At 40.6% G+C, this 121,825-nt stretch overlaps 7 protein-coding genes across 23 annotated transcripts; 3 read left to right on the top strand and 4 right to left on the bottom strand.

The window, feature by feature from the left end:
* Positions 1 to 2,863: 2,863 nt before the first annotated feature.
* Positions 2,864 to 5,581, bottom strand: NPY4R2 (neuropeptide Y receptor Y4-2). The gene has a single exon (XM_061358874.1). It carries the CDS (start codon positions 5,463 to 5,465, stop codon positions 4,332 to 4,334), a length of 1,134 nt encoding a protein of 377 aa, XP_061214858.1. The 5' UTR covers positions 5,466 to 5,581; the 3' UTR covers positions 2,864 to 4,331.
* A 10,631-nt stretch (positions 5,582 to 16,212) lies between these two features.
* Positions 16,213 to 18,707, bottom strand: LOC133215011 (beta-microseminoprotein-like). Its single transcript, XM_061358613.1, has 4 exons — positions 18,702 to 18,707; positions 18,439 to 18,526; positions 17,622 to 17,724; positions 16,213 to 16,491 (listed from the first exon to the last, which is right to left on the bottom strand). The coding sequence occupies exons 1-4, from the start codon at positions 18,705 to 18,707 to the stop codon at positions 16,362 to 16,364; spliced, it is 327 nt and encodes a 108-aa protein (XP_061214597.1). The 3' UTR covers positions 16,213 to 16,361.
* A 5,993-nt stretch (positions 18,708 to 24,700) lies between these two features.
* On the top strand, positions 24,701 to 25,057 carry LOC133215104 (elongin-B-like). The gene is given in 1 exon segment (XM_061358869.1): positions 24,701 to 25,057. A coding segment is annotated over 1 exon segment (348 nt). The 5' UTR covers positions 24,701 to 24,709.
* A 4,916-nt stretch (positions 25,058 to 29,973) lies between these two features.
* Positions 29,974 to 38,462, bottom strand: LOC133215073 (beta-microseminoprotein-like). 2 transcript variants are annotated; one of them, XM_061358807.1, is made up of 5 exons: positions 38,445 to 38,462; positions 33,705 to 33,771; positions 32,297 to 32,405; positions 30,955 to 31,060; positions 29,974 to 30,256 (listed from the first exon to the last, which is right to left on the bottom strand). In XM_061358807.1, exons 2-5 carry the CDS (start codon positions 33,705 to 33,707, stop codon positions 30,127 to 30,129), a joined length of 348 nt encoding a protein of 115 aa, XP_061214791.1. In that variant the 5' UTR covers positions 33,708 to 33,771; positions 38,445 to 38,462; the 3' UTR covers positions 29,974 to 30,126. The 2 variants fall into 2 exon arrangements, with proteins under 2 accessions (XP_061214791.1, XP_061214790.1); XM_061358806.1 differs by lacking the exon at positions 38,445 to 38,462 and having other exon boundaries at positions 33,705 to 34,516.
* A 1,416-nt stretch (positions 38,463 to 39,878) lies between these two features.
* On the bottom strand, positions 39,879 to 45,015 carry LOC133215074 (beta-microseminoprotein-like). 2 transcript variants are annotated; one of them, XM_061358808.1, is made up of 4 exons: positions 44,862 to 45,015; positions 41,713 to 41,812; positions 41,101 to 41,203; positions 39,879 to 40,255 (listed from the first exon to the last, which is right to left on the bottom strand). In XM_061358808.1, the coding sequence occupies exons 1-4, from the start codon at positions 44,862 to 44,864 to the stop codon at positions 40,126 to 40,128; spliced, it is 336 nt and encodes a 111-aa protein (XP_061214792.1). In that variant the 5' UTR covers positions 44,865 to 45,015; the 3' UTR covers positions 39,879 to 40,125. The 2 variants fall into 2 exon arrangements, with proteins under 2 accessions (XP_061214792.1, XP_061214793.1); XM_061358809.1 differs by having other exon boundaries at positions 41,713 to 41,809; positions 44,862 to 44,923.
* Positions 45,016 to 54,030: 9,015 nt separating this feature from the next.
* Positions 54,031 to 91,468, top strand: LOC133215068 (WASH complex subunit 2A-like). 4 transcript variants are annotated; one of them, XM_061358785.1, is made up of 31 exons: positions 54,031 to 54,116; positions 54,211 to 54,324; positions 54,677 to 54,841; positions 56,453 to 56,518; positions 57,195 to 57,368; positions 58,044 to 58,137; positions 58,552 to 58,610; positions 59,419 to 59,466; positions 60,703 to 60,807; positions 61,336 to 61,423; positions 62,447 to 62,515; positions 62,881 to 62,990; positions 64,973 to 65,042; positions 65,826 to 65,882; positions 67,684 to 67,848; positions 68,511 to 68,644; positions 70,119 to 70,208; positions 70,726 to 70,830; positions 73,175 to 73,291; positions 73,408 to 73,571; positions 73,909 to 74,020; positions 74,907 to 75,092; positions 76,140 to 76,322; positions 78,250 to 78,378; positions 78,578 to 78,673; positions 79,839 to 79,955; positions 81,610 to 81,672; positions 82,342 to 82,545; positions 86,544 to 87,155; positions 87,735 to 87,909; positions 90,988 to 91,468. In XM_061358785.1, the coding sequence occupies exons 1-31, from the start codon at positions 54,072 to 54,074 to the stop codon at positions 91,122 to 91,124; spliced, it is 4,053 nt and encodes a 1,350-aa protein (XP_061214769.1). In that variant the 5' UTR covers positions 54,031 to 54,071; the 3' UTR covers positions 91,125 to 91,468. The 4 variants fall into 4 exon arrangements, with proteins under 4 accessions (XP_061214769.1, XP_061214768.1, XP_061214766.1 ...); XM_061358784.1 differs by lacking the exon at positions 81,610 to 81,672 and having other exon boundaries at positions 74,907 to 75,002; XM_061358782.1 differs by lacking the exon at positions 81,610 to 81,672.
* A 2,126-nt stretch (positions 91,469 to 93,594) lies between these two features.
* On the top strand, positions 93,595 to 121,420 carry ZFAND4 (zinc finger AN1-type containing 4). 12 transcript variants are annotated; one of them, XM_061358792.1, is made up of 11 exons: positions 94,160 to 94,265; positions 95,022 to 95,323; positions 103,585 to 103,660; positions 103,751 to 103,818; positions 104,371 to 104,557; positions 107,737 to 107,884; positions 108,799 to 109,980; positions 110,613 to 110,667; positions 113,338 to 113,455; positions 120,677 to 120,817; positions 121,025 to 121,420. In XM_061358792.1, exons 2-10 carry the CDS (start codon positions 95,140 to 95,142, stop codon positions 120,780 to 120,782), a joined length of 2,124 nt encoding a protein of 707 aa, XP_061214776.1. In that variant the 5' UTR covers positions 94,160 to 94,265; positions 95,022 to 95,139; the 3' UTR covers positions 120,783 to 120,817; positions 121,025 to 121,420. The 12 variants fall into 12 exon arrangements, 9 of the variants coding, with proteins under 9 accessions (XP_061214771.1, XP_061214776.1, XP_061214775.1 ...); XM_061358787.1 differs by lacking the exons at positions 94,160 to 94,265; positions 120,677 to 120,817; positions 121,025 to 121,420 and adding exons at positions 93,595 to 94,048; positions 115,995 to 116,902; XM_061358791.1 differs by having other exon boundaries at positions 120,677 to 121,420.
* The last annotated feature ends 405 nt before the right edge of the window (positions 121,421 to 121,825 follow it).

Genomic DNA, 121,825 nt, shown 5'->3' with positions numbered 1-121,825 from the left:
GTGAGAAGACACCCAGGTCAAAGTAAAAGAATTTCTTAAAGGGTCCTTAGCTTATGATGTTTCGTTACAATAAGCTCTTAAACTGTCACACTTCATATATGTGTGTATGCTGCATTTGCAAATAGCAAAAGTATAGTGCAGATGCTGACTGACTGCTGTCACAACATCATTATGAACAAATGTTGATGGTTAAATCACATTTACGACATGCAACAACATGGCAGACAGGTAGCAGATACTACTATTGCACTCCTTCCTTGTGCATGTAAATGTAATAAACATAACCTGGTTATATCACAATCTGTGGTCATCTCTACTACCTTGGTTTACTTTCTGCAAAGGCAGGTAACCCAGGTCAGAGAAATTTACCAATTCTTTTAACCCAGTCAAAGTATTTCTGAGGTTTAATAAAATTTTAATTTTCAGTTTTCATCTCTGCAGTGTCTGTTATTTTCTGGTTGGGATTCCAGGACAATATGCCTTGTAGGACCCAGTTTGCTCTGTATTTCGAAAGTCTGTGAAGATGAGCTGGGTCCTAGCATCAGAATATTCCCATATCCCTTGTTTACTTACCCTGTCCTTTCCTCCTTGGTTGGCTATGCTGCACCTCTGTCTGCTCTTAGGAACAATGCATCAAGCTATTAATCCTTAATATATCAATGGCTCTTATACTGTTTAATTTGTTTTCTCTTGATAAATACTAGTTGAGTGATAAATCTTATGTACTTTATACTGTGAAAACTATTATGGCATTTTAGAGAAGTGGGCACAGAGAAATGAAGTAGCAGAGGCAATATATAATTTTATTGTTAGACTCCCTATAGCATTCCACTTATCACAGCAATCAGACATTTTCTTGCTCTGAAAAACTTGTTGTCCTCTTACAATATGTCGCAACAAGCAGGATTATAAAAAGTTTTAATTAAAAAAAATGTCAGGGTAAAATCTTAGAATTGTATATACTCATTATTTGCACAACTTCTGTGTATTTCCCTAACATTGCTTTTGTAACTCAGCAGCAGAGCTTCATAAAAAGCATACTCAAAAGCATCACTGTATACAACAAACACAACAAAATGTTTGATCCTTCCTAAATGCAAATCTTAATTTGTTATTTGCAAATTGATAAGATGTATGCAAGTTATTTCTGTTCTGTTTCTCCCTGCTGGGACCAAAGGCATAGCTCCCCTTGGTGGCATTTAAGCCTCAAAGGGACAAATAAAATGGAGGCACAATTGCATCCAGCCTTGTGCTTTTGCCTTCAAAGAGAACAAGGAAGTTTTGCTACAGCAGTCATTAAAAGCTAGCAGCATAATATCCTCTACTGCATTTGTGCACAACTCCATAAGACTTGATGTCCACACAGAATGAAAAAGTGGTAAAGGCACCTTTCCTTTACAGCTGTTTATGCCAGCCCCATGCTTAGTGTGTAAATAAAGATAGGGTTTACACACGGCAGATAGTTAGTCCTTTGGATGTTATATATGGGGTTTTTTTCAGGGTTTACTCTAGAGTTTATTTAGTTATCTACAGAATTCTAGAGGTTGAAAATGAGGTACCTCAGGATCGTATATAAGCAGATGGTTAGGCAGCAACTGATTGGGAGTTCTGAAAATCTGCATTTTTGCAGTTAGATGTATGAATGTGATTTGGTAGCTTTTATTGTTTAAATCCTTTAGTTTATTCAGTCCAAAGTCTGTTAGCAATAAACAGTACTTGACTGCAAACTGGATACTTCCCTTAATAGCTAGAGAAAGATACATTCATTTCTGTCTGTCTGAACTACTGTGAAGTTGGATCTGCTTGCTTTACATATTTACTTGTGATCATGGATACAAATAGCCACATGAATTATAGCTAAAGAAAGTCAGATCCCTCCTATATTCCTACCTTTTGCAGGAAGAACTGGGACCAATGCCAATACATAGCTCTAGTGGCAGGTCTCTGATATGCTGCAAGTGCTCTATCAAAAAGGTTTCACTTAGAAAGTGAAGTACAGATTCTAAAGCTTATTGTGTTTATAGTTAAGACACTGGTGCTTGAAAATCTATATATTTAAGCTCATAAATCAGATACTCTTCTGTGTTCATGTTTAGCAGAGTATTCTTACAATAGCTTGCCACACATCTTGAATGTTGGAATTATAACACATGCAGGACATAGGCAGGATTACTAAAGGCTGATTGCACGAAATAGTTCTTAAATACAAAACCAGTACAAAGTTCAAGCAGTATTTAAGCCCTCAAATAATACAGTACAGTTTGGGTATAAATCAAGCTGATGAGGAGGAGTTACTGTACTACTCAGCATTGCAGGTTTGTACCAGCTCTGGTTTCAGCTACAGTAGCAAATTTCAAGCTGCATATAAAATAAAATGAGAGTCCTTTTGTTCTAAGTCTCGATGTCCAGTCTTGAAATAATGTTGTATACCAACACAGCAAAGGAAATTACTGCCCATCATCATTCTGCAAGTAACAAAGAAAAAAAGAAAGCAGAAGTCCATTTGAAAGAGACAGAAGTATTTTGCCAGGTGTTTGAGGAAGATACAACATGTAATCACGTGAATTCTCTTACAGAGAGATACAGGTTCTGCACAGAATTAGAAAGGTGGCTGAATCAAAACAACTTCTGCCTTAAAACTCTGCACACAAGAATTCAAGTCCAAACTTGAAGTTTTGCCACTGATTTCTGTGCATCCAGTTTGTGGCAATGATTAAGTCCTATCTGCCAGCTGCGGGTAGGGTCTCATACTTGTTGATAGCTCTTGCTACCTTGTAGCACAAGGAAACACACTTGTTTTCAGATACTCTGTCCAGCACTCATATTGCATGGGGAAAATTTTTTCCTCTCGTAACTGTTACTGATTTGTCTAATCAGAGAACATTCAGCTAAGGGATTTCTAGCTGTCTACATAACTATACATTGGATAGCTTCAACTCAATGCAAATCTATTGATTAGAAGGAGTAACAACTGCTTATCGTAACATCCTGGTTTCTCAATAGTCGCTGAGCAAAGTCTCTGGCTCCAGAGGTTAAACTGAGGTTATGGTTTGTAGGTTTTGTGGACAAAGAGTAAAAACACCACATGTGAAGAAACATGACTCTCACTTTAGTGACAATAATTGACAATACTACCTATTTACATGTAGCTTGGCTTCAACCTGACCCGGATTCCACTTGTGTATTTTCATTGATCTCCTACTGATTAGTTGGAATTTCAGCTCCGTCTCTGTTGCTGATGCCAGCAAGTGGGACTGGTATCTGACATCTGGCTTTATTTCAACAGGAAATCGAAAGCCTCCATGCATATGCATATTTCTTTGGAAGTGTACCTGCTTTGAAAATGCATGGCTTCTACACACGTTTTCAAGTCCATCTTGACCTTCTGAATGAGATACTTTGCAATTAAAGTATCAAGGAGCTACTGAAGCAGAAGTGACATCTTGCTACCAAGATCTGGAACAAATCCAGAAATCCTGCCACCTTGCAAAGTCATTATACGCAGTTTTAGCAGAGCTTTGTGACTGACAAGAAGCATCAATTGCAAAGTCAAGCAGACTCATTTCCATGTAGTTCTACAACTGTTTTTCATTGCTTAAATATAGCACTCAGCATCACCTAAATGCATTTTAAGAGTTTAATCCATTGAGTAACATTTTCATTTTTCACCATCCCTCAATAAATAAGTAGCCTTTACATACCAGGGTCATTGTTCTGTGTCCCTACTTGCAAAGGAAATGGCTATTATTTAGCCAATTTGACAGAGAGAGAAGTTTCTTATGAACACCTAGTTGCTGATGTGAGCTAGATCTGCTGAAAGATTACTGATACCTAACAAATGGGCTGTGAGAATCGGTAAAGTACAAAAATCTATACATTTACAAGTCTCTGTTCCACTGCTGTCAGCCGTGCATAAAAATCTAATACTGAAAAACTGGGAGAGTCTTCTCTAACACAGGTTTTGGCTGCCTGCAGTGCTGAAACTGGAAGTTTGGGTTTCTACTGCAACCATGGTAGAGATGTAATCTTAGCTGGTGAAGCCCATGTCAGACTATATGCAGCCACAGCTTAGTCACTGATCTCTTAGAGCAGTTACATATACATCAGACCAGTATCCTCAATGTCTTTACCATCTTAATGACATGAACAACTTGTGTACCATAGGAGCTACTGTATACATTCATGACCTTCCTTTGCCTGTTCTTTCAAAAATCAGGCAGTAACGGGTTCCTCTTCGCATCTCAGCTATGATATCATGAGTTGCTTTTTATACCTGCAGGTAATAATTGGTGTGTTGTGACAGGGCACCCTTCTGAAATGTTTACTAGGCGCTAGATAGAATTATGCCTGCAGTTTAACGTCAGTGAGCCCTTGGAAATTTCAGTCTGCATGGTGGATAAAGGTAAATGATCATATTCTTCTATTGATGCAGTTACTGAATTACGCTGGCAGCTCAGAATCAATGACTTCACTTCTTTTTTGAAGTTGCTATTTAGGAAACCATAGATAACAGGGTTGACACAGGTGGAAGCCATAGCTACCAGGTGGCACAATGAGAAAATTAGATTGTGGTGGCAAGGTGAAATGATCTTGTAATTCCAGTCCACGATGGTGTTGAAAACATGCAGTGGTAGCCAGCAAACAGCAAATGCAGCAACCATGGATGCTAACAAAATATTTATCCTTCTCAGCTGAACTGCTCGGTTGCTATATTCACTTTTCTCAAACATGTCCTTTCTCTTCTGTAGACGTAAGTAGATGCGCAGGTAGCAAAGTATAATGAAGAACAGTGGTATGCAGTATTGCAAGAGGAGTAAAGTGGTAGTGTAGATAAGTCTCTGTTGCTCAGAAGGCCATGAGTCAATGCAGATAGCCTTGTCAGTGGAAAAATTCAGGATGTGCGAGAGCTGCTCATACAAATCGTTAGACAAGACAGACGTGGTCAGAAAGGGCAGGGACATGAGACATGCCAAAGTCCAAATTACTCCAATTCCTAAATAAGCTTGGGAGATACTTGGCCTCCAGCCAGTTGGGTTTATGATGAGCTGGTGCCTTTCCAGAGCAATAAGGACAAGGGAAAGAATTGACACTGTCACAGATGTGCACTGAATGAAAGAGGTCATTTTGCACATGACTTCCCCAAATATCCAATAGTCCATCATGGTGTAAACAACGGTGAAAGGCAGGCAGACAAGACACATAAACAAGTCTGAAATTATTAAGTTGGAAATTAGGATGTTGGTGACATTGGCCTTTTCCTTCTGCCTGGCGATGACAGCAATCAGGCAGATGTTTCCCACAATGCCTAGGACAGTCTCCAGGCTGTAAGAGGTGGCCAGAAAGACAGTAAGGTCAGTGATGTTCCTGCACTGATTAGAAATGTGCACAGGGAAGCTTCGATTTGAGCTTGAGTTCTTACTGTTCAGGAAAGGAAAGCCCTCATTAACAGCCCTTGTCTTATTCATCCTGAACCCCAAAATACTTATTCTAAAAAAGATGATAATTGAAAAGAATCTGGATCTTCCGTAGCCAGTCCAAAAAATGTTTTCTCTGTTCTGTTTGGCTGTGGAAAATCTGGGTTTATCTGCAAAGGAAAAGAAAAAAGATTGCTTAGTTATGCAATTAGACATGAGTTAAAAGGGGGTGAGGGGAGACAGGGAAAAACACACCAGGGATTCTTTATATATTCTGCTACTTCCATTTATATAGTTCATTAGATCATAAAATGGAAGCCTTTGCTTCTGTGCAACTCTACTGAATTATGACTGGGTTTACTCCTTGTAAGGTTGTTCCATGGATTTAAAAACACCATAAATTCATCATTTAATTCAGTGCAGTCCCTTGAACCTCTACATGCAGTAAAGTGGTGATTGAGGAAACCTGGATTAAAACAAATTTAGGAAAAACAATTGGTGTTTGCAAGTTTCTTATTCAGAACTGATCAGAAGACATATTGTGGGGCTGCATCTACCCTGAGCTGAGTTAAACATCAATGTGAAAAGGCATATTAGGTGCATAAAGCCAACATTAAAATGCCTTATGTGAGTTAATCTGTGAAATGCATTTGTGATTGCAGTCAGAACCCACGTTTGCTTGAGGCAATCACCATCCAAAAGTTCAGGCTCATATCCTCAGGAGGGATAACGTGGGACAATTTAATGAAGTCTGAAATAATTCAGAATCATTTCAGCATTCTTCAGCTTCTGCACAGCTGTGATAGGTCATGGGAACTGCAGTCCAAATTTCCTGCTTCCCAATCCTGGATGAACTCTAGTGCCCATGAAGCACTAATGTCTCCCTCTGGGTGTCTAATATGGCCATCACAAGGTTTATCAGAAATATAATGCAGCTTCCTGATTTTGGCTCTAAGAGTGGATGATTTTGACAACATCTCTTAGTTCCTTGTGAGAAGCTTCTTATTGCTTCTCCCTCATCATAGTTTTGGGTTTTTTAACCAACAGAATTCAAGTGTTGTAATAGCACGTGCCATCTCTTTTTCTTGCACAGGCAGATGGGTCTGCTTCTTAACCACTGCTGCAAGCCCTGAGCTGGGACTTTCAATGGGGTGTTAAGGAGCTAAACCTATAGAGTTAACTGAGGCTGCACACTTTGAGAAAACTCAGCCACAAGAATGGCTGGACTCTGCCAAATACCTCCTGGGCTGCTCTCATTATCTGCCATAGACTGCTTTATAATCCTGACCCTGGAGTCCAAACGGTCTATGTCCAGGAATCAAAGGGAAAAAAAGGTCTGACTCTGCTGGGAATTCTCCTCAGAACAGAGGCAGTTTCGTGCTGTACAAAGGTTTGTAATGTGAAAAGTAAATAAATACTTTGGCAAAACACGATTTACCCATTCCATGACCCTTTCCTCAGCAATAAAATGCCACTCAAATAAGTTTGTGGAGTTGTGAAAAACTTCTGAGCTTCGTAAAACAAGTGGTCAAGATATGAATGCATAAATAAAATGTTATAGTGAGCTTATCACTTTGTTTTAGTACCATTTATTGCTGAGCAAGTGCATGTGTAAAGGTAACAAGTACTGTACAAAAAAGCACTCCCCATCCTACACTTTTCTGTTTGCTTGACTTTCTTGTAATGTATTTTATTGTATGCTTCTAGAGGTGTTTCCTGTTAGAGACTAACAAAGGCAATAGTATACAGTAAATAAAAAGATATTTTGGGACTCTTGTTCTGCTTGATCAGCAAAAAATTAGAACAGCGAATTCTTTTGTTGTTTGTTAAACCTCTTGATTTATCTATCTGTATCGCTGTATCTGAAACAGTCAGGATAGTCACATGAGTAAAATATAATGACCTTCCTTCCTCTTGGTCTTTTCTTTCCTCAGTAGTTTAAATCTTAATTAAAGAAGGCAAAGGAGAATTTCCATATTGTAGATGTAGGTATGACTCTGTCCTATGACTCTGAATTTTGTCTTTTTATTCAACCTGTGTGAACAGATTGATTTTTTTTCATGTAACTAAAAGACCAACAATGATGATGTATGGATTGCATTGCTACATATGAGGAGGGTATGTTGGTCTGTTTTGGTGTGAAAATTGGTATAGAATAAAAAACCATCAACCAGCCCCTTAGCTTTTAGTGATTGCTGGCCAGTGGAGATGTTGGAAACAAAACAGAGCAAAGGGATACGTATCCCCCACTATTATTTGGTACTAGTCAAAGAAGCTCTGTCTTGGCATTTGGACAGGACAAACAGACTCCACTGTAAATAAACACACCAGATTTTACTACAGTCTAATCCTAGTGTCCTTAGATACAGTATCCTGAACAACAAACACATGGTTCTCTTTTTGTTGCTTGAAAAATATGTGATGAGTTATTATGAACATCTGTGCCACACAAAATAAACCCTGTCAAGGGTCCCAGTCACTTTTGAACATGCTGAGGTGTCAGTGAGGTGAACTATAAAGTTGTAGCAAAACAGAAAAGAAGTGGAGCCACCAGAAAAGCAGAAACCAGATCACACAGCTTTAAGGGGCACATTCCCAAGAAGAATGCCGAAGGCAGAGCATGTCTGTGTGTTTGTGGGAGATGGCAAACACCATGGGGATAAAAAGCATCTCTGAAGGCTCAGCAATGCATTTTGTTGGGTTAAGAGCTTACTCTTTTATCACCTTGCATTACATGGTGTCCTCCACAAGGTACCTGTCAAGCACTTCCCAGACATTCATGCTTCTGATACTGCCCAAAAGCAAGTAAGGAAGTGTCACCCTCTTATCACAGATAAGAGGACTGAGAGAGAGGTGAGGCATGAGTTTTCCAGTGTTTCAAGGGAACCTGTGATGCACTATGCAGTACATAAAAATGCCTGCCAACTTGATGTCTTGGGAAAAGTCAGAGCCTATGTCACCTAGGTCCATAGTTCTCTGTATCTCTTATTCGAGCAGCCATAATATAAAAAGTAGTTATAGAAAAATAGAAAAATAAATGCTGCAACGATCTTATACTTATGTACCCTACTATGGTATCCTGGGATGGTAGATTCTCAAGGTGAGTTGCTGCCAAAAGCTATGGTATCCCCAGGTGTTTGAGGCCAATCAATTTGGTCTAAATTAAGAGCCAGTCATAAGCAATGTGTAAACATACTCTGTTTAGACATTTGAATCGAAAGTTAGCTTGTATACTGAATCACCAATGCAATGGGAACAAAGGCGTTAGTCACCTCACTGTGTCGAAGGTTTGTCAATTATCCAGTAAAATATAGCAGAAACTTTATTGGCTAAAAAACCCCAGACTTCTATCTCCAGAAAGTGAAGCAATACTTCCTTGGCCTGTAGGAGTAAGAAGCATGCTTCCTAAATCAGTTTGCTGAGGGAGTGCAGGGAAAAGTTGGATTATTTTTGATTGCTTGTTTGTTTTTTAAAGAGGGAAGTGTACTCCTGTTCAGAACCCCTGATGAACTTTAGGGAAGAGATCAGTAACAAAAGCTAAGATGCTCAAAATACAAGGGTGTTATTCTCTGATGCAGGATGAGATCATTTATCTAAAAAGCAAGTGTCATTAAAGTCTGAAGCAAATTAACAGGATACAGAAGTAAAAAGGAAGGAACTTTCAGGTTTCTTTTTAGTGTAAGTTAAATTCCCCACTCAAATCTTTTATACACATTTATAATTCTGCTGTCTGTGTTAAAAACAAGGAAGAAGAGTAGGCAAGGTTTGAAGGGTTTGTTTTGCTGAAGAGCACAGCCTTCTGAACTGACAAATATAACTCAGGTTGTCTGAAAAAAAAGGACAGACCATCGCTAGGCAGCTTGAAAGCTTTGTCCCAGGGGTTTATCCTGCATTTCCTAGGAAAGTTCCTCGAAGTAAAGGGAATTTGAAGAGATGGATCTGTGAAGAAAATGAAACACCCAGTGGGTTTCAATGAGACTGCTAAACAATGTAGCCCCAAGCTGTTAATGCATGACTGTCCTTTTGAAAGACCTCTGGATTCAAGACATCCTATGAAAACCTTTGTTTAAAAATGCAGGATAAAGCAAGAGACTACTACTGATGCTGTGCTCTATGTACTCACTGGGAAAGGGTGTATCATTGTTGCAAAGCTAACCATGGTCATCCCCTCCCTGTAGCAGAAAACCAGTCTCTACATCTGTCTGTGATGGTCAATGTGTATCAATTTTCACATCAGATGTAAGTCTAAGAAAAAAAAGTTCAGTTTTTGGCTTCATTATCTGGTACTTAGAAGCAGTTGCTTAACTGGCTTAGAACTTGACTGTTTGCCCAAGCCATGTTTGCTGCTCTCAGTCCGTAAGAATTCCTGAGAGAAGTGATTCCTAAAGACATGAAGTGATTGTGTTTCTTACTTAAACAGTTATAGCAATTATCTGGAGTAAAGCAGCTGTTGTCTTCCTCTTAGAAACTAGAAACTAAGTAGCAGTGGAAAGGTTTAACAGAACTCTGAAATTCATATTGCAGATGTTAATTGAGGTGATGGTGACTAACAGTGGTATCTCCTTTTCACTGGCAGTGATGCTCTGTCAGTAAAATAGATTTGCCCTGTTTAGCCTTATATCCTAGAGAAAGGTTATAAATCATCTGGCTGTCATCACAGGTTTCCAGGAAGGCAACACTGAACTAGAAGAGGAATCCTGCCACCAAGTATGCACAGGCATCCTACAGCAATTTAAAATGCATAAAGGATTTTGTACAACGAAGTTTAATGGTGGACTCTCCATCTTTGTTTAACTCTGTGTTACAAAAATATTGTAAGCAACTACCTTAGGTCACTGAAAAAGATATATATGTTAAAAATTTCTAAAACCTGCATAATTTAGGGTATAGACTGACTTGTGTGTATCAGCATGTTACAAGTCTGTAATATTGGGAGATGGTATATATGCCTAGGAAAGGGAATATTTTCCCACCCTCTCACAGCTTCATATTTTCAGAGTGAAACCTTTTAGAGGTTATGAACTTATGAGATTTGATACTGCAGAAAGCAGGGGAACTTTACAAGAGCACCTACTCCAACTTTTTATTTCCTGGTCAAATTCCTAATAACCTTACTAAAGACACAGAGCCAGTTCACAAGGATAAAATGTGACTGGTAAAGGTAAAATGGTCAGCAGACTAGAGAATGGTACTTAGTCCCTTATTCCTTAAGAGTAAAGGCCATTGTGACTTATCCTGTACTCAAAAAAAACCCCATTATATTTTTACAAAGGTGACCTTATTAAGGAGATGGTGAATCCTTAAATCATTGTAAAGGGCACCTTAGGAGACAGCCAGTTAGGATATCTAGAGAGCAACATGGCATGTACTGCCAGAAACTATATGGGTTGCGTGAGGAACAAGAAATCTCAGGAACTAGGAGATAAGAAGTGTTTCCCGGTGACCCATAGTAACCAGGAAGGCTTACTGTCACACTGCAAGGTGGCAAGGAGCACACCTGAACCCCAAAGATCCCCAAGAAGCTCCTTCTTGCACCCTGAAAGGTTGCAAAGCTCAGCTTAGTAGATACAAGAGTTGGACCTTTCATAACAAGTCAGACTGGATCCATTTGTCAAACATAGTCTCCTGCTTTTTCTTTTTTTACAATCAGAAGTGATAACTTTGATAAAGATACCAGAACATTTATCAGTCTGAAGTAGATAATTTAGAGAATACTTACCTGTTATTGACTGAGAAAATCACTGCTGCTGCTGCATATTTCTATCTTGGAAGAAAGAAGGAGTGTTGTAGCAGCAAAGTAAGGTCTTCTGTGTCCTATCAGTCCAGAGAAGAAGCTCTCCTCACTGTTTCTGTAGGTAATTTGGATGGCATCTCTCTCCCTCCCTCTCTCTCCAGCCCTCCTTCCTTCCCTCCCTTCAGCTTACCCAATGAATTCTGCTTTATGATTACGGTCTGACTTTGAAGTTCTGGCTCCCTCTGCTGTTACATAAATGTAGGAATTCTACAGACACTTTAGAGGAATAGCGACTTCAGCAAAGATCTATGAAGTTATCTGAAGCACGTCATGCACTTGTGCTGAACACAAGTATGTACTCGATTGGAAGCTTGTAAACCAAAGGGACATCATACAGGAACAGAGCCTAAACCTGTTCTTCATGCTGAGCCAAGATTTCTGTAGGGCTCAAAGAGAATTTTACCTCGTAAGTATGAAAAGGTTTCCAGTAATTGGTTTTCCCAATTTTTCCATTCCATCACAGGCTGATACTGAAATTTTATTTTAGAATGATCCAGGCTACAATTCCTGAAATTGTGAAGTGGAAGAGGTACACTGTTATCCAGGCAAGTAACTCAGAAATGCAAGAGCACTGAGGCAAGGTGGAAATAGGGGAAAAGAAAGAATTGCAGAAATGCCAGTTTTCTTTGCTTTTTCCCAGGTCTTCCTCATGAAAAACCAAGGCGGAAATCAGGATTGCAAATTTTTCTCAAGAACTGGGAAAATACACAAACAGACTATTTCCAAAGGCTGTAAAAAATAACCTAATCTCAATTTTTACTTAAAGTGGGTTTTAAGCTATGGTCTACTTATCTAGCCCAGTGGCTAATGCTGTTATGGGGCCCTTCTAAAGGTATGATGAGTAGTTGTAGTAAACGGGTGTTTTCATTTGTGGGCATGTAGTATGTCAATAGAAATCAAACATGTCAATATCAAAATAAGTGCTAGCTCTTATCAATTAAACTTACCAGCTCTTATCAACTAAACTAACTGTGAGAATAATTTTTCATTTGTACTGTATTCTTTCTTTCTTTTATTTTTTCTGATACCAGCTCTTACTCTGCTCATCTACTTCAAGATCTCAGTTGACATCTTTCATCATTAGAGAAATAAGCTAAGCAGGAGCAGGATTATTTAAGGTCTTTCTAGGCTATTTTGGCATATTTTTTTGTCTCACAATGCCGAGAAGCATAAAACAGAATCTGTGTAATGAATGGTATAAGCTGGATTGTTGTCCTTAGCTGCTGATTCTTTCTTCAGGAATGCTTGAGCTGCATCTTATTTTGTATTACTCATTTTTTGCAGCCTCCTTTTCAGGAGATTTACCAGCTGGTTTGAACCAGCATCCCATATCTCAGCATTTCCTTTTCACCCAGGCACCTCAGAAGGAGATGACTTTTCTGATCTGGTTAGGGAAGAGGACATGAAGTCTGTGCTCCAGCTGAGAAAGCATCAGCCCACATAGGTCTTGAGCCTCTTGCCAGCTCCTTAGGAAGCTCCTACTTATCTTATTGGAGCCAGAAATGCTAAAATTATTTACTTAGCTGGCCTGTTCACTTCTGTTTCTTCCTTAATTTATTTATCATATGTTTATTTGTTCTGCTGTTAAAAGCATTAAAGAAATGGGAGGAAGACCGCTAGGAAACAGAAAGTTCTTTTACTGAGGGCTATTTCGATTTGCAAATCTGTTCTTGTCCCTCTCAGCTTGCAGTATTCTTTAGCCTGTCTTATCTCCACACCTTCCAAACATCTAAAGATATGCCGTGTCACTTTTATTCTCACAATACAGTCATTTGAGCAGAGCCTGCAAACTAGGAAATTAGCATCTACTCTCTTCTTAAAGTCAACAGAGAATAGGTGTAGCACTGTTCCTGAAAGACTGCTCCAGGCTCTGCTGCCCACGGATCAGGAAATGGTCCCTAACCACCAATATTTTGCTATGGCATCTGGGAATTTCTTCTTGACAGATTTTTAGGATGAACAACTGTAGTAAGGTTCTGGCCACTTTTTGATGAGGTGAATGGGGCCGCATTAGAGTCTTATTGCACACAAATTCTTTCCACATTGTGTCCAAACTGCAGGGTGAAAATGCTCACTGTTAAAAGCTAATGTGGGAACAGTATCTGGGTCATTCCAACACTGCCCTACTTGGTGTAGCTGGGACTTGAATGCACACAGCAGTCACTGAGTGTAAGCTAGGAGATGTTGCAGAGTTGGAGCTGCAGCTGACATGCAGTAGCTGTCTAGACTGTAGCATAGAGGGGAAAAAAATGTAGCTAGTTTGGTGTGAGAACAGCAGCATCAAGACAAAGATGTAGATGCTGTTTCCTCATAGAGGTGGGTCTTGTAGGCTTGGTGCAGCACCTTGCTGAAAGGGATGCTGGCACCCAAGCTGGTTGGTTTGAATCTGGCCATGTTTAATTTCACTACACAGTGAAGAGTACTGAGCATGTATCTGTGGAGAGTTGCTGTGAGGATCCTGACCCATTAAGGCTCATGCAAAATGCACAAGCAGTACTCGTAAGAGGGTGCATAAAGATTGAAATCTATCTATATGCAGGATACTTGCTGCTGGGAAGCAATGTGGAAGTATCGTATTCCCAGCTATTGCTAGTCACACGCTGGTCAGACTGGTTGTTTCTGTTCGTATCAGTAGTCTTGCATTGATTCTACCAACCAAAGGACCATCTCCTGTTTGCTGTTGGTAAGGAATGAAGAAACTGTAGCTGACATGCATCTGTCCTACTACCCACAGAGCAGTGAGAAGACTTGCTCCCACTCTGCCTACAACATGTGCTGCTCTTACGGGAAGGCACAGGGGAACAGTCTTTATCACATATTTATTACATATTACATGTCTATGTTTATTACATAAGACAGTTGGACTCCATGGAGACTATGTGTTTCAAGGGGGCACAGGTACACAGAGAAATAGTCTTCCCGGCTCTGGGCAAATAACTCCTTCCTGCAAGTTGTTATGGTGACAGTAAAGCCTCGACTAACAAACATTAATTGGGGGCAACTAACAATTTCCCTGGGAGGGCCAGGATTGTCACAGTAGTGGGATTACAGCTGCACTTTGGATGCTTTGAGGGGCTCCTTCAGTGTCTTGTCAGAACTTCAACCGCATCAGCCTTCATGGATGGAGCCTTGATCCTCTGTCTCTTTCTTTCCTCTGAACACGGAATTTCAAAGGCCAATTCTCCTACAGTACATTTAGCAAATCTAATTGTGTTCCAGCATCTGGAGTCCTGCTCTGTCTGGCACCGTTAAACAGTGAGTAAACAGCATCCACAAAGAATAGTACTAGGTACTTAATGCTGAAAGCATACGAATAAAATGTACCATGGAAGAGTACATAGTCCGAGTGTGTGCTAAGCTTATCAGGTCTACATGGCATCCCTGTAAGCATTTTGCACAAGTTTGATTTGGCTTTATTTTGTCAGAATCTCTAACTCTCTCTGAATTACAATGAGTATTTTAACCATTTTCAGCCTTCTCCAGTTTTCTCATTACCCTGTTTCCATGGAGTGAGCTATGAAATGGAGGTATCTTCCCAGGGATTTTTCTGAACTGCTTAAATGACGTTCAAGCCTTCAGAAAAGTAGCCCTGATACTCAGGGCCCCCTAGGCAGGCCCTTATAAATGCCTCTGGCACTTAGGAAGTTGATAGCATGATCCCTTATATCTATATCTACATCTAATCTGTATCAATCTCCTCATATATACATATAACTGGGTGAAATCATCTGATCCACCCTCAATAAGCAGAAAAGTGAGGGTCTGCTACTCACAGGTGGGAAGGGCTATAGTCAACTGCCATGATGCCCACTCCATTGCTCTTAAGAAGTCACAGGAGAATACTGTCAAACTGAGCTGCTATTAGTTAGTTGTAACTAATCCTGAGGGCCAAAAGTTTAAGAAACTACAGTTGTATTTCTAACTTCACCTGCTTCCTGGAATCACCTTAATGACTTTCTGGTAGTGCCTGGAGCTGTGGATGTTTTTCTCTTAACCACTGGTAAGCTGTTTTCCTTAGTATGTGCAGGTTTTCTACTTGTATGCTCTCAGCACTGCACTGGAAAACAGACCTTTTGACTGGATTTTTCTAAAATAGGTATTAAAGAAAAGTTGTTACCATCAGCTGAAATATTTCATTGTAATACACTTCAGCAAAGTAGAGGAAAGGCAGAAGAAGAAAACACCTGTGATTCCAGTGCTGAATAAACTGAACACACTCAAATGATTCATTTGGGCCTTTTAAGCTGTACTGTACTCTTGTTATAATTGCTCTTAATATTGTCTAGATATGTTTATAGGATATTTCTCATATAAACCATTTTCATGGACTTTGCACCAGGCACAGTATAGTACCTGAGGTCTATTGGCTAAACATGTTTAATAGTCTAGGTTTTCTGTACAAACAGCTTTCATGGGGTTGTTTGTCAGTGGACTTCGATCCAAATAAGTTTATTACAGGAAATTCTACCCTGATATGGAAGACTACAGAGCTATTTATATAGCATTACTTTGCAGTAGGTTGGACTCAGGCATGGGCTTACCTTTTTTGTAATATACCAGTCATCTCTTGGAGAAAATGTTCCCTTGTTTGCACTAACAGATTGATCTACACAAGGCACCAGAGGAGGAGGAGGGAGCTTTCAAAGGGCTGTTTTCTGGTCTGTTTTATCCTATTCTACCAGTATACATATCTGTGGGGGAATGTCAATGAGCATAATAGCATAATGAATCAGTTTGTCTGGCAACAATTTCTATAATACCTGATACTCTAAAAGCTAGATAATTTCTAAATCAATAATTACATCTACAAACATTTACAGACACTGTGAATTATTCTGTTTTCAACAAGACCAAACAGTGACTCCATAGACGGAAAAGCAGTGATTTCATATGTGTGAAAATTTATTTAACTCTGGATCCCAACAGGAAAAAAGTCATAAAGTTATCTGTGGTAAAGCTTGGTTAGAAATGTGTATGTTATAAGACAAACCACCTAGTGTCAGAAATGAGAGAGATGTGGTATAATTAGAGCTGTGAAAGGCACAAGGCAAACTCCTGAAACCATGTTGCTTTGCTGCTTTCTTCTGAAGGAGAGATCCAGAGCACATTCAACTTCTGGGGTAGGTGCAGAAGAGGAAAAACACATCGTGGTCTTAACCAATTCCATTGTAGACTTTGCAGCTTATGTCAGGATTAGTCTTCTTCACCACTCGAATGGAACAGCTTTTCTTGTGGAATAGGCCAACACAGTTCACCCTGTCATAGTTCTTGGGGATTAAAACCCTGTAATTGAGAAAGGCAAAGAGAAATGATCAGCTAAGACATGGACTGAGGAGGATGTTCTCTGAGCCACAGCCATCCTGGAGCAAGTTACGTCATGGTTTGATTTGGTTCGTGGATTTCATTAATACAAGCATTATGGATTATCATAGGAGGAATACAGAGCTCTGGTCATAATTGTTAACAGATGAAATGATTTCCCAATGCTAGTTCTGGTTCAAATGCAGTTCTCACTGGTCATTCTGTTAGAGATCTGTTTAGGTGTCCGTGCAGTGACAAGATAGGAATTAATTCTGTCTTCCCCTTTCAAACTAAACTTTTCCTGATAATAACAAACCTTTTAAAGACTGCTGAATCACCCCAGCATGAATACCTCCCAGCCAAGCCTCTTCTCAGCACAAGACAGCTCCCTCCCTCCTGTGCTGAGGACAGCTAGGACTACTTCCCACCAAGGGGTCCTTGGATTGTATCCTTCCTCACACATCATTTATGGAAGTCTTTCTCCCCCACCTGAAGAATTTCTCCAGCCTTCTGAGTGTATAATCAGGTCACACCACTATATTTGGGAAGACAGGTCTCCTTGTTGTGTCACCTGCCATCCATCAGGCAGGAACACATGAGAAGATTTAGAAAGCAAATTATCAGAGCAGGGCATGCGTGTCCTGATGAAGAGTGGGTTCTTGGCACCATGGGTAGGATTTGGAGCAACTCTGGCCTGACTAGATGTTTGCAGGCAGGCCACTGGGCTGGTGCAGAGTAGCAGAATCCCACAGGTATGAATGTTGTGGGGGTTTTAGGTATCTGGAGACAAGCTGCTGAATAGGAGGAAGAAAACAGAGGCTAAAGGGAAACATACACCCAGTTTGTACCAGAATCAGAAGAAGGACTAGGTGATGATTAAGAGCTGTGTGCTGCAAAGATCTTTACTGTGTTTCATTTTGTTTCTTCCCAAAGAAATCTATGAGATCGGCAGATTACTTTGCTTGGTCCTGATCAGAGCTAACTGGAAAACAGGAAGAGGAATTTTGCTCATGCATGTATGAAATTCCAATGCACATTTCCTGTGAAGCTTTTTAAGTCTGAACATTTCAACCAGTTCCTGAATAAGTAAACAATAATTTGGGTGAACTTACAAGCTGCAGCAAATCATTGCAGTCATCTTACACTTGCATTGGTAACAATCGTCAGTCTTCCATACCGCACCAAAAACATAGAGGTTTTTGTTTGAAAGGCACCCTGCATGTACACACCAGAAAATGATAGTCAGTAGATCAATGTGAACAGTTATCAGTAGACATAGACCACAGTCTTGTGTCTGTGGACTAGCAATCAGAGCACTAATTTTCATCGAGTCACACCAAGGAAGAATCTAACCCAGTGCTCTGCTGAAAAGATGCCGTATCTAGTGTGCATGAGTGCATGGCATGGCATAATAAAGTGGTAGCAACCAGATACCAGAGAGTATTATTCTGCTATTTCAATGGATATGAGAAATGCCTTGGATTATGACTATGGTAGGATCTTTCTGACCTTTCTCATACTGATCACATAGGCCTAGACTTCAGTTTCTCCTTTCTCCCTCTTATTGGACTTCAACTTGGTCTTCTAAACTGAACTACTTAAATACCAGCTGTGTTGTCTTTGATTTGATTTTAATGTCAAGTACTCCCCTCAGGTTAGTCAATGCTGCTTAAAAGTACATGGTTTTTGCCATATGGGCAATTTCATTTACACATCAGCCCAGAGGAACCAAGATAAAGCGTCTGTGTGTCCAGAGATGCCTCCAGGTTGATTCCTGAGTATGCAGCTGTTTGGAACATTTCTCAGCAAAGATTGTATCATACTATTCCAACATTTCTAAGAAAAAAAAAAAAGGAAGAAAAAAAAGGGGGGGGCTTTGAATCTCTGAGTTAATGCTTCTAGGATGTCTGATAGATTTGCTATTCTTACCATATTTGCTGGCTGGTCTGAAGTAACAGCGTGCATCACACAGAGTCCCTGAGAAGAGAAGGATCGAGCAAAAAAGCAGAAAGAATTTCTAGAAAAGAAACAAGAATCTCTCTTTAAAATTAGATATCTTTTTTCAAAGGTCCAGCAGACTAGCCTGCACAGAATTAAGGATGAACACTACTATTCCCCAGAAACTTAGAATATAAAATACTTCCAGTGTACATACACAAACACACACACTATAAGCTGCTAACTTACCATACTTGCATGGGTCGTTCACTCTTCATAACAAAGAGTAGTGTTTTTATATACAGTGAGGAAACAATGATCAGTGCAAAGAGAGGTGACGTAAATGTGAGCACCCTGGGTGCCAATGGACACTTTAACCTGTTCCAATCATCAATCAGAAGGTGGCACCTCAAAAAGTCTTGCATTGACACCTTGATCTCGATTGTGCTGGTGTAAATCTGAAAAAAAACTTCAGAAGACAGACTAGTTACTCCATATCAGCACTGTTGTCAGTGGAAGGGTCTGATTCCCAGAAAGCTAAGCCTCCAGAACTGGCAGGCCACCAAGGAACAGTGGGGAAAGGGCACCTGCTATGCAAGACAGCTGTATGCTATTGTTCAGCTGACCTGCTACAGGGAGATCGCCCCCAGGTATAGGGCAGGCTATTCATACAGGGCAGTAGTGTGGAAAGTCCACTGTTCTCAGTCTGATTTATTCTAATTTCAATTATTTTATATAAGACATATTACTTTGTCCATATTTAGTGACCTGCAGGGACTAGTTGTTGATTTGTATCTTCCAGTTGCTGAAGCAAAGCCAGGCCCAGGAAACAGAGGCAGATCACCACAACCACATAGTACTTTTTCAGCAGCAAAAAGTGAGATGAGCTGTGTATTGTCTCAGCCTAGAAATGAACATAACAGTCATGATGATTGTCACTCATGGCTCCTTTCCTGAAAGCAACATCAGTAATGCTAAGGGTTGAGGGAGGCAAAGAAAGAAAAAGTTCTAGTTTTCTTTCACTGTATGCTTGCCCTGCCTCTAACACAGCTTCTGACACAAATAGCAGTGCTGATTGTGCAATGCTGAAATGAGGACATTTCTTTCAATACAAATCTTGCCATAGGCGTTCAGGTATTAGACTGTTGCAACACACAGCATGTGAGGCTGCAACTCAAAACCAGCCAGGAAAACTAGCACAGATCCCAGTGGGTGTATCAAGGGCTGTAGCGATTCCATGCTTGCCTGAATTGGAGCACAGGCATAACAAGTTTTAGAAGTTACCAAGTATTCCCAGAATAATGAGTTGCATTAATTTGGCTTTTTCAGCACATCTGAGTTTAATTAGACACCTTGATTAGTATGGCTGAACTTGTTAGCTTCCACCAATGGAAACAAAGCTGCACTGGAAGTGGGGTTTTGGAATAAAAGGGTCAGTGGCAGAATAAGTATAGTGTCTTGAGGTATCTGGAGTAAAGGGACAGTTGTGGAGGAGGCAGCTGCTCTTTGTTGTGGCAGAAGATCTTATTTATGTATGTTCTTTTAGTTTATTCATTTCTGTGTGCTTAGCAAGAGGTTTTAGAGCTTCTGTTGTACCTTGCTTTTACCTTTGCAGTGCACCTGTCATGTTTTGTGTTAACCTTGTGATTTTAGTAGATCATGCTCTCTGTGTGTGGCTCTGCTGCAGGAAACAGTTGTGGTATCTGATGAAGTTCCCTGAGAAAATACTCCTCTTCTGGTAACCCTTAAATGAACTGATTTCTACTTAAAGGGAATGAGTTGCTCAAAATTACTTTGTTAGCAATTAGAGGCAGCAAGATGAAAATGTTGCATAGATATAGATTTTTCACTACTAAGCCTTTAATTATGTGATATGAATTTGGTTTTATTTTAATTGAAACCATTTGATTAGGGTCTGGTGTAACTAGAGGCCAGACTTACTTCTGCCCTGTCCCTTCTGGACAAATCTTGTGCTGTTTCTTGAGGAGAGGTGTTATAGCGTATAATCTCTCTAATAAGGGTGTAATTTCAAGGAAATGTAACAAGTAATTTCTGTCTTGAAGAACACAATGGATTCTAAATTATTATTTTATTAAAGATGATTATTTTACTTAATTAGTTGATTATAATTTTTTTTCCTTGGAGAATATAACTCTATTAATAACTTTCTTAGAATACTTGCTTATTCTCAGATAAAAAAAGCATATAATAGGAAACTGAAGTGTAGTGAAACCAAAGCTATTACTCCAGAAATGCCTGATAACTCTAGCTTCTTAACCTGAAGTTTATACTAAAGCAGACGTAATTTAAGTTACCTTTTGGGGCTACAGTATTGCACAGGTGTCCTCTGGGAGTTCTGGGAAGGTTAAGTTCTCCCACCCTAGCTTGCCTAGCTGATGACTCTGATGGATAAAAAGGTTGAATAGCTCTGAGACATAGAGACTATGGCAGCTTGCTGTTTTCCCTGGTACTGTCTTCCCTCTGGTAGGAAGGATTCAAGATTGACTTCCTGATGTTTTTAGGTTATGTAAATGCACCCTGCCCAAATCTTCTCACTAATGCAAGTTTTAAAAAGGCATTTCTCTATTAACTCTCCCCATCCTTACCCATCAGACTTTACTAGTCTGGGACAGATTGCTCTTGAGTCTTTTTTTGCATGTGTGTGCATTTGTTTATTTTAAACTTTAACTATTCAAGTTGTTTACCCTATGTGCATGCTCTCCTTTGTCCAGGTTGGTGTGTCTCTGAGCACTCTCCCTTTGAAACAAAAATGGAGTTCTCTCGCTGCTACTTGTGTACAGAGGGCTTGACTTCTTTCTTTAAACTGTTCAACAAAATAACGTAACATAAAGGCAGTGTAACATTGCCACTGCCTTGAAGAGTGGTAAAAGTTGCTTTTTCTGTTCTTCAGTAGTAGGATTATGGAGGTGGCAATTTTGGTCTCAATCCACAAAGTTATTTAGATCCCAAGGTCCCACTTACCTCCAGCAGGAATTAACCCTTGTGTAAACCTTAAGTGAGTTCAGAGCAGCTCCCTCTTTTTTTGTTGGCTGTGCTGCACTCGTGACATCTCTCTGCTCCTTTCTTCCCTTCTCCTGGAGAACACACTGCAAAGCACAGGGAACCTCAGCTGGAACAGGCACATGTGCATGTCTGAGTTGGCATAACATGAAAAGATAGGTAATGGCCATACTTGGATGACAGTGCCCTGGGTTGCTACTCAATGGTGGACAAACTGGTCTCTGCCAGGCTGGAATAGGAATGTCTTTCTTCCAGTTAGGCAGCAAAAAAGAAAAATACTGGAACAGAATCACTATTGCATCCATTACTGTCTTTGGTGTAATCTATCTTGAATGATCATACAAGGGATAATTAAACCTATCCTACATTTATCATGGAGAGCTTGCATGTGCCAGTGATAGCAAAGTGGAGATGGCAGAGGAAAACAAGGTGACTATTTTTTTCTTCCCTTCCACCTCTTCCCTCTTTGACCTACCCAGTGAGAGTTCTGACTCCTTTCAGCAGTGCAGGCCTGCAGATGGCTTACCACTGCCATTACTTGCCTTCATCCAGAGAAGTGTCTTGCTTTACTTCTTGAGGGGGTCCAACTGAGGGGGTGAGAGGAGCAATAACTTCTCAGGAACATCTGGACCTCACCCTTCTCATCCTGAAGACAAGAGTAGCCCAAATTCCTAAAGTGCAGCTATTCTTCCAGAGGGCTGGGAGTAGGGCTTAATGTCTGTGGGTGCAGATGGAGTCAGCCCCATGCTGGTCCTGAACTTCTCTGTGGGAGTTAGTAATAGCAGCTCTGGGAAGATGTCCTTGACCCTCTTGAGCATTACAGAGCTGAAACGAGCTTTTAGCTTCTTGTGTGGGATGTGCTCCTCATGTGACAAGTGACTACACTGGTGCTACCATTATATACTCCTAAATTGGTTGGGCTTGGAAGAGCTCCCTGTTAAGCAAATGCTACTAGTCCTAATTTTGCCTCCTGCTCTGCTCTTATGTTAGTCTCTTCCATCCTAGCCAAACTCTGAAGAAAAAGAGTTACTTCTAAGCTGAGTCTCTACTATCAGTGTTGGTTGTAAGTAATGAGCTATTTTGACAACTTCCTAGAACTTCAGTAGGCGGCTAAAATATCATAACACTGGCCGTTGAAGACTCTCAACACTTCTGTATTTACCAACTTTCCTGTCTTTACTGAACATGTGAAGGAGCTGGGGAAGTCCTTGGCTCTTGCCTGACTAGAAACCCACAAAGCACAACATTTCTGTGTGCTGTATTTTCCCATACTGAGTGCAGTCAGGGTTGCATGCTTGGCTTCTCCTTGGACCATGGCCCAAAGCAAACTCACAATGAAATACTTTTGGGTAAGACACCAAAATAACAAAGATTCTCAGTAACAGTGATTAAAAACTCTCTTCTAGATGATACCTAGCTTGGAAAACAAAAGTCATTAAGTACTTAATAGATCTGCTTGTGTAGAACTTGAGATTATTGGTCTGTGTAGTAGAGCAGCTCCCAGTAGGTTTCTCTGGTTTTTTTCACCTTCTTGTCCCCTCCAATGCATCCACTGGATCCATTCATCTGATGACAGTTCTGTCTTGATTTAAGCTGTTCCTGAAAATACAGGTTTTTCACTAAGATTTAAATTTGTTTCCCAGTGACAGAGGACTGGAAGAAGCCTTAGGGTAGTTCTCATAGAACCACAGAATAGTTAGGGTTGGAAAGGACCACCTAGTTCCAACACCCTGTCATGGGCAGGGACACCTCACATTAAACCACGTCACTCAAGGCTCTGTCCAACCTGGTCTTGAACACTGCCAGGGATGGAGCATTCACGTCTTCCTTGGGCAACCCGTTCCAGTGCCTCACCTCCCTCACAGTAAAGAACTTCTTCCTTATATCCGATCTAAACTTCCCCTGTTTAAGTTTTAACTGGTTACCCCTTGTCCTGTCACTACAGTCCCTAATGAAGAGTCCATCCCCAGCATCCCTATAGGCCACCTTCAGATACTGGAAGGCTGCTATGAGCTCTCCACGCAGCCTTCTCTTCTCCAGGCTGAACAGCCCCAACTTTCTCAGCCTGTCTGCCTATGGGAGGTGCTCCAGTCCCCTGATCATTCTCGTGGCCCTCCTCTGGACTTGTTCCAACAGTTCCATGTCCTTTTTATGTTGAGGACACCAGAACTGCACACAATACTCCAGGTGAGGTCTTACGAGAGCAGGGTAAAGGGGCAGGATCACCTCCTTCGACCTGCTGGTCACGCTCCTTTTGATGCAGCCCAGGATATGGTTGGCTTTCTGGGCTGCGAGCGCAAACTGAAGCCAGCCCATGTTAAGTTTCTCACTGACCAGCACCCCAAAGTCCTTCTCTGGAGGGCTGCTCTGAATCTCTTCTCTGCCCAGCCTGTAGCTGTGCCTGGGATTGCTCCAACACAGCTGTAGGACCTTGCACTTGACATGGTTAAACTTCATAAGGTTGGCATCAGCCCACCTCACAAGCGTGTCAAGGTCCCTCTGGATGCCATTCCTTCCCTCCAGGGTATCAACCGAACCACACAGCTTGGTGTCATCGGCAAACTTGCTAAGGGTGCACTCAATCCCACTGTCCATGTCACCAACAAAGATGTTGAACAAGACCGTTCCTAACACCGATCCCTGAGGGACACCACTTGTTATTGGTCTCCAGCTGGACACTGAGCCATTGACCACAACTCTTTGCATGAGGCCATCTAGCCAGTACTTTATCCACTGAGTGGTCCACCTATCAAATTGATGTCTCTTCAATTTAGAGACAAGGATGTTGTGTGGGACAGTGTCAATCACTTTGCACAGGTCCAGGTAGATGACATCAGCTCCATAGCCCCATCATAGAAGACCACCAAGTTGGTCAGACAAGATTTCCCCTTAGTGAAGCCACACTGGCTGTCACCAAGCACCTTATTTTTCATGTGCCTTAGCATGCCTTGCAGGAGAATCTGCTCCAAGAGTTTCTAGGCACAGAGGTGAGACTGACTTGTCTGTAGTTCCCTGTGTGATCCATTTTCCCCTTCTTAAAAATGGGGGTTATACTACCCATTTTCCAGTCACTGGGAACTTCACCTGACTGCCATGATTTTTCAAATATGATGGCCAGTGGCTTAGCAGCTTCATTAGCCAGCTCCTTCAGGACCCGTGAATGGATTTCATCAGTTCCCATGGACTTGTGCACGTTCAGGTTCTTAAGGCAGTCTCGCACCAGATGATTGATATATGCTTGATGATTTGCTGTCACAAGACAACAGTCTTCACTGTGGCTAAAGATACAACTGTATACGAGTTGAAAAAGACGGCGGAGGGAATACTGAAGAAGCCACCAAAGGAGCAGTGGCTGTACAAAGATGCCCAGCTTCTAGATGATGATTATAGGACTTTGCTAGTCTGCAGCTTAAGCAGCCAAAGCTGACATCCTCATGTTCCTGCTGTGGTGAGCTTGATTCTATCCAAACCTGGCAATGACATTTTTGAACAATTGCATATTGACCTCTTCTCAAACACCCCAGAGATACTTCTTGTTATGCAGTTACAGGAGTCTGGTAGCAGCTCGAGTGAGGAAGCCTTGTGTTAAAACCAACATGTCCTGTTTTGCTTCTTGCAGACAGGGTGCTGGTCTTGTCAATCTAACCTGTGCCCATCTACACCCTTCCAAATGTGTTTATCTGACCAGTAAACACTGAAATTCAATTACATGATGTCAGTTGTGCTATAAGGTCCAGGCAAACAATGGAACTTTCCTGGGATCCTTATCCCAAATTAGTACTGGAGGAGATGAGTGGCAGCAGCTGGTTACATGGGCACTTCCTGAACTGTACGTGGAATATTGTGCTGTTTGTTTTTTGCAGCCAATACCTGTAGTCTTATCAGCTCTCATTTGCTGGGGGCTTTGGGAAGGTAAGCAGCGTTGCACAGACTAACTAATTTGGCATCCAGGCATTTGTTTTTCTGTTGTCTTCTTACATTCTGACAGTAGCACCTTTGAGGAAGTTTTGGCTGGAAATCTTGGGGAATGGGGTGCTAATATAATAAAACTGCAGTTTGAGAGTTCTGTAAGAATTTGGTTACCAAAATCCTTAAAGCATGATTGGTCCTACCAATGCTTCTACTGTTAACAAAGCTTATGAAGTTGCTTCTCTTCCCAAACAGAATCTATCCCAGCACTATTTTTCCTATGAACCAGCCTATTTCAGAATTTAATATTAGACTTTCCATTTTATCCCTAGTGATGTTTTCATAAGCCATCACATCTGATTCAACTTGCACTGCTGTGCTGAAAGGAGAAACTCCTGTTTTTCCTCTATTAACAGTCACAGGTGCTAATGCATCTATTTCCTGAATGAAACTTTGAAGTATTGTTATTGCTAAGTGTTTTGTTCTCCTAAACTACCCTTCTCCTGTATCAAGGGTAATTCAGGAAGGCCCCTCTACGTTCAAGTTAAAAAACTCTCTTGAAAGTACTCAGTCCCATCCATGATACCTTCTTGGATATAGACTAAATATATAGACCAAAGACACTCCTAAAAAGCCACTTGCGTTCTCAAACCTTACTGGAGTAAACAGAAATGGAGCTCATTTGCCAACTGAATCAGGATCTAGGTTTTGTGTTCCCTGTAGTTCTGACCTGTGACAGAGCTAGGATGTCATCTAGTGACTAGTGGATTTATAGAACAAAGAGAACCAAAAAAAAACAACATCAGAAAAATAAAGTTCTAGAGGTGTCATATCTGTACATAAATGAACTGTACTAAAGTAGCTGGGCTGTAGTCATAGCAATATGCCTGATCAAGCTTCTGCTTCTTTCCTACTTGGCTTGCTGAAAAACTTGGGTCCTTTCTGGAATTCTTTGCTGGCAGTGAGCACCAAGCAAAGAATACTGGTTTGCCACTCTCCATTTCTGATACAATTTTGGTCATTCTAACTTTTCCCCCTCCTTACTGAAGAAAGAAGGGAGAGTACCCCCATTTAAGACGGTTGAAAGAAAGTGATGGAGATGTTAATGAGGGATACTAACTGTTCAATAGCAGTTACATATGAAAAACCTAGCCCAGCCATGTAGCTAAACCAGACGCCAAACTTAAGGGTGTTATGATCCCAAATGTCTCTACAGGGTTCATAATAATGTTACAGAGCTGATCTCTTACCTAACCTGTTCGTATAATTTGCTGTTAATATTAGAAGACAATGCTCTATACGCTTTGAATGAGTTTGATTAATAGTTTGCCTTAAACAGCCAAATCCTACAAACAGGAACGAACAACTGACCTGGAAAAATACATTGTTAAATAATCCAGTTTATGACTTCAGGGGTATAAAGAATTTTGAATGAATACCACACCAAGCCAGAACCTTGCTCGCCTCTGCTTCCTCTGGTGTGCAGAACAGCAGCCCTTTTTCTTCAGGAGCAGGGTGAAAGCAGGAGAGCACCAAAATAAAATAAGCTCTTTCAACCCCTGGAAAGCCTGCTCTATGCACAGGACACGGGATATTGCTGTTAAGAGAGATCGAGCAAGTCCCAAACTAGGAATTGGAAAGGGGAGGAAAAGCTCTTCAGGAAGCTGTTGTGCCATTAGACTTTGGCTTGGCTCAGGATAACACATCAGGGATGGTTCCAAGCTGGTATTTCAGCCCAGTGCATCTACCCTGTCTTTCATACAGCAAACTGAAATGACTTCTGTATTAATACAGCTTAGGGAATGAATTCTTTCAGTCTCTGAGCCATTATAGTTAGCTGTTAAGCAAAACTGCTTGTTTCTGTCTCTGTAGATTTGCCCCATTTTGGCAGGCCAGGGCAGTAATGGCAGAAGTCTCTGTAATTAATGGAGAACATACCTCGTTAATTTGAAGGACATTATCTTGTGGTGGCAGAGAACTGCAGTTTATCACTGCTTTTTAACGGAGATCTACTTGAAGTGATTCTGCAAAAGCGCTGAAACCCTGAAGAACTGTAAAAAGCATGGACCAATGGTTGAAACACTCTGAAAGTAGCTAATGTGAAAACAGAATTCTGGGATGTGGGGAGGAATGTCAAAGTAACCCGTTCTTGCTGAGTGTTTTAAATTGGTTGTGTGAATTATGTGTTTTGGAGTTCCATGTAAATACCTGTTATAAAGCCAATCAGTTTGCCCTAAAATAATCCACAGCTTGGCCCAGGGAAACATGTGAGCAGCAATAGATTTGAACAAACTTTCAGGCTTTCAAAAGGTACCAATGCAAACTTCTCTGCATACCAACAGAAGAACTAAGAGCAAAGTGAACAAGAAAAATTGTCATGAATTGAATTTAGCAGAGTTTGTGTTTTTTCTAAATGGCATGAAGCAGAACGTGAACTGCAAGCCTCTAGCTTCTTTGGTATACATAATGTAAATGAGAAATGCACTTTCTTTGTTTGTGATTAAATTGAATTTTATTTTTAAGACTGGAGCAAAAAATCTTAATGGAACATTGAATGGGTACAAAACCATTAAGTTTTAGGTGATGAGCACTGTTTAATAGGAGAACTTCCATCAGATTTATGTGTGTTCTGGTGTTTGGTTTAAAAGACTTCATAGGCTAAGTACTAGATTTCATTTTTAGGCCAAGAACACCTTTCCAGTACTCAGTGGGAGTAGAGGACCAGCTCTCTGAAACTGCCTCCCTTGCTAGCAGGAGAGCTATGTGCTACCAGGTAAGGAGAGGGAAACTGGAAGGAAGAGAGCCCACAACCTCTTCTGCTTTGCCTGAGCTGTGTTGTCTCCCAAGGCTCTGCAGAGTCCCCTAAACCTTTAACACATTAGGTTAATTGAGGAAACTCTTTTGTGAGTGTTTCCTTTCCACTACATCGTGAAAGAATTGTTATGATCTAAAGCTTTGAGGGTTGAGGAATGTATTCTCTGTGTAAGACTGTAGCTGTGTGTGTTGAAGCAGTGAAATGCCAAAACAAAACATTGCTTTACTCTTCCTCCTTTTGACAAGCAGAACTTTGCATGCTCTGTCTCTGCTTTCTTGACTTTTCAGGGGTTTTGTCATCCTCCCACAGCTAGACTCCTTCAGAGGGAAGAGAGCCAAGTCCTTGCTGTGCTTCTGGTGCTCCAAAACGAGATGCAATGGGTAACATAATTTCTTCCCATGTTGAAACTTGGAGCAGACAAGGAGAGCAGGCTGTTCCCTGGAAGTTCTTTGGTTTAGACATGAAATCTTTCCTACTCCTGCATAGCTGACATGATAGATCTGCATATTGCAACAAGATCTAGCAGATGGTGGAGAAAGCTGCTTGGGTGGATTTAAAATGTAAATAGGTCTGGGTCATATAGGAATGCTGGTTCAGGCTGGCTTTTCTGGACTTCGGATGTAAACATCTAGTAGGCCTTAAAAAATATAAATCTTTGGTTATCACTTACTTGAGACTTGGCATTCTCAATGGACATGCCTTAAAACTGAACCCAGAAGCCTCTTGCAGACAGAAAGACATGTATAAAATGGGTTAGGTTGGAAGGGACCTTTTTGAAGATCATCTCATTCTGTCCCCTGCCACAGGCAGGTACACCTTCCATTAGACCTGGTTGCTCAAAGCCCTGTCCAAACTGGTCTTCAACACTGCCAGGGATGGAGCATCCACAACTGTTCCAGTGCCTCACCACCCTCATTGTAAATAATTTTTTTCTTGTACATAATGTGAATGTTTTAGTTTAAAACCTTTACCCCTTGTCCTATCCTTACATGCTCTTCTAAAAAAACTCTCTCCATCCATGCTGCTACCTTTCCTGTGTCACCTCCTTTGGTGGAAACCAGAAATAGCAACCCTAAAATTCCCAAGCACCATGGTGCGACTGAGCAAATGTACCCATAAAGATTATGAAGCAGTACTGTGAGGGAGAGCTGGAGAGCTTATACTGGAAAATGTATCCATCTCAGTTATTGTTTGTGGAATCATGTAGCTCCTTCCATGTTTGAAGTATCTCCATCTAGCTGCAATCCTGCCCATTGGCCAGTTTAAGAACTTGAATTTCTTAAGGGCTGATCTGAATAAAGGACCTTTTCTTTTACCCAAACCCCAGGCTGAGGACTCGGTTTGCTGTGCTGTGAATGCTATATAAGTAAAGTACTGGGTTAGCCAAGGTAGCTGGTGGCTTTTTCAGTCCTTAAGCTGGGCAGGCTCCAGGGAGCCATATAAAAGATCATATAAGACACTTTCTTAGAAAAGAGAGTATCCAGAAGGCTTAAGCTGCTTTTTGTTTCTTTTCTTTTTCTTTTTTTTAATATTAATTCTTTAGGTTTCCATTCTCAAACAAGAAAATGTCACATGAATTTCTGATGCTTCCTCTGTTATTCTTTTAGCTGTGCAGATAGTACAATATACTCCCTAGCACTGAGTTATGACTACAGAAGAGTTATAATTAACATCTACTGAGGTTGCTTTAAAATTTAAAATGTTTAATTTATAGTCTTAAGGAAGGAACAAGTCAGTTCTTTCTTCATGGGGAAGCAGAAGGCAGAGAAAGCAAGGGACTATTTTGTGAGTGGATACTCAGTTTTATTATGTGTTAGGTTTTATGAATAGATTTCACTTTACAGTTGCATTTTTCAGGTTGTTTTCATTTGTGAGAAAGAACCCTTAAAACAAACAAAAAAGGAAATAATTCCCAAATCCACAATCCTTCTTTATTAGCCCACCCACGTACGTACTGGGCATTCTTTTGAGTGATCATCTTTCTCCACTACTTTATAAGTGCAGGTCTCCTTGTTGAAAATGCTTACACAGTTCTCTTCATCATAGTCAGATGGTGTTGAGAAGCTGTGGTCAGGAAAAGAAAGGCAAAGAGGTAATGAGACCAAGAAGTAAACAGCTTCCATTTCAGATGATATCTACACCTTTAGTAGGAAGAGTCTATACTGGGGAGCTGTTCAAGAGCAGAAAAGGGGACTCACATAAAGATGTTACCTAGTCACCCTGCTTAAGCAGGATGAATAGAAAGTTGTAGTTTACTAATCTGATTTAAACCCAAACAATGTTTGTTGTGTTTATTTGCTACTCATTGCTTTTTCTCTTCAGCCACAGTATGGAGCAAAATTGCGTGAGTGGTTGGGTGTCATCATAGGAAAATTACATGCAGGCCAGTGTATCTTGAGCTGCCCCTCAAAGAAAAGAGGGGTAATGTATAGCTTTGGGAAGACCTGAATTAGCAGCAGTAGAAATTTCTTAAGTAACTATGTGCTCTCTCTTGAACCAGTATCTTGCATGAAATTTTATCCCCGAGAAGGATGAAGCACTCTTCTTAAAATCAAGAATAATTTGTTAAACATGAGGTATATTTGTCAGCGGAGGGTTTTTGTGTGTTCAGAGATGATGGTATTGAGTTAATGTGTAACTTTTTGATATCAAGTGAGCAAGAGAAGGGCCACAGACATTTCTCAGGGACCCCTGCATAAAAAGGAATGTTTTGTGCTTGCCATGGCAGCAGAGGAAAAACCCCACTGCTGCTCTGAACTCACCTGGAGCAGCAGTCAATTGCACCCTCAGAACAAGAGCAATCATGGCAGCTGTCAGTCCTCCACTGGGAACCAAGTTCATGCAGCTCTCCATTCAAGTCACGGCAGCCTGAAAACAGTGTGTGCAAGCAGCCTTCAGTGTCAGACCTATTGCAGTAACAACACTACTGCTTACTTACAATAAGTTGGATCTTTGCAGGCTTTTTACATTAGCATCCCTGTCTGGCAAAAAAATAGGTTCCCAAAGACTGCTACAGAGCAGGACTGCTAATATTCTAATGCATGGAGAAGGGTAACCTGGCTGCCTCTTTTTCCTGTGATGAGCATCAGTACCAGGTTTCCTGGAGTAGTTCATCTTTAAGTATAGGAGTTGGAGCCCCCAGGCACAGACCTGGTCAGAATTTAGAAAAGGCTTTGACTTTCCCCCTCATTGACACCAACTGCTGTTGACTCTTCATTTAGAGCAAGACTAAATCTGCCTGGAAAACTTTCCTCAATCCCAAACTGTAGGAAGAAAGCACATATTGTGTATAAAGTTCCCATCAATAGTCACAGAATACACTTTCTAAATAAGTGACCTGGAAAGTAGAATTTTATGTGGCTAGGACAAGACAGACTGAAGAGTTTGGGGTTTCTAGGTTGTGTCTTGGCCTATAAATGTCTTGTTTCTTTAGCAATGCTAACTCACTTGTCTAGCAGTAGCACTATCTTTCCAAGAAAATCTTGTTTTGGAGGCACCTGGTTTATTTTGCATATTGGCACATAACAGCTTTTCTTGTGTCCAGATAATTGCATGTTTCTTTTTTGAGCACTCATTTTCTTATAGCTAGTCTATCAATCTACAGATGAGAGAAGCTATGTTCTGGAGAAAGAGTCTCAGACTCAAGTGGAGCAGCCATTCAGTTCTTAAGAACTTGTTTTGGACAGGGAAACAACTAATGAGTAAATTAATTAGTGTGCTGAACACTTGCCAATCTGATTCCTACTTTATACTGTCTATACAGACACAGAGAAAGGCCTTTCCCCCCCTTCTTTGTATTTCTAAATATGCTGCCATAATGAAAACACGAATTATTGCATCATGCAGATGGATAAAGTAAGCCTGTGCTACTTCCCTACACAAAATTAATTTTTAATTTGGTCTGTGTGATGCTCCTCAGATAATCTCTTCTTTTTATAACATTATAAATTCCCTGCTCTCCATGCCCCATTTTCTTCCCCTTTCCTAAAGTTTTCTCTCCACTGTTTCCACTTTTGAATTTTGATAAATTGTATGGAATGGACAAACCAAATCAGGCAGTACTTGTGGTGGCATCTGTCAAGTTGATGTTAGCTGATTTCTTACCTACAATCTTGCCATCAGACAACTCTGGCTTTGATGTCTGCCGGACACAATAAGCATGGGACAGTGGAATGCTAACAGCAAGAACAAGAAGGCAGGCCAAGATAGTTTTCTGTACAAGAAAGCAGAATTCATAGGAATATTTCAGTAACTGTTAATATTTCTTGGTCATAAATACTACCATTAGAAATAGCAAAATACATTGCAGTTTCAAATAAAAAATCCAATTGTCTTTTGCAGTTTAGAAACTTCAATATGCAACCAGGAATATGAACCATTTAGAAGAAACAGAAGCACACCATTATGTGGGAGGAGCGAAAGAGCCTGTCTTTATTCCAAGGTGTCAAAAGCAAGCATTGCCTGATACAGAACTCGTAGGCCCAGAACTACTTCTGAAAGGAGTGTGTTCTGTTCCCATCCCCTTTAATTTTTCTTGTTCTTATTTTCTCCATGGGATCGGTCACTGACTGCCTCTGCTACTAACCTCACTCCTAGTTGTAAAAACTACTTCACAGGAGTCTGAAAATCCCACTGGGGGTCTTAACCTAACATTGAAGGACTAGGAACAAGCTGAAGAACTTCAGCTACAGTTGAACTCTCAAGACTTGGTCCTGCTTTGAGCAGGAGGCTTGACCAAATGACTTGCAGATGTCCTTTCCAACCTAGGTAACTCTATATTAGCTAACCTTTGTCATCAGCTTTTTCTGAAAGGTCAGCTTAAATTTCTCAGCTAATCTCTTAGCCCTTCAAATATTTCAATCTAATATTAAAAGTTTTCATTAGGGATGTGAAGGAAAAGAGCAGAATTCTAGGATGGAATTAGCAGTGATGAATTTCAAATGTTGGTAAAAGTAGACCAGCAGTAGACAATGACACACACACGCACACATTGTATTTATGTGTGTTTGTTTTGGAAAGAGTTGATCTGGTGGCTGATAAAAAAGTTATAGCTGAGAGGTAAGAAGAGGAGAAACCAGCATTTTATTTTGCAGAAGAGATTAAAACCCACAGAGCTGCAAATGAGTAAAAATTAAGACAACATTTTTGAGTTTAACTTCAGATATTATCTAGACTCTTCACAAAAACTAACCAGTTATAGGTTGAGATATAACAGGGCTGCTTTCTGACAGAAAAGGTATCTCCAAACATTACATGTAAGTGAAAACAGGTTATAATAAAAAGCCTTAGCTGGAGTTCCTATTAGACATCTCCTGATGTATACATGCTGATATGTTACCCAAGGTTTTACCTGCCTGTGCCTATCTGTCTGACTGTTGCTCTCAAAACACAGAATTTATACTTCCTCCAAGTTGCTTAGATGTCTGAATCATGAGTTAAATCCAGAAGAACCTCCTTTAAAATTTATAGCAACATGACATGTTTTTTTACAGTATAAAATGTAAGGACTCACCATTTTTGCAGAATTATGAGGTTTTCAGTAAGGAGGCAGCCTGTAGGAAGCTCATCTTCTCAGAGGACTTATATATAGAGAGAATTCATTATGTCAGTCACTGAGCAAACTGAACATGCATGAGTATCTCCAATGAGGTTTCTGCAAAATGACCTCATGGTGTGGACATTATTAAAATAAGCTAATTATATACAGGAAGGTTTAGTTGTAAAAGGCAGTGAAAAGATAGGTGTGGCTTTTGTGCCACGCCAGATCTGGAGAGCAGTTGTGGGAGGTACTTTGAAAGAAATTTTGAGTCTAAAATAAGTATTTAGCACTTACCCTGAGAAACCTATTAGAGACATTGTGGTTGCCACTGACAACAAAAGTTGCATGCTGAGTTTGAACCACCTACATTTCAAGAGAGGGACTTGGAACAATCATTCAGCGTTCTTCATCAGCTGAGCATGAAAAAAGGCTCTTGCAGGAAAGGAGTAGTGCTTGGAAGGATTACATGTAAAGCATGGTTTCTGTGGAGAGTGGATGGCATCTGCAGGCCTTTAGAAAAGGGTCATAGCCATTTTTTTTGTTCAGTTTTCCATCAGGTAGAAGCCTAATTGTGTTCGCTTATTGTGTGGGATTGGGAATAGAGGTTGAACTCCAAGCTGGGGTGACTACCTCAGGTCTTCTACCCAAACTACAAACCTGAGAGGTAGCTCACGAAGTCCATGTGAGAAAGCCAGCATTGTTGCAATGCAGGCCAGAGACCACTATTCACAGGGGCATCTTAGCTGGCTTTCAACTCGGTAGGTTGGGTAAATTGTTTTTTTCTACAGTTACCAGATCTTTCTTCAGGGTGGCGGAAAGGAGCTGAAGTGCCTGCTGAAGTTCGTAGGTTTGATAAAGCTGCTCACAGTCAGCCTGTCTAATAAGTTAGATTTGGCAATGCTGGTGCATGCACTGCCCTGAAGCAGGAGATGACTAATATCACAGCCATGAGGCTCCTGCCCTTGACTCCTAATCACTGGTAAACCAACAAAACATGACAGCTCATGAGTACAGGCATTGGAAATCTCTTTATAGAAGAAAAAGCAAGAGCTTTGCGTGTCTGCTCTTTGTAATCTTTTTTTTCTGAGAACTATTTCTCCTTGGCTGACAAGACTGTGGAAAGTACCAGAGTCTTTCCTAAGTTATTGGCTCTTTCATGTTCTCAGAGGTAATCTGGAGCAAATATTCTGTGACAGTTTGGAAAAAAAAGTATCATCACATTGCATTGATTTATATTGTTCTTTTTTTTTTTTTTATATGTTGTGGAGTTTGCATGCAATATTGCTTGAAAGGCATCCTTCAGCAGTTCATGTATGTGAATGTAAGTCACCAGACACAACAGTTTCTGATGCTAGTGTATTACAGTGAAACTTGTGGAATTTGTTGCAGCCAAAATGCAGTCAAATTGCTGATTTGGTGCTGAGTGACAGAAAACACCTTTGTCACTCATCTCCAAAATCCAAAAATCCAAGCAATGTGCATGAGTGTTTTCTCTCTCAACTTTTCAGACAAGCAGTGACCGCCCTGCTGTTCCCATTTCAGGACCCTCCCTGTTTTCTAAGTGCAGGCTATGCTAGGTATGGAGAAAAGTTCTTGCAAGCAGCTTTCTTTGGGATGCAGCAGGGAGTAACCTGTGTAAGCTTGGGCATGGTGAGGAAGCTCTTGTGTGATCTGTGAACCCGAGGGACCCTAACAACATGTTGTGGTGCTGAAATTACTCAGAGCAGCAAACTATGAAGATAGTCCGTTCATACATCAATTAGTTAGGTAATCTGTGGCCTATAGTACGTTGTTTCTTCATGCTCTTTTTGTACAGGATTATAGGTATATCACTTGTGTGGGGAACAGATATCTCCAACAAATATTGTTTTGTTGAAATCTTATGTTTTCTTCCCAACTGGTTTATTTCTTACTAAAAATATTTAAGAATATCACTGTTCTGCCCAGTTCTGTGTCCTCTTTCCATTTATGCTGATGAACAGAGTATCCTGTTTCTTCCTAAGTCAGGGAAAAATCTTGGGAACTTTCTTTGAAGATTTACCTCACTATTTTACTGAGTCATTCTTCAGCTGGGATTTCTAGTTACATGTCTCTGACTGCAGAGATAATAAGAGTAATGCAATATTGTCAGCCTTGGATTTTCTGTATCTTTTAGTGCTAAGCAATAAACAGAGAAGCCCAGGATGGTTTTGGAGCAGTAATGTTATTTATGAACTTAAAGCTAGAAGACATCCACTAGAATGAAAGCAGGCCAGAAACCTTGCTACTTAACCCAGCATTAGAGTACTACTCTCACATTCTTGATGGAATCAGCTTTCTATAGGAGGGAGTAAGTGCAGGACTCCTTATAGAAGACAAGTTCACATATCCAGTTATTAACACCAGTAGGTTGACTACCATTGAGAGGCGGAAAGCAAGAAGAGAAAGCATGAGGCATATCAGATCACAAGTAAACACAATTTTACATATAAATTTGTCTTGACCTTGAACTGACAGTACTAGGTACAATGTACATTGCTTTTACAATTGTTAAGCAAAGTCTGCCACATTTGCATGTGAGAAAGAACAACATTTATAGGAAAAAGCCCAAGCAAACCGTGCTAAAATACACAGTGCACTGTTGACACAGAAACAGTCTGTAGGTGTGATAGAAGGAAGTTTTATCTTGGTGGGAATATTTTTGTTAACTCTGAGGTTCATATACTTATGAACCTCAAAGCTTATGTCTTCATATCTCTCCTGGCATAAGAATTAGCCAAGAATTGGATTCATTTTACAGGCAAGGGGCATGGATTTTGTGAGTGACATGTCCCAGGTAACATGTGGCATAGCAGAAATTTGAATTGAGGTCTCAGTTAAAGCTATGAGGCCCAAGCAGGAGATGTTATTTCTCCCCTGATCTGAACATGCCTGTCTCCTTCCATATGGGTCAGAGTCCTCATTCCTGGGCTAAGTTTCAGTTTTAATTCACTTTGGATAAACACTTTGGAGTTTTTTTTCCCAGTTTAGTTCTGTGTGTAAACAAAGATTCCTCTTGCTGAGGATAAGCAATAAGCCATGAACATAGAGACAGACAGGATCTAAAGAACCAACTGCAAATGCCATGCTGTGTTTGCAAGGAGGAGACCTCAATCTCTGAACTGAGGAAAACGCCCACAGATGCTGATACTACAGCAGCAAGGACAAAAGTCCAGAGACAGTAAACCCAAATGGATAAGAGTGACAGAGGTAGCTGAAAGGAGATCTCCAATTTATGGGAAATGCAGTTTTTCCTGTAACATTCAACTCAAGCCACATAGTAACAAAAACACCTTAGAAATCTTCAGTGAACCAGAAAATGACAGAACAGTTTATTCTGGAAATGAAAAAACACAGTGATTCCAAACACAGCTTGTTATCCCAACCTGCAGCTGGTTAAGCAAATTAAGATCATAAAGCTAAGGAAAAGTAAAGACTTTAGAGGTGTGACTTGTGGAGTCAGCTATAGGAAAGGTTGTGGGTGGGAGCATTTCTGCAGCTCTTGCCACTGGTGCCTCTAGCTTTGTGGAACTTACATGATGCAATAGTGGACCATGCTCTGGTCATGCTGGCATTGGAAGCATGTCTGGAAGTCTTTCAGGTGGTACCAAATTTATGCAGTCTTCCATCTTTAACACAACATGCACATGCATGAGCTAAATGAAAGGAGGCTTAACTTCAGTTTTATATTGTCACTGTCAGCCACTTACTTGAGTGACCTCTGTGCCTTTTTTTTTGTTTGTTTGTTTTTTTTTTTTGAAGCTCAGTTAATTCTACACCTACACTGTATTTCAGCTCTATTTAGAGAGCGTAAGCTTGTTTCAATTTCCTAAACGTATTAGTCAGTGTTTCCATGGATATTGTTGCTGCATGGACTCAGAACAGACTGAAGTGGGAAGGGCAGCCACAAAATGCTTCAGCCAAACCCATGGGATATCTTGGCTGTTGTGATCTTTTCTCTTTAATTCCAATGTAATGTGTAAAATCCTGCTTCCTTCCATTGCCTGTGTTGCATTCTTCCTGTCTGTTCCTGATGGGCAGCAACTAGAACAGAACAACATCAAGACAGCTATCATGGCATGGAATTCTATTTCATTTAAAAATGAACTAAGCATCTGTAAATCACTTAAAATATGAAGACTTACTGAGGAGCTATTAATATTAAAAATACAAATGTAACCTTATGAGATAATAACTAAGTTTCAGAAGTTTTAGAAGAAAAATGTAGTTTTAATTTGTAAAACTCTAGTAGGAAGAAACTTGAAATACTGAAATAATTCCAGGATCACATAGCACAGCTTCAAACTACAACAAGCTGAATGTTAATCTTGATGTGTGCACATCTCAGTGGTTTGAATTAAAGAGGAACCTCCAAGTCATTTTTGTTAGTCATGAAAAAGTAAATTTTTAAAATGAGGGTTTAAAGAGGAGGAGGGGGTGGAAGAAAAAAAAAACATGCTGATTTTTCTCAAGAAACAGTTCTATGAGCTATGTAGGAAGCCTTTGGATGTCCATGCTAAAAATATTACTTGCCCTAAGAAGCTGCAGCTGTTCTGTAAGTGAGAACATTCCTTCAGGTACCAGTTGAGGCTGTGTTCTGTGTAATTTTGACATGAACTGGCAGAAAAGGGGAGAAGTCAGGGCAAGTTTCAAAATTGTTCCTTTCCTGCAGTATACGAAATGGAGAAAACTTACCTTTGGACCTTAAGCAATGTGAGAACGTTCATTTCCACACGCTGCTGTTCAGAGGAATGTCATGATTAAATCAGAGAATGGAAGGTTTAAAAAAGGCATGTGCAAACGTTTATACTGGAAAAAGCTGAACAGACTAATTCAGGCCCCTCACATTTTTTTTTGCCTAGCAGGAACCAACTGTACAGAAACAGAATTATTGACTGATACCCAGCCTGCAGCACAGAGAGCTTTAAAAGGTGAAGTATGTAATACCACTGCTTGCAAAATGCTGGAATCCTTTTCCCAAAAGGAGATATCTTGAGTGAAGCCATAAGAAAGTTTAAAACAGTTTTCACTGGCAAATTACCAAAAACAAAGCCAGAAAAAACATACCAACTTAAATCCTTCTGAGTCTACTGATGGCTTTCAGAATTTGAGATGGGTTGTCTTGAGAAGCAACTACCTCTGCTGAATAAATAAATACAAGCTGATAATTGATTTGGGACCATGTGAGGAACCCTTCTCTAAGTGTTCAGCTGTGTGTAGCCTCATACTCTTACAAGAAAACAGACCTGTTGTGCTTATGGAACATCATTAAACAGCCCATTCGTATTGGAAGATGTGTTTCATTCTTAAGACACACAACAGTTAATTGCAGACTGTTGTGCGTTTAGATAGTTCTGGAGCATAGAGACCATGTACAAGCAGTATTTTATAGGGTATTGTTGCCTGGTCTCCTGTGTGGACAGATTTAGGACATTAACAATTGCCAGGTGTGAGATTCAGTTTTAAAGGCCATCAATGGATTTCTCTCCCCAGGGATGTGGGGAATTTTTCTACTAAAGAGACAGAAGGCATCTGCCTTTTATTAGTACCTCAAGCTCTGTTGCCATGAGGAAGCATGTCTCATGTCTCCAGGGACTGACCACAGAATCACAGAACAGAGTGAGAAAGGACCTTAAGATCACATAGTCCCATCCTTCCCCTCCTTCCCCCTGCCATGCGCAGGGATCTAGATCTTTTTTTCAGTGTGGGCAAGAGCCACTGACTGCTGCAGTGCAGTGTGTGCAGATTTTCGGAAGCAAGGCTTGGAAGAGGCCACATGGGAGAAAATAAGTGGGTAGGGGCAAGAAAAAGGATGATGATCTTCCATCCTCTGTTTTCAGAGAACTCTTGCCAAAACTCATGCAACAGTTTAGGTGTGCCCTGAGTAGGTCCAATTGTACAGCATGTCCCAAACAGTGCACACTTTCCAAATGATAATGGACTTTGACACCTAGTGAGCTAAAATGTCTGCTGTGACCCTTGGCTAGAGCAGACCCTGAAAAGCATGAGCGTGGCTTATGCCAGGGGTACTGGTGCAGAGCATGTCAGAGTAGTGATGTGGTTTCATTCCTTTCTTGAAGAAGGTGACATTGCCCCATGTTATTACCTAAAAAGAACCATCATGAAGCATTTCTGGATGTTTCAACTGGATTTATTGTGTTTTAAAAAGCTCAGTGATGCAAGTAATGACAAATGAAACATTGTATATGATTATGCATCTTGTACACTGAATTAGAACGATTGGAAGGTCAGAAGTGAGCTGTTGAAGTGCTCTCTTAGAAGATTTCCCATGTCTTCAAGCTTCTTCGTGAAGGCAAAACATCTGTAGGAAGGGAAGGAATTCTACAGTGCAGAAAGGTTTGGAACAGATGTTCTGTTAGCCCACACGAGAATAGCTGTTACACTCCTTTGTGGGGTCGCTCTTCTGCACCACTTCATAGTCACAGGTTTTTTTATTGAAAGTGACTCTACAGCTCTCTCTGTCGTAACTGATAGGAGTATGAAAGCTGTCATTGGCAAAGAGAAACCAAATGTTAGCTTGAGAGCAATAAACGATTCAGTGGTTCAGTGATTATAGCTGGAACTAATCTCTGTTACTATGTCTAAAACCAGTTTAGTTAGTTTGAAAGCCCCCACAACTACAGCTTCTAGGACCTCACATGATACCTTGCTGCAGTGTGCTGTAAAGATGTAGCAGTATGCTCAGCACTAGCACAGGGATTTCTAGCACACCACTCTACAGACCAACATAAGCATGGCTTTGGCATCTTTTATCTTTTTTCCATTACTTTTTCATTATTGCCAGTTTGCTTAGAATGTGGTAGCTGTTTCCTGAGAGGTTGTCACCTGAGCAAAGGTGATAACCATAATCAAGAAATTTTGGCCCTTAGAAAAGGTAGTCTGAGAGGAGGATATTGGAGATAGATTGTACCTCTTGGGTCAGCATATTAACTGGAGACAAGCATCTCTGGAAAGGGTCATAATAAAGATCATCATAAGCCCTCTAGAGGAGTTTTACTAGAGTCCATTGTGTAACTAATTCCTTCCTACCCCAACTTCACCTACTAAGGAAAGACTTAACCACAGTGTAAGAGGAGTTTGCCAGTTCCTACAAATTAAAGGCAACCAACTAGTTGTGTCTGGAAGGACCTGTGTCCACTCCTGGTCAGCAGAAAGTAAGGTAAACACAGCCAAGGACAAGAGTGATCAAAAGCTGTACGTGACTTGCCCTAGCTCTCTTACATGGGTGAGGAAAGGCTCTCTTGTGCCCTTAGAAACTCATTTACCCCCAGCAAATTGAAAGCTGTGCTTTTCCTACAGACAATGATGCTACCAAGAAGTTCAAACTTACAGGGAGCAACAGTGCATTTCTATTTTGCTGCAGTGGCACCTGAAGCAATTTTCTGTCCTTGCGATCTCTCCATAGGGATACAATTTCCCATCCAGGACACAGCCTGCATGAGACAGCAGAAAAAAAAAAAAAAGTTCTTTAAGCCTCCACATAAAGGCTGAAAAGTTTAAAATTATTTCAAGTTTTCTGAAAACATTTTTTCTTGGCAATAATAAAGTTCTCTAGGTCATTATCTGGACTATTTTTACAGCATGAACTTATTTCTTCCTCACCTGTTAGGTTTCAGTGTGACAGACCTGGGAAGGAAGTGAGCAACCAAACAGCCAGGTCCCCCACTTGGCAACAGACTATTCAGAACTACTCTCAACTCCTGCATCAGCATCATGTGATGGAATAGCCATAGCAACCTACCATCAGTAGCAATAATATTGCTGCAGCTATATCCAGCCCAGGGGAAGACTTGGGTTTTTCCTACTTTTGGCAACTTGGTGCTGCAACCAATACATGCCTTTCTAAGATCTCCATCCCTTATATTTTGAGCCCTTCCTGGAAGCTCCACATAGAGCCAAGCTTCCACAGGACAATCAAATGACAGAATGTTCCTGTTCTTACCTTTATTGGTATCCTCTGGCTTGTTTATTTTAGAAAAACAGTATGCATCACCCAGTGTCACTGTGATGCCCATTGCAACAAGGAAAGCCAGAAAGCTCTTCTGTAAAAAAAAAAAAAAACAACAAAAAAACAACCACAAAGCACATAGCATGAATTTAATTCTGCTTTGATTATCATAGAATCATAGAATAGTTAGGGCTGGAAAGATCATCTAGTTCCAACCCCCCTGCCATGGGCAGGGACACCTCACACTAAACCATGTCACCCAAGGCTCTGTCCAACCTGGCCTTGAACATTCACAGCTTCCCTGGGCAACCCATTCCAGTGCCTCACCACCCTTAACAGTAAAGAGCTTCTTCCTTATATCTAACCCGAACTTCCCTTTTTTAAGTTTAAACCCATTACCCCTTGTCATATCACTACAGTTCCTGATGAAGAGTCCCTCTCCAGCATTCTTGTAGGCCCCTTTCAGACACTGGAAGGCTGCTATCTTTATTTTCAAAAGCTAAGTCACTGAACATGAATCAAAAATTAGAAATAACATTATGTGTACATGGAAATACTGGAAAAGGGCACTCCAGATATTTTACTGCTTTGGTGGCTTTTTTTTAGGTGGAAAAAAAGCCCACCAAAATTATAAGACAGAAATGTGTCAGCAGCATCTGACATCAGCTGAAGTCCAATCTCTAGAAATAACAAAATGCTATAGTAGTATTATACACTTGAAAGCCCTGTCAGACTCTTATTATTGTTTTAAGTATTGCCTTTGAGTCAAATGCTTCTATCCAGCAAATAATTGTGTGTACAGTATCTTATTTCTCCACTTGGGTACAGCAATTGCTCCAGATTTGTCAGTGAAGTGGAGATCACAGACCTAATCGTATTCCAGTAAGTTGTGGCTGTGCAGATAAGAGAGACACAAATGAGTGTCTTAATGCAAAATTCCAGAGCTGCACATTCTGCTTGGCAGACCATGAGCCATCTTGTCAAACCATGCACACAGAGGTTTGGATATCTGAGGGGTTGGAACTCGATGATCTTAAGGTCCTTTCCAACCCTAACTATTCTATGATTCTAATATGTCACAGCACAACCTTCCTTTTGTCTAGTGGAGGCAACAGCTAAACATCTGTAAGAGCTCTTCAAAGATGTCCATTGGGACCTGCTGAACAACCAAGACTTTTCTGGAAAAGCCTGAATAACTTTGTAATGATGGTTATACAGGGATAGAGGGACTGGAGAAGCATGAGAAGCATGAGAAGCACAGGATTATTTTGATGTGTTGCTCAGGCTAGATAACTTCAGGCAAAAGTTTAGGAATGGACAGAGACTGGGAAACAATGGAGGAAGTTACTCTATTTTCTTGATAGAGGTTGCAGATTAACATTAAAGGATTGTAAAATGAGTAGATTTTCCCAAATTACTGTCCTGAACTCCAGAGTCTGTTGCTACTTAAAACTGGGATTTAAAACAGCAATGAGAGTCTTTGTTTTTAGGTAACTCAGCTGTCTACTTTGGGTTACTTGAATCATGAACGTCAAAAGACACTGATAAGTCCTGAACCTTGGGCAGATGGTGAGAAAGGGAAATATCTTCCGTCTGCTGTGAAAAAAAAAATAAATAAAATAATATTTTAATCTTTGATGTGCTGCTTTCTTACAGGGCTGTGGGACATTCATGGTGTTGTGAAAAGGAGCAGGAGAATGATTTGGAGTTCCTGAGGCTTTGGGGTAGAATATAGCTAGTTGCTGTGCTGAGCACCATAGTCTGGATGAGAGAAGTTAAGAAGAAAGATTGAAACGCTTAAACTGTGGTATTCTGTAGTGCCTGGCCAAAGGAAAATTGTCTAAGCAACTCCTGTTCGTGAAGTTGTAGGATGAAACATTGCAGCTGGCTTCTGATGAGGCTCCACGTGCATTTGGCATGGATCTGTCAGGCCATTTGTGCTGTGCAGATATCCGGAGATTTGTGACCTCAGAGAATCATGGCTTTCCACAGAGGATCTCAACATCCTTCTCTGGCGGTGTTCAAAGCCAGGCTGGACAGAGCCTTGGGTGACATGATTTAGTGTTAGGTGTCCCTGCCATGTCAGAGGGGTTGGAACTTCATGGTCTTAATGTCTTTTCCAACCGTACCTATTCTATGATTCTACATGTAAGTAGAGGGTATCAAATAGGTAAGAAAGCACTGGTAGAAACAGTAACCTTCATCAGAAATTATAGAGATTAGTGTTATACTGATGCCAAGACCTCTTAGTTAAACATCAGAGTTGATGCTCTGTGTGGTCTGTGAGCAAGGCACTTCAAGGAACTTTTTTTTTCTTGTTTACTCTCTTAAAGAGGGGGTGCCACCAGCCATCTTGCAGAACAGAATTCTCCAAATGGGGCTTAATGTCCTTTGAAAGTGGATGAATTAATGTGGAATGAGCTACTAAACCATTTTACTTAATTAAGACTTATCTGAGTATAGACAAGCCCTCAGAAAATCTTAGAGAAAAAAGTAGATGATAATTTCTCCCTTTATTCATGAATCTACATATATTACAGAAACTACTGTCTCTTCTGTAAAACTTATGCTATTCTGAGATTCGCATCAAAGTTAATAACTGATATCTGAAACTTTGGGGATTACATGAGCATAAATCAGAGGAAAATTGGGCCATAGGACTTTGACTATCTAACATCACCTAACTGTTGATTTCAATTTGGCAAACATATTTGGAGGCTCGAAGAACTGAAATAGGACACAACTTGATAGAACAAAACAGAAATGCAGGCAAATAACTGTATTACACTTTTCATTGTAAAAGGACTATATCTTAAACTGTATTTCACATCTGTAGATTTTAAAAGCACGGTCCTAAATGTTTACCAAGTTCTGAATATTTTCACAAACATTTCTGAGAAAAGGATAACAGCAAGTGAAAGACCAAGCGGTATATGTGCAGTTTCTTGCAAAGAATTAGAAAAAAAAAGAACAAAATTCACAAAGGTGCCTTGCTTTCTTTGCATCTTGCAGTTAATAGAATATATCCATATTTAAAAATTTATAACTACATGATTCTCTTAAATATCCTTCTTTTGCAGTTTTAAAGCAAATAGCTATCTCTAGCCTCAGTTAAAAAACATAAATCTAAACCTTTGACTTACCATTGTGGAATGCTTGGCTTCCAAAGAGTTCCAAGTCTCCAGAAGACTCTGAAAGTGCTTTATGTGGAATCTGAGAGCAAATATTTTATGGTGCCTTTATGTTGAGCAATTCAATTTTAGGGGAAAAAAGCTTACTCAACTCAAATGCAGTTATGTTGACATTTCTGAAGAAATCACTGAAATTTTGCCAGCTGGCAGTGAGGAAATGTTTGATTCTGTAGAGCACTGACCTGGGTAAAAGGTTGAACCTGGAACTTTGTATTCCTTGGAAGCATTATGATTAGAATAAATGTCTTTCTGATGAAATACAATAATTGATAGGTAGGATGTAGGTAATATTGTACGGTTACCTGATTTGTAGTTGTGGCAGGAATGCATGCTGACTATTTCTGCTATCGGTGGGCTGGAAGGAATATCTGAAGTAGGGAACTAGATATCAGTAGTTTAGGGAGCTTTTGCCACATCTTTGCATACTCTTGTTTAATGCTGCAGTGTGCACTGCAAGATAAACAAAGGTACTTGGCCATTATCAGTATTAAAACTTCTCAACATTTAAATTTTAGCCAGATAGATCACACTAAACATTTCACTTCTCAACTAAAATAAAGCATTCCTCTCACATAAAGAGCCTGTAGCTTCTCCTGTGGGACTGTTCAGGCTTTGACCTGAGTAACTGTGATAGAGTATATGATCAGTTTCATATAGAATCATAGAATACCAGGTTGGAAGAGACCTCAGGGGTCACTTGGTGCAACCTTTCTTGGCAAAAGCACGATTTAGACAAGATGTCCCAGCATCCTGTCCCACTGAATCTTAGAAGTATCCAACACTAGGGAGTCCACCACTTTGCTGGGGAGATTATTCCAGTGGCTGACTGTTCTCATTTTGAAAAATTATCCTCTCGTGTCCAGCCAGAATGTCCCCTGGAATAATCTGTGCCCATTACCCCTCATCTTCTCTATGTGACTCCTTCTAAAAAGGGAGTGTCTGTCTTCTTTGTAGTCACCTTTTTAAATACTGGAACATGATGATGAGGTTCCCCCTGAGCCTTCTTTTCTTTAGGCTGAACAAAGCCAGTTCTGTCATCTTCTCCTCATAGGGCAGGCTTCCCAGGCCTTTGATCATCTTTGTGTCCCTTCTCTGTACCCTTTCTAGCCTGTCCACAACTTTTGTGTATAGCAGGGACCAAAACTGAACACAGTATTCTATGTGCCGCCTGACAAGTGTCAAGTAAAGTGGGATCTTTGTCTCTGCTGGTGATATCTTTGTAACCTAGCATCCTGTTGGCTTTCTTAGCTGCAGCAGCACACTCTTCACTCACATTGAGCTTGTGCACCAGAACCTCCAGATTTCTTTCTACAGTGCTTCTCTCCAGCCAGGTAGATCCCAGCCTGTGCTGCGTTCTTGGATTGTTTTCTCAGGTGCGAGACCTTACACTTATCAAATGGCATCTCTCAGGGGTATTTGGACCAGTACTGTTTAAAATATTCATTGATGACACAGACAGTGGGACTGAGTGTGTTGTCAGCAGTTGACACAAAGCTGAGTGGTGCAGTTAACAACCCTGAGGGACAGGACGATATCCAGAAGGACTTGGACAAGCCTGAGAAGCAGGCCCATGCAAACCTCATGAGGGTTCAACAAGGTCAAGTCCAAGGGCCACTGTTAATATAGATGTTATGTTTTACAGTTGTAAAAAATATTTTTTCCTACAAAATAAAATAAAAAATATCTCTAAACCTTAAAATAAGTAACTACAATTTATTTCACCACCAAGATGACCAGATTTAGTCATTATTTGTCACATTAAGCATTGTTTGCAAACTCTAGTGAAGTTAATTCCCTCCTAGCTAAACTGCTAGAGAGATTCATTTCAAGTGCAACTAAATGTTTTTGCACTGGCTTAAATAAACTAATTTAAATTCCTTCCCGTTAAGGAACTCTGGGGTATCGGCAGGAGTTGAGAATAATGTTATTGGAGAGAAACACCATATTACAATCTGCTGGACTAGATTTGCCACTGTTGTGGTCAGAAGAGATCTGTAGTTCCATTGTCTCCAGCAGAGCCACTCCCTGTTCTCAAGTGTGCACTTGGCTTTGCTGGATCTAACCTGGAACATAAATTCACAGCCATGCTTTCTATGTTGCTTTATCAACTATGATATGTCACTTGATATGAGAAATTTAGTTTCTTGACCTATTTACAATAGTGGGAGGGTAGCATTGTTTCACTGGTCTTGTGAGTTTCATGTTTCAAAGTTTTGTTAAAGACTGAAGTAAAAAACCATGGGACTGTGATTCAGGAGCTTGCTTTATATTTTCATTGTGATACTGACTTGATGCATGACGTTGGGTGGCTCCCTTAGGTGTGTCAGAGATTTCTAATTTCAGAGCTTATTATCTGACTGCAGAACCCAAAAGTCAACTTCCTCAATATGAGGAAGAACTTTATGCTGAGGATGGCAGAGCACTGAAACAGGCTGCCCAGGGGGGTTGTGGAATCTCCCTCTCTGGAGACATTCAAAACCCACTCTGATGTGCTCCTGTATCACCTGCTCCAGGCGGCCCTGCCTTGGCAGGGGATTGGACCAAGGAGGTTGTGAATGCTCCATCCCTGGCAGTGTTCAAGGCCAGGCTGGACGAGGCCTTGGGTGATATGGTTTAGAGTGAGGTGTCCCTGCCCATGGCAGGAGGGTTGGAACTAGGTGATCTTAAGGTCCTTTCCAACCCTAACTATTCTATGATTCTATGATTCTATCTCCAGAGGTCCCTTCCAACCCTAATGATTTTGTCATTCTGTGATTCCCCCTTTTCATACACTAGGCATTTCTAACCCATACCAAGGGAATCAGGGTAATGACTGTCCTCCAAGACTCCAATGACAGATGAACTTTTGAGATCAAAGAAGGAACAAACCCATGCAGAGGAAACCATGAGCCAATGAAGTAATGTACATCCAAGTCCAGATTCCTTTAGAGGGTAGCAGTTCCTTTTTTCCAGAATATTTTTCTCCCTTAAGATTCAGTGTTACCTGAATTATCAGCATGTTTTTTCCTGCTTGCACAACAACTTACTGTAGTAAGTCATTTGGGTGGGTATACGGCAGCGAGGTCTTTTAGGTGATGTGGGTAATCATAATCTGCTTATTCCTGATACACAGCTTAAAAATAATTATTTTAAAGGAAAGCTGATTTTGAATTCCTTGAAATTAATAAACACATTGGTAATCAAGTCATTGCACTACCAATGCAATGGTACAAGCTCAGGATTGCTGCATCCAGACTAGAAGAAAGTGCAGCAGGAGGGCCAGGAGACTTCCATGGGTGGATAACAAGCTGCTGAGGAAACTTAGAGGGAAAAAAGAGGCTTATAAAAGATGGGAGCAAGGACAGGTGGCCTGGAAAGAATATATGAATGTTGTCTGGGAAACTAAGGATCAGGGTAGGAAAGCTAAGGACCAGGTTAGGAAAGCTAAGGACCAGTTAGAATTAAACATGACTAGGGACGTGAAAGATAACAGGAAGGGATTCTATAGGTGCATTGTAAACAAAAGACAGGCTTGGGACAATGTGGGCCTTCTCTGGAAGATATCAGGAGAACTGGCTACCCTGGATTTGGAGAAGGTTGGGGTTCTTAATGACTTCTTTGCCTCAGTCTTCACTGGCAAATGATCTCACCACACCATCCAAGTCTTGGAAGGCAGATGCAGGGACTGTGAGAATTAAGACGTTAGGCACACTGTAGGAGAGGATCTGGTTCAAGACCATCTTAACAACCTGCACATGCACAAGTCCATGGGACCTGATGAAATCCATTTGTGGGTCCTGAAGGAGCTGGTGGCCTATAGGGATGCTGGGGAGGGACTCTTCATTAGGGACTGTAGTGACAGGACAAGGGGTAATGGGTTAAAACTTAAACAGGGGAAGTTTAGATGGGATATAAGGAGGAAGCTCTTTACTGTAAGGGTGGTGAGGCACTGGAATGGGATGCCCAGGGAAGCTGTGAATGCTCCATCCCTGGCAGTGTTCAAGGCCAGGTTGGACAGAGCCTTGGGTGACATGGTTTAGTGTGAGGTGTCCCTGCCCATGGCAGGGGGGTTGGAACTAGATGATCTTAAGGTCCTTTTCCAACTCTAACTGTTTTATGATTAACTAGCAGTGAATCTCGTGTAGGAGGGGAAGGAATTCTGGGGGCTTCAGGCTCTTGTGCTGGTCCAGTGACTTCAAGACCTGTGCTTATTTCTAGCTGCAGACCCTCCTTTCTATGCTGTGGGCCAGAGACTGAGGTATCTTCAAACCCTGACTTCATTCATCAGCCTCAACTCCTTTTAGAGCCTGCAGATAATGCAGGTGTGGGAACTGTCTTGGAGCTAGGGAGTTATGGTAATTGTAGGGCTTGGACAGCCACATCTCTCTATGCCTGTACCAAGCCATACAACACAATCTTTGCATAAGAACAAGGAGTGGCAGGGAAAATGAAGAACAATGCAGAAACTGTGTTGAGGTTCTCTCTTGTGTGACACAGAGGCTTATCTTCTAATTAAAACTTGACTTTTTCTTTTGTTTGCATCCTGTTCTAAAGTTATAAAAACATGTTTACTTTCTGTGAGTTATTGGGAAAGCTGGCTGTGATATTTTCATTTTTTACCTTGTAAATATTTGTGAGTTTAACCAAGTGCTGTATCTGCTTAAGCTTTTGTTAACACTTCCATTGTAAAGAAACAGAAAGCAGTACTGCCAAGTTTTTACCCACAGGAAAAGGAAACTTACCCATGCTAGCTATATGCCATATTACCCAGATTATCAATAAGAGAGAATTATATGTAAATTTATATTGTATGTCATGTTAAGACTAAATCTTTGTCCAGTCTAAACCGTAATTTCCTCATAGGCAAATGCTTATGGTAATTTTGTAGTTACTTCAAACAAACAGTTTAAAAAAATAAGTAAAAGGGGAAAATCACATCCCCTTAATAATCTTGCATGAATAAAGATTATTACTTGTTATTTCATATTCTTTGTATGTGTGCTAAAAATCATTGTCTTTACTAGAGTTGTATATAGCCTTGCAGTGAAAGGGTATAGCAGGCACAGTAACTCCCTTAAAGCTGGCCATGCTGTTTATAGGGATATTTTCTGGACAAAACAATCTACTAGGTCTGAGCATAGTCAGGATCCATTCGAAATGAATACATTCGCTTTCAGCTTTGCAGAAGTTGTGAAGAAACAGTAAGCTGTGATCATACACAACAAGCATGCAATACTGGCCTCCAAATCACTTTCAAGGTTGCATCATCTTCCCTTTAGTCTTCTACAGCCATTCTGTGTGGTGCTATGGGCCTTTGGAAATTGTTGTGGATACCTACTGGGGACCAGGTCTATGAAAACAAACAGGCATCAGCCTATGCCTGAGTGTAAATACTGGATTTTCTGCTTTACTTTGCAATTGCTTCTTGTGCTGATATTCGCAGATGTTTCTTTGTGGGCATCTTGTGTTGGCTTTGAGGCTAATACAAGCAAGGCTTAAAATGGTGGATTAAGGAAGCCCAGTGTGTTCTTCACCTCGGATAACACCAACTGTTTGTAGTACTCCTCCCACCAATTTTTGTCTCCATTTCATGCCTTGGCTTCACAGGAAGGAAGCTTAGGGATCGAAGCCAGGAGAAAGTCTCCCAGGTTGCTATAGCACAGAATCCCTAACTATGCCAAAATCAGCCCCCACTATTCAATCCAAACTCAGCTAATTTCATGACTACATTGAGGAGACAAGCTACAGACACGTATTTATGTCTGTGTCCCCAACTCAGTTGGGAAATCCCAGAACCAGCTGTAATTTCAGGCATATCCCCAATGCCAAGTCTGTATGTAAGTAAGCTTTTATGCTAGAACAACAAACGTTCATCGATATTGTCTCCAGGATTAAGTGTTGGCTTATCAGAACTAACCAGAGGATTTATAGTCTGGCAGCAGTCTGGGGTAGTAAATTTTCAGACAGGGCTAACAAGCAATTTCAGGATGGAAAGTGGCTTTTTCCACCATGGGGCAACATTGGAGAAAATAGACTGAAGTAGGGCCAGGAAGAGATCCATAAAGGTGCATTTTCTTTTGCCCCACATCTGCGTAAGTACCACATCCCATTATGCTGTGCTAGTTCTTCTCCAGAAACTGCAGGGCAGAAGAGAACAGCAATGCAGTATGTGCTCTGTTTCTCAAATGTATCTTGCGTACATTTTCTTCAAACCCTTTGTGTCCTGTACTCTGGCCCACCTCTACAATCTATACCCACAGGGGTCTTCTAGTAACCTGACTGCCTGACTCCCACTTAAACACTTTCACTGCAGCCTGAGTCCCACCAAAAGACCTCTGTCTCATTTTACCTCTGTCTCATTTTCACTGCTGTGAATGCACAGAGGTCAGCAGCTGCATGGGACTGGCAGAATGCCAAGGAGCACCAGCCTGCTGTAACTTCTGTCTTTGCAGCCATGCAGGAAAGAGCTTGTCCTCCGGACTGACTCCAGAAGCACTCTGCCCTGCTCTGGAGGGGTCTTAGAGAATCTGAGCTGCACAGACGTAGATTTCATGGCCACGTACAAGTAGCAAGTGATGCCACAGAGCCAAGGCATGCCTGTAAGCATGGATATCAGACAGCTCAGCTCTATGCAGTCTTACATGTTCTGGTTTTTAATATATAAGTTAGTCCCAGGTGACATGTGATTTTTGATATCTTTAAGTCACATATTCATTTAGAATGCTCTAAGTGGAAGAGCAAGTGATTTTTTTTGTTGCTATCTTCCCTCTATCCTTTAAAAGGAACATGTCTAAATTCTTCTCTAAAAGCAATTTTAGGACTGAAATGCTTTTGGGGATGCTGATTGCAATGTTTAGGTTGAAACTGCTATTGTGCCATTGTCCTGGGATAGAGTTAACTTTTATCTGAGTAGCTGGTGCAGTGCTGTGCTTTGGATTTAGTATGAGAATAATGCTGATAACACACCGATGTTTTAGTCATTGGTAAGTAGTGTTTACTCTAAATCAAGGACTTTTCAGTTTCTCATGTCTGCCAGTAAGGAGGGCACAAGAAACTGGGAGGGAGCAGAGACAGGACAGCTGACCCGAACTAGCCAAAGGGATATTCCATACTACAGCATGTCATACCAGTATACAAACTGGGGAGAGTTATCGGGAAGAGATGGATTGCTGCCCAGGGACAGGCTGGGTATTAGTCAGTGGGTGGTGATCAACTGTATTGTGCATCACTTGTGTTTGTTGGGTATTATCCTCGCTCTCCTTCTCCTATTCACTACTATTATTATTATATTTTATATTATTTTAATTATTAAATTGATCTTATCTCAACACAGGTTTTAATTTTTTCCATTTCTCCTCCCCATCCCACCAAGGTTAGGTAGGGGAGAGCTACTGGCTGCGTGGTACTTAGCTGCCAGCTGGGGTTAAACCATGACAGCTCTTTGTAGCCCTCTTTGCTCAGAGGCTGGTGTACATATCACTAATGAACAAATTCCCTTAAGGGAACATTCAGGATCCATGCTAATGTCTTTTGTTTTGGTTTGTTTTTTAATGGAAACTAACCTGAGACCTCCATACCTGAAGCTGCCTGATGGTAAGAGCCTACATTTTGCAGCATCAGTACACATAGAACATATAGGCCTCAGATTTTGTAATGCACAAAGTTCTGTGCCAGTAGAACTTCGCTTTATCAATAGACTGTTGGATTTTATTTCACATTTTGGTGAACATGGAAAGTAATCAAAGGATTTTTTTTCTGGTTTTTGGAATGTCATAGAGGAAGGAATAATCACAAAACACAAGAAGCCTTGAGGAATAATTTTAGATTAATCCCATCTGTGTGGTTTTTAACAGTCTTACTCAATACATTGTTGTGAAACTAGCCTGGACTAATATTTTTCTACTTTTATTTTGTTAGTTTCTCCTTTAATATCAGTATATTAAAATTCTTTAAATTCTACTGAGGTTGAAGGTCTGAGCCAGTTCAGTAATGCTATCTTGTTACAGAATGACAGAAAAATAGAATTGAAAGGAATATGACCCTATTTGCTTTTAGAAGCAACTATGTCCTTAATCTAGCAATATACTTCAAGTATCTGGATGTAGCCATTAAAATCAATATATGAGAACTTGGAGATCTTAGGCATTTTTTCTTATTTAAATTGAGAACTCAAAAAAGTAAATCACGCAGTACTCTGCTCCTCACAATGTCTTCTGTGGTATCAGTGTAGTCAAGTGCAATAAATAAACTCCATGTGCTAATATCAAGGGCTGATCTAAATTGACTATTTCCAATGAATTATTTGACAGATGGAAGAAAAGATTATTTTATTATAATTTCATTTCTGGCTAATTCCTTTGTAATGAAGAACACACAAAGGACAATAGTATGATAAGGTTTTTTTATCCATTGGGAAAAAAAATGATTTAGTGAGAAGTGGGAAGTTAGAGTGCATAGTGGAGTGTTTGATCTCTAAAGACTGAGGGATAATTGGCTGTGAATCCCAGTTTGGCTATTTGCACTATATATTTATTTGTCTTAGTGTATATAGGGTTTTCTCCTAGCAAAATCTGGGATTCTGGTGTGTGTTTATCAAGACTAATCCCTATTTAAGCCAAAAATTTTACCTGATTTGCAATGTAAGTTTTGCACTTACTTTTGCAAGGAACATAGGAGGAAAGTGTACCTCTCTAAGACTGGTCATCACCATACCCCATTGCTGTGCTCGTGGGTAATGCTGCTGTGCTGCAGACCAGGATATGCTACTCCTGCCACCCTGGCCTGGTCCCAGTGCAGAGCAGGGAGCCTCTGCTCTCGTGTTCCTAGGAGCCATGAACAGCCTCCTAGCCACGGGTGCCAGACCCTTGAGGTAGCTGCGGTGGTCGAAGCCATCTCCCACCTGGATCTCCCTTCCCCACGCCTGGGAGATGCTGTCCTCCCTTACCCCGCTGGTGCAGGCTCAGCCCGCTGCGGTGGCTGGTGTGAGGCCGGGAGGGAGCCACCGTGACCCCGCTGCTACCGGCAGCAGCTGGCCCTGCCTGCCATGGGCCCCCTGCAGCAGAGGGCGGCCGAGCCCGGCGCTGCCTGGCCTCCGCGCGGCAGCATCGCGCCCCCTGCCGCCCTGCCCGTGAGCACGCCGTGCTCTGTGGGTCACGTGACGGCTCTCAGCTGACGGACGGGCGGATGGCGCCGGCGGGCGCAAGAGGAGAAGCGCGGCCTGCCGCCATGGTTAGTGCTGGGGCGGGTTTGCTGTGCCCGGGTATGGTGGCGGCACCGGGCTCCTGGCTTACTGGTCTTCTGGCCTTCTTCCCTTCCTACGCAGATGAACGGGGCCCCGCGGGACGCGGCGGAGCCGGGGCCGGTGTGGGAGCGGCCCTGGTCGCTGGAGGAGATCCGTAAGGGCAGCCAGAGCTGGTCTTTGGCCTCGGATGCCGGGGTAAGCGGTGCGGCCGGGACCGAGCGTGGAACAGGAGGGGTGCTGAACGGGGCTTGGGAGGTGTAAGGAGGGGCCGGGTGCTGCTCACCCCGGGGCCGAGCGGCGGCCTGCTGTTGCTTAAAACCTCAGATCGGGGCGATAAAAATAAAATGAGGAGTTGGCCTGAAAGGAGAAGCAGAATGAAGTGGAAACAGAGTAGGAGAAGGCTTGGTCCTGGGTGCATGGGGGTTCTTTCGTCTAAACTGTGTTTATTTTGATGCGCCGTTGAAGTGCGTGGTAACTGCGTGTCATAAACGGTGCCAAGAGGAAAAGGAGCTGGATGCTGACTGTTGCTTTCCCCTGTTGTAAACAGCTTCTGCATTTCCTACAAGAGTTCTCACAACAAACAATTTCCAGGACTCATGAAATAAAAAAGCAAGTAGATGGATTGATTAGCGAAACAAAAGCCACAGACTGTCGCCTTCATAATGTCTTCAATGACTTTCTTATGTTGTCCAATACACAGTTCATAGAGAACGTGAGTATATTCTTGCACACCATCAAGCCTGTACTCCAAACACTGGTGTTGTCCATTACTATAACATGGAGAAGTCATTTGACTTTTTTGCAAATCTGATGTTAATTTAGAGATTAATTAGCTTTTAATTGTATTCTGTTAAAGGATGTCCTAATTCTTTTGTGAGTAATGCACTATCTGATATCAGTATATTCTCTTTTGCCTCTTCTGAGTTATCTTCCTTCCTTGTTTATATGTGTCATGGAAGTCACAGTTTTGTTTTTAGCACTGTGAATGAATTGGGATCTCTGGGATGTTGTGGTCTAGCTTTACAGGCAGCATGAGTGTAGCGTCTGTCTGCACTTAGATGTCTACATAAGAGGAATGTTATGCGGTGCTGTAGATTTGGCCAGAGGTGTTATTTTGTGCTAAAAGCAGTTGGTATTAAAGGTGTTGGACTGCAGGCAGTTGTCTGTTATGTTTTTAGCTGATAAGCATATTTGTTGGTTATTGCTATTTTAGAAAAGTGAAAGCGAGACTTGAAAGCCTGCTTACAACACTGTATCACTAGGAGCATGTGTATAATTAAGATGTAGAGCTTTAATAGTTCTTTACATTTGTGGAGGGGTTTTTAGCACTGTAAGTTTTAGTAGGTATTTTGTTGTGATCAGCATTGTTCTCAGGCCACGTGTGTCTCATCTGAAGCCATAATATTGTTATTGGAAAGATACAGAGGATAAAGATGATGGAAATCTTTATTTATGGTTTGGGGTTTTTTGGTGGTAGTTAGATTTTTTTTACCAGAGCTGCAATGTGTTTTCTGGCCTAACTTTGCTGTTCAGTGTAATGATTCTGATGAGAACAGTTTGTACCAAACATCTTAAATCTTGGGTGCTTGAAGCTGTTTGTTCCCAAATTTAAGTGTACAGAAATAGGTCCTCATTTCTAGTTCTTAATTAATTAATGTGGGAGATCTGTCTCTTCTCAGGAAATAGCTGTGCTTGTGTTTGAGAGACTTAGATTTAGGTTTGCAGGTTTATTTTTTTTTTTAATAATTATTTTTATTCCCCCATGTTTTATTGTAGCTGGTCCTAGAAAAGACTGTTTAAAGAGCTGGATGGGAGGGATCATCAGAACAAACTGAAGGCTGAGGGAGGAAGTAAACCTTCTCTGTAATACAGGAGAAGGGTAAAATCTAAGAAGGAAAGCTACTAAATGACAGAAAACAAAGGGAAAACAGACAGCTCACAACTAAACTTAAGTTTGACTTAGGAGGTTTCTAGAATAGCTTTATGTTAGGGGAGTTAAAACATGCTTTTTTAAAACATATTCAAGTGAATCTGTGAATAGGGTTAAATGATCAGCTTGTCTTCTGCTGATGCAGGGACATTTCCAGTTTTGAATTGCCTCAATTGAGTTGAGAGGCTGCCTGATGATGACTTCAATATGTGAAGGAGGCTATGAAATGCTTTGCATCATCCATGGTTTCCTTTTTTTTAAAATGTGCAATGAATTAATGTGCAATTAATAGCACATTAGCAGTGCCTTTCATTTTGGTGGTGGTGGTGCCTGTGGTTTAGCCCTTGCAGCATATATTGTTCTTACTTGAATTAATTTTGCTCGACTTTTTAGAGAGTATATGATGAAGAAGTGGAAGAACCTATTCCCAAAGCTGATGCTGGAGACAAACCAGAGCAGGTAATTAATTTTAGCTGGCCTGAATGCTGTCAGTGTGTTTGCAGATGTTGTCTGCTTTCTCATTTGCAAACTTATTTTGTGGACATTTACACCTTACAAATTGAGCTGTTACCTTTCTCTGTGAAGTATCTCTGTTGAAGTCTATGTCATTCAAACATAGAATTTCCTATAACATTGAAGGCTACTACAGTATATGGCAATCTGTTAATGCTTCCCCAAGCTCAATACTCTGTCCAGTAGTCAAGACTTCTGTGTTGATTTTCAAATGGCTATGCATTTTTTTTCAGCGATAGAACATTGGCCTTCTTACTGGATTCAGAGGTACGAGATTGAGGAAGCAGAATCTGAGTACAGTTCCCAGGGATTAAAAACTCAGAGCTTTTTAATATATCTTACAGTCTAGGTGTGTAATACCATAAATATTCCCTTGATGGGCTGGAAGCATGAATAATACAGTACTATGCTGGTGTGGATGTTTAGAACATCTTTGTTTCTGAGAGTGATAAACATTAATTAAGTCAAACAACAAAAAAAAAAGATTCTGAAGGTTTTTCTCTTGCATATAGTGAAAAAGCTTTTATTGTACTACTTTGAAGTTAAAATTTTGTATGCATGTTGCAGTGAGATTGAGTCTTGAATCAAATGCAATGAGAATGTGTTGTTCCTATTATTAAAGGAAAAGACCCGGGAACAGAAAGAAGCTGATCTGATACCCAAAATCCAAGAAGCAGTGAATTATGGGTTGCAAGTTCTGGACAGTGCGTTTGAACAGCTAGACATCAAAGCAGGCAACTCTGACTCAGAAGAGGAAGAAAGTAATGAAAGGGTGGAACTGATACTTGAGCCAAAGGTACAGAGACCTGTTCTTGCTGGGAGCATGGGTTTGTGTTTCGCTTTGTTGGACTTGCTCTTTGCATTTGTCAGGAGTATCACTGTAAAATTGGTTGTGCATTGGTGTAAAATTGTTACCTAAAAAGAGGATTGGATGAATACATCAGAAGGAGAAGTGCTCCTTGCTGAGCTATTCCTTGTGTAACCTACTTGTCTTTCAGTTGGGTTAGCATTAAGATATGGCACCCTAAAGGGAACTAATTTAGTGATGACGAACTTGGAAAGAGAAGCCTCAATTCTGGATGGAGTGGGACCTTGAAATTTCATGCTCTTTAGATACAAACTATATCTTCATAGGTGGATTTTACTCTTCTGGTAGTTAAGAGTGCTAGGTGCTGGATTCAGGATAAGACTGATGCTTGCAAGTCTTTGCAAGGATATTCTTGCGTTAGATGACACCTAGAAACAAGTTGTGATCACACAAATAGACCCCTTCTTTGACAGTCTTAGAAAAGAATAAACTTCAGGTGGCCCACCGGTTTGCAGGCATACTTGAAGCATGTGTCTGGTGGGGCCCTTTTTAGACAAGCTTGTATCTTCCTTGAGTTAAAAAAAGGGGGTAAGACTTCTATCTTTGTCACCAATGCAGAGCTGTCTCTAGATATCAAAAAGACATGATGCATTCTCTTTTCAGGATCTCTATATTGACAGGCCTTTACCATACTTGATTGGTTCTCAGCAGTTTATGGAACAAGATGATGTTGGCCTTGGAGATCTCTCTAGTGAAGGTGTGTGCTGACATGACCCATTATTCCTAAGCAAGTAACTAGTTCTTAATCTGTGACTTAGGTCTGTTTTAACTCACAGCTTAGGTTACACTGCATAGTGTTCTTGCATGTTAAAATGCACACTGTAATTAATTGGGGGGGAAAAATGTGCAATTTGCTAAAAAATGCTGTAACAACCACTTTTCTGGGACACAGAGCACTAACTTCTTAGTAATTTCTGCTCTGTGTATTAGAAACACAAAGCGCTAAAATTTCAGCAGCATTCAAAGCTCTTCCAAACCACTCTCTTTTCCACCTGATTTCTAGTGCTCTTCACAAAGCCTTTAAAGACGTTGTTGATAGTGTGACCACGTATCTCTCTGCATGGATGTCATATCTGATCTTAACTCTTTTTTTCTTTTGCATTTAAAATAGAAGGATCAGTAGACAGCGATCGTGGAAGTGTAATTGACAGTGAAGACAAGGACGAAGAGGTGAGTAACAGGTGACAGAGTACCAGCCACTTTGCACAAGCATTCATGAGTCCTTGGTTGTGTGTGAGGCCATTTGCTATTTTGTTTTTTTCATGTGAGGTCTCAAGGTAATATTGCACAATGTCTGTTCTCTGTATCTATTGTGGCAAATGTGCTTTTCATTTTTCTTATGCAGTGGTTTCCTCTGCAGCTTTTCAGAGGAACAATAAAGTGGTACTGGCTCTAGCTGCTATTGTAGTAGAATACTTCAAACTAAAGTGTTTCATTGTGCCTAATTTCAATGTGAAGCAAATCAGATTCTTAGCAAGAATTGTATTTATGAAGAACAAATCTGTTATAAATTACATGCCAAAGAATGGGATAGACACTTAACAGGAGCAAGTTCGAAGGTTGAGTAGGTGTCAGTAATGCACCTCTAGGCTTTGCCTGAAATCTGCTCCATTGAGCTATCAGTTTCTGTTATGTTTCACTTGCCTGGGCTGGGATGTCTCTGCTTTGTAACTGTGCTGTGGAAGCACTCCCTTTTTTGGGAGTTTGCTTTTGGTGTCTTTGCTCAGTTAAAGTTAAATCCCCTTCAAGTTACTCAAATACACTGTCAGATGGAGCTTATTGTCTTTGCTAGGTTCATAACATTCTAGTGAGATCCATTCATAAAGATGGTCAGCTGTGGGGAAACAGTTCTTTGGTCAGGTCATGGTGGGAGATCTGAATGTCCAAACTTAAGTAAGGCCAGAGTTTCTGAGCCCTCTCCCTTAGCCACTGAACCAAGTAATGTGTGTTACTTGTCTTTGAATCTCTTGTGTTCCAGGAATCAGATGATGAGTTTGGAAACCCTAGTGAAGATGACCAAAAGATGGTATGGTTATATACACCCTGGTACATCCCTGAAAGATTTTCCACTCATGACACAGTGAGGGTGCAAGAAAGAAATAAAAGCTCTACACAACACTTAAAAACTTTTGTTCAGCCTGATTTGTATTACTTTGTATGAGAAGGTTGTCCTGACCAGATGGCATTGAGTTGTGAAATTGGACCTAGATTTGGCTTAAAGACATGCTTGCAAGCCATCATTAGATACAAAGTGTATGTGGGATGGCATTTTCTGCTGTGTGTTTTCCTCAGGAATTACTTTGGAGTTGTGAGAGTTCAAAGAATCTAGTCCAGGAAAACTAGGATCTGGTGGGATTATTTGGTCCATAATTAAAGTTTTAAACCTGCTATGCAGGAAGTAAGGAACCGTTCAGTTTGGGTATGATTTGAAATCAAAAGAAATGTTTAGGTTGAAAAATTCAAGCCTGACTTTAGTCACTGGTAGTAGAAGAAGGAATCTTGCCTGTGTTTAGATGTGCTATTGCGAAAGACTTTTACATGGGTATCCTCAGTCTGAAATGTAGTGCCATAAGAACAGTGTTCCACATAGCAAGGTTTTTTTAATCTAATCTTTGTAACATTAATGAAACAGTGTTACAAGTTACTCACCTGTGTTGACCTTCATAGGGTAACTTTGTATTCCTGATGTATTTTAGGATGTAGAAGTATCTTTGGGGTGTTGGGGCCTTACCCATGCCAGCCTGCAGCTCACAATTCACTCCATCTTTTTCTTATTCACATGACTGAATTCAAGATGTGGATTCTGCTGTCATTCTGTGCCTGTCATTTTGCTGTCCACCTTAGGAATAGCTCAAGATGATACAATTTTTTACTATGTTCACAAAGTCCCTGTGTTAAGACTAAATACGTCTTTAAGGAGCAGCTCATAAACTAAGGGCACCAGCACAGCCAAAGCAGTTTGGGCTTGTGTCTAGTAGTGGTACACTGCTTGTGAGGAGGGTCTTAGTGTCTTCAGTTGCATCTCTGGTACAGAAATGTTCAGTGACACAGCAAAGGGATGTATTAGAGAATGCAACAACTTGCCTGAAGCTAGTGGCACTCATTCCTTGCCTCTCAAAAGCAGCGAAGTTCCCAAAAGTTGTTGAATGTTCCCCTCCTTTCAGGAAATTTGCTTTGAATATTTTATCCGTGCAGATGTAGTTTTGTGCTTATTTTGTATGCCAACTTCAGAAGAACATAACAAGGTATTACTGTTTTTTAGAGGACAGCACAGATGAGTGATGAAGATGATTATGATGGCTGTGATCTCTTTGACTCTGAAAAAGAAGAAGATGAGGATGGAGACTTAGATGAAACCACAAGGCCTGTAAGTAGTTGTTGCCTTGCTGGAAGGAGAGGTTTGACTTTCTTCATGAAAAAAATGTGTTCTTAGAGGTATTATAATGGTAACTTTCAGTTATCTGGATCAGATCTGCAAGAGGGCTTGTAAAAATCCTGGATGATCTTCAACATGATTGTTCAGGCTTCACCCCTTTAAACTAGGGAACTCCTGCACCCTAAACTGGCATCAAAGCTGTCTTGAAAGGTTATTGAGAAATTACTTGTTGCATCTGTGTGTGTTAAGGTCTTCCTGCTTGTCGCGCTCCCAGAACAAGATGACATTAAAAATTATATGATCATAAGGGACTAGAAATGGCACTTTTTTTCTCTTGATACATGCATAATCTCCTAATTGGTTTCTTAATAGAAAGTTGAATTGCCTCTTCTGAGGGCTTCAGTTGAAGTCTAGACAGGATATTGTACAACCGAGGCTGTAGAATACAGTATTTGTAATTGCAATTTATACACCGGATTCTGTGTAAAGAGTATGCTATTATTTGTCCCTACTTTTCAGAAAAAGAAGAGGCCAACATCATTTGCAGATGAGCTGGCAGCCCGCATCAAACGAGAAATACCAGTCAAACTGGATGAAGACCGTTCATGTAAGCTAACTTTAGTTTTGATAAGTTCTTGTGAGATAGCGGGGACTCAGGAGTCATACAGGAGATCCTGTGTAGCAGTATTTGAAGTTAGACAGATCTGTTACTTGAATATGTATTAGGTGAAAGCCTAACAAGAGTAAATAAAGACACTTGCGCATTCTGAGAACTTTTTTATCCATAACTTTTAAGTATTCAATTGGAATTCACTGAGTGTTATAGTGGAAAACACATTGCTTTTAGGTGAGACAGGTCACTCCCCAAACACACAGAAAGGTTTTCTCATTGATCTGACTCTCTCTACAGGCAAAACCGCATCTTTGACCACATGTACTTCCACTTGTTTCAGGCATGTGGAAGCCACTGGTTATTGTAGTCTTTCTGTGAGCTCTACACTGGAAAACCCCTCCAGCCACAGATTGGTGCTTTCCTGTGATGTGGGTTGTTTGTTTATAACTTTTTGTAGCTTAAATATACTACATTTCGAGGAACTTTTCCTTGCTACTGTTTTCCATGACATTTTGGACTAAAAACTGCATTTCCTTTTGTGTCACTTTCAAAGGGAAAGACCTCTCTCAAGTAGTTATTCTTGTAGCAAAGCAGCAATTGAAAATAGCAGGCTGAAATTGAGCTGGCAAGAAAATAAAATTCTGACTTTGCCTTTGGTAGCTGAATCAAAGTATAATATGTCTAGAGCTATCTGAGATGCTCAGGTTCTGCATGCTCTGTGTGGGATCTATGCTATTTGGAATGCTGAGTTGCTTTCTGGCATCTCAGGTGACACTAGTCTGTGTGTGGGCAACTGTGTTGAATCCACAGTGCTTGACAGAATGGTGCTATTACAATTATAAATGCTAATTTTAGAACCTGTACTTCATACAATTGTTTCAGTGGGCTGATTTAATGAAAAAATGTAGGTCAGCTTGGATAGATTTTTTTTTTCCTTTAAGGTTCTTTTTACCATAGATTAATCATAGGCTACAAATAAAGGTGGACTGTTTTGCTTTGAAATTTTCTCCTTTAAAGCCCTGTCATCAGAGACTAAAACAAGGAAAACCCTGAAAGAGAAGAAAGAAGTTAGAGTTCCATCAGATGGTAAGTTATCCTCTTGGTTTTGAATTGTGGGCTGGATTGTGAGGTATCACATAGGAAATTGTGGCATCTAATCTAGAAACTGGGTAGGATATTTGATTGTCCTTCAAGGTGAGTGTATAAACAAACCTAGGTTGTGATGTGCATATAGAACAATGCTAGAAGCAAGACTGGAGTTCCTCCTTAAATGTGGTCTTGTGGAGAAACAACACACAACCCAATCTGTCTACAGCAACTTTTCTGTACGTATAATGTTTATGAAAGAGAAGAGATGGAATCAAATTAGGTTTTATTTTGGTAGTCTCTTTAATTCCTTTTCCTGAAACTTGGTCAGTCCCACCACAACTCTTGGCTCTTGTGCTTTCTAGATGAAGATGACATCTTCAAGCCTCCTAAACTGACTGATGAAGACTTCACACCATTTGGGTCTAGGGGTGGCCTCTTCAGTGGTGGAACAGGTCTCTTTGATGATGAAGAGGTGAGAATGCTGAAGAGAACAGAAATTGAGTGTGTCCACCTTTAAAAAACAAAACAAAAGATCCCCACAAATTCCCACTTCTGGAAGGCAGGGAGGGAAAACAGTATCTTATTGCTTGGTAGTATTCAAGTATGGAGGAACAGTATAGCTTTCCAGTGGAGAAACATAACTACATGAATGAGCTACTTACATTTCTCTTGACACAAAGCCCTCTCTTCTGCAGTGGTGCTTATGAGATGCAGGTGTGGTTCCAGCATTATGTTAGACAGGTTCTAATTCCAGCAGAGCTTACCTGGTGCCTCACTTTTATCTCTGGAAGTAAACCAAATGCCATACAGTTTGTTTATTTTAAACCAGCAAATTTCTATTAAAATGCCTGTGTGAATACTGAATTTTGTGATTCTCTCTTTCTCCCTCAGTGTGGGAGAAGGTTGAGAGGAAAGAGAATGTGATGCCCTTCATAATTTATCTTTCACATACCATATCTGGACAGTGGTGTTGTTGGGTTTCTCTGTGTTGTTGAAAGTTCCCTATTGCAATTATGCTATGTTCTTTCATCTAATTAATGCATTGGCAGGAAAAGTTCACCTTAAGATTGCTCTTGTGCTATGTATCTAGAGCTGACTTAAAGGAATGGCACAAAGTGCATTTTTACTTCTGTTTTAACATCGTGCACGTAAAAGGGGATAAAAGCCCTATGTCGGGGATACTTAAGAATCTGATAGTACAGCTATGTAAAACAGATGATTGCCTTTGATTTTAATCATGCAGCTGATATTGGTAACAGTCAAGGTTAGTCCAGAATAGCAGCCAAACTGCTGCCTTTGTTGGATGTGGTGTTTCTTTTTGCAACTAGAATGAGTCAGGTGTTCCTTGGAGCTAAGGGGTTTGTTAAACTGAAATTTGCAAGAAGGCCTTTGGAATGAGGCTTTGTGTCAGTGCAAATTCAGATGAAGCGATCATTAAAGCCTCTTGGTTACTTACTGCCAAGAGTACTTTTCTTATCCTGTAGACACATGGCAGCCAGGCAGATTTCTCTGTGATTTTTGCCTGCCTGCATATGTTTGTTCTTGGTTTTCTGTTATCTGACAGTTACTCATCTAGGAAGGGTAACTTACCTTCACCTACTTTGTGCAGTGGAAGAGGCCTGTAGCAGAATGCAGCAACAGAAGGTCAACAGCAAATAGTAACTGACAAATGTGTAGTTAATCACTGACTGCTACAGCCCTATGCTTTCCTGCTCTTTCCCAAGTATTGATACCTTCTTTCCATAAAGCTTTATGCAAAGACCATGCATTTGGAGCCTCCAGATAGGCAACTTCAAATATCCTACTTCCCATAAGAGTGAGTCTTTAAAAAAATAGAAGTGGTCAGTACGTACAAATTCAGAGGTTTCCTGGGATTCTCAGGGAGGACTGACAGAGGGCAATTGTAATCTGAACACAAGGACTTTTGTGGGACTGTCCAGCACTGCTTTTGAGCTATAATGTATATCTTTACACCATACTGGTGTCTTAGCATCTCTTTAGCAGCAATATAAATCATTGTCCTTAATCATGTGTAGTTGAAGAGTACTTTTATGCTTGGCGTGACCCGAGTTCTTCCTTCAAACCTTACTGCATAAGCTTCAACAAGAAAGCATGGAAGGATGTAATCGGAGCCTAAACATCTGTATATTGATGTAAGCCCTTGAAGATGTGCGAATAAAAGGTCTTTCCTTCTCTGCAGTAAACAGCCTGCTAATCAATGTAAATTAAATTTTAGAAGACAGAAAGCTACTCTTCTGAATATATGCACTCAAGTTAATGCTAGAGTACCCAGATTTAAGTACATATGTGCAGGCATCCTTTTGAGAAGGGAGTGGTGGTTGCCTCATCTGTCTTGGTTTAGAAGTGGATCTTCAACATGGAAAAATCAACAGCTGTCTTTTCCTACAAAATGGAAATTCAGCACTCCCCCCCCCTTTACATTTTCATCTACAGAGTGATCTTTTTGCTGAAGCACCAAAAGAAGAATCAAAAGAGAGAGAGGAGCGAGTCCCAGTAAGTGATGGTAAGAACCAATTGTTGCCTCTTCTAGTCCTGTAGACTGTTTTGTTTCCAAGCTAGAAAGTCTAGCAGAGAAAGAGTAGCAATTATTGGGCTATCTCTTCTTCCCAGCCTTAATAGAGAACAGCTGTGTTTTCCTTGAATTTTAAATGTGCTTATTCATTATGATCCCTTGCACACACCTACTGTCTGGAGCTGAAAGGATATCCTTACTGATGTTGGCAGAGCTCTGTGTGCACTGGGTTCCTGCTGCTGAAGAGTACATAGCAGGATCCAGTTGTGGTTTGGAGTGGAGTAAAGATTCTTCTTTCAGACTAATGCGTGTCTGAGTTTCTCATTAGCTGCATATCTAGACCCTTAAGGAGTCTGAGCACCCATTCTGTACTGCAGCAGTTTTTATTGAAGCATTGTATTTGATGAATTTTCTGATCAAGGTTGTGAGACTAAGCCATTTTGAGTGTACTGTATTGAAGTGGTTTTGAGTGTGTGAATGTGAACTCTTAAATAATGCTACGTATAAATGCCTATCATGTTTATAAGCTTCAGTTTAGTAGAGCTGTCTTGTGGAGTTTTAATAGGGGAAAATAGAGTGATACAGATAGATAGATAGATAGATATGCACAGAAACAAAAGTTCAAGGAGAATGTCTAAAAAGTTTGGAGCTGTTGAGAAAAGAAAATGGAGCTCAGAAGTCTTCCTGGATTCCTATTTCTATGTTAGAGTTCTGAAGGCTTTGACAGCATAAAACAAGTGCATCCAATTTGTATTGTACTTCCTATGATTTCAGCATCCTCTACAAAGTCCTTAAAGAAAGTTCCCGCAGGTGCAGTATCTCTGTTCCCAGGTATGATTTGTTCAATAGCAAATTGCTTCATGCACAAAATGCTATTTTCTTTAAAACCTGCTGGGGAGGTTTTAAAGAAAACTGTCCAAACACAGCAGCACTACATTGCTTGATCATATTCTTAGTGACAAATACAGATGCTTCTACCATGCTAAGCCTAAACTGCAGCATGCCTCATGGATAGCCAAGATTGTGTAGGAGCTCTGAAGATAGAGGTCATTGATGGCAGGTATTAGCAGCTGTCAGTTTCCAGTGTTGTGCTATTGACTTTTAAGGGTGTGTGTTATTTTAACTGATACTATACAGCTGAAGTCTGCAGTGCATATTGGACTTCAAGATGAGCAATGAAAAGAAACATGTCATCATTCTCTTTGAATTAACTAACCTTGATTTCTGTCTCTCTACCTGACAGAGTTACCTTAATTTTAATTTTTGCTCCTTATTAAGAAAGGCCTATTTTAAGACTGTGGCTTCAGTTAACTGAGCCCTCAGTTAGCATGGTTTTTAGAGGAATCGTAGACAAATACATCCTTTTTGCTTCAAGATCAAAAATATATACATCAGCAATTGTCATTCTACATAATTGTAAGACTTGGTAGCAAAGTTTAAAAGGGCAGATGGAGGTTTCCTATATCCTTCACTCTTTCTTGGAGGTACTGTTACATAAGCAGTAAATTACCCACCATTCTAACAGTGTCCTGTTTCAGTTCATCAGGAATTAAGTTATATCTGGCATTTATTCAAAGTCTTCAGTTGCTTCCTCTCAGTAACTCATAGGCAGGCTAAATTCACCAGAGAAAAACAAAGATTGGGTCTTCCTTGCTATTCAGAATCGCTTGATGAATGCAGTCGCAGGTAACAGTTTGTTTAGGAACTTGAGAACTTTTAATAATTAATCAAACTTCATGGCTGTGTTCCTGCCAATCTTGTGGCAGTTTCTAGTTGTGTGATAAACTGTATCTGTAATAGACTGCTGCAATGCTTGTTAAAATTCATGCAGTCTGCTGACTTTGAACCAAATAGCCGTTGTTCTACTTCCTGCCAAACTTTTTCTTTTCCTTTTTCTTTCTTTTGGGGGGTTTGTTTTGTTTGTTTGTTTTTCCTCCTGCCATTTTCAAGCATCTGCAGGTAAGAAACAAAAAGACAGGCTTAGAACCAGGCTGCTAGTTTTTACCAAAACCCCTAAAAGCCTTTGCAGACCACCTATTGACATGCGTGTATCATTGAGGCGGCACACTTGCACACCAGATGTAGAAGAAACAGCTGTTACCAGCTTACTTTATTTGATCACTGCCATACCTGAAGCACGCAGGAATCTCAGGACTGAACTTAGCCTCACACTGCAGTATTGCTGGTCATCTTACATACCAAGTGCAGCTCCTTGGGAGAGCTCATTCACCTGTCCTTTACTTTCCAAGCACCTTACCAATTTGCCCACCATTGCGTGCTTTACTAGTTAGTAATGTAGGATGATGGTTTGGGAAGTCCATAGGGGCAACAGTGTGGGACTGTGGGGTCTTCTAGCTTTAACATGGAACCTGGCTGCTGTTCCTAGGGAAATGAGAAGGTTTGAGGAAGAAGTGATTGCAGTGAGAACGAGGGGCTATCTGTCTGTGACTCAGCTTTATCCAGAAGTTTCTAGCTAATGCTTTTGTTGCAGCATTGTTGCAGAAGCTCATTAAAAGTTGCTGTTACGGAAACTCTGCCTGGCTTCACTTACTGTGGCACAAGTTCAGCTTTTTGGTAACTCTGGCAATGATGTTTGTGTGGGTTGCTTTTCTTTTCCTCATCTGACGTGCAGGAGGAAGTGATGTTTTCAGTTCCACCGTGATTGTGGAAAAAGTGAAGAATTCTGCAGCACAGAGCACAGAGAAAATTCAAAAACAGCCTGGGAAAGTTGTTTTGTTTGATGATGATGATGATGACGACTTCTTTGTGGGAACAACTAAAAAGCCTCCAGATTCAGGTACGTCTATACATGTGAAGTGGAAGATTAAACATTAAAGGTTATCAAAAGGCAAACTGTTAGGAATCAGTGAGTTACAAAATTCAAACCTGGGTACTGCTATGTCTGCTTGGGTTTTGGGTTTCTTTCATTTGGGTTGGTTGTTTTCGGTTGTTAGGTTTTAGAGTTTTGTTGTTGTTCTTAGTTGAGGGTTTTATTTGCTGTTACTGGTGTTTCTTTTCCATAGAGTGGTGTGGGACTGGTTTATTTGTATGTGCTCTTCACTGACTTTCATCTCTTAGGATGCTCCCTCTACTGGCAGGGCAGTATCTAGACTTGAGTCAGGGAAATGGTACCGAATTATTTGCACAGCCTTGAGTCCCAGTGCCCAACACTCGCTGTTGTCAGGCTCTAGGCATTTAATAGTGCCAAGCTAATACAAAACACTGCCTTTGGAGGTGCCAACTGACTCTACCTTGTTGACTGCACTGTCTGTTACCAGTACTCTCATGTAAGTGGCGTTTCACTTTGAGAGCTTGTCTAGCTTTTTCCTTTAAAGAATCCTGATGTTGGTCATCTTAAAAAAGGTAGGATGGTATCTTTGGAGACTCCGTTATCTTCTGTTGTTCTGTAATGGCTTTTCTGTTCTGATCACTCCCTGTTTGTTTTGTGTCTTAATGCAGTCAAGTCCAAAGCAGACCTATTTGATGATGATGAAGAAGGTGACTTATTCAAGGAAAAATCTGTTATTCCTTGTGTGGTTTCTGGCACAACAAAAGAAACAGAAAGTCATAGGGAGGCTGTCATGGAAAAAAAGGTAATTGTATATAAATGGATCATATGGCTGAGGTTTTAGAAAAAAAGTTACTATTGCAGTGGAAGTAGTCTTTCTATGTACAACACTATGGAAGTGCCGTATTTGTGAAAAAGGACTGGGTTCATAGGGTCTTCCATGAGCTAGGTTCTTCAAGGGTCTTTAAACTCATTTTTCTTCTCAAACTTTGGTTTTATTTGAGGTTTTTCTCATGTGGGCAGTGATTGGAAGAATCTTATTGAGGCAGGGATTAAAATGAAAGCAAAATGAGAAGCCTCTGATAATAAAAAATGTTTATGAAGTTCATGCTGAAATGAAACCAGCCTGATTTAAGAACCTTTGGTGTCACAGTTTTGTGCTGTGAAAACTGTGTCAGGACTTATACCAACTGCCAATAGCAACTTGACTGGTAACCCATTGCTTGTATATATTGTGGGAGAGGAAGGTGGATGTCACAGTTCTACCTAAGCATACACAATGCTTTGGAGTGTTTAAAAAGCTGTTTTTCAGCTGAAAACTCTTAATCTGTAGAAAGCTCTAAATGCTATCCTGAGGACACATGTATAGAATTATGAGAGCCTCCTTAATGCCCAGTCCACTTGCAATTTCAGAGCAGTGTCCTGGGGAAAGCAGTGATGCTTTTCAGTTCTGTGGCAGAGATTGTATGTACTCACTTTATACATATTTGCTGTCCAAGGAGTATTTGACCATAATGAGCTACAGTGACTCTTCTCCCCTCTGCACTGAGAAACATACAGTGCTGGGGCTGTCTAATGCAAATTGCTGTAGAACTTTCACCATATTGGCTTGCAAGAAGCAGCTGAGTACAAGAATCAAAGCTAGCTTCTTTTTTTGGTGCAGTGCAAGAGTATCTATGGTCAGTGGAGCAAGAGTGGTGCGAGGTCATCCAAAGCCATTGCTCTGATCTCGTAGCACTTGGCTTTCCGAGAGGAGAGGATGAGTACTGATTCAGCAGCACCACTACTGCCCTGTCAGGAAGTGAGGACTGTTTTATCCTCCAAGCCTGCTGACAGTAATGCTTTGGTCTGGAATCATTCTGAATTTAATGGCAATATAGCTGGTGGCAGGCTGGGGCTGTGCTGTGCTAATGCAGGAAATGATGGCTGGCACAAACTGCCCTTTTCCTTTAGGAAGCACAGCTTGTTAAAAGAAACATTTTAATTTAACTCATAAGGGGGCCTGGCATGAGCACCTGCATATATTTTTCTTCTGAGAAGGATGGTGGAGGGGCAGCCTATGGTAAAACCTGCAAGTCACTTGTGCATAGCTCTGTTTGCATGTGAGGAGCTCACTCAGCACATGAGTTTTGGACTTCAGCCCTGGGTAACAAGCTTGTGTTCTGTCCCTTCAACTGCTGAGGCGCTGCCAGCAGCATGCACCATAAAAAGCATTATATGATGTGCCTGCCCTTACTGAATCTAAACGGGTGCTGATGCAGTGTCTTTTTGTCCTAAAGAGTCAACTGTCTTCAGGTGAGGACTTCAAGCCTTCTGAAATGCCTCCAAGAAAAGAGAGAGGCCTCTTCTCTGATGAGGAGGATTCTGAAGTGAGTACCTCTTTAACAAATCCCTACAGAAATCCTTGGGATATGAGTCACACTGACCTCAGTCCACTTATATCTGGGGACTCCTTATTTGTATCTAGGACTAGAAACTGTGACATCCATGCAGCTACAAGGAGCAATCCTGAAAGTTTCTTCCTGTCTGGGAATGTTTTCCCTATCTTTAAAGATAGCAATGTGATTGTGCATAAAATTTATGCATAGGCAAAATCTGAAAGCCTGAAGATGGGAAAGATGAGCAAATCAAGAGCAAGAATCATGAAAGACTTGCATATGTTTAATCTTGTGTCCTTGACTTCCAGCTAGTAATTAATACGCAAAGCTGAGGGCAGTCCTCATGGAGTTGCAGGTGATTGGTACATCCAAATAAGACAATCTTTCCCTACTTCACAAGCACACTAAACACTTTTCTTTCTTTTAAAAGAAAAACATGGATGTCCCATTTAATGTTCTTAAACGTATAACATTGCTTTGCAAAGTGATGTTTCTTTGGTTTGCACAGGATTTGTTTTCATCAAGTAAAACTGTGAAGTCCAAAGCTACATCTCTTCCCACCAGCAAGTCCCTGACAAAAGCTCCGCTGTCCTTGTTTGATGATGATGAAGAGGTAAGTACCCCTTCCAGACATTTGCTTTATATGGGAACCCTCCTCCATAGCCTGTTGCAAATGCAGCAGGAAATATTCAGAAGTTTACAATACCAAGCTTCTAAATGAAGCACTAAATTAGAGCATTAAATGAATCTTGCACTGTGTACCAGTTCTGAGCATGTGGGCAGCATTATGGAGAAGAATGGTAGCAGAGACTCTTGCAAGTTCTTGGTGTCATTTTTGATATTCTGTAGTCAGGGCATATAATCTCTGAACCTAAACGTGAAGGACATTATCCTTCTGATAGGACTAGAGAACACTGAGCAATAGAAGAAATACGAGCTTCAAGAAGCTATTTATCATGGCCTGTGATATCTAGCCACACGAATAACTTCTTGCTTCTCTTGTGTAATGGTTGGTGAATTCCTTTTCTTGCTTTTCAGTGTGTAATTGTGGCTGCTACTATAGAAACAGACCAGAGCACAGTTTGTGCGAGGAACTTAAACTGAATTAGTGAAAAAGTGAATTAGTTCTCTTCTTATCCCTTTTTCACCCGTCTGGTGGGTTGACCCTGACTAGATGTCAGGTGTCCACCGTAGCTGCTCTAGCACTCCCCCTCCCTAACTGGACAGAGGAGAGAATATATAACAAAAGGTCCATGGGTCAAGATAAGAACAGGGAGAGATCATTCACCAGCCACTGTCATGGGCAAAACAGACTTGACTTGGGAAAATTAGTTTCATTTATTACCAATCAAATGAGAGTAGAATAATGAGAAATAAACTCAAAAACACCTCTACCCCTACACCTACAGGGGGACAGGGAACTGCGGTCAATGTCAGTTCACCACACATTGCCTCTGTTGCTACTTCCTCCTCAGGGGAAGGACTCCTCGCACTCTTCTCTTGCTCCAATGTAGAGCCCCTTCTATGGGTTACAGCATGAACTGCTCCAGTATGGGTTCCTTCCATGGGGTGCAGTCCTTCAGGGACAGACTGCTCCAGCTTGGGTCCCCCATGGGGTTACAAGTCCTGCAGCAAACCTGCCCCAGCACAGACTCTTCTCTCCATGCTGCCACAGCTCCTGCCAGGACCCCGCTCCAGCAGGCTTCCCACAGGGTCACAGCCTCCTTTGGGCATCCTCCTATGCCAGCGTGGGCTCCTCCAGGGGCTGCAGGTGGAGATCTGATCTGCTGCGCCATGGTCTGCACCACAGGCTGCAGGGGAATGTCTGCTCTGGTGCCTCGAGCACCTCCTCCCCCTGCTTCTTCACTGACCATGGTGTCTGCAGGGTCACTCCTGACTCCTCTCTCCAGCTACATTTGTTCTTACACAGTAACTTTTCCCCTTCTTAAAAAAATTATCCCAGAGGCACTACCACCATTGCTGATGGGCTTGGCCTTGACCAGTGGCTGGTTTCTCTTGGAAATGGCTGTATTGACTCTACCAGACATGGGGGAAGCTTCTGGCACCTTCTCACTGAAACCACCCATGTAGCCCTGCCTGTCCTCCCCCACTATCAAAACCTTGCCACATAAACCCAGTACAACCCTCTTCTCCCTCCCACACACCCTCCAAAGATCTTTCATAGTCTAAATCTGAGGCAAATAGGAGGCCTTCTCAGAGCTGTAAGATAGACTTCTGCAAACTTAGGATAAATTTTTCCTATTCAGGAGGGGGCTGCTTTCACCTTTCTGTATAGGGGCTGTTCAGAAGCAACTGTCATGATAGTGAAACATTTGGTAATGTGGTAAGGTCTCTGGTATCTGCCATAAAGGTTGTGTTATGGCACTGAAGTTCAACCTGCATGGAGAAAAGCATAAATAAATGTTAAGGGGTGAAGTCAACATATGGATTTGTATTTTCTGATCCCTGTATTATTGTCTGTATGAGTGTCTTCTGGTGAAAAGTCTTGGTTCTTTCCCAGTGGTGGTGGTTCAGTTGCTTATTGCCTCTCCTCTCTTGAGTAGGATTCATTCTCTATTCATTTTGTAGAGGTAGAAACAGTGTTTCATTGTGTTAACAGCTGTGCAACAGAATTAATGCTTGGTGTTTGCTGGCTGCTGGTGGAGCCTTATGGTAGGGAGTCTGTGGATCAAAACCGCGCTGTCTGCTTACAAGTTTCTGGTCTATCAAATGATGTGTGTGTAGAATTCCCTGAACCAGAATACTGTATCACACTTGAAATTATCTTCCAAAAGGGTTCACAAAACACCATTTCTCTATCCTACTCATCTGAGAAATGGATGGCAACAGTGTCTTGCATGCTGATGACTTCTCAGTAAGCTTTTCATTGTGGCTTTGGCTTTTTATTTTTTCTTTTTAATATATATCTATCTTTTTTTAATGTATTTTATTTTAAGGATCTCTTTGGTGTGGTACCTGCCAAGAAGCAACAGGAAAAAGCCCTGGCGGATAAACCAAAACAGTCAGAGCCACTCAAGAAGGCCTCCAGCTTATTATTCAGCAGTGATGAGGAGGTACTGAGGAGTAAGATTTGATTGAAAAGGTTTACTGGGCTTTATGCTGGGCAAAGCATAAAAATGTTGAGATGGCCAAGACAATAGAAAATTTAAGGGTTCCTTATTTTTTTAAGGAGCACTGGAATGTCTCCAAGCCAGCTAAACTTCCTTCTGAAGATGACCGAAAAGAGGATCCTGCAAAACCAGCTAGCACTGTCAGTCAGCCTAAAGCTGTGAAGAAGACGAGCCTTTTTGAGGAAGAGGAAGAGGAGGATTTATTTGCAATTACTAAAGAGAGGTGACAGTCTGGGAGGGGGCAAGGGGACAACAGTTTTTCAGAGCAGCCTTGCAGCACCCTGAAAACCCAATAAACCCAGGCATATTGCAAGTGTTGTCCCTTGCTACTGTTACTGAGGAGGAAGTAGAGCTGTGTGAGTAGGAATGGACAGGGCTGGGCTTCTTTACCTCATTTGTGTCTGTGGTGCAAGTCTGCAAGCAGATCACTGCAGAAGGCCAAGTGAGACTGCTATCCTACAATACAAATGATGGTCCTAAATGATACTTTTAAACAGATGCAGGGCATGGCTTCTGAAACTTTCGCACTGAATCTTCCATTTTCCCCTCTCTCATTGCAGCCAAAGAAAGGCACAGAAGGTGTCGTTGTTGTTTGAAGATGATGCTATTAATGGAGAATTGCTCTTCAGCTCGCAATCAACACTACTTCCTTCAGCTGCTAAGGCTGCAACGGTATCTCCCCTTTCTTTTAAAACTAATGCAGAACACTTGGTCTTTTGTAGTTAGACCTTCTTAGGTACTGAATATAAGTCTAATTTGGTTTAGACAATGGTAGTTCTAGCAAATTGGGAAGGGGAACAGGGCAGACTGAATTCTTACATGTAAAACCACCAGCCTAAGAGATTTAAAGATTTTCTTCACCGCTAACTCTAAATCTGTTTGGTTTATGCTAAAAGTCTTTTCTGAGTATGCTTTGAGAGCTTTTAACCATAAAATACTATTAAGAGGAAGGCTGACTGAAGCTAGGGTCTCACCCTTCGTATCACTTTAACACAAGCTGATTCAGATGTGTCTGCAGGCTTCTTACAGGCCCTCTGTAGAGGGTGCTTAGGACCTTATCCCATAGTTACTACCTGTCTGGTTTTGCTTGGAACTTAGAGTAAAAGAGGTAAAAGCTTAGCACAGCTGTATCTGTAGTGGGAATTCCTGCACGTGTGTGTGTTTGCGTGTGTTTGCCCTGCCTTTCTGCTTCCCAGGAAAACTTGTCCTGGCCCAGAAAGATAATAGGCTTGGGAGTAGAAGAATAAACAGGCAAGCTACAGTCTGGCTGCTGGCAGTCATTTGTGTACCAAATGGTGTACCAACCAGACAAGATTCCGAGGGCATCTACGCTAAGCTTGCAACTGTTCCCTGTTACTCTGCAACCAGATTGAAGAGCCTGTAGTACTAGAAATCAAAAGTCACAAACCAGAATGTCCCATGGGAGGAAAGTAGAAGTCAAGCAAGTATGCAAGCATATCCCTGCAGGAGGCCCACTGAGACTTTGCTGTCCAACAGCAGTGTATACTACTTATGTACCCACCACTTTTGTGTCACCAACACTTTCTTAATTTTGCAGGAGAAAGTAAAACCAGCACAAGAACCACTTTTATTTAATAAAGAAGAAAAGGAGGAGAAGAAAGATCTGCCAGATAGAGCAGTAAAGTCTAACCAGGTAGAAGATACACTGTGGTGTTTAGAAGAGCCTGGAGCAGTTGCTGTGCCTAGAGGAACAGATGTTGCAGCGCAGCAAACAAAGGAAAAAGTGAGGGATTTTCTTACATTAATCTGAAGTTTGGTAAAGGTTCATTAAAAAAACCACAACACCCAATAATCTAACAGTAGTGCTCTGGATCAGAATTATATTTCTGGATTGCCTCTTCTGTTGCCAGGGAGAGTATAACTGTCTGCATTTAGCAAAATTACGTGTCAGTCAAACGGCAAATTCTTAAATGGCATTTAGAAGTTGTTTCCCAACTGAAGTACATGAATGAATTGTTTGGGTTTGGTGCTTGGGTGTTTAGTTTGGGGTTTTTTTGTTGTTTTCGGGTGAGTTCTGGTTGGTTTTGATTTGTTTTCTTTTTGTTTCTCTTTGAGAGGATCTGTGTTTGTTTACCTCCGGAGTGGGTTGGGTAATCCTTATTCACAGGAGCAGAGTTTGCCTTTGGAGGATACAATGTACTGTGATTAGCTAGGAAGGTGTTGGTAGCTGTGGCTTTCAGGCTTATGAATGTCTCTTGGGCAACACTGTTACGGAACAGTGTTAAGGTGTACTATTGAGTCTCTTCCTGAAGAAGCCTTAGCAGAACTTAACGTTGGCCATGGTTTTTACAGAGTAAGCGTCGGGGAATTACCAGCTGATGAATTTCCAGAGTAATTATCATGTTTTGCACTTTCCTGAGTACATTTAAGGTTCGGATAATGCTCCCCACACCAAAGAGTCCCAAGTTGCACGAATAGATACCTTGGAGATAATGGCAAAACTGCTTAATGCAGCTTTGTGGTGCTCATGCAACCTGACACACTGAGGAGGAGGAAACCTTATACAGGAAGTGGCTTATCAACAGTGCTACAGTGTAGCGTAAAGGAGGAAACTTGTGTCTCCTTGAAAGCCATAAAGTATGTTCTTTATCTACTGTGTCTTGTTAATCTGCATGTTGCTATTCTGTCTACTTAAAAATTAGTCAAATATAGTCTGCTTGGTAATGGATTGTAGAACTCTGACCACTACTAGCATTTAACCAAGGAAGCTTAGAGGGTTTGGGGGCAGACTAAATCAAGGCTGATGTCTTAAATATTTTTTTTGGTGGAGCCTTTTGCAGCAGCATCCTCAGAGCCAGGCAGTAGTTCAGATCTGTTTGCAACATCACCGCCTGCCCGGGAGAAAGATGTCAAGACCCAAGCTAAGAAAGTGTTAAGCTTGTTTGAGGAAGAGGAGGAAGAGGAGAGACTGGAAGACAATGATGGCATTAAAAATGCACAGAAAGACTGTGTGGTGAGTCTAGGGAAAATCTTGAATGCTAGGAAATAGTATTTCTACCTCTGTTGTTCTAAGCAAGGTTTTATTTTTACCCTTCCCTCTCTTCATGTCATGGAGGCTAATCTTTCTGTATTCCTAAACTTCTGATTCTTGGGTGGGAAATTATTCCTACTCTTCCCCATGATCCTGAATCCTTTTGTAAATTTTCTCATCCCATGAACTTGAAAGCATTTTGCTGCATGCTTAATATGAAAACAAATTCTGTACAGATGTTTTGATTTAGCTACTTGATGTCTGCTGTACAGAACTGATTTCATAGTTTCCCTTCAAGGTCAGAGGTACTAGGAAGTAGAAGGATGTGGAATTTGAAGCCTTGTGGTTTATACCTTTATTTTCTTTATACTGTTGCAGTTTGCTTGGTGGATATACACCTGCAGACTTAGCTTCAGCAAGAATCATCTTAGTTTGTGTTCTGTTTTTCAAGTATGTGTGTTCACTTTCTTTGAAAAAGACTCCTGTTGCCATATTGCTGTCTGGCTTTCCTGATACAGCATATACCATCAAGAGGTACACTTCAAATCTTCAGCAGCAATATCCTTGAATCTATGACAGTATTCTTGTTTCTACTTGATGCAGATGTACGAAGTTTTTTTCTATAAGGTCCGAATCATGTAAAAAATACATACTACATATGGTGTACTAAAGCATACCACAAGGTTTAATCATCTTATTGTGACCATGTAAAGTTGTCAACCCTGAAGGCTATACACACTTCATGCAGAAGTCTTTGGAACTGAATAAAATAGATGGCTCTTGGAGAATTATCCCTATTTGTAGCTGCTTCTGAGTTAAAACAGATAGTTAGCTTGAGTATTTATTGACTTGTTGTGAATGTATGTTGTCTGGTTTTTGGGGGGCACCTGTGTGATGGTTGCAAGAAGCCATATCTGCCCTGTGCATTTGGGAAAGATACAAATCTGTTCAAATCTTTCCTCAAAGTACTCAGCTGTCAGCATGTAAGTCACGATGTGATTAAGGTGCTGAAATACATATTCATGCAAAAATCAGAGTAGGTAATTTAGGAACTTAATCTTTTTGATAGGCAAATCTGACAGGTGCTACTATTTTCCTCGCTTAGCTTAATATGCATTTCAAGTAATGGATCCTTCTAGATGTATGTTAGATTTTCAAGTATCAGGGTGTAAAAAGCAGTTGGAGGGCTTTAAAAATGTGACCTGGGTTTTGATATAGAAAGGCATTGGTTTTGGTGTCCAAGCAGCTGATATTGATTGGTTTGCCAGATAATGGAGGACTGATAAGGTGATATGTTTGAGTGTCAACCTTCCCACCCCCAGCAAATTTGAAAGTACAAGTTCTTACCAAAGGCAGACAATGTTCTGTTCTTCATTGTGAAGGTGTGTTTGCTTTAATGGCAGGGGAATGGGAAATCTAGCAACAGAAATAGCTTTATAGGCCTTCCACTTTATTATTTTGTTTTTTATTTTATTCTTTGAAAAAATAGCTTAGGAAAATAATTAACCCCATTCTCTTCTCTTACTTTTCTGTCCTAAACCCTCAGTTGAAAAATTCAAAATGCATAAAAGTCTTACTGAAATATAAACCTTACTATACTGAAAACTTTTTCCTTCCTTCTAAGGAAGCTTTACAGGTGAATAGTAGGAGCCGGGTCTCAGGTCAGCAGACACAGATATATTTTTGGTTAATGTCTTCTCCTCAAATTGAACTGTGAATACAAATACTTTTATTGTAAGTTTTGCAAATTGGGTCAAAGTAAAATACATAACTGTCAGTTAAAGCTGTATTTTTGTTACCTGGGTTGTAGCGTAACGTCAGGTAAATTGTAACCTGCCTTATTACTAGGCTAGTAACCTTCATGAGGAAGGAGTTTCTTACTGTGTGGACCTTTCTCCTCTCCTTCCAGGCTTCTGCGAAAAGTACTCGGCCTACAAGCACTGGAGTCTTTCAAGATGAAGAGCTCCTCTTCAGTCACAAACTTCAGAAGGACAATGATCCAGATGTTGACCTCTTTGCCAGCCCCAAGATGTCAGTGGTGAGTTCAAAGTCCTCTTCTGAACCTGCTATTTAAGAAGTCTTTGAAGTGTGAAGCGTACTGGTGTTCCTTGTTCGAACACTGCTTAGAAATCACTGATTTCCAGAGAGGACCTTGTGCTAATATCAGTTCAGGCATCATGGCCTGAAGGAGATGTGTGATCTGTGATACGTCTTTCCTTTATGTTTTGTCACTTTAGTCTGCAAACCATATCCTGAAGCTGTCATCTGGAGGAGGGCTTTTTGGAGATGATGATGAGGATGATCTCTTCAGTACTGCTAAAACAAACCTTCCGGTATCAGTTCCTCTACTGTAAATGGCTTATATAAAAGACATTGGAAAGAAGTATATGGAAGGGATTTTTTTTTTTTTTCTATATGGATCGTCACAAGAAATGAAGTGACTTCTCAAATATTTTGGGAAGAACAGAAATGGCCATTGTAACCCTGAAGAAATAGGGAATAGGGTGGTGCATTAGGTCTCCCAAAGCTGGGATGAGAGGATTGGATTCTTTTTTTTCTGTGTACCACTGGGACTAGCTTTAAGTGTAAGCGTACACACCAGAGCAGAATTACTAGAGTTTGTATTGTTTAATTGTTCTACTGTTTAACTTGCAAATATTATTTCCCTGTAGTTCGTGTGTGATTGATGAGCCTTGCTCTCTGACTTATGTAGTTAGTGTCTGCAGGTTGGTTTGATTTAAGATAGTGAATGCACTATTAAAACTCTTGTGTGCACTGGGTGGTTTTTAGAGGATTAGCAGCTGCAGTAATGAACCAGACTGCATAACGGGTGGTCTGAGCTCAAAGTCCTAACATGCATTCTAAAATGCTACTCTAATATACATAGTATGACTCAATTGAAGCCAAATTTCAGTTTAGTCTATTTTCATGCCTGTAGCTAGAAGTTAGGCTAGAAAACTGGCAATAGTTCTGGGAAATGGTTTCTCTGAGTACTGTAGAAGGGGTGATCTTAAGTAATTAGTACTTGGCAGCTATATATATGGAGCCTGTTTGCTTGAAAACATAAAAATAGCAGTGTTCCTCAGCTAGCTTTGTGCTTTTATTTTCCCTGCTGTCCTGTGCATGAAATACATATGCATTTGGAAGTTTATTGAAACTTTCACTTATCATTTGCATAGACAGAAAAGGTTGAGAAGGAATAGAGGAGTGTAAGGCCCTTGTCACTGCAGAGCCAAAAGGCAATGCCTACTATGTATTGCAGAGTTAAAAGATGTGGCTAGTTTTCAGATAGAAGCAAGATTTCAAAAAGTTTTGCTTGTTTGGTTCTTTTTGGTTTTATGATTTTTTGGGGGGTGTTTTTTTGTTGGGTTTTTGTGTGTGTTTTTGTTTTGTTGTGTTTTTTTTTTTTCTGTAGTTGGTTGGTTGTTTTGTTTTTTTTGATCTGCAGACTATGCTTTTTACCTGATTCATGTTGACTTGTGCTCTTAATGCTTTCAGAAAATACCTGAGAAGAAAACACTTAAGGCCAGTACTGGACCTTCCTTGGAAAGCAGTAACCTAGAAAATGCTCTAAGTGCCAAACAAGATGAAGCTCTAAAGGCAGTAACTACAGAGGCAAGTACTTGAATCTTGTGCTTTGAACAGAAGGCAAAGAAAAAGGAGAGGTATCATTTTGTTTTAAATAAGTCTCTTGAAAAGATCAAAACTAGTGTCTGGATTCACTGGCTCAAAGTGGCAATGCATGGTCAAACTTTTCTTCACTTATCAGTAGGTGCACTGTTACTAGCAAGAAATTTAAATGCTATTTATACAGAGTTTTATTCATTGCCCACATACTTAAAAGGGCAAAATACAAGGCAGTGAAGAACTACACCTTGGGTCCAGTTGGACTGAAAATAGGTTGTTGTTCATTCTTTGAAGGGCCAGTGTCTGCTGGAATTGATGTGATCCTTAAAGTATAAGCCTTATAAGTATATATCCTTTCTCAGAAAGGATACTGGGGCATGCAGCACAAATCTGTGGCTGTTGAGAATCTTATCTAGAAGACTTTTGATGAGCAAACAAGACTCCTACTCCTGTCCTTATTCTTGCAGAACCAAGGATCTCTGAGAGAGGCAGCCTGGATCTAAATTCTGGCTGGTGCCTCACAAGAGCTGCTTGGTGGATTTCCATCTGTAGGAGATTAGCTTTCCATCATGGGGGTGGGTGTTGTTTTTCCTCTCTGGGCTGAGGAACACAGAGCAAGCCTGTAGGGCTAGTAATTAGGCTGTCTCCTTATGGTGAAGTACTCCTTGAAGTGCAGAACCACGCTTGTCTTCCTTTGTTGTTTTTTTTTGTTTGTTTGTTTGTGGGTTTTTTTGGTTTGGTTTTTTTTTTGTAGCTACTGACAGCTTGGTATAGGAATGATTTCAGCCTGTCTGAGGTTCATCTGAGCACCACATTGCATGTAAGTGGAGAACCATCTCCTCAGACTCTAGGATTCCAATATCATGCTATCAAGAGCTTCAAACCAGTGTCCTAACCCTTGAATCCTCAGTTACCACAGAGCTGCAGGACTTCTGACTGCCCAGTCACACCCACAGTAGTACAGCCCAGCTCACAGAACCATGTAGACTATAAGCTCGTGGAGAGCAAGCTCTGGGAAAAGCACCCTAGCTGATTCGGTTCATCTCTGAGTCCTAGAATTGACCCAAGTCTTCAGACTAAACAGTTGCTCTTGCTCTTTTAGACTAGTCTAATTTTTGGCCCTAATGGCTTACTTTCTATAGAGGAGCACTCACTTCACTGAATCTATTTTCCTTGCAGGCTGAAAGGTACAATTTTTGTAGCTCTCAGCTTCCATGTGGGCTTCACTGAAGTCTGTGATCCTATTATATAGCCTGTCACAAAGAGGAAAAAGTTATACCATAATCTGGCAATGTGGCTTCAGAGGGTCATGGGGAGGGAGTAAGCAAGGAGGTAGCTGTCACAGTTTGATTTGACTCATGGTGTGTGTGACCTGGAGAAAAGATGTAAGTTGTTGGAATACTATGGCAAAGTATAATACTGGAGGGTGGAATGAAATACAGTAAAGATGAGGCTATGGCATGTGGGGCACTGAAGCTGAAAATTGAGTGACTGTAGCTCTGGCAGTAGAATATGATAGCAAGGTATCTTCAGAAGAAATTGGTAAGCAGTGAGGTGCTTTCTATAGATATATTAAAATGCAAACTACAGTCTGGTTGATATCAACTTGCCCACTTGTTTAATTCAGTGTAATTTTGTTCAGAAGTCTGCAGGTCCTGTTCCTATTAAAACCAAAGAGCCCTCATCTCGGATTGAAAAGCTACAAGTAATTAACCTTCCTGGCATTTTGACTTTCAAGAAAAAGTCCTCCTTGCCTCACTGATGGCTTTCCCTGAAACAAAATCTTTTTACTTCCTTGCCTTGCTTTTGCATTTTTTTTTTCTTTTTCAAGTGGCATATATTCTATTACTGCTTTTGCATTGCATGTTTAACATTATTTCCTCTCCTGTTTCAGACCTGATTCTCAGTATCACTATTTACTGTATTTTGGGAGCAGAGGGTGGGCTTCTCTTTGACCTCCTATTGTTCTCAGCACTATTTTAACTATGATAAGAGACTCTTAGGGGCTTGGGGGTTTGGTTACGTCCCTCTTCTGACATGAAATGACTAAACTGTCAATATCACGATACCACTCTCAATGTCAGAACCATTGACCCCAGCCAGGATACTGAGCTACATAGGAATTTGGTCTGACATAATGTGGCCGTGCTGTTCCTGAAGGTCTTACACAGAGTATTGAGCACTCTGCAGACTTAGTGAGGCTGAGGACATGTGAGATGCAGAAGTGCATAGGTGTAAGAAAGACCAGGCACTTGTAGAACTTGAATGCCTGCGTACGAGAATTCTTGCTGCTTCTTTGAAGCCACACTTGCTCTTAAGCAGTATTAACATGATCTCTTTGTGTGTGTGTGTTTTTGTTTTCTCTGCACTATAGGCTAACTTAGCTATTAACCCTGCAGCCTTACTGCCTGGTGCAATGCCTAAGGTCTCCAGTGTAAAGTCCCCCTTACCAGTTCCATTGCATGAGGCCAAGGATGTACAGAACAGCGAAGCCTTCTCTGCTGCAGGAAACAATGAAGAGCTGGGTGTAAGCTTTGATCAGCCTATGCAAGCGGATACCTTGCACAGCGCAAATAAGGTAACCTTGGTATTTAGGAGGATAGAAAGGGAGATTAAAAACACAATCTGTCTTCATGCAGGACCTTGTGTTTTGGTATGCAAGTGCCGCTAAGAGCGTGGTCTATCTGAATCGAAATAGGGGTGTGGAAATCTAATCCCCTCTCACTTGGGCCACTGAAAAGAAAATCAAGCCTCCTACATTCTTAACTCTGCATATGCCCAATTCTGTGCCTTTTTGAGCCACGTTCCAAAAATACAGTGATTTTCCCTATAAAGGTATTTTAGCACAAAATTTTAGCATCTTGTCCTGTCCCAGGAAACACCAACCTGAAAAACATTAAAAAGGCATCTCTCTAGGTTTAACTACAACGTATGTTACAGACACCTGCTGTGGTGAGATATCAAGAACACAACCCTCCTGTACATTGACCTTTACCTCCTCTGAGGATAAAAATGTCATGTTGTCCTGGATCACACAATCATGGAATAGTTAGGGTTGGAAAGGACCTTAAGATCGTCTAGTTTCAACCCCCCTGCCTTGGGCAGGGAAACCTCACACTAAACCATGCAACCCAAGGCTCTGTCCAACCTGGCCTTGAACACTCCCAGGGATGGAGCATTCACAACCTCCCTGGGCAACCCATTCCAGTGCCTCACCACCCTAACAGTAAAGAACTTCCTCCTTATATCCAATCTAAACTTCACCTGTTTAAATTTTAACCTGTTACCCCTTGTACTATCACTACAGTCCCTAATGAAGAGTCCCTCCCAAGCATCCTTATAGACCCCCTTCAGATACTGGAAGGCTGCTATGAGGTCTCCACGCAGCCTTCTCTTCTCCAGGCTGAACAGCCCCAACTTTCTCAGCCTGTCTTCCTACAGGAGGTGCTCCAGCTCCCTGATCATCCTCGTGGCCCTCCTTTGGACTTGTTCCAACAGTACCATGTCCTTCTGATGTTGAGGACACCAGAACTGCACACAGTACTCCAAGTGAGGTCTCACGAGAGCAGAGTACAGGGGCAGGATCACCTCCTTCGACCTGCTGGTCACGCTCCTTTTGATGCGGCCCAAGATATGGTTGGCTTTCTGGGCTGCGAGTGCACACTGCCGGCTCATGTTCATTTTCTCATCAACCAACTCCCCCAAGTCCTTCTCTGCAGGGCTGCTCTGAATCTCTTCTCTGCCCAGCCTGTAGCTGTGCCTGGGATTGCTGCAGCCTGGGTGTGGGACCTTGCACTTGTCATGGTTAAACTTCGTAAAGTTGGCATCAGCCCACCTCACAAGCGTGTCAAGGTCCCTCTGGATGGCATTCCTTCCCTTCAGGGTATCAACCGAACCACACAGCTTGGTGTCATCTGTAAACTTGCTGAAGGCGCACTCAATCCCACTGGCCATGTCGGCGACGAAGATGTTGAACAAGACCGGTCCCAACACTGATCCCTGAAGAACACCACTTGTTGCTGGTCTCCAGCTGGACATTGAGCCATTGACCACAACTCTTCGCATGCGGCCATTCAGCCAGTTCTGGATGGTCACTCCCAATTCTTTTTCAAACAAAAAAGTTCGTTTTTAAAGAACACCCACAAAACCAAATCAAAACAAACGTTACAGCTTTTGACATGGTAGATCTCTGCCTTCTGACTCACTTTGGCTTTTTTATTCATACCTTTCACTTTATGGACTGCAGAGCATATTCTACTTAAAGGTTTAGTGTTTCTTAAAAAAAAATCAAAACACAAAAACCCCCAAACCACGTAGTTAAATTTCAGTTTGGGTGCTTAGGATTTTATAAATGTCTTGGGTTTGCCAAGAGCAGGGATTTGAACAAGATGACTTCAATCTTATCTTTTGATTCTTTAATGCTGCTGGGGCTGTTCATTACTGGATGAGCAGCAGAGATGACTTTTGAAGATGCAGCAGCTGTCACCACAGTGGCTGACATGACTCCTTAGCGTAAAATGGTTTGAAGCTTGTATGTCAGACTAAGGCATTATCATGTAGGCAAAGTTGTTTCCAATAGCAGTCTGTCCTGCACAACAGACAAACCTCTCTATCATGATACTTTTAAATAGATAGGCTTGCAAAATAATGGAGCTCCTAAAGGTACATAAGGTCAACCTTGAATGTTGATGCTTGTTTGTTTACAGAGTAAACTGAGAAGAAGCATCTCAGTAACGACAGTGAATGTCTTTTTGTGGCTCATATTACATGTCTTAATTTTGGCATGTTATTACTTATTCGGTCTTTCAAGTTTGAGTTTAAGCTGTAACTATGTATGGCCAAATGCACTTTTCTCCAAAGGCTGAAGCAAAGCAACCTACCCAGAATTCTGTCTGTCCTTTCAAAGAACAGTTCGTGGAGCTGGGATCAGATTTTGTTCAAGTGGATCTCCCTTCAGTCATAATTTTCCTATTTTTCAGCCATGCTCTGATCAGTACAACCCCACGCTGTGAAGGCAGATATGCTCCTACAATGGTTCTGACAAAAGCATATGGCTTCTTTAAGCTGTTTTAAAGCATATCCATCCAGATTGTCCTACTCCAACACTGCAATTAACAAAAGGGAAGAGGAAGTTGTTCCGCTCTTTCAACTACCTGCGTGAATACTCCTGTCCATGTAGGATATGTTAGAGGCTATAATGGAAACTTGGGGGAGGGAAGGATGTGTGTCTTAAAAGCAGCAGTGGAATGAACTACAGCAGGCTATGCATAAAATTAAATTAAATGGAAAACCTAATTAGTCATGGCTTGCACAGACTAACTGTACTGCAGCAGTCCCTGGATTAGCAAGGTACTACCTAATGCCGAGGGAGTAGAGTGGCTTGCTGACCTATGTTGTGACTCTCTACTAGTGAGTGCTGTTGCTTTCATACCCCAATTTCATCTGCTGTGACATGATCAGAGGGCAGCAAATCAAAAGTTCTAGGTTATTTTTATGAACCTTGTTGCAAACTAGTCTGAACTTGAATGTCCCACTTGTCCATCTTTCCCCTTTCTGAAAAATGGGGAGAATGGATGATGCTGAGCTGATAATGAATAGTTCATGCTGCTTCTGCATATAGCCTTAATCCATGTGCGTGCTCAGCATTCCTTGTTCAGGATTGGGCATGCTAGTCGATAAGAAAATTAACATGAGCCGGCAGTGTGCGCTTGCAGCCCAGAAAGCCAACTGTACCTTGGGCCGTATCAAAAGGAGTGTGACCAGCAGATTGAAGGAGGTGATCCTGCCCCTTTACTCTGCTCTCGTGAGACCTCACTTGGAGTATTGTGTACAGTTCTGGTGTCCTCAACATAAAAAAGGACATGGATCTGTTGGAACAAGTCCAGAGGAGGGCCACAAGGATGATCAGGGGACTGGAGCACCTCCCATATGAAGATAGGCTGAGCAAGTTGGGGTTGTTCAGCCTGGAGAAGAGAAAGCTGCGTGGAGAGCTCATAGCAGCCTTCCAGTATCTGAAGGGGCATATAGGGATGCTGGGGATGGACTCATCATTAGGGACTGTAGTGATAGGACAAGGGGTAATGAGTTAAAACTTAAACTGGGGAAGTTTAGACTGGATATAAGGAGGAAACCTTTCCTGTAAGGGTGGTGAGGCACTGGAATAGGTTGCCCAGGGAGGTTGTGAATGCTCCATCCCTGGCAGTGTTCAAGGCCAGGTTGGACGAGGCCTTGGGTGATATGGTTTAGAGCGAGGTGTCCCTGCCCATAGCAGGGGGGTTGGAACTTGATGATCTTAAGGTCCTTTCCAACCCTAACTATGATTCTATGATTCCCAACTGAGCATTTGCTTAAACGTACATGTTGCTTTATAAGTTACTTAAACCACAGCTGTAAGCATAAGTTGTAGTTAATTCCATTTCAGTGTGCTAGTATGAAATGTGTAATGCATGTTAATTGGAATGTTGTGAAGGTAAAATGCTACCGGGAAGCATAATAGGAATCCTAACCTGTCTTCTGTGAAGTGTAAGGGTTTTTACCCTTTTGTATAACTCTTCTGCTTTTATTATTTTCTCACAGTCCAGGATCAAGTTTTCAGGAAAACGAAGACCTCCTAGCAGAATGGCCCGCCGCCTAGCTGCCCAGGAGTCTGAAGAGAATGAGGAGGTGAACAGTGCTAAAGAACCGCAGTTGTCTCTACCAAAACGAACATCAGCAGTAGTGAACATAAAGGAGCCTCTCACTACTGAAGCAGCATCCAAGGAAAATGGCTTTCTATCTGGCTTGTTGCTACCAGCTCACAGCAGTGTTTTGTCTGCTGGGACAAACCAACTCCTTCCTCCAGAATCCACAGACCAAGGGGATGATCTGTTTGAATCTGAAGACCTTTTTGTAAGCAGCTTGACATCCAGACCAGCAATGCAATCAAAGTTAAAGGGGGAAACGCCAAACAGTGTGGCTAACAAACCCATCAAGGGTAGGGAGAAAAAGCCTAATTTGTCTGTTCTTGGTGATCAGGACAGCAATGATCTCTTCCAACCTGTACAGCAAAGATCTTCAACAAAAAGCAGCTCTGTATCTTTTTTGGAGGAAGAGGAAGGCTCTCTCTTCACCTGTCAGAAAACTGGAAAAAAGGAGTTGAAATCTGCTGTCCGGCAAGCTGTGGACTCTACTGTTCAAGATATCTTTGAGGTAGTGGTTGAGCCTGACACCTTGGTGTTTTTGATCCTGAGGGCCATATGCAAACCCCCCGACTTAAACACAGGCTTAAACCAGTTCCTGGGGTGTAAGGATGGGCAGTGAAGTAAACTGTCAGTCATGCTTGCTAATGAGCAATAGAAACCGTTTCTTTAGTTGTTTACCCCTTTTAAGAGTGGACTAAAATGGAGCCTTAACACAGAGCAGGCACATCACTGAATGTGCTGTGACAGCATACCTATGATTATGACCTTTTTCAGAGTAATAAAGTATGTGGTTCTTACCTGTTAGCTGTCTGGTCAATACAACAGCTCAAATAACTCTTTCTCAAAAGGAATAAAGTTGGCAGGCTGGGCAACTGATACAAGCCTCTGTGTGCTGTACTTGACTTGTGCGAAGTCCCATACTAAGGCACTTATACCAAGTCCTCCACAGGGAGAAGGGACTTAAACTTTTTGGGTTTGAGAAGCCCAAGGCTGTCAGTCTTCTAAACATCTCAGCTCTGTGTACAGATAATTTAACTGTTGCCTTTGTGTGGTGTGTACTGACAGTCTCTCTATGCTTTGCTCCAAGGATGATATATTTGCTACTGAGGCACCTAAACCAATAAACAAAGCAAAAGAGAAAATGCCAGAACCCAACCTGTTTGATGACAACATTGATATTTTTGCGGATCTCACTGTAAAGCCAAAAGAGAAGAAGACCAAGAAAAAGATGGAACAAAAATCCATATTTGATGATGAAATGGGTAAGTCTTACTGCAAATCTCATAATACTGTCCTAAGTTGCATTTATCAGAGATGTTTTAGGACCTTTTACTTTCTTTTAACTTTTCAACTGCTCTGAAATCTTTGGTCATCTTTGCATTTTAACACTGGATGAGAACATCCTAGATTTGTAGAACTAGCATGGCATTTGCAAGAATTGAGAAAGTATATAAAATTCTTCTGAGAGAAGGAATAGTGTAACTTCTGTAGGGATTTTCTCACTTGTGGGAATTAAAAAAATTTCTGGAGTAAGAAACTTATCTAATGTTGTCATGGCTCTGAGATACATTCTGTGTTTCAATTTGCATAGTTTTTTGTATCATACTTTTCAAGTGAATCAGTGAAATGAAGAAATTAACATCTTTTCCCACCCCACCTTCACTATTGCGGTGACTCTTTTGGAACCTGTAAGATTTTATTTACTTCCCTGTACACCCAGAACAATTTACAAATACTACACCAGGAAGCAAAAGTTTGTGCTGTATAATTTGTTGAGAAAGCATCATATAATAATGCAAAATGATGCAAAGCGTGCTCCTTTCTTGTTCTCCATGAGTGGAGATATTGGAAGTCATTTGATCCCCCACTGTGTGTTTGTGCTCAGGTTCTTCATGTTTATAGGGATTGCATGTATTTCTTTTCCTATAAGAAAAAAAAAAAACAACCCTTTCTCTTCCAGCTCTGATTCTTGTCATCATTCTTTCTAAGCTGTTCAAATTGAATTTGACTTATCACTGTTTTGCTTGGACTACTGTTAAACATTCCAGCCTGATGGAATGACCTGACTGAAGTCTGTAGATGCGTTGGAAAGCTTTCCAGAGAATAAACATCTTGAGATTTTAAAAGCTGCTCAACTGATATAAAAAATAAGAGTCAAATGTTTGCAGGCAAGGTATTTGAAATACGTATTGGATAGTTAAAATGTCTTATTTTAATATTTACACTTTTTCATGCAGCATATAGCAAATGAAATAATTGCCCAACCTGCTACCACTTCCAAATATTTCAGCACAAAAATCCAGACCTCGTGAAAAAAACAGTTGTAGAATGCCACTTGAAAGTATCGTGGAAAATTAGCCACTCAGAACCTGTCATTTGCATGTCCACTTTTGTCATCTGCTCTGCTTTTAGAACTTGTTGTTTCATGTCACATCTGATCTACAGCACCCTGTATCTGATGGACTTGATCTTCCTCAAGAGTATTGACTGTTCTGTGGTGCAGCTGTAAATATGCAGCCTCTTAGTGCCCAAAGCTATAGGGCTCCAGAACTTACCTGTACTTCAGGTTAAGGGTTGATTTAAGTGATTATTGTATCATGATCCTTTATCAGGACTGTATATTGTTGTCTTAGGATTCTTTCTGCTGCAAATAAAGCATTAAGTGTGTACAATTTGGGGAGAGGATGGAAGCTGCAGGCTGCTTTCCTTTTTCCTAGCACAGCTTCTAGTCACTATTTACTACCTTTGTGCTAGGCTTCTGGTGGTAGTATTAGAAAAACTCTTTCTCAGGTCTTTATCCTCATAGCCTCCTCAGTGAATTTACGGCTGATGATACAAATATCTCGATGTTTGATCTACCTGTCTGCAAAATGGTGACTAAGCTTGTGCATTGACAAATACTGTTTCTGACAGCCAAAACTTTCCTATTCCTTAAGCCTTGTTATAAAATGGGAATGATACTTCTACTGCTTATACACTCGTACTTCCCCTCTGCTGTGAAGCTAATCCATGTGATAGCTTCTTGCTTTGGAGTCATGCCATTAGGGGATTACTCTGTTTTACTGCCTTTCTAAACTGCTCTTGTGCTGCAATGCTGTCCTGGATTATTCCCATGTAATCCCTAGCAGACATGTGCTGGAGTGGAAGAAATAGCAAGAAGAGAAAGGCAAGCACATTGTGACAGACCACGTTGTGCTTGGCTTCTGCTCAAGGTTAGGATACATGCTGAAGGCTGACATGCTAGTTTTTAGACTCTGGACTAGTAAGTGGCTATTAACCTTTGTGTAAAACCTGTGGTTTTTAATAGAGATTGGAGACCAATTATGTGCCTGTTACACTGGCCTTGTGAATCACTAGTAATCCACATATCTCAGTCTTGTAATTTTCAATTTCTCATAATCCACCTGTGTAATCTGAGTATCCTAAACTTAAAACCTTAGTGTATAGGAAGAGCTATGAAATTGCATGTGCCCAGGAAACCTCAGGGCAACAGTTCAGCATGTGTATTGTAGCAGCTCCATCCCTTTCCATGAGCGTGGTCCTCAATGCAAGCAGCACTAAGCACAGTAAGAATTGCAGGTCTGTGAGCTCTGCTGCTGGCACAGGGGATCTGGGTTAGGTTTCATTTCTACTTGTTATATTTTTCAGGAGAGAACTCTGTCTTAATAGCAATATGATATTTTTCTACTTTGTTGTCCTAGTTATGAGTAACAAAAATGGTTGTATTGAGGAAAGTGGTGGGAGATCTTGATTCAGGACTGTGCCCAGATTCTCAAATATTCGGCAGGATGGTAGCTTTAGCTGTCTTTCTCCTTGCATCTTAGCTGTGTTTTTTTTTTCTCAAGTGATGTATGCTGTATTTTTATAGTACTATAGATCAAAGATTCTTACATAGTTAGTGGATGTCATGAGTAGTCACCAGCAAGTACCATCTTTTCCTCTTCTGTTTTCTCCAGGAGCATCTCACAGCAGTTAGATCTCTTGGGTTCCTCAGACATTAATGTTCCAGATAAGAGGGATGTTATCTGGCACTTACACTATGGAATTTATTGTGGAGGTTTAATTTATTAGTACTTCTCAAATGCTTAAGAGAGCTTGAACACATGACAAAATACAAGTATTATGCTGCTCTACTGAGAAGAAACAATATTCTTAATTTGACTTACAGCTAACAGCTCCCACGTATGTCCTTACAAATGCATCTAGAATCGCAAGCAGCAGGAAAGCATTTGTTTATCACAGAATGTCCTTGGCAGTCACTGCTGTGTGCTGGAGGCTTATGTACAGTGTTACTTCTGTTTGGCAGTCACTTCACATTAATTTTTTTCAACCCCTTTTAGATGATATCTTCTCTAGCAGCGAAGTCAAGATGCCCACTCCCAAAATCAGATCTTCCCAAACAGCCTCAGAAGCGAAATCTGAAAGCAAGACACTGAGCACATTTGATGACCCACTGAATGCCTTTGGAGGCCAATAGCCAAGAGGAGTGTGTTGTGAAGAGGAGGCTTTCCTTACGTCTGTACAGTACTAATAATCTGGATTCTCTAATCCAATAGTGCTGAAATGAGATGACTGTGGATATTTAAATGATTACCCATTTAAAATGGTTAGTATTCTCTTGTGCTGGGTCTGACTGCTCTAAATGATATATTTTTTAAAAAAGACAGTAACTTCCTGCTATCTGTTTCCATGATGCCCAGATGAATATAGCCTGTGCAATACCTGCAATGGAGTAATCTATTATACAAAGTATAGCTTGTTTTATTGAACAGATCTCTAGAGAACATAATTGATAAATAGTAAATGGAGCCTGTTAAACCAGATCTGTCTGTATGTCTTACTTTCCTCTTTACCACTCACTAAGGACCACTTTTCATGACTTGAAAACAACCAAAACCACTACAGTGCCTTGTCTGGGTCAGCTGCCAATCAACTGAGCTAATGTTAGGGTAAGATTGGGTTTTGTTATCAGGTACAGCTTCTCTTCTTACGTAGTCAGGCAGTTAATAAAATTAGTGCAGGACTTGACACCATTCAAAGAGAATATTATATCATACTGGCAGCTAATGTGATCTATAAAAATAACAATGGTTAAAACTTCTCTGCCAGAAAGAGTGTGTTACAGATGAGCACCTAGTGCTCTATGAAAACATAAGAAACATGATGTTGTCTTCTATCCAAGTTGTAAGTTACTAAAGAGATTTTTTTTTTTACCTAACTGGATTTGCTTAAGTTTTGCAAATAACACTTTCCAAGAAGTCTGTCTGAACTGAGCATGCTTGGTTGCTTCCAGGTTAACAAGCCTGTGTGCATACCTTAGTGCAAAGACTCACTTGTGGCAAAAGGATTGCTGTCTGCTTCCCTTTCTCACGTGTAACCTGTAGGCTGTTTGCAGGAGGCTGCTATTTTGTAGAATCCTTGTAACTGTCCGATGCATTTGTCTTAACCTTCTTGCTTCCTGTATTTCTAGATTGTCCTGCTGGAACTGATGCCATTATCCATACTTGATGCCCAGTGATAGACACTTGCTCTCCTGCATGCATACAACCAGAGCAAATGCATAAATGTAGAAGGATCAAATGTTGTTCTTATTTTACTAGTGACTGCCAGCGATTCTGACTTCAAAACTAGATGTGCTGTTTTAATGATAGTGATGTACTATTTTATCTTCAACTCTTTAGACTGTTCTGCATGTGCTCAGAGGACTTCTTTGAGAGAAATTTGCACTTTCACTGAAGTCTTTTTTTCTTGAGACATCTGCTTCAGTCTCTTGTTTCTCAAGTTGGATTTACTTTATCAGGCACAGTAAACAGTGCAGCTGAAGCATCTAGCACTAATGAGGGTAAAGCAGAATGAAAGGTTGGAAGGGATAAAGGAGAAACACTGTGTATTGATTGAGTCATAGGTGGGCCTGGCAGTGATTCATGTTAAATGGGGGCTAAATTGGGAGTAGCAGATTGGAAAAGAATGTAGGAGCTATTTGCAAATGGGTATCTACAGTGAGAGCACTTGTACTTTATTTATAGGCATTACATCTGCTGCAAATGCCACATACATGATTTGGACTGCTGCTTTACTCCTTTCTCCTCTGCTTAGAAGGGCTTTAAAGACATACTGGGAGAAAGAGGAAAAAGATGGTGAATTCTTCCATTTCTTTTCTGCATCCTCCTTTCTTATTGGCCCTTCACGTTAATAATTTCTATTAGCATTACAGAGAGTGCTCTTCATAAGCCAAGAACCCTGGAGGCCAAAAGCTGTTGGAGTAGAAGGAAAAAAAAAAACTGCCTTAAAATGTTTCTTAAACTTTAATATGGAATGATAGAAAGTTGCACCCTGACACAGATAAAAACTGGCACAGGGAGCGTCTCTTCCCATTAAAATGGAGCGGTCCTCAATTAACTCCTTGTAACAGACTGTGAATCCTGGTCTAAGTCCTTTGCTTTCAGGAGAGCTTGGTCTGAGTGGTGGCTTTTTAAACTGAGTTTTGGCTTGGTTTGTTTCTTTCCCACGTTTGATAAACCATAACTGCATTTCCTAGGAAGGGCAGAGCTGGAGGTCCAGTGTTACAGCACCCAGGACTTGCTCAGCGACTTTGTCTGAGAGTTCTGTACCTGCTACTTGCACGCAGTAAAACACAGTATTTGTTCTGATTGCTCTAACTGACTCTAGCTGTTTTGTTTCAGGCCCAGGGCAGGTCTTACATTATTTAAAACCTAAATGGAAAGTAAACTGCTTAATGTAATTAGCACATCCTAATAAGGTAAGCTTGTTTTGTCTAGTATTTCACTGGAAGACGCTGATGGGCTGAGGGAAGAGCTACGTCTGGAGACCAGACTGACTGACTGACACTGAAGCAAGAGCAGAGTCGTGCACTGACCATGAGTAAAGGTGCCTCAGAGCTGCGCTCACCTCCAGCCAGCACTGGCTCAGCATAAGGGAAAGGCCTGCAGTGGCTGGGTGTCATCCCACTTGTGCTTCGACTGGGCCCAGTGCTGTGCTGGTAGGCATTAGCGTTCCCTAGACGCCTCACGGGTTCAATTTGAGGTATAAACGCTGGTTTTGACCGTTCTCCTTGAGCAGATGTAGCGGTAGGGCCGGGGCGAGGTGTTGGCCCCCTTGGCCTTCGCTAGACTACACGTCCCAGGAGCCACCGCGGCCTTCCGTCACGTGGCTGCCGTTAGAGGCTGGGGAGTTGCATCCGGGTCCTTCTCCGCGCATGCTCTGCCTCCCCGCGTCCTAACGACCACAACAAGCGACAGCAGCGCGCCCGGCCCGGCGGACACCCGCCCCTGAGGCTCCCGGAGCACCGCCCCTCCAGGGAGCTGATTGGGAGAGCCGCTTGAGAACCGACGTCGCATTGGCCCGTAGGAGGCTGCCCGGGGAGGATGTCATGAAGGAGAGGTAGGCGCGGGGGCTGCCGGGGAGCGAGTGGTGGCGGTGCGGCGTTTTGGGGGGGGGCTCTTGGGTCCTAGCCCCTTACCCCATAGTTCTTTACCCTATAGCTCCTCCGGCTGCATGAGTCCCGCCGGGGCTGCAGAGCTCCTGTGAGGCACGGCCGGCGGCGCTGCACGGGGGGAGAGAAGCTCTGTCTCCTCCCGAGCGGGCCCAGCGGCGGCAGGTGAGATGAGACCCCTCCCTCTCTCCTCCCATCGCGGACCGGCTCTGCAGCCCCCGGGAGTGCTGCTGTCTCGGGGTCCCTGGGACCCGAGGAGAGGGGCAGTGCGCTAACCCCTCCCGCGTCCCCGCCGGTGGTAAGCGCGTCCCTGGAGGGAAGGTGGGTGGATTCCTTTGGGGGTGGGCTGGGGCACGGCTGGTCCTTGAGGTGGGGCTCGCGTATTACCCAGGGTGTGAGGCCGCACCGAGGATCGGCGGCGGTGGCTGCGGCGGGTGGGAGAGAGGGTGGGCAACTGCTCTTGCTCCTTTGTTTGCGGGTGCTCGACTCCGCTGGCCTGAGTCCGGCCTGCCTCCCGGTGCCAGGGCTGGACTGGGCCGGGGGCAGCATGGAGCGGCCGAGGTGTGAAAGCTGCTGTCCTGTTGCCCTCCCCGAGCCCGGACGAGTCCTCGTATTTATGCCTTCCTGGAGCTTTTTCCGCAGGTCTGATCCTGCTGAAGGGCTCAGCTCATGTTGGCTTTAGGCGTTAGTGTAGGTCGTTTGTGAAAACAGACATAAGAAAGGTAGGAGATAGGCCCTGGAATGCTGACTGAAACTAGAGTCCTAAACCTACAATATACTAATAGCATTTGTGGTAATCTGTTGTACAACCTACATAGTAATTTACTGCTTCTTAATAGCTGTTCCATTCTTCATCAAGAATGAATTCTCTTCAACAGCCACATGCAGATGTTGTTAGCGCTATGCTTGTTTGCTTTATAGATGAAAAATCCTAGAAATGAACAGCGATGCACCACACCTGTCCTCAAAGCTGACTTGGCTGGAAGTGGAATGTAGTTTCTGACAGATCTCCTTACAAGGAAGTTGTAAATCCTTTGTAATGGCCAACAAGAAAGAGCCTCCTTTTTTCAACGAAGATAATATGGGACCGTTTCACTACAAGCTTCCTTTTTGTGAAACTATGGAGCTCTTCATTGAAACACTCACAGGAACGTGCTTTGAACTGCGAGTTTCCCCCTTTGAAACGGTTATTTCTGTGAAAGCTAAAATTCAAAGACTGGAAGGTACTGTTCTCTCATTTCAGTATAAACTTCACTTTAGAGAAAGTCTTGTTTTAAAAATTATAATTGCTATTTAGATCGGATTAATGACTTGTTCAGTATTATGTATATAAACTAGGCGCTTGGTTTACTGCTTGGGTTTAATTGGAATTGAGGGGTTTTTCTGCTTTTTTCCTTTTCCTGTCAGTTCATAGCTTGGGCTTTGCTGGAATTGGTATTTTTGCCCTCCTTTTGTTGTTGTGTTTTGTTTAATAAGGTAAATCTTTAGAAGTCTATGTTAAATCATTAATTGTGGTATTATATGGGATATAGCATTTTTGGTTTTTAAAGTATTCTCTGGTATAACTTGTTAACTAGCAAGGTTATAAACTCGAGTGTTGCAGTATGTCTATATTGCAACTGTCGAGCATACTTTAAACATAGGTGCTCTGGTTGTTGCTTCTTAGGTTAGCTAGTTTATGGTTTATGATACTGCAGTCACAAGACCAGCTGTAGTGCAGGCAGATGCAAAGGTGGCTTGAAGTTAGAATTTTGTTTAAGTGAATGATCTTTTTCTGGTAAAAGTCTGGCTGAACAATGATTTGTCTTATCGTGATGAACTTGGCACATCTTGCAAAGTGAAAACCTCCTTTGAGTCCAGTTCTGGTGCTAATGTGAGGAGAAAAGATGTAGCTTAGTCCTCTCTCACCTCTTTCACTCTACAGTGAGGATGATCCTGCATGAAAGAATGCTATTTAAAACACATGAGTTTAAATACTTCAGCTACTTTGAAGCACTGTATCCTTTTCCTTACTTTGGAGGAGTTAAAGAACTCTGTAGCTACACAAGCTGAGGGTACCAGAGTTGCTGATCTGTAAGAAAAGGGATCCTCTCTTTCCCCAGTATAGCTGAACACTTTTTTCATTCTTCTGTCTGTGTGGAACCCACCCTCTGTGAGATGTAATGCTATGCTTTAGACTTGAATCTAAGGTACTGTCCTCCTCTTATGGAAATCTGTGCTAATGAACAGGAAAAAAAATGTAGCTGACAAGTCTTAAAACACAAAAGCGTTCAACAATAGGGATGACTTTCTGCTAGTAAGGTCCCATAGTAAAAGGTCCACCATGCAGATAACTAGAGTTTACATCATTGTACCTCCATTAGCGCAGCTATGTAGATACGCTTTTGTTTCCTGTGGACAGGGCCATAATTAATCACAAGTCTGAGAATATGTTGAGATGCTCCTGGAGGCTAGAGGTGAAACAAGAAAAGGAAAGGTGTTTCCTTCATGACTGAATATAGGCGTAGGAGAGATGTAAGCAGATACATGATAGAATGCTAACTAAGAGTGAATTAAAAGGGAGCTTAGGCAGTAGAGTATAGGAGAAGGAAAGGTATCTGGACAGTATAGATGAAGTGAGTGTTAAAGGATGCATGCAAAGACAGTAGGAGATGTGAGGAAGAGGAATTTTAATTTACTCTGAAATAGGAGATTGCCAGTAGACATCCTGAATTATACTTATAGCTTATTATTGTAGGCTGAGTGTGCCTAGCTTACAAAAGTATCATAGTTTCTTACTAGTTTCTTATAAGAACAGCTAAGTAATGAAGTTATAATATTACTTATTGAGAATTTTGTTCTGGTATTGTAGTTGATAGGATAAGGTAGTAGCTTAGGTGCCTGCTATATGGACTTTATTAGTAAGTAAATTTCATTAAAATATGGAAGATAAGACTTCACTGGTGTTTACCATTGAATTGTTAGAAGTCAGTTGAAATTTCTTGGTACTCCAGAACACAGTTTAAAATATCTGCAGTGTCCTGATTAATATTATTTATTTGAGGCAGAGTGAAGACATCTTGATCAACTGTGTGTGGAGGGGACAGATATACAGTGACAAATCAATTTTATGTTGCATTTGGGGTTGATACTGCATGTAAAAAGTAATGAACCACTTTTAATTGATGGAGTTCCTATTAACAGTGTACAAGTGCAAGCAATGAATCACCCAGCTAAAGCAAAAATCCTAAAGTAATTTTGCTGTTGTGATTTAGTATGGGAAGTAAGAAGCTTACCCCTGTTCCTTTTTCTGCTGCTGTTTTTAACTTTTTGTTATTGTATAGTGTCAACTTTCATGGAGTGTGAACAAAGAGGTGCATTTAAGCTGCACTTCTGGCTGAAGAATGCTTCCTGCACTGCTGGGAGACTATATAGGGTACCTAGTATATGTATTGTCTCTATGGATTCATTTGAGTGTAAGGGTAATGGTATGTAAGCATATAAAAGGACAAGTTAGGGGAAAATTAAGACTTGGTATCTCCAAGAACGGAATCTAGAGTTGTCTCAGAAGTTAATAATTTTTTTTCAAATGTCACCAATACATCTAGTTGTAAAAGTCTAATAATAAAACTAAATCAAGAAAACTGACCTTTGTCAACAACCTGAAAATCAATAGCTGTAGACTGCACTGTAATAAGAAAGGATAATATGGATGGCATGTTAGGAGTTTTGTATACTTGTCATTCTTGGTGTCTGTTTAATGATCTGATATGGGAAGGGCTTGTTTAGACAGCTGTAGTAGACACTGGTGCCTTACTAAGAGTGAGCTCCATATCTCCAGCTGTTTCCAGTTGGTTTTAAGTCAGTAAAGAATAGGGGTAAAAATTTATTAATGGGTTCTAAGGCATCTGAAATTTCAGTGCAACTCTTAACTCTACTTCTGAGTTGAAGTTAAAGCAGATCTGATGTGTTTCTATCCAATCCAGGCATTTATCCTCAAATATGTTCCAGGCAAAGTAAGCACTTGGTATCCAAAAATTTAGATTTGTTATAATGTTGACTTTGGAGCCACTTACAGTGAATTGTTCCTTGTCTCAGATTCACCAAATGAGCTTTTTAAAGTGGTACACTGAGAAGAAATATCTTCCTTTGTCTCTGCTGGTGGCATAAAAGCTAGAATACACACAGCCAGTAGCACAGCATAGTGTGGGCAGCAGTGTTACCTGCTTCATTGGTTTCATTTGATTATTTGTATTTGAAAGCAGGATCATGTGTTGGAGTGACATGAATGAGCAGGACATGGATAAGGTGGTACCTGAGTTTCAAGGTGACATGAAAGACTGAGCTTTAACACATGAACGGTACTTAAAAATAGCAGGACTTCAATGAAAGAGGAAATAGCTTTTTGCCTTTTTTTGGTGGAAGATATCTTCTTGCTACCTTTATTGCACAAGTCTTTGTAGCTTCTGGGCAAAGTTTAGTATTCCTTATTTGGAAACACCAATTATTATATTGACTTTTATAGAAAGAACATTCTGATAGTGTATTCCTGGAGTGGCTAATTCTTTCATCTGTTACAGAACAATAGATAACATCTGTAAATGTGTGTGTTCAGTAAAATAGGATCGAGTCTCAAGGGGGGGAGGCTGGGGTTGGGAATTGGTAATAGTGGTATTATTATTTTGTGGGAATTAATTTGCATTCTGCAGCTGGAGGGTTAAGGCCTTCATTTACATAGCTAGTTTAAAAATAAGAAGAAACAACTTGGTTGTGATTTGTTCAGTGACTGCTTGCAACTGAATTTTGTGATCTGCATATATGGAAACATCTATCTTTTTAGGTGAAAACTTAGATGTTCTCTTGTTCTTGTATTATTGTAAAGCGGAAAAACAGAACTGGCTTTTAAAGCTAGTTAATTTGGAATGCTTGTGTTCAGCAGGGAACAGATGCAACAGCGTTTTGTTGAATGTGTGTGTACTCTTTAATTCATCATGGCAGTTGATACTTTGGTCTTTTTCCTGTCATTATTTTGCTGCCTATGTACAGCAGCTTCACCTGAAGCAAAGGAAGTGGATGAATATCAAGCAGATTTCTTCTGGATGTTATAATTTCTTTCTAAATTCTGTGAATTCAGAGTATGTATTATATTTTATTACTACTAATGTTAGAGAAAATGGTTATGTTTCTGTCAGGACTGGAATAAATTGATTGCATAAGGGTAATAAGTTTTCAAAAAAACTTGCTTTTCTTTTGTCTACTACTTTTCCTCTGTGTCTCCTGTTTGCTTAGTTATTTGCCTGTTTACTGTGCCGATAAAGACTAAAAGAAGTTCATGAAGCTTCTTCAAGCTTATGCCTTGTCTGAGCTGGGAAAACATTCCTGCAAATGCAAGCTTGTGCCCAGATCAGATGGTCAGAACAGCTTTTGGAAGGTCACATTTGCTAGGAAGTTTGGCCTGTATTCAGTTAACGGTGACTTGCTGTTAGTCTCCTCTGTCAGTGCCTAGAATAAAGAATAGGTCAGCACTGATCACCATGCACACTAATGTAGCTGACTATGTGCAAATGAAAGATGGGAGATTTAGGAGTTGCGAAAACAGTCCTGCTGCTGTAAGTTGTGAACCTTTGCACCTCTTCCCCCTGCTCTCCTGTGGGGGGAAAATAAGACTTGTCAGACCAACCTCTCTGCAAGCAAGAACAAATAAGGAACTTTACAGCAATTTGAACATTGGATCAAAGATAAGTAAAATGTTTGAACTTTGGCTTCTAAATGTCTGTGGTGTTTTCTTAAACTCAGTAACCTTCTATACACAATATAAAATCAAGTTTGTTGTGAAATCTACAGGTTTGGTCATTTGTTTCTGGGTCTGACTTGGCTACATCAGTTTCTCTGGTGAACCGGCTTAGCGTGCCAGAAAGAAGAGTAAAGGAGTGAAGCTTAAGAATATATCTGATAGGCTGATTCAGAAATAGGACAGAGTACTTACTTCTTTCCTCCCCACATTTTAGTAGGTCAGATTGTCAGTGCATCTGCAGCCACTTCAGGAGACAGACCTGCATGAAGAGTGGTTTAAGGTAGCTCAAAGAATGACCATCAAAGGTATTAGCAAAGAATAGTTTTATAGTGAGTTAATAAAAGTACAACTTAACAGAATTTAATGGCAAGGTTTGCTCTTACTTATTACATGGATGAGACATACAAAGGAAAATCTAGCTAAAGATGAATGGTGCAGAGACTGAAGACAAGACACAAAACGGTAAGGAAGACCCTCCTGTTGAGTCACAAGCTTCAGAATAGACCCCTTTCTCTCAAAGGAGCCTAGGTGTGGATGAGTGTAGTTTTAAGTCTCGGACTTGGTCAGTGGTATATGCCTGAAGGGTTACAAGTGCACCAGTTCACAACAGAGGGAATTTTTACACAGATTTCACCTACCAGCAGTTTGCAGTTTTAAGGTGGATCTTATAAAGTAAGTCAATAGTATTTACTACACTTGCTATAGCAATCTATAAAAAAATCTATAAAGCATATATAATCTATATAAAACCTACACACGTACACATACATGAAGACATATAAAGGCATAGCTTCTAAAAATTCCCCTCAAGTTGACTAGAATATTCCTAATGTCTCAGCATTTCTCAAGGGGTGGGGAGACTTCAGCTCAGGTCCCGTCTTTTGGTGATGGTCCTCCACTTATCACAAACTTTAGAGTCTGGAAGCTCTGAGGGGCATCGAACTCAGAGGGAGATGCTGGTAGCAGCCTGCTGTGGTCCAGGAGTGCTCAAAACGTCTCGCTAGAGACCACTGCTTATAGGATTACAAAATGATTTGCTTTAGTTGTTAGTAAGTTTCCCGCCTGACCAAAATCTGGCTTGGTAATTACTAGAAGTTTCTCAAACCTCCAGTTAACAATGGTATTGTTCTGTTCAGGCTATATCACAGGAAGGAATGTTCCAAGGCTGTCAGGGGATGACTGACTTTATCTCCGCACTCCTTTCCTACCTTAGCCAGGGAACAGAAGTCCCTAATGTGATCAGTGCTTCCCCCCTTAGCCATGCAAGAGTTCCTGGTATGGTCAAGGGACACTTCACTGTCCAACTTATCATGCAAAGGCCAAGGCCTGATGGAAATTCCTGAGATACTGGAGCATCCCAGGGGATGGGAGCAGACAGGAAAAGGGCAGGCAGATGCACAACCAGAAGCCTGCAGATTCTTCTGTACTATCACCTGTCTAGGCCAAGTGCATTTGAGCACTGAGATGTAGCTTATTACCCCTCTTTTGGAACCGATCTAGAGCAGGCTGGTGATACAGTCATGTGTTGCTTAGGGAGAGTGGATAGGATCTTGCAGTTCTTATTATTTTTGCCAGTTTTACATGCTGATCCCATGCACAAATCTTTTCTCAAGAAAGCCTTACTATGATCCAGAAAAGGGACAGCTGATTGTTTTTTTCCTGCACCTGAACCGATAAAGCACATGGTATTTCCTCTGTGTATATAGAATTCTTAGAAAGCAGCATAAAAGGGAATTAGTAATAAAGACTTCACTGTTTTTCATTAAAGCAGAGTAGTCTTTTCATCTGTTCATTTAACCAAAAATACATTGTCATTGTTAAATGAACAAAACCATGTTTCACTGTAGTACAGCCAGTTGCAAGCCAGTCTTTTTGACAAGTGCTCTCTTGGTTTATCAAAGTAATTGGAAATTGCTCCTTGGAGGCTGCTGAAACCATAACAAATGCAGACAGTAATGACTGTTTGTGATCAGAAGACTGCAAAAACACAGAAAACAACTTCACCGTAGACTTGCTGGCTCTTGCCAGCTTGTTCTTCTTTTGCTTATGCTGCAGACTTGAATCATAACTGAAACCCAGTTACTAAATAGCTGGCAGTGTAGTAGCACTTATGTTAGTCTACTATATGAACATATTCCTCTCATAAATGTCTTGTGGACTTCAGAGAATACAAGATTCCTGTTAAATGCTGTCCAACTGAAGTAAAGTTGCATTGGTTGTTCATAAAAGAGAAGATGATGTGAGCTGTGGTGAGAAAAGGGAATTACCATCTTCTCTAAAACTTAAATAACAATGACAGTTCCTCCAGAGTGCACTCCTTCTGCAGGATGTCCACATAGCATGTCTCCTGCTTGCCTGTTGAATCTGTTCAGACTTTCCTCTTTTCTTCCTTGCTAGTGATGGGTGTTGGTAGCTTTAGGGTATGTTTGGAAACCACCTGGAAGAGTCTGAACTTTGTATTCTCTTGCCAGATGTATTTTGGGAAGTCCTACTGTATGGCATTGCTACTTGTATATCCTTTTGAATACCTCAACATGCAGTAAATAAAAGTACAAGATAAGGTTATTTTAATGTAGCCTTTTGGAAAATATATTTATAGCTTTTGCTTCTTAGGCTGCGATTAGGACTTAGACCCTTTTGAAAAAGTAGTTCTGGCCTCTCTAGGCATTCATTTTAATTACAGTTTGTCAGGAATGCACAGTGAGATCTTGATTACTTGGACTTCACTGGACAAATTGAACAACAGTACTTCTTTTTGGTGCTGAAGGGAAGAATTTTTTTTTCTGTGTGTGATCTGAGATGTCTCATCTTTTCTTGTTGTATTCTCACCCAAATTTGGAGAGTGGTAGCATTCTAGTAAAAATGTGTGAAGACCTCAGGTTGTAATGGCTTATGCATATTTATGTGTATTACATATGTATCTAAATAAGTTGACTATGAAGAAACAAAGTTAATTGTTGTGTAGAATGTGGATTTTTAATAAGGAAATACTCATAATGCTTACTTCCCTTTAACAAAAAATAGTTAGCCAGATCTGTCCCAGAACTTGAGTTGAAAATTAATAATACTGTGTATGAGTAATAAAATGCTCTGATGGCCTGAAAGAACACCCACAACAAAATAAAAGTGTTTGTAGTACAAAGTTTGACTACCTGCTATGGTACTGTATTGTATATGTGAACCTTCTGGTTCCAAACCAAACAATGATAAAAAAACATCGAGTTGTCACCACTGTAATAGAGCTGCCTTAATGCAACCTTGTCTTGACTGTAATACAGAATATCAGTCTGTGATTAAATTATTCAGCAGTTCTATAGTTAGAAGTTTTATCCTGTCAGTAGACGTAAAGCTCTGAGGTACAGACAACAGGGAAAAAACTCTCACCCGAAGACTGTAAAAGAAGTAGTATTCAGTAAGTCTGAAGCAGTTGCGTACTTTTACAGACCCCTTGTTGAGCCAAAAGATTGAACTCTGTGTGAACACAAGCCTGCTAATGGTCTTATCTTTGACTTTCAAAGAACAACAGCTATTGTTATTAAGAGCTGTTTGGAAGGTTGGATATCATGCACCTGTTCTTGTCCTGTTTCCTCTTGTCTTTCCCCTGTAATTCACTTTCTCACCTCTCTTTCATTGCTTCATGCTCTTCATTCTTCAAAAAGCAGAACTCCCATTAAGCTTGAATTTTAATAATATTTTGTTTGTTTTCTTTAGGTATTCCTGTCTCTCAGCAGCACTTAATTTGGAATAATACAGAACTGAGGGATGACTATTGTTTGAATGATTATAAGTAAGTATAGAATAAATGACAATTAATGTTTCTAAATAATTATTAGCATAAGTAATCATGATGCTGCAAAATTTTATTTGTTATTTTCAGCATTTCGGAAGGCTGCACTCTGAAATTAGTTCTGGCTATGCGAGGTGGACCTATTAACACTAGAAGAGGTAAGTGCCAACTGAGTTCAAAATAGTTTCATGCAACATCTTGTAACCAGAAACAGCTTTTCTTAGCTAAGCATTCTAGATGAGCAGACTTCAGTTCCAAATCAGTTGGAAAGTACTTAACAAAAATGGAGAGAGTCTTTTTTTGGGTTGTTTTTTTTCATCTTTTCTTCTTTAACACACCAAGTGCACCATCCTTTTCATTTTGTTTGCCCTTAGTTTAACAAGTATGTTTATATGTATAGTTTTAAAATCAGCAGTTCCTTACCTGCAGAAAAAATATGCTGTAATGTAATTATACATATACTTTTAAAAATCTGATTATTAAGAATCAGGCATTGGTTTCGTCCAGTGTTAAACCTGTGTATCGTCTATACAGGAATGAAAATGGAGAAATCCTCTTGATAATTTTCACATGGGAAAAAAACCCTCAGCGTATCTTCTAGATTGGGAATTCCCATTGTAAACTGAGCTGAATTCTCAAAGGTGATCAAAACAATAATAATAATCATCTGGTTTTACTCTGGGTTGGTTTTTTTTTCCTTCTCTTCATAGTTCCTGTGGAAGACCCTATCAGGGAAATGGCTGAATACATGGATCCCACTAGAGATGAGATTTGGGAGAAAGGGCCATCCAACAAACAAGTTACCTTCTTAGTATATCGAGAAGGGGATCAGTTGAACTTCTTCCGTGTGGTAGACCGGGGAGATGGCACTTTAACACCATTATCGGAATCTTTGGGGTAAAGTTGGTTTTAATCTCTGTATTATTTTTCAAAAGCGAGGTGCTGTATAATTTTTAGCTCTATTTGTTGACTTTATCAAAAAAGTATCTGAAATATTGCAAGAAATGTGTCCTAAAATGCTATAACTGGTAAGCCTAGCAACACAGTAGTACCTGGTGGTCAGCGGCCATGCTGACAGTGATCTATCGCCATGTGTGTCAATAGAGTGAGATAAAGCTGACCTTGTGCTTATGGCACTTTTCAGCATTCCAGCCCGTTCTTAAAGGGAACAATTCACAGGAGAGTCAATTTAGCAATAAATGTATTTCCCTTCCATCTTAAGGTATTTATTTAGTTTAGAAACATTCTTCTGTTCACAGCATAAACTTTCTGATGTGGATGTGACTTCACCAAATGATTAGGCAGGAAGATAGTAGCCTGGCAGTGAAAAATCCTGAAAGGGTTTGTCTGAAGATTTGGAGAAACTGGGGGTGTGTTGGTGGGGTTTTTGTTTTGCTGGTGTTTACTTCATTAATGTTCTGAAATAATATTATTATATAAAAAAATAATAAGAGGAGGAAATACACAAATATTTTAGATTTGTGATCATCTTTCAAGCCTTGCACTCATTTTCAGTAAATAGCCACTTACTATGTTGTGTGTATATTTGAAATAGGTAAAAGCCACCATCATCAGCAAGAACTGATAACCTTGCTGCTGCATTGGGCTAAATAAACTTCTGAAAAGAGGGGCAGACAGGTGTAATTCCTGTACTCATTGATACTCTGCCTACTAACAAATGGTTCCCTTTTACCTTTAACTGCAAATGACCATCCAGAGAGCTAGAACTGTGGATGCTATACTGTGAATTGATGCAAGGAATTCTCAGGAGTTTGAACTTTGATTTTTTTTCTTTTAATTTTTATTTTTTTTCCCCAGTATAATGGACACTCTGGTATCTGCCTACATGTTCAAATTCTTGTGTGTGAGAGGTGGTTTTGTTTTTCCTCTGTCCCCAGCCCCCATTTAAAACTAGCATGGACAATTGTTTGAAACTCTTAGTTTTCAACTAGATAATTCTAGTGTATAAATTAAATAGTAATTTACTATTTACTTGAGATTGGCTAAAGGTAGCAAACCAGAGGAAAAACCACATTCTTTTGGCTCTTATAAGGCATCTTGGTAAGCTTTTCAAAGCACAAGAGCATGTATAGAAGTCAGATACATTATACTTAAGAAATGTGCTGTCACTGGTTAAATTATCCAGTTAGGTTAGAAGCCAACTGAGTTGAAAACATTCAGCTTCAGTTGTTCAGTGCTTTCTGTGGGTGTTCGTTTATTAGCTTTTCTACTAAGGCAGACACTGATTGGGTGGGGGAGAAATTCTGGGGTTTTTTTGTTTGTTTGTTTGTTTGTGTGGTGTTGTTTTTTTGTTTTCTTTTAATCTTTATGGCTGGGCAGACTTTGTGGGAAATGGAAACAGTAACAGAGGAGAGAATGGAAGTAAATCAGACCTTTTCATTTTCTCTATATAGAGGAAGGCTGTGAATCACTCTGAATAGTAGCACTTTGCACACTGACAGTAAAATATGTTTATATGTGTGCATATACTGGTGACTGAGAGTTTTGAGGCACTTATTTATCAGCTTTTATCATATTGCTTACATGTGGAGCAGAACTTAATGGCTGCAATTTAGAAATGAGGCACTGGTTTGAGTTTTGTTTTATAGTTCTCCAGATCATTTCCTTTCATCTGTGGTTAAGGGTTCAAAATTTACAAGGTGTAAATACAATGATTATTGTCTCTGGATTAAAAGAAAACTGTTGAAGTTGTGGTAGGGGACTGGCAAGCACTGATGTCAAAAGGTTTCAGCAAGCTACTGATCGTTTTTGAGGTATACGTTTACAAGCAAGATCTCAGGAATGTTGACACCTATGGATAAAGTAGATTTGAAGTATACTCATTGGAAAGTGGGCTAAAAGTGTGATCAAGAGCAAAGTTTCATGTCCATCTTCTATAATTTTAGAATCAAAGCAAAGAAATCCTTCCGTTACTCTTTGGGGCTTTTTTTTTTTTTATTGTATGTGTTTTTTGGGGGGTTGCTATTTAGCCAGGAAATACAAAAAAAAAAGGATAACAATTCTTTTTGCATTAAAATAAAACAAACAAAAACCCACTCCAAAAAAACAACCAGTGAAGCAAAAAACCAGCCAAACGTGTGCAATGCATCACTTTTCTCTCTATCCTTACCTTGAACGAAAAACGGTTCCAAGAATTGTTTTCAGTTGGTGACTTAAGTCTTTGCAGAATTAAAATTCTGACATGATTCTTTAGTGTTGAGTCTTTTACCAAGCTTGCTGGCCCCATATGGAGCTATTCAGGTTTTGATAAGAAATGACTGGACTGTTTTGCTAACTCCTGCTTTGAATTTGCTGCCATCTTAAGTATCTATCTCCTGAAGTTGTGCTGCCTTTAGAATTTTGCTACATGAATCAGGTAAGATGACAGCTCTAATTAGTGGAGAAAAAAAGTTGGGTAGGGTTTTTGGGGGTTGGTGGTTTTTTTTTGGTGGTGTTTTGGTTTTTTGGGAGTGTTTTTTGTTGTTTTTTTTTTTTGTTTGCTTGTTTTGGTTTGTTTGTTCCCCCCCAAGTATGAGACTTTGGAAACCTAAACTGATCCTTTTTTTTTTTTTTTTTCTTTTTGAGAAGCAGAAGTAGAATATCACATCCACATGGGTGAACCCTCCATTTCCACTTATGGTGAGAACACCCCTCAGGATGCATAGAAATTTGGACTTTGCTTCCATGCCAGTGTCTGGTTAATTGGATAACTGATCAGCTTGTTGTCTGAGTCACACAGTTAACAACTTTGGCCATACCTTCAGGAGACATTTGTGGAACTGGATATCCCTTCTGTGGGGAAAAATATATAGTGAGTGTGAGCTAACTGTATATGGTATAACAACTTCCCGGAAGTGTGGCTATGTTCTGATTTCAGCATCATCACTTTGTGTGAGCATCTTATAAGGAATGCTTATATGCTAATTAAATAGATTTGAAATGTCTTTGCAAACAGTTTTACATAATGCTTTGTCAATAGATCAACTGCAGATATGAATCTATTTGTGAGAATACTACTTCATTGAAAACATAATTACATGATTAGAGGATGAACACAAACTTTCTTTTATTTTCAGCGGTGGTTCAATTTATAACTTATATGCGGATGATGAAGATGAGACAGAGGCATCACCTTCTGGCCAACAGATTATTGAGAATTCAATTACTATGAATAAAATGAAACTACTGAAGGCAAAGATGGAGAACATGAATCTGAGTAAAAAGGTGAAGTTGTGATTTAAATTTTCTTACTGTAAAATGGCTTGCACTTTCCTGGTGCTGGCTTTTCTAAAAAGCAGATCAGATATTTTGCTGTCTTGGGAAGTGAAGGATCAAGGGTAGATGATTCTTTACCTGTTGTTTAAGTAAATGCTGTTGTATAAATGTTCTGCTGTGCAGCATTGGTCTTATTTGGATCTACCTGTCCTCATTCAAACAATTCACAACAATTCACTACTGGTTCTGATTTGTATGTGTTGGGTGGGTTTTTCTATGGGTATATGGGATTTTTGGGATGGTGTTTTTTTGTGTGTGTGTTTTCGTGTTGGGTTTTTTTGGTTTCTTTTTTTTTTTGGTTGGTTGGCTGTTTTGGTTTGGGTTTTTTTTCTTTTTTTCTTATTTGCTTTTTTTCTTCCAATACTTTAATGTTGTTTTGCAGTAGTTCTGTGGTAAAAATCAGTGTTTCTCTTAAATGAAGCTTCATAAAAAATACTGTAACTGAAAAGACTATAAACAGGAGAATGAGATTACCTAGAATATAAAGCATTATATTGGTGTTCATGTCTGTCTAGGTTAACTAGATCTAAAATGAAGAGGATTTCTTTCATTGTTCATTTTGTTTGAGACCCTTAGCTCTGCTGGGTAACTTTGGTGGCATTATGGCTTCCCTTTCTATTCTGTTGATGTGTGGTTGCCTATATCTGATTTTTTTTTATCAGAAGACTTTTTTGATTGTAATATTTTGATTTCTGTTATTCAGATGTTGGGGTGTGGTTTTGATGGCTAGCAACAGATAACAGTACAAAGAATGATTTAGTCTTTTCTGGCCTTACAGTGTCTTAATTCCTGGCAATATAATCTTTAAATGAAACGATAATTCAAATACTAATTGTTGTATGTGGGTTTTATTTATTTAACAGCCTAAGAAAACTGTCAAGGTGAAATCTCGTCCTCCGATGGCTCCTCGACCATCTAGTGGCTCAGTGGCTTCTGCTCGTCACCGTTTTTTAAGAGTGCTCCCCCATATTGGACAGTCCTGCCTACCTCCTCCTGGGAATTTGTATCACTCAGAGTCTTCCCAAAATGCACTTTCAGCATTGGCTACTTTGGCCACTGCTGGTAGAACGATGCCATCCACAGATAATGACTTTCTTAAGGAAGATGACACCTGGCAGAGCAACTCATGGTCACAGTCAATTAGTAGCATCAGGTTACCACCAAAAATATCTCGTGTTGAACTAGAAAATGCAAAGTTACCTACTAATAGTATTTTGACTCCTGTTTCATCTCTGTCCGAAAATTCAGAAAAAGCATCTGAAAATGTGACCTCAGCAAGTGAAGAGGATGCTGTTTTGTTTCCGAATCTCACAAATGTAGAACTGTATGGAACAGAAGAAAAACTTCTACCTGAAACAGATGCTTTTGCTTTGTTAACAGAAGAAAACACCACTGAACAGTGTAGTGAGATATATGACATAGGAAAGGTGAACCGAGAACTTGAACTGCCTGATGGAGATGAAGAATCTAAGGTTGTAGAGCAGCACAGAAAACCTGTTAGCAAAGTGCTGAGCACTACAGCAATGGGGTCTGGTCTTCTCCGTACTCGTGAATTAAGTCCTCAAAAAAATCTGCTGTTGTCACCTCTTCGGTATTCAGCACAAATGGCACGTCACAGTTCTCTGAAACCGCAAGCACAACCCAAATGCTTTGAGGCTGGTAACTTGAGATCTACAGCCTCCCCAAACATGCTTCGATCATTGGAAGTCCGCAGTTTAGCAGACTCCTCTTTTTCTAGGACTGCTAGATTTTGTAGCATGAAAGTAGAGTCACTCGGTAAAAGACCTGATGTAATTTCTAAAGCAGAGGGTAGGGACCTCACAGATGTGGCTAACAAGGCATCCAGAGAACCTGTGAGTTCTGTAAGTAACTTAGGATTTCTGGCTTCGCTGGCCCGAAGCACGAACAGGGAAAGTATACAGAGTTCCTGTGGGACAGGCAGGTTTTGGACTTCTGGTATTGCATTACCTGCAAACCTGCAGCATTGTCAGGAAGAAAGCTTTAGGAAAACTACTCCTCCAAATGAAGCTGCTGAATATATTCTAGTGAGTACTTAAGCTTCCAAAGAATTTGAAGTTTTTCTGTCTTTTCTGGTACTGGCATTATGAAAACTCTACTTTCAGTGCATGTGTCTGTGTCTTTTCAGGGAAGGCAGATGGGAAGGGGGAGGTGTACTTAAATCTCTGATAGATCTTAAACTGTTTTCTGAATTCCTGCTGGTATTTCAACTGCCTGTTTATCTGAACAGGTCCTAGAAGTAATTTTTCATAAATACTGAAGTGGTTGTTCAGTTTTCACCTAAAATCATTAGTTACCATAATGATAGAATTATGAGTGTCTGTGTTTGAAGTGTCATCTGACATCTCCTGCTGCTTGCTAATTGTCATTTATGCCAAAGTTCGCACTGTGACTGGCACTGTACATGCCTACCTTCAGATCTCTAATGTACTTTCTCGTTTTGGTGTGTTGTGAAGTATGGGAGGACTATTAAATAGACATTTTAAGTAAGGCTTTATACTGCAGAATTCTAATTTTGTGTACGAAGTAATTTTGGACTCTTTGTAGGTATGTCGATTGATGAAACATTGATTTCAGATAAGCTGATACCAGACTACCTAACTTCCCATTTAATTTCCATCTGCTAGTAATTCCCTTGTGGAAATTTTTTTCTTTTTAGTCTGCGCATGGGCTTGGAATGAATGGAAGTATTGCAGCTGTAGGGAGAAGAGTAGGTAAGTAGTGTGACTTAAATAATAATTGAAGATGACCCTTTAATCTTTTCTGATATATCACATCTATAGAGGACAAGAATAGTTTATCTTTGTAAGGCGTATGTCTTTCCAAGTCTTTGCTGTATTGTACTTCTATATCATGGTATAACTTCTAGTATTCTAAGCGACTCTTTAACACGCAGATGTCATCCAGATCTTAGGTAGACATAACTGTGACTCTTACCTAGCTTATTTTTAATACTTAGTGAATCCTGTATGTCATCTGTAGACATAAATATGATTTCTGCTCTGAAGTTTCCAAAAGGTCAGTGCTGTGAATACTTCTGAGTGTACTGAAGTCAGAGGCAAATTTATCACTGGTGTTGTCTTAAGGGTTACAGCCTGAGCCAAGAAGGATTTGGCAAAAAGAATGTGGAGAGGAAGCAATAAGAGCATGGATGCTGAAAATTACTGTGCAGATTTTTCCTTTTTTTTTTTTTTTTTTTTTTTTGTGGTGGGCATCATTCTTTCTACCTTAGTCTTGGTAACTGTGGACTGCTTAATGCCTGATGTGTGCTGAAAATGGATATGTTGTGCCTAAACACTAATTTCAAGATCTGATATAGAGAATGAGCTAGAAGATAGATCTTCAAGTAGGAGCTGCAACAGGGAAAATGATGTACTTGTAATGACATGGGAGCTAAAGTTGCTAAAACACTGAATTGTGCCTTCATTTCACAACTAGGGGTGCAGCTTTGAATTGGCAGTCAATTAATTAACAGGTCTGTCCTTACCCTGGTAACAGGGATGGTACTCTTGTGAGACCTCACTTGGAGTACTGTGTACAGTTCTGGTGTCCTCAACATAAAAAGGACATGGAACTGTTGGAACAAGTCCAGAGGAGGCCATGAGGATGATCAGGGGACTGGAGCACCTCCCATATGAAGACAGGCTGAGAAAGTTGGGGCTGTTCAGCCTGGAGAAGACAAGGCTGCGTGGAGACCTCATAGCAGCCTTCCAGTATCTGAAGGGGGCCTGTAGGGGTGCTGGGGAGGGACTCTTCTTTAGGGGCTGTAGTGATAGGACAAGGGGTAATGGGTTAAAACTTAAACAGGGGAAGTTTAGGTTGGATATAAGGAGGAAGTCCTTTACTGTGAGGGTGGTGAGGCACTGGAATGGGTTGCCCAGGGAAGTTGTGAATGCTCCATCCCTGGCAGCGTTCAAGGCAGGGTTGGACAGAGCCTTGGGTGACATGGTTTAGTGTGAGGTGTCCCTGCCCATGGCAGGGGTTTGGAACTAGATGATCTTAAGATCCTTTCCAACCCTAACTATTCTATGATTCTAATAACCACGTCTGCATGATGGGGAAGCCTGCTATCACCTGTGTCATCTTGGATAGGACTCTGAAGATACTCTTCTGATGCATCTTACATCAGAAAAAAGTGTATTTTCCAAAAGGTTCCAGACGTGAACAAGCCAAAGTTGGTGTCATCATATCCTACAGGCTCTTGAGAGAGAAGTGGCCAGTAATGATACGTTGTATAACTGGCCAAAGGACAGATACAGTTTACATGTAATTGCTGTAGGGATCATAAATGTGAGGATGGGTATATTCCTTTTTCTGTTCAAGTATGGTCCATGACAGGGGTCTGTCTTCAAGTTCTGTCTTTATCACAAACTGGGCTAACTGATGCTTCTGAAATAGTATGCTTTTAAGATGGTGAAATTGATAGTGTGGGCAAACATTGCCTGGAAGTTCCTGTGCTAGATAGCTATGAGGTAGTACTGGTTGGTAGTGATGACTGCAATGTGTAGTGACTGCCTGGCAGTACTATTGAGTGTAGCCTGCTGTCTCTCAGCTGAGAATTGACTGTTGAGATTGAATGTATGTTGGACAAAAAAAGTGTGAACTCGTAAAGGCCAGTTTTTATGAGCATCCTGACAATATAGTGGTAGAATGACTGAAAGAATGTTTGAGAGGATGCATTGCTCACCTTCACTATTGTAGCATATGGTAAATATGCAAAAGTAATTTGTGGACAGAGTTTACTTCTACCAAGGGGAGGAAAATGCCTTTCCTTTACATGCTTTTCAGTTGCTAAAGCAACAGCTAAGAATTACAGGTCAAAAAGTCGAAGTAAATTGTTAAGTACAGAAATCTTACAAACATCTGCAAAATGCTTTATGCAATCATATAATTAAATTGAGGCCTGTAGTCTAATAATTTACTTTTCTTGCAATTATGGAGTATCAGCAAGATTTTCAAATGTTGCAATATTTATTTGACAAACTTGAGCTATTTGCTACTGAATATGCTAGATGCTAGGTACTTCAATGCCCAGTTGTACAGTGCTTTCCGAATCACATCATGTGTTTTCATTTTACATTTGGGAAGACCATTAGAAGATGTATTTCTTGATTTCTTCTGCAACTTATGTGAACTTTTAGCAGGTGTTAAGAGTAGTGTATTCAATTCCTGCATTGTGTTTACCTCATCCAAAGATGTTCAAAGGCTTGAGATGTCTTTTCTCTTTTAGCTTGTGTGTTTTTAACTCTCTGTTTAGGCTTTGGGGTTCCCACCTGAGGTTCCTAAGTAATGCAAAATTAATCTGGATTTCAAAAGATTTGACTAGTTCGTGATCAGGAATAAGTAAAAATAAAATGTCTTTGCTCTGTGTCTACCTCTGAAAGCAGGTGAAGCAACCCATCTTCCACCTGTGAATGGCTCAATTCAAGCAAAAAAGAAAATTACAAAGCATTGCTTTCTTTGTGGCAAGAAAACTGGATTGGCAACCACCTATGAGTGCAGGTAGGCTGAGAGTATAATCAGCTCTTGTTTAAAATTGATATCTGGATTAACCAAAAGGTTTCCTGCACTGCATGGTTTTCCTTAAGCATAGCAAATCAAAAGTCAGCCTTCCACAAAGCTGCAATTCTTGGTTCAGCAAAACTTTAGGAATTAAAATTCAGGGATGTTGTGCCTGTTCTGTTGCTGAGGTATATGTTCCTCCAGGAAAATCAAGGAATGGAAATTACTAGGGTGCAAGGTATTGGGAAATAAAGAACATGATTACAAAAAAAGAACAATGATATTTTGTAGTGGTGTGGAGAGAACTTGCTAAAGATTTCTGTTCTGCAGTTTCTCAACCATATTATTATAATATTATAACTTGTTACAATTGTTAACAACAATTTGAGGAATATGGACTTTGTTGCAATTTTGCAGAAAAACTCCCTCAGATTTGGCCCTATTACAACACATCTGCATGGTTTGTGAATTTATATGAATTTATATGAGACAGCTTTTTAATTTTGCATGTGTTGTGTTTCTTGTGAGACTTCAGTCACCTTTGAGCATCTAGAGCATCTCAAAAGCAGAACGCCAGAGTGCTGGTCTCCCAAATCATGATTTGCAGACAATACAATGAGACCTGACACTTGGGGGTGATGACTGGAAACTTAAATAAAAAAAAAAAACCACAACCAAACCCTGAACACTTTCTCTTTGATCTTGGTTCGTAAAGTATTATTTCCCACAAGGTACTCTTTTTTCAGTATCAATTCCAATAATCTAGTCAAGGTTGAGAACTGCTGCACTGTGGGGGTGGCATTTGAAGCTGATCTTGGTTCATGCCAATCAAAAGCAAAATGAGCAAGACTTCTGCTAGTGGGGAATTGTGTTGGAGAGGTTCAGGGTGAGGAACTGCCTCCTTACTGACTCTTCAGTCTTTGATTTTGAAGCAGGTTTGGACACTGCACATTTTCCTGCTGAGCCCATAGCTGCAAGCTCTTCTAGAAGTAACTAAGCAGCTTGTTTTAAGGTTAAAAATGAAGCCCAGAAAAGGGGGTAAATTGCACATCTCCAAGAATAGCATTTGTTCTAGTTTCAAAAGAAGCAACCATACGACCTTTTATTAGAATGGAACGTGAACCGAATAGAGAATACAGTTGTTTGAGAGAACTGGTGATTACAGGATCAAGAACCAAAGAAAAGGAAATTTAATACCAGGCACACAAAGCCTCAGTAACAGTTTTAGAGTTTATTATCAACCCAGATAGATAGATAGATGGAGATTATAGGTTAATACTGAGACAGAAAGTTGCATAAGTAATGAAGACAGGCTGAGAGAGCTGGGGTTGTTGAGCCTGGAGAAGAGAAGGCTCTGGGGATACCTTATAGCAATCTTCCAGTACCTAGAGGAGGCCTACAAGAAAGCTAGTGAGGGGCTTTTCACAAGGGCATATAGTGATAGAACAAGGGGAATAGCTTTAAACTAAAAGAGGGAAGATTTAGATGAAATATTCCAGAGAAATTCTTTACTGGTGGGTTGGTGAGGCACTGGAATAGGTCACCTAGTGAAGTTGTGAATGCCCCATCCCTGGAATTGTTCAAGACCAGGTTGGACAAGGCTTTGAGCCGACCTTGTCTAGTTGAAGGTGTCCCTGCATCTGGCAGTGGGGTTGGAACTAGATGATCTTGAGGGTCCCTTCTATCCCAAATCTTATGTGATTCTAATGCCTAATCCATTTCAAGAGAACTCCGATTGTGAGCGATGTAATTGCTTTCCTGTCAACAAACAACTTTATCAAATAATCAGGCAATGGGACACTAATACTAGTCTCCACTTGATGCACTTGTCAAGATCAGGTACAACATCCAGAGTATACTCTCCTCGTTAGAAGTCTTAGCTGGTGAGCTGTCAAGTTTGAAGAAAAAATTGTAATCTTAATTCATTCAAATTGCAACTGATATTGGGAAGATGGACCTTTATCCAGTCATATAGGGAGTCGTGTTCCCCATAGTTATTCTGTCTGATGTTTTTACAGCTGACTAAATGTGTATTTATTAATCTCAAATAACTAATTTGAGTTTATGCCAGGAAGAAGTTGTGTTGAACTAAACATCTTGTTTTGGTGGTCTGAATGATGTGGTGGTGTTTTTTAACTGAAATGCGTTATGTGGATTTCACCTGATGCCATTATTTTAGTTCTATGGTTTTGTCCTCTGAATTCTACCAACCGATGTTGTGTGAGGTCTTTAGAAAAGAAATAAAATAAACCAAAGCCCGTCATTCTGAATTTGTAAGATTGTTCAGTCCTTGATAGCTAATTCAGGAGTACTGATCTTGCTTAACTTCCCAGCTGAAGAGACTGTTGGGTCAGAGTTGCAAAGGTGACAAAAATGTCATTTTGATTACCCCACCAGCTAATGTTATCAGTCAAGGATGATTAGAATCCAAGCAGCTTTGTCAAACAAACAAGACATGATTAAGCCAAAGGGCTTCTAGCATATCAGGGAGTTAAAAGCTTCTGAAAGCTTCTGACTTCTAATATTCTTGATCCTTCAGATGTGGAAACAACTTCTGTGCAACACACCGCTATGCAGAGACTCACACCTGCACCTATGACTATAAGAGTGCAGGGCGAAGGTATTTGCAGGAGACCAATCCCGTCGTTAGTGCACCAAAGCTTCCCAAAATATAACATGGTTGTACTGCATGTGGCCATTCTGCCATTGAAGAATTGTATTACATTGAGAGAAGCACTTGCTTAAACTGCATAATTTTGCCGTGCTCCATATTTAAAGATTTGCCAAGTAACAAAAGCCCATGAGGATGCATCCTATCGAAGAATAATGTGAACACTACTGCAGTTAAAACTTTTCTTCCTTATTGAATGAAAAGTTAAAGATTAGTTTTTGAAAACTTACACTATGTTACTGCACGTCTTGTGTTGTGTTTTATATTTGGAAAAGCTATTTCACTAGACAAGTCTTTAAAAGATGCACTTTACTAACTTTATTTACTGTATAACCAGACTTGAGGGGGTGTTGTAATGAGGGTGTCATGTAGTGTCTTATGTACTCTTGCGTTTTTTGTCCATTGCGTGGTATTTTCTAAGTTATTTCACTAGAAAGATTCTCTCTCCCTCCCTCCCCTTTCTTGAAATGGCCTATTTTGAGATTTTTAAGGGGGTAGTGTGTTCCGCCCCTCTCTTTCATTCAGATTGGTATTCATACACTGTGTATCCATTCTGAAAATTACATATCATGGTAATCACATTTCTTGAAATAATACTGTTTATATGACAAGTTTGTTTTAAAATAGAAAATTCCCCCTTTGTTGCCATTAAATATAAGGAACAGTTTATTTTAACTTCTTTTGTAATGCTAGGTTTTTTTAAAGATTTCACAACTTGGTTTGTTAAGATGTTGAATGCTGTTACTGGAAGAAATTCTAATAAATATTAAATTTTACTCTTGTTTTTGCTCTTACAAATATGCAAAATAATTTTTCCTATCTTACAGCATGCTCCTAAATTAAAAGTTGGGCTTTGTTATGGGGGGCAAGGCAGATTTTATGGATTTCTTTTTTAGAAGCACTGGCTCATACCTGTTCTTACTGAAGTCAATGGAAAACTTCCCACTGACATCATTAGGAGTAACATGACCAACAATGTGTGCTTTAGATCTGAAGTCTTACAGATGTACTAGCAAAGGCAAAACTGGATGTTCAACAAATGGCATGTATTAACTTAAAGCCTTTCTCCTGTAGAGGCAATTCAGTAATTTTGTGAGACCCCCACTAATGAGTATACAGCTACTGCAGAAAGTGATGTTGGAGGAATTAGGGACTGTAGTGGTAGGATGAGGGGTAATGGGTTAAAACTTAAACAGGGGAAGTTTAGATTGGATATAAGGAAGAAATTCTTTCCTGTTAGGGTAGTGAGGCACTGGAATAGGTTGTCCAGGGAGGTTGTGAATGCTTCATCCCTGGCAGTGTTCAAGGTTAGGTTGGACGAGGCCTTGGGCAATATGGTTTAGAGTGAGGTGTCCCTGCCCATGGCAGGGGGGTTGGAACTTGATGATCTTAAGGTCCTTTCCAACCCTAGCTGTTCTATGATTCTAATATACCTACTGAAAGCCTTTCCTCTTTCATTCCCTTAATGTGTCTGAAATACTTTTGTAATCTTATGTTACTTGAGATGTTCTAGTATAAACAGATTAATAAAAAACCCACAGCAAACCACCAAAACAAAAGAAATCCCCCCTTATCCCATCTAGACAGTTTAATGTCATGGTCCTTTTTATGCCAGAGTCCTCAGCTACTTAATTGGTTGTGGTATTAAAGTGATCTGTGCTACATTCCAGTTGAACAGTAGCAACTGAAGAGCATGGCAATCAAAAGTTGAGCCAAAAAAAAGAAATCAAGAGGATTTCTCGAAGGGAGAGGACGCACTTGAAGAATTCTCATCCTTGGAGAAAGTACATTTCATGCAGTCCATGTGCAGCTTAAACCTTCTGGAGTTTTCAGAGCATGATGACCTTGGGGAAAAAATTTCAAAATCTTTCTTTTGGGGAGTGGTAGGGAAAAAAGATACATGCACTGTGTGTGTGACCTCTAGGTTTATTCTTGCTGGGCAGAGTTGCACCTCGTATGAAAAACATGTTGTTATGAGCTAGGTACTGTGAAAGTGCCTGTAGTTTTTATTTCATCTCTAGAAAGGGACAATATTTGATGCTGCAGGAGTAAGGAACAGGGCAAACGTACTGGTGTTTTCCCAATAATTCGTTATTTGTGGCTCAGCAGCTCTCTAAAAACATAGGTATTGGTCTTTTTGTTGTTGCAGAATCTAGTTGGTAAGAATTACAATCAAAATAATATTGGCTGTCTTCACATAATTTGATTTTGCATAATTGTCAGGTTTTGTGGTTTAAGCCCATCTGGGACCTCAGCTACGCAGCTGCTCGCTCACTCCTCCCCCACCCCTTCCTCCTCCTGCTCCCAGAGGGGTGTGGAGGAGAATCGAAAGAATGTAACTCCCATGGTCGAGATAAGAGCAGTCCAGTAACTAAGATATAACACAAGCCACTGCTGCTGCCACCAATAATAATGATAAGGGAAATAACAAGGGAAGAGAATACAACCTCTCACCGCCTGCCAACCGACACCCAGCCTGACCCAAGCAGTGATCTAGCCCTTCCGAGTAGCTGCTGCCAGTTTATATACTGGGCATGATGTGCTGTGGTAAGGAATACATCTTTGGCTAGTTCGGGTCAGGTGTCCTGTCTCTGCTTCCTCCCGGCTTCCCCTCCTCCCTGGCAGAGCATGAGACTCAGAAAGTCCTTGGTCAGAGTAAACATTACTGAGCAACAACTAAAAACATCGGTGTTATCAGCATTGTTCCCAGGCTGAAAAAACACAGCACTGCACCGGCTACTAAGAAGGAGAAAAATGACCGCTACTGCTGAACCCAGGACACCAGGAAATCATTTTGCAGTGAATTAGAATAGCCATGCTCTGCTTTTAAGAAGACTACGTAACAGTTGTATGGCAAGAAGTCTCTGAGTCAAATCTCAATTGTGACCCTCTGTTTTTGCATATGCGTACTGAAGTGCACAAGAGTACTTTTCAGAACATAGTAATAATCTTATTTCTACAGGTGTAGATTCTCATAATTTTTATTATACCTCATTTTATTACACCTAATAGATATTTGTTGTGCAGAACTCTTCTGGTTTTGTTCTCATTTCTAATACTGGGGCACTCTTAATTTCAGCCAGTAGGACAGACCTAAGCACGCTTAAATTTGTAATTTATTGTTTTAGTTGGTAATCTATATATAAATATAAACACATAGGGATATATATATGGTTTTAGACCATATGTGTTAGACTGTGCTATGGATTAATTACTGTTTAATGTGTAAACTTAACCTAAATGGTTTGGTTTTCTGAATATTAGTGCAGTGGGGTGCTATGGATCTGTTATAGACAAATGTTTAGCTTTTGTGTATTTGTTCATGTAATTAGGTTATAGCATAAAGCATTTACATAATGGAAGTTTAACAATGACTTTGGTGTATATTTCTGTACCATCCTCTCAAATATTTTTTCATGCTGCTCTTGTGCTTGAGGACCTGTGTGGCAGAACCAGGCTGGACTCTCATTGAATGAGTTCCAGGACTCTTGTGTCAAACTGACGAGCACCACAGAGGTCTCAGAAATGTTTTTGGATCTTGAATGAAGTATTTCCTTTCTCTGAAATCTCTAGAAGGTCATGGTGATAAAAATCTGTCTGCTTACAATTCCTGTCTATTCAGTTTGCAGTCCCCTGCACTGGTGCTTTCTGCTAACAACTTTCAGTTGTAGACAAGGCTATATTTGTTAATGCTTTGCATTAGAAAAATGAAAAAAAATCTAGCTTTTTTACATATGAGTTAGACACTTCGGTTTCTTTTCAAATACATCCAGCTTTCATAATGGGGCATCATTTTCTAGGTGCAAGTTGTGGGTTTGGAATTGCTTGTGTCCATAAGGAGTTGCTTCCACCTGTGGCTTTTGTACTGGGTTATGTTTTTCCAATTTTTAACTAATCAGGTTCATCTTCAAGAGAATTGACACTTTCTCTGAGCCACGGTCGCTCGCGTGAGGACATTCATGCAACTAAGAGAGCCATCTGGAGGTGTGGGACAGTTGTGTGAGCCTGTGCTGCTTCTGATTAACTGTAGTTCTTACCCTGATTTTGGTTTGGGATAGTTTTGCAATGTTTGTAATCATTGTAGTGTTGGGTGAAAAACAGTTAAAAAAGGTGATTGCCTTCCTGTAGTTATTGTTGTATTGGAAGATTATTGTCCAAAAAAAGGCAGGTGTGCTCAACGGAAAGAAGAAATTAGGCTGTTTCTTGTGAAGCAGGTGTGTTTAAAGCCATTTGGGTCTTGTGGATGGTAACTCTTACTTTTAATATGTGGAACTGTAATTATTAATTTTCTCAGCAGACACTTATCAAAACATTCTCCTGTTCTCTTTAGCTGGCTTCAATTCCTAGTTTATATTTTATGTTAAGGTGATTTATGTGTGTACCACTGAATGTCATGAGCATACCTATGCACAGGTAAAGGGACGTTCCTTTTCATAGTATTAGTTTTTATCCTCCTTTTCCCTACCCACACTGAGCACATATACAAACCAAAAGTTTTGCAAGCAAAACCTTTTGACTAATCAGAAATGCTTTTCTACCCCTTTTCCCAGAAGAGAGCAATTGTTTGAAAAGGAGGGTTCTGTCTCAACCATGACATGCGCCCAAAGGCCCCAAGATGTAAATGGAGAGCCCAGTCTGAGAGAAGATTTGGGATAAACCAGACAAATGTACAAAATGGAGTCAAACACTATGTATTTCTAATGATTCTTAGGCTTTTAAGAGTCTGGCTTAGATCCATTTTTTATTCCTAGCCTGTCTTATTTCCTAATTAGTGAAAAGTGGATTCCTTTACTTATCAGGTAGCCTTTCCAAGCAGAGTATTTCATGAAGCTGGTTGTTGTCCACCCCTGTTGCTTTGTTCACAGTAGGTTGGATGCTTGACTTATTTTTCTTCTTAGGGGAAATCCGCTACTCCATTTATTGGAATTTACAGCCACAGATTAAGGAACAGGTCCTCTGCTTTAGCTCTTCAGACCTCCTGAGATCCTACAGGATTTTTCCTGGTGGAGCCTTCCATCTGGTAAGTTTCACTAAGATGGTGGTGTGATGAAAGAACAAGTTGTACTTCAGAGCCTTTCCAGTATTCCAAGAAGGATGTGTCAGATTTTCTGTGTATTTCTCACTCAGAAGATGAAACCACGTCATCCAGCCACATGTGGATTGACTCCCTGAGCCAAGTTCTTCCCTGCAGCTAACTAATTCCATGAATTAAAAAAAAAAAACCCTCAACATAGCTTCTCTTGGGACTGCTGCTACATCTTACTAGAAAGACTCAAAGGCAATTTTTCAAAGCCATCAAAAGGCTTTAATAAAACTGCAGAATACAGCATGCATCTTGCTTTACCAATGTGTCTACAGCTTAGGTTCTGTCTATTCCAGCCATTCCTCTCTACCACTCACACACACATGAATAAGTGTTTGGGTTAACCCAGTATGTTTGGGTTTCTTGTTAATGAAACTATGTAATTTTTTTCTTGATGTTGTTTTATGACCATTGCGCACATATTTCTTGGAAAGTATTTTAGCTCGGGTCATTGTTTTGCCTTTACTGTTAACAGTTCTTTAGAAAAAAGGAAAATGGAAAAAAAAAGTTCTTGCATAAGCAGCAACTTAATTGTGCATCTGCAGAAGTCTGCATCAAACAGGAAGACAAGGTATTTCCCACATTATTGTAAGTCTTCAGTGGTGCTCTGGCTAAT

This window comes from Neopsephotus bourkii, unplaced genomic scaffold, assembly GCF_033783945.1.
Source record: "Neopsephotus bourkii isolate Nb327-2 ecotype Australia unplaced genomic scaffold, CSIRO-AGI_Nbou_v1 NB_951, whole genome shotgun sequence".
NCBI classification, from domain to species: Eukaryota; Metazoa; Chordata; class Aves; order Psittaciformes; family Psittacidae; genus Neopsephotus; species Neopsephotus bourkii.
This window is presented reverse-complemented; position numbering and strand designations above follow the sequence as displayed.

Excerpts from the sequence above, each read along its gene's own strand:
- NPY4R2 (XM_061358874.1), bottom strand. The coding sequence starts at position 5,465 with ATGAATAAGACAAGGGCTGTTAATGAGGGCTTTCCTTTCCTGAACAGT.
- LOC133215074 (XM_061358808.1), bottom strand. Across the intron at positions 41,204-41,712 it reads GCCAGAGGATACCAATAAAG|GCTGTGTCCTGGATGGGAAA; the intron begins GTAAGAACAGGA and ends TGTCTCATGCAG. Across the intron at positions 40,256-41,100 it reads GAAATGCACTGTTGCTCCCT|CTTTCATACTCCTATCAGTT; the intron begins GTAAGTTTGAAC and ends TGCCAATGACAG.
- ZFAND4 (XM_061358787.1), top strand. The coding sequence starts at position 95,140 with ATGGCCAACAAGAAAGAGCCTCCTTTTTTCAACGAAGATAATATGGGA. Across the intron at positions 107,885-108,798 it reads ACATGAATCTGAGTAAAAAG|CCTAAGAAAACTGTCAAGGT; the intron begins GTGAAGTTGTGA and ends TTTATTTAACAG. Across the intron at positions 109,981-110,612 it reads AAGCTGCTGAATATATTCTA|TCTGCGCATGGGCTTGGAAT; the intron begins GTGAGTACTTAA and ends TTTTCTTTTTAG.
- LOC133215073 (XM_061358807.1), bottom strand. Across the intron at positions 31,061-32,296 it reads GTCTGATGGCAAGATTGTAG|GCTGCCGTGACTTGAATGGA; the intron begins GTAAGAAATCAG and ends CACTGTTTTCAG. Across the intron at positions 30,257-30,954 it reads GCAATTGACTGCTGCTCCAG|CTTCTCAACACCATCTGACT; the intron begins GTGAGTTCAGAG and ends TCCTGACCACAG.
- LOC133215068 (XM_061358785.1), top strand. The coding sequence starts at position 54,072 with ATGGCGCCGGCGGGCGCAAGAGGAGAAGCGCGGCCTGCCGCCATG. Across the intron at positions 68,645-70,118 it reads AGGCTGTCATGGAAAAAAAG|AGTCAACTGTCTTCAGGTGA; the intron begins GTAATTGTATAT and ends TTTGTCCTAAAG. Across the intron at positions 87,910-90,987 it reads CATATTTGATGATGAAATGG|ATGATATCTTCTCTAGCAGC; the intron begins GTAAGTCTTACT and ends AACCCCTTTTAG.
- LOC133215011 (XM_061358613.1), bottom strand. Across the intron at positions 17,725-18,438 it reads CAGACCAGCCAGCAAATATG|GGTGCCTTTCAAACAAAAAC; the intron begins GTAAGAATAGCA and ends GTGTACATGCAG. Across the intron at positions 16,492-17,621 it reads GCAATGATTTGCTGCAGCTT|GGTTTTAATCCCCAAGAACT; the intron begins GTAAGTTCACCC and ends TCTCAATTACAG.